This window comes from Microcaecilia unicolor, chromosome 2 (assembly GCF_901765095.1).
Source record: "Microcaecilia unicolor chromosome 2, aMicUni1.1, whole genome shotgun sequence".
NCBI lineage: Eukaryota > Metazoa > Chordata > Amphibia > Gymnophiona > Siphonopidae > Microcaecilia > Microcaecilia unicolor.
In genome coordinates this window covers 452,799,742-452,943,920 of record NC_044032.1, presented here as the reverse complement: position 1 = coordinate 452,943,920, position 144,179 = coordinate 452,799,742, and the positions used below count along the sequence as shown (strand labels likewise).

Here is a 144,179-nt window from a genome sequence, read left to right as displayed (position 1 = left end):
TCAAAAACTAGAGTATTAGGTTGTAGTACTGTTTTAAGGACCAAGAGAAAAAGATGTTGTATTACATGAGCTATCAGGAGTGCACAATTCATTTTTTACATCAAACTCATTAAAAGGCTTCTTCTCGTTTTTTTTATTTGTGTGCGTATATTAGTGTATAAAGTTTCTGAAAGATCCTCCCGCCATTATGAGGTAGTAATTCATGATGATGCAACATGTACAGCAACCTCCAGCAAGAATGCTACATGGCACATCTCTTCTCCTTGCACAATGCCATCAACAGCATTTTCAAAGTTCCTGGTCAGGCAAGCTTGGTGACTCACTACTATGCAAGGTGGAAACTGCTGAGTCAGAAATCCCTTTTGTGAGCCATTTGTGCTGATTTCCTACTTTGCTAGATCCATGAAATTTTAAAGAGCTAGCTGGCTGTGCAACAGCATAGTGTTAGCAGGAAAAGTTGTATGTTCAGGCAATGCTTGGAGAAGACAATTTTGCTGGGGGAATATTTTCCCCCCTTCCCTCTCTCTACCCCAGAGGTTAAAGGATAACACCCCCCCCCCCCCCCCCCATCAGACAGAGGCTGTCTGATTTTCTCAGCATCTCATCAAGCACACCTTAGTGGCCAAAATACTTTACCTCCCTTCAGAATGCCAACATTTGGTGAGGATTTGGTAATTTCTAGAGTGTTTTATTCTTGTTTTATTGTTGATTTTATGTTTTTGTTTTTTAAAACTGGTTTTCTTTTACATTATATTTTGTACGTTCTTCTGTAATTCGCTGAAAGTCGTGGATAGCTAGATGATCTTGTAAATAAATAAACAAGCATCTTTCAAGGAAATGTTACTCCGATGAACAGAAAAGAATGAATGAGTTCCTCAGAGATTTTCAAAAAGGAAGATCATCACAATAAGATACAAACCTCTTATTCCTAAATGTTGTGAACTTGGGAGCAATATTAGGGCAGAAATTAAGATAAAGCTGTTCTAGGACCAAGCCTGGCAGGCAACAAAAGGATAAAGAAACAGGAAAGTTAGCTGGTACTGCCATTTTAAGAGCTCATGATTTACATCGCTTGCATGTGGTTGTCCAGTGTCTATTTGGGTTGCTGTACCAAGAGGCAACAATATAAGCTGCTTCTCATACTCCTCAGTCACCTTCCAACTTCATCCTTCTAAGTGAACTGCAAATATAGAGTGACTAAATGATCTTAAAAATAAAGCTATGCCCTCTGGCTACTGTGCTCTATTTCAAAAGTAACACACAACAACTACTACTACTACAACAAGCAGAATGCTCACCCTGTATCAATGCCACAGGTGGGCCTGGGTGGGCCAGGGCCCACCCACTTAGGGCTGAGGCTCACACAACAGTGGCATACATTTAGTGGTAGCTGGTGGGTATCCCAAGCTCCACCAGTTGAAGCTGATGGTAACGAAAACACTACTATCCATGATACCGGTGCCTTCGCATGCTCAGTTCTCAGCGCATGCCTGCTGCAGACTACCAAGGTGGAAAGAAGTGTTTTCCTGGTAGCTGAGATATTTTTTTTTGATGGTGGTGGTGGTAGGGAGAACACTTGGTGCCCACCCATGTCTTGCCTAGGCCCACCCAAAATCTGTTGTCTGGCTACGCCCCTGATCAATGCAAAATCCTTTTGTTTAGTTATCAATATTTACAATCTTTAAACAGCATCTTGTATTGCAGTGAACATTTGGGAGTGGACACAGATTACCTCACATCCCTGGAAGCTAATTAAATCAGTACTTCTCAACCCTCTCCTGTAGGCACACTTGGCAAGTAGGGTTTTCAGGATTCCCACCAAAGAAAATGTATGAGAACCACTTTTATACACCACGTCTCTTATACAGATCTAGTTTATGCATATTCAGTTGTGGGAATCCTGAAAACCTGACTGGCTAGGTGCGCCTCCAGGTTGAGAACTGGGTAGCACTGAATCAGATAATCTGTAACATGGCCACGTCCAGTGCTGCAATGGAAATGTGAAAACAGTAGTACAATTGGAACAGTATTATAGTTCTGGCCACAGAATTAAATTATCAAATCGTACAATAGCCTTTGTGCATCTTAAAGTAGTCTTGTGGTGTTAAGGTCACGCAACTGAGTACAAAGTTCAGGCTGATTTTATTCAGATGTTGACAGCTGCAGAGAATAGGAAAGAATTGTTTCATGATTATCAACTCCTGAATGAATCATTCTAAGTTTCCCAGTTCTTTTTCTGTATGATAAAATGAAAAAAAAAAAGTTGACTTTTAATGACAGAGCAGTTGTGCACATTTTTAATGAAAAGATCTCCATTTTACTGCTGAAGGGTTCATTTATAGATCTCAAGGAAGGCACTGTGACCAATCTGCTCATGTGCTTTTAGCCATGGATAAAAATAAATAAATAAATCACAATTTTACTTTCTCTCAGAAGCTTAGCTGAGCTTAGGTGGCAAAGCTGGTGGTGGGAGGCGGGGCTACTGGTTGGGAGGCGGGGCTAGTGCTGGGCACACGTCTACAGTCTGTGCCCTGAAAATGGCAGATACAAATTAAGGTCAGGTATGCACAAAAAGTAGCACATGAGTTTATCTTGTTGGGCAGACTGGATGGACCGTGCATGTCTTTTTCTGCCGTCATCTACTATGTTACCACATTACTCTCTTCATGCTTATCTCGCTCTTATTTCAGTTATGACTCGGCTTTGTAAATGGTAAGGTCAGAGCCATGATGGCTCCATCTTGGCCTTTTGGCTTGGACTATAGAACCTGTACAATGTGGGAGGTAAAGTCCTGCCAATCAGCACTATAACACTTAGGGGGTCTTTTACTAAGCCGGGTTAGTGTTTTTAGCAGGTGCTAAATGCTACAGATGCCCCCATATATTCCTATGGGCGTCTCTAGTGTTTATCATAAGCTAATCAGTAACAAGAGCTAAAAACACTACTGTGACTTAATAAAATACTCCCACAATGGGCTGAATATTCAAAAAATCCATCAGAGCTACTCAGAGTTATCTGGACAAATCTCTGCCTTTAAATGGTATTGGGCAAAAAAAGTGGCACTGGAAGCACAGCTTGACTTTAACCAGACAGTGTTGATACTCAGGACTGTTAGGTTAATCGTAGCTGGACAGGTCTGGTCATGCTGAACACCTGTCCTAAGATAAAGAGATATCTTTATCTGGTTAACTTTATTAATATATAATTTTGTGCATGTATGTGCCAGACTGCCAGTAGCAATCATCATATGCATATATTTTATAAAATTCTATAATAGGCATCTCTGAGACCTGGTGGAAGGAGGATAACCAGGGGGGCACTGTCATTCTGGGGTACAAATTATATCGTAGTGATAGGGTGGATCAAATTGGTGGAGGGGTAGAACTGTATATTAAGGAGAGCCTTGAATCAAATAGATTGAAAATTCTGCAGGAAACAAAACACTTCTTGGAATCACTGTGGATTGAAATTCCATGTGTAAAGGGGAAAAGGATAGTGATAGGAGTGTACTACCGTCCGCCTGGCCAGGATGAACAGACGGATGCAGAAATGTTAAAGGAAATTAGGGACGCTAACAAACTGGGCAACACAATAATAATGGGTGATTTCAATTACCCCGATATTGACTGGGTAAATGTAACATCGGGGCATGCTAGGGAGGTAAAATTCCTTGATGAAATCAAGGACAGCTTTATGGAGCAGCTAGTACAGGAGCCGACGAGAGAAGGAAAAATTCTAGACCAAGTCCTTAGTGGAGCGCATGATCTGGTGCGGGAGGTAATGGTGCTGGGGCCGCTTGATAACAGTGATCATAATATGATCGGATTTGATATTAGCTTTGAAATAAGTATGCATAGGAAATCAAATACGTTAGCATTTAACTTTAAAAAAAAGGAGACAAAACGACAGCCGGCGTGGTTAAAAAGTGAGGTGAAGGATTAGAGCTAAAAGAAAATCCTTCAGAAAATGGAAGAAGGAACCAACTGAAAATAATAAGAATAAGGAATGTCAAGTCAAATGCAAAGCGTTGATAAGGAAGGCTAAGAGGGACTTCGAAAAAAAGATTGCGTTGGAGGCAAAAAAACACATAGTAAATTTTTTTTAGGTATATTACAAGCAGGAAGCCGGCAAAAGAATTGGTTGGACCACTAGATGACCGAGAAGTAAAAGGGACGATCAGGGAAGACAAAGCTGTAGCGGAGAAATTAAATGAATTCTTTGCTTCGGTCTTCACTGAGGAAGATTTAGGTGGGATACCGGTGCCGGAAATGGTATTCGAAGTTGACGAGTCGGAGAAACTTAATGAATTCTCTGTAAACCTGGAGGATGTAATGGGGCAGTTCTACAAACTGAAGAGTAGCAAATCTCCTGGACTGGATGGTATTCATCCCAGAGTACCGATAGAACTGAAAAATGAGCTTGTGGAGCTATTGTTAGAAATATGTAATTTATCCTTAAAATCGAGCATGGTACCGGAAGATGGAGGGTGGCCAATGTAACGCTGATTTTTAAAAAAGGTTCCAAAGGAGATCCGGGAAATTATAGATCGGTGAGTCTGACGTCGGTGCCATTCAAAATGGTAGAGACTATTATTAAGAACAAAATTACACAGCATATTCAAAAGCATGGATTAATGAGACGTGGAGGGGCATAATTGAACATCGCCGGCGATCTATTTTGGTGGCGGCGCAACAGCTGGCTGGAACCGTATTTTCGAAAAAGATGGCCTGCCATCTTTTTTTTCGATAATACGGTTTAGCCTGGCCAAATGCCAGAGTTTGCTGGGGTTGAGATCGCCGGTTTTTTCAGCGATAATGGAAAAAACTGCTGGCCATCTCAAACCCGGTGAAATCCAAGGCATTTGGTCATGGGAGGAGCCAGCATTCATAGTGCACTGGCCCCCCTGACATGCCAGAACACCAACTGGGCACCCTAGGGATCAGTGCGGTGAACTTCAGAAAAAGCTCCCACATGCATAGCTCCCTTACTTTGGGTGCTGAGCCCCCCAACCCCCCCCCCCCAAAAAAAAACCCACTACCCACAAATGTACAACACTACCTAGCTCTTAGGGGTGAAGGGGGCAACTACATGTGGGTACAGTGGGTTTTAGAGAGCTCCCATTTACCAGCACAAGTGTTACAGGTAGGGGGGGATGGGCTTGGGTCCACCTGCCTGAAGTGCACTGCGGTACCCACTTAAAGTGCTCCAGGGACCTGCATACACGCAGGCCTCTAGGACTTGTTGCTGCTGTATAACCTTGGCACACCAGTTGAGACCTGAAGACTAATCTCTTTGAAAAAGTTCTTTATTTGAATAAGCATGTTTACTCACAGTTAACTGCAGATCAGAGGTTATGCCCCACTGGCAAAGAGTCTCCCTGGTACTTAGATTAGCAGTAGGTCAGAGCTGGCAGAATGGTGTACAATGCCCTCTTTCAGCACCATTCAAGGTAATAACTAAGTTCTCTAACGTGGGTAACACATGAAAGGGATCTAAAACTGGCTTACAAAAATGGCCACTACCTCATGGACTACCGGAAACAAAACTGGACACACTCTGACCCAGTTAGCAGGGGGAAAAGCACCATGGGAGTAGAGCCCACTACCCTACACCCACCACAATGCATTGCTGATGTGACTCTGCAGTGCACCTAACAGAAAAGGTGTCACACTCACCCGAGAGCCACATCACAACCAGGGAAAGGCTGTCAGAGGATAGAACAAATTCTGCTGTCAGTGGGTACAGCATTTGAGGCTGGCATACAGGTTTTTAGTTTTATTGTTTTAGTGTGGGAGGGGGTTGGTGACCACTGGGGGAGTATGGGGAGATCATCCCCGAATCCTTCCGGTGGTCATCTGGTCAGTTGGGGCACCTTTTTGAGGCTTGGTCATGAAAATAAAAGGACCAAGTAAACCCGGCGAAATACTGATGAACGCCGCTTTTTTTTCCGCGATATGTTATGATATGATAGGGTATGATAACATCATAGTTTGTAAGTAAGCATGGGGCCTATGCAAGCACATGCTTAATGGTTAGAGCTGAAGAGTTGCCAAGTTACCCAGTTCCAGGAGGAAAATTTTGAGCCAGCCTAGATTTCTGCAACCCTATCCTGGTATATTATGGGACCTTTCAGTGGTGGTATCAGGGACTACAAATAGAGCACTGAATTGGGATATGGGTATGTAGGTAGGACTCTGGACCCATCTCTACCAGGAACGTTTGAATATCAGGGTGAAAAAGTGATTATGAAGCCCTTTGCCTATAGCTTGGAAATTCTCCTAGACACTAATTTGACAATGCATAAACATATAGACCATGTGAATTCCACCTCTTTTTTCCAACTTCGCATGCCGAGCAAGCTGAAAGATATGGTAACACCATATGATTTTCGGACAATTGTACAGATCTGGGCACTGACGAAGATTGATTACTGCAACTCCCTATTTTGGGGAATATCATTCACTTTGAATGGGCTGTGTTGGCAATGCCGCATGACAGCTGCTAGCGTGGCTTTGTAAACAGGGAGGTTATTATGAATTGAGGTCCAAGTATTAGCATCAAGGTGTTTGCTTCTTTGGTGCATAGTTACAAAGTCAACTTGGTCAACGCAGCCCTTCAGTCTTACATACTTGGTATCCATATTATTTACAGTGTAGTAAATTTAAAACAAATCGGAGAAAAATGTCCTTCACCCAACGCGTAATTAAACTCTGGAATTCGTTGCCAGAGAACGTGGTGAAGGCGGTTAGCTTGGCAGAGTTTAAAAAGAGGTTAGACAGTTTCCTAAAGAACAAGTCCATAAACCAGTACTAAATGGACTTGGGTAAAATCTACAATTCCAGGAATAATATGTATAGAATGTTTGTACGTTTGGGAAGCTTGCCAGGTGCCCTTGGCCTGGATTGGCCGCTGTCGTGGACAGGATGCTGGGCTCGATGGACCCTTGGTCTTTTCCCAGTGTGGCATTACTTATGTACTTATACATAACATGCTTTAGATAAAATTGTTGTTATATAATTCACAAAATATAAATAGGAATTTTATTGGGAAGAGGAATAATGTAATGGTCTAAATTTTAAACACTTTTGTCTCCCTGTTTGCCTTTTTTCCAGTGCCAGACTGACACTCTCAGTCACTCTCTCTCTCTCCCATGCCCCCTCAGCCTTTACTTGTTCTCTCTCTTACATTTACCCCCCTCCGGCCTTCACCCTGTCTCTTTCCCCTCAGTTGGCTTCAGCTGCTGATTGCTTCAACTGGACCCCTGCGTCCCTGCTGCGAGTTGTCTGCAGAAGTTCAGTGAATTCCTCTGATGGGATCCCTGCTTCCCTGCTGCGACTGGTCTCACCATAGGGTTGTGCTAGTACTGCGTGGCTGAAGTTCGCAATTAGACCATGCCTGCTGGGGAAGCAGGAATCCCATCAAACGAATTCACAGAGCTTCTGAGGGCCATGAAAATGAAGTTGGTGGGCCAGGGTTTGGCTAGGTTCTGGCCTACGGGCTGTGAGTTGGACAAGCCTATTCTAGATACATTACTTATTTTTGCTAAATACCTACTGGAAATAAAACTGCCAGTACTGCACCTTACAGCCCATCGACTGGACAGTTCAAAGCAAAGTGCACCAAAATTTTTCAGAATTACACAAGGTTAATAAATTGAAATAAAACAAAAAATAGAAAATAAAATAAAATGATAATAAGATCTACAGCCACTACTCCAGGAGGATAAATTGCTGAAAGAGATATTCCCAGCTCCACCAGTGCTGGCTTTCTGATAGCCACCTAATTTGAAAGACGTTAGTAAAAAGCAAGCTCCCGATACAAAGTCAAAAAGAAGAGAATGCACACATCCCTGCAATATGCCTAGCTGCAAACTGCCAACACATCTCACAGGATCCCACAGTCACTCACATGGGAAAAATATGAGGATCCTTCGAATGCTCATCTTCAAATATGGTATATACCATTTAAAACAAAAAGGGCGAATAAGGGTGCTGTATTGGAGAGACAGTTTACACAGATATCATATTAAATATCACAATGCCAACCAAGATGTCACCTCTGTGGGACAGCACTTTACAAACCCAGAACACTGCATCAATGATTTTATGGTGAGAATACTACAATTATTATTTATTTAGATTTTGCTCACACCTTTTTCAGTAATAGCTCAAGGTGAGTTATATTCAAGTACACTGGGTATTTCTCTGACCCAGGAGGGCTCACAATCTAAGTTTGTACCTGAGAAAATGGAGGGTTAAGTGACTTACCCAAGATCACAAGGAGCAGTGGTGGGATTTGAACTGGCCACCTCTGTATTGTAAAACTAGTGCTCTAACCACTAGGCCACTCCTCCACTCCGCTAAAAGGGAACTTTAAGACAATCTAGAAACGTAAGACCTTTGAAGTCAAAATGATGAAATATTTTGACACCCACCAGACAGGACTTAAAGATCTAGGTTTTCTATCTCACTATAAACCATACAATTATACTGCTTTGTCACCCTCTTATCACTCACCCAGCTCTCCCTGTTTCTCACCTAACTCACCCCACCCTCTTGCTATGAGACTGTCATTGGAATGCATTTGTGTTTCACTTTTATATTCTGATAATTGTCAACATTTGCTTATTTCCAATCTGAAGAAGAAGGGTTACCCTTGAAATTAATAAAAAAATGTATTTTAGTCCAATAAAAAAGGTACCATCTTCTTTTCTATTTTTTGTTTTATTTACACAAAAAATTAAAACCTTTTGGTCTTGTATCTAAGTTTACCATAAATATTAGATACTGCTTCCTGTTAAAAATCAGAATACATTTAGCATGTTTGGGCACAGAGATCTTTAGGAGCAGGTTATATTTATAGACTGCCTTGCTGGAACAAATTCAACTTAAACAGTGCATTATTATACCTATACAAACAGATTACCATGACAACCACTTCAGTTTATTCACTGTCCTTTCAAAAATTCCCCGGTCCCATAGCTGTGGGTACAATTTTCAAATATAAATATTCTTTCCCAGTTGCTTCATTTTTTTTTTCTAATTAGATTTTGTCTTAGTGTGAGAGGTACCATGAAATTGCTAAATGGTTTCAAGGTTTTCATACTCAAATTAAGAGCACGTTTTCATAGCACAATTTTGATACATTAATTTAATTTAAAATAAATAAATGATAGAGTGAACACTGATTTTAACAGTTTACAGAAATAATAACTCATACAAAATAAACAAAATAGACAAGCATAAAAAATCCACTAATAGCAGCACCAATTTCAGCAAAAGTGCAAAATAAAATACCCTGATTACCATCAAGAAAGCCATCACATTTTTTAGGTGTCCTTTTACTAAGCTATGGTAGGTGTTAACGTGTACGAGAAGCAAAAAAACAGCGGAAGCGATGAGCACACAATGACTAGGAAATCAAGGTGTTGCTATCAGTACTTTATTGGTTGAGTAAACAAGACTCAACACGACTCGTGCTTGGCTCCTAGGTCTTTATCAGGAGTCTCATTGCAACCTACTAATTCAGTTAAAAGGTAACACCGCTAGGCAGTACTGTAATAAGTAACAAAATATGTGCTGTAGCGAGTCTCAACAGAAAATCCGTAAAGAAGGGTCACATCGATATATACCACTAATGAGCTGTTGAAACACCGGGTAAAGTCATGAGCTGGGGCTGCAAAATGGCGGCTCAATGGTTCTGGCCACAAACTGCAGGTCCCCCTCTTTAAGCCCCTACATCCCCTCTCCCAACTGATAGTCTGCTGCTGTGGGGGTCCTCTGGGGTCTGGGGAGTTTTGGGGCAGAAGTGAGGCCCAGTCACTCCTGCCCTGTCCATGGCTGCTGTCAAAATGGTGGCTCTAGCTAGGGGTCACTCCCAGTGGTAGTAGCATGAGACTACCGCTAGGGGAGCCATTTTGACAGAGGCCATGGACAGGGCAGGAGCAACTGGGCTTCGCTCCTGCCCAAAGACCCCCCCAGACCCTAACCCTACAACAGCAATCAGATGGAGGAGGGGATATGGGGGGCTTCAAGGATGGGGGGCTTGTGTCTGGGGGCCTGAGTTGTGGGGGCTTCAAGAGGAGGATCTGCAGCTTGTGGCTCACAAGCAGCATTATTCCTGAGGCAGGATTTAACAACTACGGTACTGGGATATCACAGGTTGCTGAATCCTGTGGGAAATCAAGGTGCAGTAAAAAGCAAACGTTTTCCCCACCTTAATGAATCCCCCCCTTATTATGCATCACAAGACCTTAGGATGAATTATTGACCCATAATGGACCCTCTGTGTTTCAATGGAGAGAGTAATAGTCTTCAACAATATTTTCATTTAGTACTATTGAACCTAAGGGACTGAATTGTGAGATTGAATGGATGACTTTAATCTGAGAGTGTTTATCTATTGGCTAATGCCTCTGCAGTCCTTGGCTTCTGATTGGAGCTCACCATACCATATGATGTTAATAATAGTATATAAGGAAGTTTTTAAAAAACTCGGTGGCCATCTTAGAAGCCATCACAAGGAAAAAATCTGGTCAGTAAGAGAATGTTTTTTAGGTATAAAAAATCTTTTGAAAGTAAATATTAATACTATGGATGTTTATGGTTGTAGGAGACTACCTTGAAACAGCTATGAGCGAAACATGGATATTTGTGTCAGTGCTGTATGGTCTCCAACTTTGCTTGGGTGCTTAGACTGAAACGGAAAGCTGCACCAATAAGCTGGAAAGCTAAGTACCCTCTTAATTAAAGAGGTTCCTATTGTTATATCCATGTTTCACTCATAGCTGTTTCAAAGTAGTCTCCTACAACCATAAACATCCATAGTATTAATATTTACTTTCAAAAGATTTTTTATACCTAAAAAACATTCTTTTACTGACCAGATTTTTTCCTTGTGATGGCTTCTAAGATGGCCACTGCGTTTTTTAAAAACTTCCTTATATCCTATTATACTGAGAATAAAGGATGGACTATAAGTGTAATGTATAAAAATGGATTAATGACAAGTATGTGCCTCTGCAATTGAATGCCTGGCTCAAAGGTTTTAGCCAAATGGATGTGGGCATGTGTTTCTGATGATCCAATATATATACAAAAATTATTTTCATGATCTTATTGACGGTTAATGAATAGACCTGTAAAGCTGTATTTAAAGAAGTTTGGCATATATGTGTGAGTGATCGATTGGCCCCCTTCATGTGACTGAATGTGGAGTAGTGCATTAAGAATTATCATAGGAATACATTGTCATCTTTAGCGTTTAGCACACGCCGATTTTTAGCGCATGCTAAAAACGCCAGCACGCCTAAGTAAAAGACCCACTTAAGTGGTATACTATTACCTCTGCTCACCTTTTCTTTTCACAAACTGAACAAGATTTGGTAATAGATATTCCAAAGGAAGGTTTCATATCTCCTTTTCCCACTAAAACAAATGAAATGGTGAATATAGTTGGTTTAAGTGTTGCAAACTCTGCTGCTTAACCAGTGCAAGAAAATTTCTTGCCTTTGTCTCGAGACGTCTTTTGCTTTTAATGCACGTCTTTTTGTTTTCCTTTCTGGATCTCATATTCCTCCATAGATGAGAAGCTTCAATAGTCAGTATTTGGGCATGGATATTTAGAGCACAATTTTAGTGCTTTTGAATAAATACTTAGCAAGGCACTGAGGCTACCATCTTCTTAGGTTTCCATTCACCGCTTAGCCTCTGGGCTTTCAAATGTAAGCTTTTCCACTCCTGGCCTTTAAAAAAAGTCTGCTAACTTGTATTGTTAGGGGTCTGGGAGACAAGAGCAATATCTGTTGATATTGTTCTTGGAGTAATACAACCTAAGGCACAAGATCTTGCAGCCTATTTTGCTAATAAGATAAATTTAATTTATACATCTTTTCCAAAACAAATAGTATTTTGATAGTTATGGAGATGATGATCTAGATAGTATAATAATAATAAAAATAATAATAATAATAAAACTTTATTTATAACCTGCTATATCTGTAAAAGTCTAAGCGGGGAACAAATCATATACAAAGTATAAAACAAAAAACATAACTGATAATAAAAATTGCCAATAGATTTTGGTCATCATTTCATAAGGTGACAAATTGGGAAATTCAAGGTATTATTAAGACACTATCTAGTACTGTCCAGCAACATGGTTTAAGGATATTATCTTGTCCATGGTTCATTGGTTAACATCTTTTGTGAATGTTGTGTTGGCTCAGGGCTGGTTTTCCTCCTCGTTTGGTAAGATAGAGCTTATTCCGTTGCCAAAAGGAAATGATTTACATCTATCCTTAGTGGCTAGTTTTAGACCAGTTGCTGGAATTCCACTCCTTACTAAGTTGGTTGAATTTATTGTGTTGTCTCAATAGAAAAGTTTTCTTGAGAATAGTAATATATTATTGTCATCTCAATATGCTTTCTGGAGCTTTTTTTTAGTACTGAAATCTTCTTATGTTAAATGTTATTTGAGTAGAGGTAACCAAATATTGCTTTTACAGTTGGATGTGACTTCAGCGTTCGATACAATCACGATATTTTATTATATAGACTATCAGAGATTGGTGTGACAGGAACAGTACTAAAATGGTTTGAGGGTTTTTTGAGATCTAGAGATTATGTGGTGTTAAAGGATGGAGTATTTTCTGAGTCTTGGATTTCCCCATGTGGTGTTCCACAGGGGTCTCCGATATCTCCTTTGCTTTATAATATCTATATGAGTTCTTTATGTACAATTCGTTTGGTATCAGATGAATGGATTTTTTCATTTCTGGATGATATATTTGTACTGGTTCCTGTTCATGTAGATTCATCTGTTTTTAGAAAGAGTGTCAGCTGTTTTGAAGGAAATTCAGTGTTGGTTATTTAAATATAGGTTAAAACTTAATATGGATAAGACAACATTTTTATGGTTTAGTATGAAGGTGGAAAATATTTCATCTTCTATTCAGTTGTTAGATGGTACAATATTTGATGTGGAAACTGTGTCTAGGATATTATCAGGCATATTTTCAAAGCACTTTGGGAGGCTAAGTTCCATAGGTTTCTATGGAACTTTGGGAGGCTAAGTGCTTTGAAAATGAGCCTCTATGTGTGTTACTGGATTCATCTTTGGCTTTTGAACCTCAGGTGAATTTGATAGTTAAAAAGGCTTTGTTTTTTTTAATTGAAACAGTTGCAACTTATACAATCAAATTTTTATCAGAAACATTTCAGAGTGGTAGTCCAGGCAGTGATTTTAGCACTGTTGGATTATAGTAATATTTTATATACAGGTCTACCTTCTAAACTGAGAAAGTTACGTTTGATTCAAAATATGGCAGCAAATTTGATCTATCATAAATCTAAATTTGACCATGTGTCCCTTCTGCTTTTAAATTTGCATTAGCTGACAGTAAAATCACGAGTTAAATTTAAAAATTGCTGTTTAATATTTAAAACTTTAATTGGTGATGTTCAGGATAATTTTACTTTTTTAATCAAGATGTTAGCAGGATCTCATAGTAAGGAATGTTTACTGCTGTCTTTTCCAACTGTTAGAGGAACACATTATAAGAAAGTTCATGAAGGATCTTTTTCTTACTATGCGGTTAAGCAATGGAATATACTACCCTTAAATATTTGACAAAATCCTTCCTATAGTGTGTTTAGAAAGAGATTAAAGACTTGGCTATTTTAAATCAGCATTGATATTTAATTTTTGATATATATTTTTTAAATGTTTGTAAACCGCTCTGAACCTGTTGAAACGGCTTTGGTTAAGGATAATAATTTCCTACATAAAAGACTGGAGTACCTAGAAAACCAGACTAGAAGATTAAACCTCAGGTTTCTTAATTTTCCCAAATCGCCTTTAATTTCCCCTTTGGACATGGTTAAAAAATATATGATTGATATTCTTGGAATGGATAAGGACTCACTGCTTCCCCTTACTCAGGCTTATTACATCAGGAGTGGTGGAGTGGTGGAAGAAAATCCCCCGATAGCAGGGGAAGGAATGGATCTTACTTCTTTCCTTGAAAGTTCATTGGAGATAATTACTCAGAGGTTGACTCTGCTTGTTACTTTTGTGCTGGAGCCTGATAGGAATGCCGTATTAAGGCTTTCCTTGAGACACTTAGAAAATCTGTTTTTGGGCTCAAAAATTCGTATTTTTCCTGATCTCTCAAGGCCTACACAGATGAGACGGAGGGCCTTTTTGGAACTCCGCCCTAGGGTGGTGGCACTGGGAGCAACTTTTATATTACGTTTTCCTTGTTATTGTAATGTAATGCTTGAGGGTAAACAGTTTCAATTTTTTAGACCCAAAACAGTTAAAACAATTTCTAGATGCTAGAGTGGAATTGAATGTTGTGTGCCCTCCCTAAATGCAGGCTGGGGTCTGAACCAGAGGTTGCAACCATTAGTCCTTAATTATTGCTATATGTTTTACTTTAAATTCTAAATTCTTGGATGCCAAAATTTCCTAAACTTGTGGACAGAAAGGCTGTTAATGATATTTCTCTTTATTTTTGCCTTTTGTATAAATGCCGATTGCATATTCACGTATTGTGATGATATATGGAAATATATGAATAAAGAAATAATAATAAAAAAAAAAATGAACCTGTTGTTTCATGGATTTTCTGGGATATAAGATTCTGTTAGCATTAGCATCATAATATTTCTAGCCTTCTATATAGGAAAATTATTTTCCATCAATGTGTTTAAGACAAAGATCTGTTATGGTGGGGGTAAGGGGTTATCAATGACCACAACTAGGGGCCCTTTTACCAGTGGTGTACCAAGGGGGGGGGGGGCGGTGGGGGCAGTCCACCCCGGGTGCACGCCACTGGGGGGGGGTGCAGCACGCCGGTCAGCTTCGTTCGTTTTCATGCTCCCTCTGCCCCGGAACAGGAAGTAACCTGTTCCGGGGCAGAGGAAGCATGGAAATGAACGAAGCTGACCGGCGCGCGGCACCCCCTAGCGGCGTGCACCCATGGGGGTTCTTTGCTGGGGTGGGGGTGTCCTTTTGCCAGGGGGGGGTCGTGCTGCACTGGGGGGGAGCACTGCACCCAGGGGGCGGGGTGCATCGGCAATCCGGCCTGGGTGTCAGCCCCCCTAGGAACGCCACTGCCTTTTAGAAAGGCCCGGTAGGCTCTACGCGTGTGCCTTGCTCACCAAAACAAGACTACCACCAGGCTAGCGCACCCCCCTGGTGGTAATTTCAGTGCTTCCGGTGTTAATCAGCAGTGTAGCGCATCAGCCCTTAATGCTGGATCAATGAGTGGCATTAAGGATTCAGGCCGTAAATAGGCACACGTTGTTTTTTTACCGCAGGCCCTTTTCCCGGCCCATTGAAAAAAAGCTCTTTTTCCTAGACACGGTAAAAACTGGCCTGGCACATGCCAAAAACATGTGCCCACACTACCGCAGGCCACTTTTTGCTGCGGTTTAGTAAAAGGACCCCCTACTAGGGTAATGTTTGGTCACATGCTATGTTTTACATACCTTCTGCTCAGTGTGCTGCTGCGGCTAAGAAAGCAAATAGAATGTTAGGTATTATTAGGAAAGGAATGGAAAGCAAAAATGAGGATGTTATAATGCTTTTGTATCGCTCCATGGTGCGACCGCACCTCGAATATTGTGTTCAATTCTGGTCACCGCATCTCAAAAAAGATATAGTGGAATTAGAAAAGGTGCAGAGAAGGGCGAAGAAAACGATAAAGGGGATGGGACGACTTCCCTATGAGGAAAGGCTAAAGCGGCTAGGGCTCTTCAGCTTGGAGAAAAGGCAGCTGAGGGGAGATATGATAGAGGTCTATAAAATAATGAGTGGAGTTGAACGGGTAGATGTGAAGTGTCTGTTCACGCTTTCCAAAAATACTAGGACTAGGGGGCATGCGATAAAGCTACAATGTAGTAAATTTAAAAAGAATTGGAGAAAATGTTTCTTCACTCAACGTGTAATTAAATTCTGGAATTTGTTGCCAGAGAATGTGGTAAAGGCGATTAGCTTAGCGGAGTTTAAAAAAGGTTTGGACGGCTTCCTAAAGGAAAAGTCCATAGACCGTTATTAAATGGACTTGGGGAAAATCCACTATTTCTGGGATAAGCAGTATAAAATGTTTTGTACATTTTTGGGATCTTGCCGGGTATCTGTGACCTTGATTGGCCACTGTTGGAAACAGGATGCTGGGCTCGATGGACCTTTGGTCTTTCCCAGTATGGCAATACTTATGAACTTATAAAAATTCTGAATGGCCCTCCTTTGTGGCTCAGAACATGCGACAAATCTTGTGAGATCAAAAGCTTCTCTCACCCTGTGTTCACATTGGAGACATTTTAAAGGTATGATAATTTATAAATATAGTAGGTTCTACAGTATTGCACCACATTACATTGACTTCAAGAACTAACCAGTAAAATATATAAAGAAAGGTGTGCATTTTAGAGCATAGAGAAGTATGCTCTTGTTGTAGATTGCAAAGTATGCTATTCAGATATGTCACTATTAATATTCCTAATAGTCCTGAACGTTTGATAGGGGGTTGTATCAGTGAGCCACAGTGAAGTATTTGGGGCTGATTCATTAAACTTGTGGGCAATTAGATAAGAGCCGCATATCATCCCAGGTTATTCACGAAGATCATTAAGCATCATTTCCATAAAATGAATGTGATGCTCTCATGTAAAAAAGCTGAACACCTGCATGTGTCAATCAAACATATTTATGCACAAGAGTGATTCAGCCTGGCATGCAAATTAGCTCGAAATTCATCACAGCTTGCAAACCTGTACTACCACTTGTACTGCATTTCTGCTCACAAAACTTTAAACCACCTTCAGCTCTCACATTATTGGGAAAAGACATTTTCTCATTCATGCAAAAATGAGAAGCTCCCCTTCTGCACAGATACAGAGCAAATGGATAAAAGCAGGCTTACCAACCAGAATAAAATATGATAAAAAACTTATTCAAATGAAATACTGGATAACAAATACAAACTAATAAAAATAAACAACATTTAGGGCCTCTTCTACTAAATTGTGTTTGGCAGGCCCTTAATGCAGGGACAACGCAAAATATGTTAATGCATTTTGCAATATCTTTCCCTTTTCTGTATGTTAACTATTTAAAAAAAAATATTTTTTGCAGGGCACATTTTGTAGTTAATCATTCAGGGTCCCTTTTACCAAGCTGTGGCAAAAGGGAGCCGGTGCTGGCTTCTGTGCATGTTTTACACACGCCCCGAGGCCCCTTTTTACTGCAGCTGGTAAAAGGGAAGTCTTGTTTTCCTACAGGAAATGGCTGGGCGGCAAGTAAAGCACTTGCCATTCGACCATTTCGGGGGGGAAGCCCTTACCCATTGAGGTGGCAGTAAGGACTCCTGCATTAACCTGGCGGTAACTGGGCAGCACACGGCACTGCCTGATTACCACTGGGTACACTACGGCGCTACAAAAATAAACACATTTTTGTAGCTCCAGAAATGCTGGCATGCTAGGGGTGGGAAGTAAGGTCAGGCTGCTGCGGTAGCCCAGCGGTACTTCCTGCATAGCGAGCTGTAAGCCAGCGTTGGGCTTACCGCTGCTTAGTAAAAGGAGCCCTCAGACTACTGTGCCCTACTGGTTAACACAAAGTTAACAAAATGTTTTGCAGGTACCACGCACTAATGCCCACATTAGAGTGTGACCTGAAAATCAAAACACAGAAAATGCCTTTAAAAAAGTGCTGTAGTAAACCTGGGCTTATTGCGCTGGAAAGCCCTGCGGTAGGATGTGCTAAGCCCAGATTTCAGTGAACTTTAGTAGAAGGATCCCTTAATAAACCACAATAATCATTAATATACAACTGAAAACACTTTAAAAACCTGACATGGCTTGAATCATCTATGGAACTGGTACCAGGAAGATTTACATTTTTTAGTTACTTTTGCGCTGGAGCCAGACCATAATACTATATTAAGGCTTTACTTCAGATATTTGAATGAGCAATTTTTGGGGTCTTATGTTCATGTATTTCATGATTTGTTCAGAAATACCCAGCTTAAGAGGGAGGAGTTCTTGGCTATAAAGCCAAGGATCATTGCTCTACGTGGTACTTTCATACTTAAATTACCCTGTCGATGTTTTATGACTTATGGTTGTGTTGTGAACTATTTATTCTTTAACCCCAAACAGCTCACAGCTAGGGAGTCTAGTACTACATGAAGTACTTCTACAGACTTACTGTAATCAGTTGTTGCTAAACTACCTGAAGACTCCTTGAAGATTGTTTGTTTTTCTTCAGATTTATTTCCTTGCTTGGTCCTACGTTTTGTGGGTTTAAGTATGCTTTTGTTAGCTGTGGTTTGACATTTGCTGATTTTTCTTAATTTGAGTACTGTATTTCCATTTGCATTCATATTGGATGTTAAATTGTTAAATAAAGAAATAAACAAACAAACAAATAAATAAATAAATAAATAAATAACCCCCTCCCCCCTTCTTGTAGATGATAGTGAGCTGATATACACATGTATCTGTGGAAACCACTGAGGAAATTACATGGAAGATGTAACTTAAACAATTTCTGCTTTGGAAATGATAGTCTATGACTGGTGGAATATAAAGCACAGGAAACACTTTCCATCGGTTTGGCTTCCCTATATCCAGTCCCTTTCTCCAAGAGCACGTAGCTGGATTCTGAACGGTCTAGGTGACAAAACTGGATGTGGACAAACTGAGCTTTGTATTGCACATATCAAAAAGGGGGGGGGGGGGGGGGAGACAGATAGGTATAAACATAATCAAAAATGCCCCCTTTCAGTAACTTCTGGAAGGTGGCTGTATATTGGCTTTATTGATCCATAGCACATGGGCTGTAACAGCCCAAACCTACGTGCGATTGTATAATAGAGGAGGATAATGTTAGGAGGAGCTGGTGACTGAAGGATTTCTGGGGGTTTGGAGGGGTCACAGGATTTGGAGGTCTATGTTTTATTATTGTGTAACTCATTGTGAATATCTGTATCTTGTTATATTTGTTTAATAAAAAGATCTTAAATAAAAGATAATCATCTGACAGCAATACTATTATACAATCTGTCTAATTCAGGCAAGTCCCTAATAAATGCATTAGACATGAGATCAGAGTCTGAATTAATTCTGGAATATGTGAGTTCCCTTGCAGAGTAGAAATAAGAGTGGAAGCGAGAACCATAAGGCAGGTCAACCCAGAAAAACAAAACACGAATACTCTGAAATAGGTCTCAATGCAACATCGGGGTCAGTGGCATTGTCACAGGGGGTCCTGGGCCCCCCACTTTGGGCTTAGGTCCCTACAAAATTATGGCACCATTGCTATGGCTGGTGGGGATTCCAAAGTCCTGCCAACTGAAGAGGTCCTCCTATGGTGGCTGGAAACTCTCCAATGCTGATGGTCAGCAGCTCCAGCTCTATGCCACGCATGATTGGCTTTCGTATATGCACAAAAACTGAGCATGAAGGAGAGGGGGGAGGCGGCAAAGTGATGGGTCATGGAAAAGGCTGCTGGCCGCATGTATTGGGGAGTTTCAGCTGCCAGAGGAGGACCTCTTCAGCTGGCAGAACTTGGGGATCCCTGCAGCTCTGGCATGTAAGAGTTGATTTGGGGTTTCAGGGGCCTAGAGAGCAAGATGAGGGCAGGAGCAGAGAGCAAGAGAGGAAGTGGGGCAAAATTTGATGTTCCCCCACTTTGGTCTGGCTATGCTATTGACCAGAGTTAATAAGTGCAAGCCACCTAGGAGAGCTCAAAGGGTTCTCACTACAGGGGGTGTAGCTGGTGGGCAGGGGGACCCCAGAAATGCAAAAATTCCTTGCACAGAAGGGGGTATGGCAGATGAGCTGTACAACCCTTGCTACTACTGAAGGAAGGCAGGACACTTAAAAGGGACAACCCAGGCTAGAAAACTAAAATCTACCAGAGATTTGCTCAAACAAAAAAGACAAACCTGTCGTGGACAGGATGCTGGGCTCGATGGACCCTTGGTCTTTTTCCAGTGTGGCATTACTTATGTACTTATGACTGTTACTGTTGTATTTTACTGTAAACTGTTTTGAGTTTCTGACATGATGAGCTCACCACCAGCTGGGATTTCAAAGAAATGTGTAATGAATATGCATGAGAAAAGTTTGCATATATGATTCTCCAATGTAAGCAAATTGATCTCATGCCAAATTTAGTCTGGATATCACGAAAACCCAACTGGCAGTGAGGTCACTAGGGCAGAGTTTGGGAAACCCTGCAGTAATTATTTCTGTGAAGGATATAAAGCCATTAATGTTTTAAAAAACTACTCTCATAGTGAATTTTCTGCCCAAATTAAGCCATTTCTTTGATGCCACTGGCATGATTCTATATTGGGAGGCCAATTTTAAACATTTGCAAAGGTCCAGTTGAACATGAGTTTGCAACAGCACTACTCAGCTACAGAACTGACTGGATCTGCCGTCACAAATCCTTTGATAATTAAGTGAGCATCATGATTAACCAAGTGGATTGCCTTCATGGGTATTTGAGGCAGACCTTCTACTAGAATCACTGCCACAAGAGCAGTAAAACATTTGCTAAATGGATTCAAAGAGAAAACAGGAAGAGACCATAAACCACTACTAAATGGCCTTGGGAAAAATCCACAATTCCTGGAATAACATGTATAGAATGTTTGTACGTTTGGGAAGCTTGCCAGGTGCCCTAGGCCTGGATTGGCCGCTGTCGTGGACAGGATGCTGGGCTCGATGGACCCTTGGTCTTTTCCCAGTGTGGCATTACTTATGTACTTATGACCTCTGTGGTAGGTGAACCTCAGGCAATGCATAAAAACAGAGGTGATTAGGGAAAATGATGGAAAAACAACCAAGCTGTCACCGAGGACAGCTTTATTGAAGAAATAACCTAACTTGGCCGTGTTTCAGCAAAAAACATCTACATCAGGGGTCCCAACACCCCACACCAACTTCTCTGTTCACAAAAAATGCTGTTTTCTCTGCTGACAGTACTCATGAGATTTTATCAGGTGATAAGCAAGCTGTATGTTGTGTTAGCAGTGCTTCAATTAGACATTGTGTAGTGTTGGGAACCCTGATGCAGGCATTTTTCCTGAAACCCACCCCGAGCTGGGTCATTTCTTCAATAAAGTTATCCTTGGTGACAACTTGGTTGTTCGTTCACCATTTCCCCTGACCACCTCTGTTTTTGTGTTTTGTTAAATAGGATCACCATTTCTGTCCAAAATAATTACCTGTGTCTGTACTGCAGTGCCTGAATGACAGGGCTTGTATCAACATAAACCTTCCAATAAATTACATTCTGTACTTTCCTTCTGAGAGCTTTTATCCTAAAAATACACATCTATGCAGAATTTCTTTTTTAGAAACCGCTCATATATCGTCAAATTCAAATGATAACAGGAAGAAATGGTACAAATGGCTAAAGAAACAATGTTCTTAAGGAGCAAATGAACCATATTTTCAAAAACAGCTTCCTGAAAGGAAATAGTCCTATAACAACCACTAAAACAAAATACATTGCAATTATTTTATCCTAAAAATACAATTTTCCTACTTACGACTGCTATAGTTTTATCTTTGCTGCTGATGCCACATTACTTCAGCCATCACTACAATGCAATACAGTTAATTCCAATTTACCTTAAGGCACAAATGATGAAACCTTTCACTTTTTCCCTGTATACCAGCATTCTATTATACACACCACATCTGATGTCCTATGGCATACATTAACCAGCTCGATGCACAGTTTGGAACGGGGCCCAATACCCCGTTTACATTTCTGAACACAAGATTAAAAGGATTGTCGCTGAATTCCAAAGCAAAGGTTCGGAAACATGAGCAATCAATTTTAAGGGGGATCGAGTGCCTTTGGACTAAAAACAAAAGAGATGAAAAGATGATGTACTGGCTTGACTTGGAGGGAAAACCCTCTCAAACACTGTATGGTAATACATTTTATGCATACGGATACATTGAACCTACAACTGAATCTAAAGTCAGGCCTGCATTCACGAGCACAAAACGCTAAAGCAGCAAATTAAAAAGCAAGTCTCTTCTACTGTTCTTGAGAAGGCAATAAATACAATTTACATCATAAATATTCTTCATTGTGGTCTACTTCCCTGTGCTATTAGAGCTTTCTGGAAAAAAGTAAAAAAAAATTGTGCTAAGGGCAGATCCACAACAGACAATATAAATATGAATGCATTTAGTAGCAGATCCAATAGATCTTAAGCATACAACGTGTAGACACATGCAGACTATAGACTTTTCTTTTTAAAAAAATCTTTATATCTATATATCTCTCTCTATATATATCTATATGTATGTATAAATAAATAAATAAATAAATACTTACTTTTTGTTTCTTTAGATAATTTCATAAAGTCTCTGCATCAGGTCAAAAGCAACTCCTCTATGGTTCAGACCCTTAAAAGGCAATGGGCTATTCCAGACCTCTTCCATTAACAAAGGCCTCAATTCACCCAAAATTGGAACTCAGAAAAATTGATGGGCAAAAGATATTTGGTGACTTTGGCACATAAAAACAATTGTGCCCTACATTAAATTAACCTTCCCTCCCCTCCCAAACAACCCAGCTCAGAGACCCTGTGTATCATGGAAAAAGTGCAAAACCCCCCCCCCCTCCCATTCCCAGTTAGGCATTAAATGGAACATAGAGGCCCAGAGGAACATCTTTTTGGTTGGAGGAGCCAAGCCAAGCTCTATCTCCTTCCCCAAGGTCTCCAGTTGCTGAGGTGTTGAGCAAACTATGGGTGGGACCATAACCCCTGTGGCCTACCCCTTTCCGCTGGGAATATGTATAAAGACTTTGTCAACTGCATGCTCTCTGAGTAACTCATTTTCTGCCAAACTGGATTTTTTTTTGTGCCAAATATCTCCTTTTAAGCCATCAGCAATTTGGTAACAGCTGAATATTTCCCACTAATTCAGCCTTCAGAGGCCTAAAAGACTTTGTGTGAATCAAGACTAAAGAGAACAGCAAATGTTGAAAAGGTCAGAGCAGTTTTCTTGCCCGTACCTTTTCATAAATCCCTTTCCCCTCCCTCCCTTTGACGTCACATGAAACTTCCACTTATTTCACAAAGTCGCAGACATTCTACTTAGCGCTACAGAATTACAGAAATACCCAAACTTGCTATACAGAGGACAACTCCAATCACTGTTTCACATGTGCCCCAAAAAAGGTCCCCCTTCCCTTATTCAAGCACCTAGCAGGAACTGTATTTTCCTGTATTCTCAATGTGAAACTCAATAACAAGTTATACAATAACAGCATCTAAAAGAAGGAGATGAACAGGAGACCAAAAGGCTTCTGTTCACCCTCTTTTGACCAATCAGTTTCACGAGGTATGTATATAGATGTGAATTAGATTGTTCATATTCACCATCTAGATAAAGGAAAAATAAAGAGACCAGTGCTTCGTGAATGAAAAGTACGTACAGCCTCCAGCCTCTGGATATCGTACACATAACCTCATCATCTCCCTGTTTAACGATTTGTGGTAAGGCTTTCAGGACCCAACGTGAGGAAAACTCGGCACAGGCCGTATGTGAAAAAACATCAGCCTGCTGACACTATTCATTTCTTTCTTGGCTGTACAGCCAGACCTACAAAAAAGGTTGACAATTTTTTTCTCTATAGGGAAAACAGAAACCAGTTTTACAAGGAGATATGTTGGATTGACTTTCCACAGAAGCAATCTATGGATCTAGCACCTAGCAGTTAGCTGGATCTGATCGAGTCCTGCTATTCTATTTTATTTCATGGCATGCTACACATGCACGGACAGATATTCTGCTCAGACTGCTGCCTTAGTCTTTCTGGAGACAGATGATGGGCAAGAAAAAAAACAAATAGCTATGTATAAGAGTTACTTTCCTCTACAAGCAAAGAACACAAGTGTCCCATCAGACCGGACGTATGACCAGATCTCTGAATGTTCTTTTCACAGCAAGACACAGCAGCTAAGAAGGGAAGCTATTCACCTGTAGGACCGCTGTCTTATCTTACTCATATAGCACCTTTTAAATCTTTGGATCCATCTTCATAAACAGCTTCATGAGCTGGTTTTCATTCACCAGCAAAGACCTGTCATAGTAGGAAATTCTCTCTCTCTCTCTTTTTTTTTTTTAATGATTCTCTTCTGGGATGACAATGCTGGTTTTTCCATGCTGCCAAAGTCAGTTCCAGTACTGGCGCTAAAATAAGGCAGACCCTATGGGGAAGAAGGGTATTTCCAATGGATGATGAATTCAGCCCGTGGAAGAAGGCTGTTTCTTATCCAACACTCTTGGATGAAATATGTTGCAAAGCACCTGGATGCATCAATACACTGATTTACAACTGCAGTAGACAATACTATAGTGGACCATACTTTAGTGGTTTGGGTGCAAGCTCTGAACTTCTGATGAGCTGAGGTGACAGTTTAATGCCTTTAAAGAAGAAACATTTTATTTATAAAGAATTTCAGACAGCGGTTTACCTTCTTTGGCATTGTTGCACAATATACCACCGACACTCATTTCCTCCAGATTCATAAACAGGCGCCACCAGTTGACTGCACTGAATGATTCTTCTGATGTGGCTGTTGGCTGAAGATATGGGTTGTTCAATGTTTTTCCTTTATCTTTCCCCTTGTTCCAATTTCAGTTCATACATACATTTACTTATCTATGTTTATGAACATGTGCATGTATGATATATATATATCTATCTATATATATATGACGCAAATTTCTTTATATGAGTGCAATGGGCCTCATGTAACCCTCTGATATTAACAATATAAGGGAAAGTGATTGTGTATAGATTATGCTTTACAGATGTATTTAGCCATGAAACCACTGGAGCTGGATCTCTTAATGGTGGCTAACCAATAATCATCAATACTGCTAAGTATGTGGGGGTTTGTTTGTCTCACTGGAATAAAGATCCTGTTTGGCAAATGACACGTTGTTGCTGAGTACTTCCTGAGGGCAGGCAAAGTGTAATCCTGACTTAAAAGATCTCATCACCATCTTCACATCCACTGGTGTTGTGTAATCAAAGACTTTTCTCTCAGGCTCTCCTTAGCATCTAGATACAGAACAGTGACATGGCAAGTTTTTGCCTTGGCTATGGGCATGGAATTCCAGAGCTGAGAAACTGCACATTTCACTTCAGTTCCTAGAGGACAAAAAAGTTGGGAGTTTCATTTCAGCTTGGTTAGCAGCCTCCCTCCACCTTGATATGTAAAATCTCGGAGAATCCAGGTCTTTTTCTCAGAGCCTGAAAAGAAAGAGAGTGGAGGTAAGCAGAGGTTCTGTATTTACAGCAGACATTCACTTAGACATTCCCCACTGGCATATCAATTCTCATGCAATGCATATTCCTAGTCCTAAAAATCACCATAGATGAAATAAACCTCCAGGTTTCACTTAGAAATTAACCTGGTGTATAGTCCTGCCTATGTACAACAGGAGCCTTGGGAATCTTCTGTTCTGTGCCAGTGACGTAGCCACAATGCAATTTTTGGGTGGGCCAACAGTTTGGATGGGTGGGCACTAGGGTTGTCAATTTTTTGAAAGAAAAAAGCCCACTATCTGACCCACTCATGTCCTGCTCCTGCTCTACCCCAACTCCACTCCCAATAACTTCAATGAGGGTAGCAGTGCAGGCTTCAGTGGCTTCAGGCCACACTGAGAGCCAGGGGAAGTCAAAGAAACTGTACTCTTCAGTCCCAATTGAGCCATGGTCCCCCAACACACATATGCTTCCCCTATGTACAGTGGGGGAAATAAGTATTTGATCCCTTGCTGATTTTGTAAGTTTGCCCACTGACAAAGACATGAGCAGCCCATAATTGAAGGGTAGGTTATTGGTAACAGTGAGAGATAGCACATCACAAATTAAATCCGGAAAATCACATTGTGGAAAGTATATGAATTTATTTGCATTCTGCAGAGGGAAATAAGTATTTAATCCCTCTGGCAAACAAGACCTAATACTTGGTGGCAAAACCCTTGTTGGCAAGCACAGCGGTCAGACGTCTTCTGTAGTTGATGATGAGGTTTGCACACATGTCAGGAGGAATTTTGGTCCACTCCTCTTTGCAGATCATCTCTAAATCATTAAGAGTTCTGGGCTGTCGCTTGGCAACTCGCAGCTTCAGCTCCCTCCATAAGTTTTCAATGGGATTAAGGTCTGGTGACTGGCTAGGCCACTCCATGACCCTAATGTGCTTCTTCCTGAGCCACTCCTTTGTTGCCTTGGCTGTATGTTTTGGGTCATTGTCGTGCTGGAAGACCCAGCCACGACCCATTTTTAAGGCCCTGGTGGAGGGAAGGAGGTTGTCACTCAGAATTGTACGGTACATGGCCCCATCCATTCTCCCATTGATGCGGTGAAGTAGTCCTGTGCCCTTAGCAGAGAAACACCCCCAAAACATAACATTTCCACCTCCATGCTTGACAGTGGGGACGGTGTTCTTTGGGTCATAGGCAGCATTTCTCTTCCTCCAAACACGGCGAGTTGAGTTCATTCCAAAGAGCTCAATTTTTGTCTCATCTGACCACAGCACCTTCTCCCAATCACTCTCGGCATCATCCAGGTGTTCACTGGCAAACTTCAGACGGGCCGTCACATGTGCCTTCCGGAGCAGGGGGACCTTGCGGGCACTGCAGGATTGCAATCCGTTATGTCGTAATGTGTTACCAATGGTTTTCGTGGTGACAGTGGTCCCAGCTGCCTTGAGATCATTGACAAGTTCCCCCCTTGTAGTTGTAGGCTGATTTCTAACCTTCCTCATGATCAAGGATACCCCACGAGGTGAGATTTTGCGTGGAGCCCCAGATCTTTGTCGATTGACAGTCATTTTGTACTTCTTCCATTTTCTTACTATGGCACCAACAGTTGTCTCCTTCTCGCCCAGCGTCTTACTGATGGTTTTGTAGCCCATTCCAGCCTTGTGCAGGTGTATGATCTTGTCCCTGACATCCTTAGACAGCTCCTTGCTCTTGGCCATTTTGTAGAGGTTAGAGTCTGACTGATTCACTGAGTCTGTGGACAGGTGTCTTTCATACAGGTGACCATTGCCGACAGCTGTCTGTCATGCAGGTAACGAGTTGATTTGGAGCATCTACCTGGTCTGTAGGGGCCAGATCTCTTACTGGTTGGTGGGGGATCAAATACTTATTTCCCTCTGCAGAATGCAAATAAATTCATATACTTTCCACAATGTGATTTTCCGGATTTAATTTGTGATGTGCTATCTCTCACTGTTACCAATAACCTACCCTTCAATTATGGGCTGCTCATGTCTTTGTCAGTGGGCAAACTTACAAAATCAGCAAGGGATCAAATACTTATTTCCCCCACTGTAAGTGCTTGTCAATTCTTTTGTGGCCATGACCCCATAATAGCGGCCAAGTAAAATTGTGTGACCCCCACAAGAGGTGCAGAATAATGGAGAGCTCACTCAAGTAAATTAGGTGCGGATCCTGCTAATTCTATAACAATGTGCATACATTTTAGGAATGCTGCTGTCCTGCCTATGTCTCTCCCACGGCCACACCTCCTTTTCAGAACCACGAACTAGAATTTACATGCACCTCTTTATAGAAAACACCTAAAAAGATGCATGCGTAAATTCTATTTATAACAAAATTTATTCAATTTATAACAAACCTAACAAAGCATGTGAACTTCATGCTACAAAATGGACTCTTCCCTAGGGAAAAAGGTAACATTTTACTCACCCCCATACCCAAGGATGCGAAGAAAAATGCTAATGAACTAACGAATTACAGACCAGTAGCATCCATTCCCTTGATCACCAAAATAACAGAAGGAATGGTGACCAAACAACTCACGGAGTATCTAAACAAATTCTCAATACATCACGATTCCCAGTCAGGATTCCGTGCTAATCACAGTACAGAAACCGTACTAGTTACGCTCATGACCAGATTCAAACAACTGATAGCAAACGGCAACAATATACAGGTACTACTGCTACAATTCGACATGTCAAGCGCATTTGACATGGTTGACCATGGAATTCTACTACACATCCTCAAATACTTTGGAATCGGAGGCAACGTTCTCAACTGGTTTAGGGGGTTCCTAACTACACGCTCATATCAAGTGACATCAAATTCGACTACATCAGCTACATAAACACCTGAATGTGGAGTCCCACATGGATTCCCCCCTCTCACTGACCATATTCAACCTAATGATGACACCATTGGCCAAACTACTATCGAATCAGAATCTAAACCCTTACATATATGCTGATGATGTAACGATCTTTATCCCATTCAAACAAGACCTAAGGGAAATCTCTAATGAAATCAGCCAAAGCCTACACATCATGAATTCATGGGCAAATGCATTCCAGCTGAAACTAAATGCAGAAAAAACCCAATGCCTAATACTCACCTCGCAATACAATAAGAATAAATTTAGCACCATCAACACACCCAAACTAAGTCTACCAGTTTCAGATACCCTAAAAATTCTTGGAGTTACCATTGACCGACACCTAACGCTTGAGAATCATACGAACAACATAACTAAAAAGATGTTCCATTCAATGTGGAAACTAAAAAGAATTAGACCATTTTTTCCAAGGAACATCTTCCGCAACCTGGTACAATCATTCGTACTCAGCTACTTGGACTACTGTAATTCACTCTATGCCGGCTGTAAAGAGCAAATACTCAAAAAACTCCAGACAGCTCAAAACACGGCAGCCAGACTAATATTCGGCAAATCAAAATACGAAAGAGCAATACCCTTACGAGAAAAACTACACTGGCTCCCACTCAAAGAACGCATCACGTTTAAACTCTGTACTTTAGTCCATAAAATCAACCATGGTGACGCCCCAGCCTACATGTCAGACCTAATAGAACTTCCACCCAGGAACGCAAAAAAATCTTCTCGCACTTTCCTCAACCTTCATCCACCAAATTGCAAAGTCCTGAAATACAAATTAATGCACACATCTACCTTCTCCTATCTAAGCACGCAGCTCTGGAATGCGTTGCCACGCAACTTGAGAACTGTCTATGAACTGACAAACTTCCGCAAACTATTGAAAACCTATCTCTTCGACAAGATATACAACAAAGAGCAACACATGTAACTGTATAACCTCTGACTGATCCAGAAATGCTTTATACTATCTTTTGCTTTATTATTATCATTTAATCCAAAACTCTCTGTTAATAATAAATGTATGTTCCCTTCTATTTCCCACATCCACGATGAATTGTAAGCCACATTGAGCCCGCAAAAAAGTTGGGATAATGTGGGATACAAATGCAATAAATAAAATAAATACTTATTGACGATTAGGGCCAATAGTCCTTTGTTAATGCCCAATTATCAGCACTGATTGGCATGCTAATCAATTAAGGTCCACATACACATTGGATGTAAGTCCAAGTTTGTGCACACTACTCAAAGCACCGTATATAGAATCCAGGGGTCAGTGTGCAAATATGCGTGCAAAGGTTATGGAATACTGGCAGTTACATGCATAAGTTAATTGAATAATAAGGCACAAATGACCACTAACAACCAATTATCTATGATAATTGGAGTTACCAGGCAATTATTTTGTAATTAGACATATAACGGCACGGGGTTCGTTTTACTAAGCTGCAGTAAAAGCTCATATTTTTGACGCATGCTGAGGCCCCCTTTTACCGCAGCAGATAAAAGGTTGTCCATTTTGGGAAAAAGAAATGGCCGTGCAGTAAATGAACCACTTACCGCATGGCCATTTTGGTGCGGAGCCTTTACCGCCACCCACTTAGATGGCAGTAAGGGTTCTACACTAACCCTGCGGTAACCGGGCAGCATGCGGTGCTGTCTGATTACCGTCGGTTAAGTTCTGGTGCTACAAAAATAGGACATTTTTTGTAGTGTCAGAAATGGCACGCGCTAGGGGTCGCAACTACTGCTGGGCTCCTATAGTAGCCCGGCAGTAGTTCTGGGTTTGCCGGTGGTAAGCTTACCGTTGCATAGTAAAAGGGCAGAATAACGACTTAGCCGGTTATCCTGAAACCAACCAAAAATAAACCGGATATTCAATGCTGGTCTCTGGAAATGGCCTGGCATTGAATATCTGGGCTCAGCATTGACTGTGGTAGTTAGCCGGTCTATTTCCCGCCATCTAAAAATTGGCCTCTCTGTGTATAAGACATAGAGGGGCATAATCGAACGGGGATGATCATCTTTAAGGGTGCCCATCTCTAAGGACGTCCCAGCGAAGGGGTGGGGAAACTGCTATTATCGAAACAAGATGGACGTCCATCTTTTGTTTCGATAATATGGTCGGGGATGCCCAAATCTCAACATTTAGGTCGACCTTAGAGATGGTCGTCCCTGGTTTTCGGCGATAATGTAAACCGAGGACGCCCATCTCAGAAACTACCAAATCCAAGCCATTTGGTCATGGGAGGAGCCAGCATTCATAGTGCACTGGTCCCTCTGACATGCCAGGACACCAACCGGGCACCCTAGGGGGCACTGCAGTGGACTTCACAAATTGATCCCAGGTGCATAGCTCCCTTACCTTGGGTGCTGAGCCCCCCAGACCCCACTCCCCACAACTGTACACCACTACCATAGCCCTAAGGGGTGAAGGGGGGCACCTACATGTAGGTACAGTGGGTTTCAGGTGGGTTTTGAAGGGCTCACATTTACCAGCACAAGTGTAACAGGTAGGGGGGGGGGATGGGCCTAGGTCCACCTGCCTGAAGTGCACTGCACCCACTAAAACTGCTCCAGGGGCCTGCATACTGCTGTCATGGAAGTGGGTATAACATTTGAGGCTAGCATAGAGGCTGGAAAATTTTTTTTTTTAGGGTGGGAGGGGGTTGGTGACCACTGGGAGAGTAAGGGGAGGTCATCCCCAATTCCCTCCAGTGGTCATCTGGTCAGTTTGGGCACCTTTTTGAGGCTAGGTCGTGAAAAAAAATGGACCAAGTAAAGTCTACCAAATGCTGTCAGGGACGCCCTTCTTTTTTCCATTATCGGCCGAGGACGCCCATCTCTTAAGCACGTCCCAGTCCCGCCTTCACTATGCCTCCGACACGCCCCCGTGAACTTTGGTCGTCCCCGTGATGGACTGCAGTTGAGGACGCCCAAAATTGGCTTTCGATTATGCCGATTTGGGCGACCCTGAGAGAAGGACGCCCATCTCCCGATTTGTGTCGGAAGATGGGCGCCCTTCTCTTTCGAAAATGCCCCTGATAGGCATAAGTATATAATGTTGCCTTTCTCTAAATATCACCTGAACTTTTACATGTGAACAGTATGCTGCTTCCATGCCCTAGAGACAAGTCATAAATATGGCCAGTTTCTAAAAGGGAGTGTGTGTGCACTTTTCTTTTTAAAATTACCTCATGGAACATACATGTACATTTTTACCTGCTCTGAAGCAGATGCAAATCTACCATTTTATTTCATATGCTTATGCATGCAATTTATAAAACAGGTACATTAGTCCAAAACCCCTCCTCCCCTGGAATGCCTCTGACCTGGTCAGACAAACTTCCACACAGGGTGTATACATACAAGCATAGGTTCATATACCCAAAGTGATTTCAGAAGAGGCCATTTCTGCATGTAAAGATGGGTTTATGCATAGAAATGCCTTTAAAATTACCCCAATGGTATGCAACATCCAAATAGCATACATAACTCTTTATTTTATGTGTCTAAGATCTAAACTTTTGAAATTTAGCCAGTACGGAGCCTGGCCTAACCAACACAGAGAAGTACATCGCATGAAGCATAGGAGAAAGAGAGAGAAAGGGAAGAAAGTGGGATTTCAACTGGAATCTCAGCATCTTCCGAGAGCTGGATAGAAGACACAGTGTTAAAGAATTTAAGACTGGAAATTGGGGTGAACAGGAAAGTCTTGAAGAAAAAGAGACATAAGCAACAAATATTTACCTTAAGCACAATTCCAAAACAAGAAAATAAAACTATCTTGTTTCAGTCTTTCTCATTCTGTTTTGCTAGTCACAGTATTCCAAGTAGAAAATTGCTAGAACATATTCTGCACAGCTACAGAAAAAGAAGCAGATGCAGTGATTCTGTGTTGATCCATGCCCATTTTGGCTTCTACAAGAACAGAAGGAACGTACTACACCTTTCATATCTAAGTACAGTGCAATCTGCTTAAGTGCAAGGGTCTGAGACCAAAGAAATACATGCAGTTAACCGGAGCGTGCACTTAACCGTTGTGACCCAAAGAAGCTTGACATCTGATAAACATATGTACAGTACTGTTTATTATACGTACAGTGTACAGTCTCCGTTAACTGACGTTATACAGTCTCCGTTAACTGACGTTAGGCTTACTTGAAGTAATCAGTCATAGTCCTCTGTACACTCTTGTGTCTGTGAGTTCCATAGACTACGTCTGCCAGACGGTAAAAACTGTCATAGCACTGACATCCAGTGGCCTCCAGATAGGCCCGCACGGTGTTGAGACTCTCCAGCACTCTTGCAAAAGTGACAGGAGGTTGTTGAATTTCGTCAGCATGTGCTTCGCTGCTCATTTCATCATCTGTTTCATCATCAGCCATTGCCTGCTTGTAGATGCATATCTGGACATCAGTGCTGTCATCAGCTGTTTGTAGATCGTAATCAACAGCTACGTAGTGATGAAACTCCTCTTCAGTAACACAGGCTGGGATGTCAATAGCCTGTTCATCTGATGCGTTTGCAATAGCTGCATCTGTTTCATCCCTCTCCACATCCCTAACAAAGGAGTTCACGGTTGCCTGTGTAACATGATACCAGGCTTCTTTCTGCATATGTAGGGAATCCAACAGTGATAGATTACTAGCCAGTTCAACAGCACGCTTATCCTTGCCAGTCTGGTCATCCATAATGCTCATCAGACGACGTAGCACAAGAGCCCGAAAATGTTGTTTGAAATTGACTATTATGCCCTGATCCATAGGTTGGATCAGAGAGGTAGTGTTTGGTGGCAGGAAGACCACCTTGACGTTAGACAGCCTGACATCATCACTGTGTGCAGCACAATTATCACAAAGCAACAAAATCTGACGCTTTTGTGCCCGCATTCTAGTGTCTAACTTCTTTAGCCACTGCTTCCAAATTTCCCCAGTCATCCATGAATTTGCATTAGCCTCGTATGACACATGAAGTCGCTTAACATTCTTGAAGCAACGGGGCTGTTTGCTCTTTCCAATGACGAGGGGTTCCAACTTCTCACTCCCATCCATATTGCAGCAAAGGAGGATTGTCAGTCGGTGCTTCGACATTTTACCTCCTGTAGTTTCGGCTTGTTTGAATGCAAGTGTTCCATCAGGAATCGCTCGCCAGTAGAGACCATTTTCGTCAGCATTGAAAATGTCACGAGGTGCAAACTCATTCAAGATGGTAGGAAAAACTGAAACAACCCAATTTTTAGCACCAAAGTCATCAGCGTCTTGTTTTTCACCATGCTGTTTCTTGAATGTTATGTTGTTCCTCTCCTTCCATCTTTCCAACCATCCAACAGTGGCTTTGAATTCAGTTGCTTTCTCCATAAGCAGTGGACCACTGACAGGAAACTGTCTGCTCCTGACTTGAGAAAACCACCGAAGAAGAGCATCTTCTACCTCCTCAGCTTTTCCCGCCCGTTTTCGTTTCCGGTGTGGATTTGTATTGTTTTGCCAGTCTTCCAGAAGCTGGTCTTTCTGCTTCAAGATATGTGAAATTTGACTGGGATTGACACCATATTCTTTAGCAATAGATGCTTGACTTTGTTTGTTTTCTAATTTTTTAAGAACTTCTATTCGTTCAGCCAGTGTTAAAGTCTTACAGTTGTGCGATGACGACGACGACCCCAGTGTACACTCTAACAAAATTCTTTTGTCTTATTCTGCCTGTGGCAGTTAAAGGGGCAGTAAATTTGAAATATCGTTGGTTGTCACACGCCAATCGGCTTCCATATTCCGTACGCGTGCTTATGTGGAGTCTTTCCTGCAGAGAAGCGGTCTTAAACCATGCATATAAGCGAATCTTGCACTTATCAGTGGTGCACTAAACCGAAGTTTGTCCCCACAGAAATTGATGGTGCCCAAAACGGGACCGAAGTACAGCATGCAGTTAAACAGAGCATGCGCTTATCCGATGTGCACTATATTAATATTTCAACAAATTCTCATGTGTTATCTCAAAATTTTAAATGGGCTGTAGTTCGCCATCTGTTGAAGAAGTGAAGGTTGTGTGCCTCTGATTGTGTTGCTCATTGGCCAACATTACGTAAAATTGTTGGAATATCTTGAAAAAATATGACTGCTGGTTTATGATCATAGCGCACTATGGATAGACATGAGTCAAAACCGTTGATCCCATTTCTTCCACATTTGGCAGTCGCTTGATCGTAACTGTCAAGCCTCCTGCATCTCCCTTAATGAGGGCAAAAATGAACATTGTCTTTGCAAGTGGCATTGTGGGCTCTCTAAATAATATGAAGTGGGATCTTTGTTATTAGTTCAAGCAACCCTAAATTCTTATTGAATAGTAGCAGCAAAAAGAAGAAGGCTACTGTGACTCTAACGCAAATAATTAAACATCAACAAGTGAAGAGTCCAGTGTTATGTGTTTAATCAAATTATCAACACGATGTATTTAAAATTTCAAATTTTTCTTTATTGTCAAACATACTCTTCTTTTTGTATTTTTATATATAATAAAAAGTTGTTGAGCACTTAGCTATGGTTCAACGGTGGCCAAACCTGTTTCACTTTACATGCTTCATCAGGAGCCGTGCATCAACTTTCTTACAATATCCAAAAAGATGATATTACATATTCTTGTGATCACATTGCATCTTGTCTAACCCCAATTTTTCAATGCAGCATTCTTAGCTGTTAAGCAGATTAGTATTGAATAGTAACATAATAACATAGTAATACAGTAAACGATGGCACAGTCCATCCAGTCTACCCCACAAGAGCCACACCTGCCTCTCTGTGCAGGTTACACTCCTTCATGATTAAACAGTGGTATTGCAAACAGGACAGTCAGCAATTCTCCACCATGCCAACCACATATAAACAGCAAATCTAGGAACACAATACCATGCCAATAAGCACAAAGAGTGGTTTTATTATTATGGCCTCAGAATAGTCACATTCATTATCAATACATTAAACCATCAATATTGCTAGCTAACAAGATTTTACTCATTAATTTCAAATGTAAGATGTCTTCCCATCCCACACTGAGATACACAGAACCTGCACTCATAGAATAGGATATGAATGTGATATAAAATATGCATACTCGATCCTGATCTGTCTTTAGCCATCTTCGAGACACAGACCATGGAAATCTACCTGGCACTGACCTTACTTTCCAACTACTGGAATTGTCATTGAAGCCCACTCCAGCCCATCCTGGTCTGTCTTTTGCCATTTAAGGGGCACAGAAATCTGTCTGTCACTGGCTTTACTCCTAACCCACTGGAGTTGCCATTTAAGCACCACTCCTGCCCATCATAACACATCAACAGCATGAAGTCATTTAAATTTTGTTTTGATTTCATCCTCTTTTGATTTAGGGATCCTCTATGTTTATCCCATGTGTTTTTGAATTCTATCACTATTTTTGTCTTCAACACCTCCACCTGGAGACTATTCCAGGCATTCACCACTTTGTGAAAAGGTATTTCCTGATGTTAATCCTAAGTCAACCTTCCTGCAACCTCAGTTCATGTCCTTTGGTTCTTTCCCTTCCCTACCTCTGGAAAAAATTGGTTTGTATATTAATATGTATATCTGTATCATATCTCTCCTATCTCTCCTCTCCTCACTAAAACCGAGCATGCGCACCAGGGTGGGAAAGAAGGGCAGGCAGCACGGCATCGAGTATCGCCACAGGAAGGCTTCTGCTGGTGGAGCTTGGGGACCCCCCCCTTCCCAGGCATGTGGAGTTGCGGCAGGGCGGCGGGGCAAAATCTGCCATCCCCCCACTTTGGGCTCAACCCCTCCCCCCAAATCTGGCCTAGCTTCCTTCTGATATGGCCAGTGCCTTGTCACAATGGTTCACTGCTTTGCTCTCTGCTGGCATTTTTCAACTTTCTGGGAGACATTTTTCTTACACCTGTACTTAAAAATAGCAATGTGGGTTATCTAATAACCAACTACTAACCCGTTACTTCCATTCCCAGCTTTCTTAAAATAATGGAGGGCTTACTGGTGAAACAGCTGTCTGATTATTTAGAAAATCATGACATATTACATGGTCTAACATTTGGCAATTAAAATATAATTTGAGGAATTTTGTTTTTTATATTTTGCTATCCACATTGAACTATAAGGTATTTTGCGGAATATACGTTTTGTGTAATGTAATGCAATAACCAATGCCATATACCATATACAAGTGCATAACTCCCCCTTCCACCTTTCCTTTCTTCTTTTTCAACAACTAGAACTTACCTGCAAGGCCATATCATTTAAGTACAAAATGATGGTGGAACTACAACTTCCTTACTGGAAGAAAATTCATCTCCAAAATGTTCATCTCAGGATATCTCAATTGAAATCTAGCCCCCAATGAATTAAATTGTTGCTTTAAAGACAGGAATCTCTTCCTCCTAGTTTGAGTCCATTTGGAAATATCCGGAAAAATAGAATTTTCCCATCAAGAAAATTAATCTGCAGGTCTAAAGAAAATATGCAAAAGTGTCTCTTTGTTCTGCTGAAAAACAAAAGTCACCAATAGAGTAGTCTTTGAAGTTACTTCTTCAACTGAACTTTCCAAAAAATTGGTGATATTCAAATTATCAGAATATAGTTCCACCAACGAGTTGCCAGAAGGAGAACTTATAAGCCTAGGAATTGGTAAATAAATTTTATAAAGAGGTGGAAGCCCAGGATTAGAATATTTCAATTTCTTTTTTAAGAATCTATAGAACAATTCCTTAGAAGTAGCAGTAAGTAGTTTTGGAAAATTCAAAAGTCTCAAATTCAAATGCCTAGTAGATCTCAATCATATCTCCCCTCATCCATCTCTTTTCCAAGCTGTAGAGCCCTAACCTCTTTAGCCTTTCCTCATATGGGAGGAATTCCATCTCCTTTATCATCTTGGTCACTCTTCTTTGAAACTTTTCTAACTCCGTTATATATTTTTTTGAGATACGGCAACCAGAATTGAATGCAATACTCGAGGTGAGATTGCACCATGGAGCAATACAGAGGCATTATAATATTCTTCATCTTATTTTGCATCCCATTCCTAATAATTCCTAGCAACCTATTTGATTTTTTTGGCTGCTGCCATCCCCTTTATCATTTTAATCGCTGCTCTTTGAACCTTTTCTAATTCCACTATATGTTTGTTGAGATATGGTGACCAGAACTGAATGCAAGGTTGAGGTTGCACCATGGAGCGATACAGAGGCATTATAGTATTTTCGGTCTTATTTACCATCTGGTACGAAGGTAATTCTATAAAGTAGGTCTCCAAATTCTTGACTGGTGTAGAATTAGTAGAAGTGAATTGATTTTTTACTCTTTCAAAAAGTACAAAGACCAGAGGACACTCAATGAAGTTATGTGGAAATACTTAAAAAAAAAACCAGGAGGAAATATTTTTTCACTCAATGAATAGTTAAGCTCTAGAACTCTTTGCCAGAGGATATAGTAACAGCTGTTAGCGTATCTGGATTTAAAAAAGATTTGGACAAGTTCCTAGAAGGAAAGTCCATAGTCTGTATTTGACAGACATGGGGAAGCCACTGCTTGCCCTGGGATTGGTAACATGGAATGTTGCTACTATTTGGGTTTCTGCCATTTACTTGGGATCTGGCTTTGGCCACTGTTGGAAACAGGATACTGGGCTAGATGGACCATTAGTCTGACCCAGTATAGCTATTCATATGTTGGGGACTGTCAGTTATAAGTTGTACTAAACAGCGCAAATACCATAAAGTCTACATCTATGAGCCCCAAATCTCAAATTGAAAGCTACATAAACCTAATATAATGCACAGTTTCCCCACAGACAAGGGAGGTAGTTTTTGGTACCAAGAATGTGGCTAAGTAACCACTTATGTGCATAAATGACTTCTTACATAACACTGATAGCATGGCATATAATTTCACTGTGAGCATATACACGGGTAAAGTCTGGGTGGAGCACGAGTGGTGTGAACAGCTATATGTATTGATTATAAAATATTACAATTTATAAGCACATTTGCAGAATGTAGGCAAACTCATTTACATCAGCTCTCAGGCAGGTGCAAGAGAGTGCCCCTTATATTCATGTACATTATCAGGCACTTACGCTAGTATTTTATGAAGAAAAGCTGGTGCCTACTTTTATTTATAAAATAGGCAGGTTTTGGCTGCTTTAAACTTGGTGCCCTATTATAGTAGGGGTTGGGACACCAAATAGGTGCCTATTTTATAAAGGTGTATAGGCACCTATGTGTCTTCATAAAATACCACAGCACTGAACCTGCCAAAATCATGGCTACAATGCAACTGCACATATTTACACCAGTTCGGGAGTCAGTGTAAATGTACACAGCTGAGGGGGAATTCTATGTATGGCAACTAAAGTTACATGTGCAAATTTGGCAGTGCGGCCATACTGTGCACGCAACTTCATTGATTAATAAGCCAATCAGCACCGATAATTGGCCAATAACAAGCAAATATTGGCACTAATTAGAATTTACATGCACAGCTTTCTGTGTGTATTCTATAAAATGGTGCACGTAAATGTCAATGTGTGGATCTCAAAAGGGGGTGTGGCCATGAGAGGGGCATGGGTGGGTCATGGGCATTCCTAAAAATTATGTGTGCTCATCCATGCCTAAGTTAGGCGTGGCCATTTACACTAGGTTTTATTTGGTATAAATGGGCACACCTAAATTGTAGTCATGGGGACGGCGCTACATGTTGTATAAACCGTGCCTAACTTTAGGCAAGGTTTATAGAATAGTGCTAAGAGAGTTGTTTTGTACTGACATATATAGAATCCCCCCTCCCTCCCCCACAATGTTTGCATAAACTCTTCTCCTTAGTGTTATGATTCTGTTAGAATTCTGCTAGTAAGACAGGGGAATGCTTGGAATCACTCCTGATTGGTCCATCAGGGGATGAGCGGATATCAGTCTGATCTACTTAAGCTTACTTTTCCCTACAACCCCTGCTTTGGCGTTTTCCCTATCTTGCTGAAGCCTTACCTGCGCTCTGTCTGAGCTATTAGCTCTGTGCTCTCGTGGAGTTTGTTACTCCTTTTCTTGCTTGTATTTTTCTGTTGCTCTGTCTCTGTCTGCCTGCTGCTCTTAGTGTGTGTCTAATTACCTCTCTCTACACTGCACCTGGGATTCCCTGTCTGTTTGGCTGTGGTGCTGTGTGGTGAGTTCCTACCTTGTCTCGTTCCTGTTTGTTTGTTAGCTTCCCCTTCCTTCAGAGTTCCCTTTGTGCTGTGATTGTATTCTGCTCTGCTATTGTAGCAGTCTCGGGACCCTTTGTTTCTCTCCCTTGTCTGCAGTGTTCCTGCCTCCGGCAGCTGTGTGTTCAGAACCTGGTTAATTTGACTGCAGTATTTTGCCTGCCTCTGGCAGCTGAGTGTTTGGAACAGTCTTTCCCTTGTGACTGTTTTTGTTCTTTTTGCTGTACTACCTCCTGTATTATAGAGCACTGTCCCTTTCTGTGCTGGGTGTGGTGTGTGTTAGGCTCCGCACTCCGTTTTGCGGACTTTTCCCTTCCCTGTCTGCTGAGGGTCTCTGCCTACAGTATCCTATATTACAGTCCCTCATCTTGTATGTGGTGGGCTACGGCTTGACGTGTTTCTGTGTATGCTTCCCTTTCTCCTTGATTACCAGCACCAAGGGGGTTGCTGGTGCTCTGGTCCCCGTGGGGGACTCCTCGTTTAGTCTCTTTCTCTCCTCCCTAAGTATGAGTCGGTTCCAGTTAGGCCGTGAGGCCCGCATGCTTGAATTCTGAGTGAATCGGTTCCTGATAGGCCGTGAGGCCCGCCTGATTGCCCTATCTTCCCTTTTCTGGAAGTGCAAGTTGGTTGCTGCGTGTGTGTGCAGGGTTTGGTAGCTGGGCTAGCGTATAGTACCTGTTCAGTCCATCCTAGGCCTTGGCCTAAAAGCAATACTAGGCCTCAGCCTAGGCTCAAGGGCTCACAACCAGCCTGACACTTAGCATACCTACACCTGGGTTGTGGACTTGTATGTGGGGGTAATTTTATGAGGCTTCTTTTTGTGCATACACTGGCATATATATGTGAAAAATCATTTATAAAATTACCCCTCACATGGGGAAAAGTTTTGGAAAACAGGTGCCTAAATTTTCATTAAGGTAAATGCCAGGTTTAGGTACCACTCTCATAGCAGAAGCTCTCACCTTTAAAGAGAACCAGTTCCACCTCACCTGCAGTTTGTTCACCATTTCTTCAAACAGTTTCCTGGCCTCGGGGCTGGTGGGGTCTTTGAAGTAGTCCACAATCCCAACCTGGACCACGATGGATTTAAGATTCCGACAAACACCTCACAGAAAACACAGAAATAAGCATTATGGAATTAGTCCTGTATGATGGGGCATTTCCTTAAGATCAATTCACCTTAGCATCTGAAAAATTAATTACACTAATCAGCCACACCCAAACAGACAAGCACTTCACAACTCTAGCTTACTTGTGCTTGTGGGGGTGGGGGATCTGAAAATAAAACATTCTCAGTGTGCTCTACAAAAAAATTTGAGTGTGCATTTATAATTTAAGCAATACAATAATTAAATTATGTACAGAAGAGGAAAGAATTATAATTTATAGTGTAGTAAAAACTTGATATACCAACTTAGAGGTACCTATCAAGGTGGTTTACAACAATGAAATCACTAAAATGAATCAAAAAGGAACTACAGTAAAATAAAAAAAGTGGGACGAGGTCAGACACCTAGGACAAGGGTACCAGGGACAACCAACACTGCCAGGCTCCTATCCCATTCCGGACAGGGGAGCAATGGACAAGTTGGGGGGGTGGGGGGAATCATGTCTGAGGCACAGAGAAGCAGTCTTTTATGCTGGTGGGATTCTATGCAAAAAAGTTGCAACGAGAATGGAGAAAGGTTTTTTTGGGCCCGATATTCTAAAGGGTTTAACCAGGCAGGAGAAGCTCCTGCTCAGTTAAACCCCACTGAGCTGGCCATCTGGTAATACTGAGTGACACTTAAGCAGTTAGTGCCACTGAATATTGCCTGTGACTGCCCAGACATTTGGTTAGTACTGGGATGGTCTGGGGGTGGGGGTGGAGCTCGAGCTTAACCAGCTAGCAGCAATATTCAGTCCACTAAGGGCCAGATTCTATATATGGCGCCTAAAAACTTGGTGCAGAATTGTGCTTAGTACTATTCTATAAACCTCACCTAATGTTAGGCACAGTTTATAGAATACGCATAGCAGTCATCCTGCGACTAAAATTTAGGCACAGGCATTTACGCCAACTAAAACCTGCTGTAAATGCCCATGTTTTATTTAGACACAGATCGGGCATATTCTGTAACAGTGCGCATAAATTTTCAGAATGCCCACAACCCACCCATGTCCCTCCCATGGCCATGCCCCTTTTGAGATCTGTGCGGTCCGATTTACGTGCATCACTTTATAGAAGATGCTTAGTGAGTTATGAGCATAAATCCTAATTAGTCCCAATTAGTACCGATAATTGCTTAACATCCAATTATTGGCGCTGATTGGCTTGTTAACCAATTAAGTTCCACTCGCATATTGGCTACGTGTGCTGATTTGAGTGCAGAACTTTAGTCATCGTTTATAGAAACTGGGGGTAAATGGCTAGGAAAGCAAAAAGATTGTCAACTTTATTTGCTGAGCTATCCGGGCACTGGTCTGAATATCAGCTGGTGCCCGTTTAACTTCTGGGTGACTGTACATACCTGGTTATTCAATGCTGGATGCTGGCCATATCCCAACATTCAATATTTGCAGTTTATGACAGCCCACAGCTGTCAGCGACTTGAAAACCACTGACCATCATGGGCTGAATATCTACCTCTTAATATTTCTGCACATACGATGACAGTAATAAACCTCACCCTTAAGCAAGGATATGTGGAGTATGATTTCAGTCTATCCAATTTATTGTTGATGCTTGCTGTAGTTCTTGCATCATGCCAAAGAAAGCTTCTTTCTGGAGTTTATAAGATATAAGATGTATAGGCACTGCTTGAAAATTCTATTTAATCAAGCCTCTCTGCCACATTTTTTGGTCTCCAGCTATATTTCTTGGTACCTGAGGATCTTCTGTCTCTCCACCTGATTCACAGAATAATCACTTGGCATTAATACCTCTATAATCAACGCAGTTCTTGACTAAGTGAGATGTCTACTTTTCTTAGCATTGGTTTTTATTCAGCATTAACTGGTCTTTGGTTCCATTTTAACTCCTCTAGGTGCCCTTTTGTTCTATTGCCATGATGTTATTAGAATTGATTAGATCATGGGGACAGTTGACTGTATGCCAGTGAGGCTGATCATAGAAGCAGTGGTCAAGAGAAGCTGACTAGAGCATTGTGCCATGTTCTGTGGAGTGAGTGTGGAAGAAGCTCCACCCTTGCACATGATGTCATTTGCTGCTAACTAATATAAGAGAAAGCATTTGGGGTCAGTTAAGAGTTTGGGGTCAGTTAAGACCTGTGTGCCTGAGAGTTTGGTTGGAAAAACGGTAACCAAGGGAGGTCAGTAAGGGCATTCTGCTGTGGCTTGTGAAGAGCAGTGAGAGCATGAAAGAAGCTTTGATCCAGGATGCAATGTCACCTGCTGCTAATAGAAGAACACGCCTTCCCATGACACAGCCTCGGGTGCATGACTGAAGGGGTACAAGGGGGTTTGCCCCTCTTTGGTACTCTTCAGTGCCACTTTGGGGGCACTTTGAATAGAATTGTTCTTTACCATCATCAATAAGAGGAAGGTTGAATAAGGGTGGCTTTATCATCAATGTCTCAGGTTGGTGGCCCCATGGATAAATATGTTGCTCCTCAACCTTTGACAACTGCCAATTCTCAGGTCAGTGATTCTCCTTTAACATTTTCCACCTTTGGGGAATCTAAGCCCAGTTGCAAGGACTCCTCTTCCATTACTGGTGGAATGATGAAGCATCTCCACCCGGAAGCAACATTAGCCGAGGATGCTGTAATGCTTGGACAAATATGTGAAGAAAGTTTCCTTAGATACATTTTGTTTCTATGACTAATTTAATTTATTATTGCAAGGTTTTGTGGAACACACTGTGAGGTTTTCTCAAGAAAGTATTTCCAAAATTCAAGATCATGATGCTAGATTTTCTTGGATACTCACAGTTGGTGCTGTAAGAATTAAAGATACTATGGGCTTACATTGCCAATTAGAAATGTAGGATAATAATCCTAAAGCTAAGAACTTAAAATTACTAAAGTTTCCGAAGTTGTGCCTTCTTTATCCAAAGATATTGCTTCACAATTATTTAAAGATGATCTACAGTTAGTTAATTGTGAAGCTCTAAGTTATATCATGTACCAGTGCCTTCAGTTAATCAAACTGATGATTCTCAGATGGATGAAAATTCACTGGTTTCCAATATAACTGAATTTCTTGATTCAACTCATGATTTGCTCTCCTCTAGAGCAACATTTGTGGTTAATTTTCAGGAAGGGATAGATAAAATTACATTGCTTAAGGCCTATTTCTTTAAAAAGGATATTCCCTATTGTGGCCAGAAGTTAAGAATTTTTCCTGATGTGTCTAGGAGCACTCAATTAAGGAAGAAGTAGTTTTTACAGTTGAAGCCCTATGTTCAGGCTATCAGGGCCTCGTTCTTTATTTTCCCTATAGATGTGTACTCACCTATCAGAGGTCTAATTATGTATATATTGAGAACATTCTCATTTGGAAGTCTTTTTACTGGATAAGTAGGTTACATTACCTTGGAGTTAACTTTTGTGACGTGGTAACCTAGTTATAGTCAAATGTACTATATGTACTCACTTATAGGTCACCTCCCTACATCCTCCCTTAATTTCAATGTCTACAAGATAACTCATGTATGGACCATCTTCCCTTCCTTTCTCACTCATACCAATTCTAGCATCTTCCCTTCCCCTCTCTATTCCCTCCAGGATCTTCTCCAATCCCACCGGCAGCACAAGCACAGGTTTCCCCTTTCCTTCCTCATGCTACTGCTTTTATGTATACCTGTTCCCATGCTCCAAATCAGTTTCACTGCCAGTGTGAGGTCTTCCAGTGCAGGCCCATGCTTGGGTGCACTGCCAGGTCATACCCTCTGCCCAACAGGAAGTGCATCACTAGAGCTCCCATAATGCACTTCCTGTTGGGTAAAGGGCACAAGACAGCAGTGGACCTGAGCACAGGCCTATACTAGAAGACCCCATGCCAAACTTGTAACTGCTTTGGATCAATGGAAACAGGTATGAATGAAAGCAGTGTCATGGGAAAGGGAGGGGAGACACTGCTTGCGACTGCTGCAAGCAGGACCAGGGGAGACTCTGGGGAGATAGGAAGGAGAAGGGGAGATGCTGGAACTTTGGGTGGGTGGGGAAAGCTAGTAGACTCATGTGTAAGTCACCCTCTCCCCCCCCCCCCCTGATTTTAGACCTTATTTTAGAGTGGAGGAGTATTCTAATGGTTAGCGTAATGGGCTGAGATCCTGGGGAACTGGGTTCTTGTATTCCCATTGCAAGTCCATGTGACCCTGGGCAGGTCACATAATCCTCCATTGCCCCAGGTACAAAAAACAGCTTAGATTGTGAGCCCATTAGGGACAGAAAAAGTACCTACATATACCCTTGGATTCTATATAGTGCAACTTTAATTTGCACACACAAATACAGTCATATTCTGTATTTGCATGTGTAACTTAATTAGTTAACAAGCCAATCAGTGCTGATAATTTCCAATTAAGCAATTATTTACAATAATTGGCATTAATTAGAATTTATGCACACAGCTGTATAAGCATATTCTATAAAGTGATGTGTATAAATTCTCAGTCACATAGTTGAGTACAGGGCATGGCCATGGGCATGGAATGGGTTGGTTGTGGGTGTTTCCAAAATCTAGGCACGTTGTTATAGAATACACCTGGTCCACACCTAATCTAGGTGTCGAGATTTACACCAAATTTTACTTGATATAACTGCCTGTGACAAATGTCTCGGAGTATTCTATAAATTGCATGGAAATTTAGGCTTATTCTATAAAGTAAGCCTAAGTTAAGGCATACTTTATAGAATACGCTTAGGCATTTTTCATTTTGGCGCCAATTTTTTAGACGTGATATATAGAATCTAGCCCATGTGTAAAACGCTGCATATGCACTATAGAAATGTTAAAAGGTAGTAGTAGTAAAAATGTTCAAAAATATTATGAACTATATACAAGTTTAATATTTTAATTGCCTATTTTTCTTTGGAATGCATTTTTTCCTTTGATATAAACAAATATTTCTTTGTTATACTTTGCAAAAATTTAATAAATATATAAATAATAGAAATGATACTGTCTTTTTCTGCCGTCATCTACTATGTTACTATCCAGCTTATAATCGAAAGTGATCGCCGGCCATCTTCCGACATAAATCGGGAGAGGGCCGGTGATTTCTTAAAAGCGGCGAAATCGGTATAATCGAAAGCGGCATTTTTGACAGCATCGCCACTTTACCGTCGCTTCGCCAGCGAAAGTTCAAGGGGGCGTGTCGGTAGATTAGCGAAGGCGGGACATGGGCGGGCATGGGCGTGGCTACCAGATGGCTGGCTTTCGCCGATAATGGAAAAAAAAAAAGCGGCGTTAAGCAGTATTTCGCCGGCTTTATTTGGTCCTTTTATTTTCACGACCAAGCCTCAAAAAGGTGCCCCAACTGACCAGATGACCACTGGAGGGAATGGGGGATGACCTCCCCATACTCCCCCAGTGGTCACCAATCCCCTTCCAAACTAAAAAAAATAAAACTAAAAACCTTTTTTTCAGCCTGGATGCCAGCCTCAAATGCCGTACCCACCTCCATGACAGCAGAATGTGTTGTATCCTCCGACAGCCTTTCCCTGGTTGCGATGTGGCTCTCGGGTGAGTGTGACACCTTTTCTGTTAGGTGCCCTGCAGACAGTCACATCAGCAATGCATTGTGGTGGGTGTAGGGTACAGGGCTCTACTCCCATGGTGCTTTTCCCCCCTGCTAACTGGGTCAGAGTGTGCCCTGTTTTGTTTCCTGTTGTAGTCCATGTGGTAGTGGCCATTTTTGTAAGCCAGTTTTAGTTCCCTTTCCTGTGTTACCCACGTTAGAGAACGTAGTTCTTACCTTGAATGGTGCTGAAAGAGGGCATTGTACACCATTGTGCCAGCTCTGACCTACTGCTAAATCTTAGTACCAGGGGACTCTTTGCCAGTGGGGCACAACCTCTGATCTGCAGTTAACTGTGAGTAAACGTGGTTATTTCAAGAAAGGACTTTTTTAGAGAGATTAGTCTTCAGGTGTGAACTGGTATGCCAAAGTTATACAGCAGCAATAAGCCCTAGAGGCTGTATGCAGGTCCCTGGAGCAATTTTAGTGAGTGCAGTACATTTGTGGGTAGTAGGTTTGGGGGGCTCAGCTCCCAAAGTAAGGGAGCTATGCATGTGGTGGGAACTTTTCTGAAGTCCACCGCAGTGACCCCTAGGGTGGCTGGTTGGTGTCCTGGCATGTCAGGGGGGCCAGTGCACTAAAAATGCTGGCTCCTCCCACGGCCAAATGCTTTGAATTTGGCTGGGGTTTGAGATGGCCGACATAACTTTCCATTATCGCTGAAAAACAAACCCGGCCATCTCAAACCCGGCGAACTCCACGGCATTTGGCCGGGCTAAACCGTATTATTGAAAAAAAAGATGGCCGGCCATCTTTTTCGATAATACGGTTCCGGCCAGCTGTAGCGCTGCCGCCAACATAGATCGCCGGCGATCTATTTGGCCGGCGACGTTTGATTATGCCCCTCTATGTTACTGTATGATCACATATTCTGCAAGCATCTACTGCAGTGCACAGCTTAGAGACTGTAGATAGACAAGTACAATCAAGTATTAGGAGCTGTGATAGATAGGGAGGTTTCTTGACAGATAAGGAATGATAGTGTTGGTCAAAAAAAAACCTGTGGTATCATTCTGATTTGGTTTTGCTTAGAAGACAACTAAGGAGATTAGAGAGAAGATGGTAGAGGACTAAGGAGAATATGGATAGATTAGTATTGGAATGGCTGCAGTGCTATTATATTGCCCAGCTGAAGGCTGCAAAAATTATGCTAATTTTTTTGTTGGAGTGAAAAAAAAATTATCAGATACTGCAGGGAATGCAGACAAGTTTAAGAACTCTAGCTGATTAACCTAAACTAGAGGAAGAAACTGAAGGGGATAGGGTAGTATTGAAGGATGGGATGAGAAGGGAGGGGAGTTGTAGATGAGTGGAGTGAGTTTCAGTGTCCTTCTTGGGAGATTCTTGTAAGATGTATGAAAGGGCTTAGAGGCAGTGCAGGTCTGATATCCTGGATCAGAAATAATCATCATGGTCTGATGAAATTGATGTATGGTATGCTTTGTCGGAGTTTAGAGGAGGGGTTGGTACCTGTGGAGTGGAAAAAGGCAATGGTTCATCCAATACTGAAAGATAAAGATCTTTGAGAAGTTTGTTCTTCAACAATTGATTGATCACTTGAATATGTTTGAAATACTCAGCCCTTTCCAGACGGGTTTTAGGAAAGGCTATGGGACGGAATCTCTTCTGGCTTTGATGCTCTCGGATGTTAGAGCTGGTGTGGATACAGGTCAAGCTGCCTTAACTATATTGTTGACTTGACTTCAGCCTTCAATCTGTTAGACCATCAATTGCAAATAGACAGGTTGGTTGATATAGGGATGAGGGAGTGGGTTTTGGAATGGTTTCAGTCATTTTTGGCTGATCAAACTTATTTTGTGAAAGATTATAGAACATAAGTCTTCAAGTTATGATATGCAGTGTGGAGTTCCTCAAGGCTCTTCGCTCTCTCCAATTTCATTTAATTTGTTTTTGACCCTACTGGTTAAATAAATTCAGCAGTCCCCCATTAAGGTATATGTGTATGCTGATGATATTCTTTTTTCCTGCCTATGCTCCAGATGTAATGCCCTTGAATGATTGTTTAATTATGATTGCTGACTGGGTTCGGGAACATAAATTGGGGTTTAACATAGAAAAGACCAAAGTTTGTTGACTGTCAGGGCATTTGCTTAATCCTTTGACAGTTCTGGAAGGGAGAGCTTTCTTAAGTGAATCCTTTAGGTATTTAGGAGTTATTTTGGACTCAGAGCTGCGGTTTGAAGAGCAGATATCTTGGGTAGTTCAGGCGGGTTATTCTGTTTTATGGATGTTAAGGGTGGCAAGATCATTTTTTGATATAGTTACCTTGCACTTGTTACTACATGTTTTAGTAATCTCTAGATTGGATTATGGGAATGTTATTTATTTGGGGTTTCCATATTACTTGATGAGGCAATTGAGAACATTACAGAATTTGGCTATAAGATTATTGGGGAGCGTTGGGCCTAGAGAATATGTAACACCTTTGTATTTGCAGTTTCACTGGTTACCAATTGAGTATAGGGTAGATTATACAATTCTGACTGTAGTACATAAGGCTTTGTATGAGGGGGTCCCTTCTTATTTGTTTCCATTTTATGTTCCAGGGAAGATGTTGAGGTCAGGTTCTTCTCATTTGCTTGTTATACCAAGTAATATGCGGGCGCGATTAACGGTGACCAGGGATTGTGCCTTTTTTTGGAGGATGCCTGTACTATGGAATAAACTCCCTTTAGAACTGAGAACAGAGACTTCATTTAAACAATTTAAGGTTAGATTAAAAACCTATTTTGTCCAGAAAGCATTTTTGCAGAACTGATAAAGTGCTTCTGGAAATCTGCAGACTTAGACATTCTCAGTTGAGCTAGGATTTATTTTAGGAAGTGTGTGGGTATGTTTGTTCTTGATGATTTTGACTTTCCTATTATTGATGGCATTCCTTTCTTTATATATAATTATTGTAAACCACTTTGATTGTGTAAGAAAGGAGGTATATCAAGAATTTTTTAACTATTAAACTATCAGGTCTGTACATTTTTGGAACATTACTTGAATCCTGTTATTAGCAATTGTGATGTTAAGTCTGTCTGGTTGACCAACTGATTTTTGCAGCTGGAAAGGTTTTTTGAAGTGATATTAACTGCTTCAGTCAAAAACTGGTCACTCAGGGCCAGGGCTCTTCCATTTTGCTGTTCTTTTCAACCTGCTTTTCAACTCTTTTGTTGTTACTTCAGGCCATTCCAGCAGTTTCATGTCTGCCCTATCCAAATTCTCTCATATGAAGGGTATCTATTCTGCTTCTCAATTGTGCTCCGCAGGGTTCTTGTAAAAATTTCTCCAGAAGGCTTCTATTTCAGCTTTAGTTGGTGGTGTTGTCACCGTATTAATGCTTTTCCCCAGTGCCTTGTAGAACGGTTTTGGATTCTCTGTAAACAGTCTATTCTGATACCTTATTTTTCTTTATTTTTGTTCTTTAAAGAGAGCTTCTGTTACTTTTCTTTTGAAAGAGGAAAAAATAGATGCAACTTTGTCAAATAATTATCACCCAGTTTCATCAATTCTGTTTCTGGCTAAAGTACTAGAGAATGTTGTTTTGCAGCAACTCCAGGACTTTATAGACCAAAATAATCTTTTGGATAGAAATCAATTTGGCTTTAGGCCAAAGCATAACACTGAAACACTTAATTTCTGTTTTAGATACTGTAAAAGTTGCTTTTGACCGTGGTCTACAATATTTTATGGTAACTCTTGATATATCATCTGCTGCCTTTGATACTATTAACCACAAGATTTTAAATGTTCGATTTGAGGGTTCTGGGATTGTTAGTACTTTTTTAAATCTTTTTTGAATGATCACTCTTGTCAGATTAGAACTAGTGCTAGTGTTTCACCTTGGACTCCGGCTGACTCAGAAATCTCAAAGGGATCTGTGCTTTCTGCCATGCTTTTTAACCTATATATGATACCAACTTGCAAATTATTATCTTGCTTAGGATCAGCGTTTTATAGTAACTAAGTAAATGTAGCTAGTTACTGTACTTAAGTAAAAGATTTGCCACTTTTACTTGTAAAGAAGTGCAGGATAACATTTGATACTTTTACTGAAGTAATAATTTCACCAACTTTTACTCAGTTACATCTGATACTTGCAGTTAAAAAGTAAAAAGTAAAAGCAAAAGTGAGATGTAAATGACGATTCTACGAAACTGCACAACTGGGAACAGAATTTTGCTATTGCAAACCTTGTCACGTAAACAGTGGATCATTTCATCTTAAATTTTACTGTTCAGTGAATATAACCTATAAGAACAGTGGAGTTGCTTGTGTTGTTTAACTGGTTACTGGTCTCCAGCCAAACAGAATTGTGATGAGTTGGGTCACTTTGAAGTGGAGATGAAGCTGAAGTTGGTAGCAATTCTTGGTGAACAGACATATGTCTCTATCACAACAGACTGCTGGACATCCCATGGAAAATTTTACATTGGGCTGACTGTCCACTGGATTGATAAAGTCTTTAGAGAGGAAGTCTGCATGTCTGACCTTAAGACTGAAGGGTTCCCACATGTTTAACGTTCTTGCATCAGTTCTTGAAGATATTCAGAATTTGCCATCAGACAAAAAAATTGTTAGAACAACAGCAGACAATGATTCCAACTTTGTGAAAGCTTTCTTTGTAATTTGACAGCATGACAATGATAATGACGATAAAGATGAAGTGATAAATTAGATAGCATTACTCCTAATGCAGATGATAATGATGATAAAGTACTCTTTGCTATAAGGAAGTGTTTCAGAGATTCCCTAGATCAATACCTGCAGACCAAGTCGGAAGACATCAGTAATATTACAGTCTGGCCTGATTTGAAGGAACTTTTTTTTAACAATAATTGCATTCACTGTAGTTGCAGTACTTTTACGGTTTACTCAAAAAGTATTTTATTAGGCAATAACTTTTTTTACTTTCACTTAAGTACACTTTTTAGTGTGTTTTTCACTGTACTTTTAAGTATTAAAATATATATTTATTTTTACTTAAGTACTTTGACCTAGAACTTTGAACAACACTGTTTAAGATTATGTGATGATTTGCATTTCTTTTTCTCAGTTGACACCACAACCACTGAGCTTGCTTAAACACACATAGCCACACTCTAGTAGCCTGATTACACAACAGATGGCTGCTAATAGGTTTCAACCTCATGATGCTAAAGCTCAGTTTCTTTTCCTATCATGAACTAAATCTGACTGCTGTCCCCCTAGTTTTTTGCTAGATGGATGCTCAATACCAATTCTTTCTGAAATTCAGTACCTAGGTGTTCTGATTGATTCCTCTCTATCTTTCCGAGGTCATTTAAAAATATCATTTAAACTGTTTTTTAAAGCTGTGCCTACTTGCAGAATGCAGGATTTAATGTCTTTCGAGAATTTTCATACTGTTTTACAGAGCTTTGGTCTTCCACATTATGACTACTGCAATTCACTGCTTATTGGCCTTCCATCACATATTCTGAAATCTTTACAGATTATGTTGCGCACTTAATTTCTCATACTTCAAACTTTGACCACATATCCTCAATACTGATCCACTTTCCAAATTATTAGTCCAAAATTGTGGATTTACTACATTTAGATTTATACAAAATTGACTCTCTTATACAATTTAGGAAACATCTTAAGAGCTATTTGTTTCAGAAAGCATATTCATGGCTATTTTATTTAGCCTGGCAAGACCCTGGTTGTCGAGTCTGGATAAAGCTCTCATATTCTTTTCTGTAATGTTTTATGCAGTCATTTTTGTATTATTATTCTTAATTGTGTAGGTTTTATTGTAATCTGCCATGAACAGTGGAATATATATATTTTTCCAAAGAACTAACTAAATAAATATATCTATATATGTTGGCTTTGGCTTCTACTTTCAATTTATTATTGGAGCATATGAATTAAAGGTCTTCTGTTAATGCAGCATGTTTCAGTCTGATGTTTTGGATTTTTCACATTGTTTTTGATTATTATCTTAATCCATTTAAGCACCCATCTATCACAGGCATCTTTGTATGCAATGATTTATGGTTATCTTTCTTCTGGATGTGTCTTTTTTGTTGGTAAAATTCTGTCAGTAATAATTTTTGCTGCACAATATTGTATGTGATTATTCCATGTTGTCAATCGATGGTCTCCTTATACAATGTATAGCTTTTTTTCATCTTAATTATTATGCTCTTTACTTTAGGTAAATCATTCCTTCACCTGGAACCCAGCATATTCATCTCTGTCCATATGTGCTAGGAACTCAACTAAGTTACCCACTTATAGGTCTTTCTCCTGCCTTTCTTCTTCCTCCTCTTCAGTTGATCACCTGGTCTTTCCTTTGCATATCTTACTCTCTTGCATTTCCAGATCTCCATGTGTGCCTTAGCCATCCTTCTGGTACTCTGTTATGAGCCTCCTCTTTGTTATCATCAAGCTTTTTTCTGATGTTCCTTTCAAATTCCTTCTTTATCTCACTATACCATTTCTTCTTGTTCTCCTTTCCAAATTTCCTCCTTCTCCCTGTGCACCAGCCTTTCTTCTGTTACTCCTTTCCAGACTCTCTCTTTCTGCACTAGCTTTTCGTTTGTTGTTTTATTTATTTATTTATTTATTGCATTTGTTCCTTGCTAAGGCTCCTTTTTCATTTTCTGTTATACTTTTCTTCTTGTGCACCCACCTAGGTCTCCTCTTTCTGTATTTCATTTTCTATAGAATCCCTCAATTGTTTAAAAATGTTAGCATTCACCAACTTTATCGTTTGATCTTTAAAATTAGGGATCTTAAATTTGCATTGGTTACTTTCTTGTGCCAATATACCTCTTTCTTTCAGTTTATGGTGGATTCCTTTTGTATACTCTCTCAATTTAAATATAGTGTATTCAGGAGTCAAGGTGGCTGCATGTACCTGAGCTCGACCAACTGGAACTTTGGCTGCTGGTAACGGTTGATTTTCTCTTCTTACTTTTACGTAACATACTAAATGTAAAGAAGCAGTTAAGCCCACTGCCTCTGTGGGCCATACTTTGACCCCCAGTCCAGCAGACCATTGACTGGTACGCGCTCGGGAGCTTTCACAATGGCTCTGGAGTTGAAGTGCCCGTTGCTTTCTGAGAGGAAGGAGTCTTTGAGAGTTTGGGCTTGGACTACTCTTTTTCTCCACTGGTCTGCAAAGCACCCCCATGTCCAGCGACAATGTAGGATCCAGCGCCAGATGAACTGGTTGCAGAAGTTGCTCCGGTAACTTTGGAGGAGGTGGCTTATTCTGCTGAGAACTCTTCCATAAGCCTAACGCAATCTCTGGCCTGAAGCAGCATGACCCTGGACGGTGTTTGGAGAGTGCTCTCCAAGTTGGGAGCAAAGTTGACTAAAACATCAACAGATGCTTCATCTCTCATGAGTAAAGACTGATTTAATAACCATGAATATGGACAAAGTTAAATAGGAATTTTCAACACAAATCCAACAAGTTAAGAAAGATGTACAGAGGAATCAAGAACTTATTGCTGCTACGACAAGTTGAATATAAATAGGAAAATTGAACAACTGGAAAATTTTAATGGAGCTTAAACCTTCATTTCTTAAATTTTCCTAATGTTCATGGTATGGCTCTCTTGGATATACTGAAAAAGTATTTATTATTTGTAAAATTATAAATAAAGAATTAAATATAGGGTGTGCAGCCTAAAGGTAGTGGAATACACTTAACTACAGTTAATCCTCTTAATTTTTTCATTAACTTCGGTGGGTTATCTCCTGTTGCAGTGGCTCCATGAACAATTTTTTTATGGTCTTTATCTTTAGTAGGGCTGTTGTCTTCATCTGCAGTGTTTGCAATATTGCCACCTCCATTTCTAGTGCATAAGGTTTGAGTGGGCACCTTTTTATTCTGGGTGGTGTGCAACTAGAATATTATTCTTTTTCTTTCCTACCATACTTCAATTGTAACATTGCTTTACTGAGATTTGGTATAGATTTTATACAAGTGCTACCAGATGAAGGTACTCAGCAGGACCTAAGGTGAAAAATGTATTCACTCTCCTCAGCAGAGATACAAAGCAATTCACAAACTGCTAATCCTAAATTTTATGTTGTAAACCCTTAGACCTTTACTTAAGAGGACTAAGTGATCTATCACCTAGAGCACAGCAATTTGGAGGGGAGCATCAGGGATCTACATGTGGAGTTTTACAGCGACCTGGCCCCCCCCTAGGCTGTTCGACCAACTGTAGTCCTCCCTGGGCCTACCTTAAGAAGTCCTGGTGTTCCTCTTGGGGGGTAGGAACAAGTCTCACCTTTTGCTGCCCGGTGCAGCTGCTCAGTCAAAATGGCTGCCATGACTGCCACAGGAGGTCCCAGGAGCCATTTTAAGATTGGAATCATCATAAACAGGAGTGACTGGAGATTGCTCCTGCTTATGCCAGTTTCAATCTCAAAATGGCTGCTGGGACCTCCTGTGGCAGTCTTGTAAGGCTGCCGCGGAAAGTCTTGGTAGCCATTTTGACTGAGTAGTGGTTCTAGGCAGAAACAAGTGGACTTTGTTCCTGTCCCTGAAGAGGCCACTGGACCACTACAGCTAATTACGGTAGGCCCAGGGTAGATTGGGTGACAAGGGGGGAAGTGGGCACAGAATTATCACGGGGTGGTGGGGAGGGGGGATAGTTTTGGTTTCAGATGAAAATGTACTGGTAGCTTTGGTCAAAATGCAAATCCAGGTTTTGGGCCAGTTTTGGTGCTGAATCTGAAATAAAACCTTAGTCAGCCTCTAGCCGATGAGCTATGTCATTAACAAAGTCCACATGTCTCAAGGAAGGTATGTGCCCTTCTACATCAGCAGGAAGGTAGAAACTTAAAGACAGAGGGCTTACTATTAAAATGGAGCAGGGCTTTTGGAGTGACAGGCGTGGATGTCAGAACCAGCATCTCAAGTCCTTTCAATCCCTCTCGGCAAACCTCAGCTGCCACCTCCTGGTTGATCTCTGTAACATGGTCGAGTTCGAGGACCTGTAGCCGCATACAGTTCCGAGCTTGGGAAACAGAAAAATACATTGAAAGAACAGCTCTCATACACCACAGTAACATATAGAGGACTTCTTTAGAATTGAAAAGTTAATCTATTACAAGAAATAAAGGTGAGGAGTCATGCAGGCAATGTTGTGGTAGATTAAAGTGAGCTGGAGAGACAGATGTAGATGACCTTAGAGCATATCTGTCCCACCATTTCATAGATAAGAGCAGAACATGTGATAAATGTTTAGCATGAAGAGATGTTTCCGTCAATAAACTAATTGCATCCAGTGAGGGATTGCTAGGGGAACAGGTCACAGAGGGATAATTTTCAAGTGCTTATGGTTATTTTCACCTGTGGAAATTGCAACAGTTCTCAAAGGGAATGTATGTGTGCAATTCTCTCAGAGAACTGACTAGGAAAAGGTGCACACAAAGATTTGCCTCTTCATTTTCTCTGCAAAGCCATGCAGGCTATTTCCTCCTCTGACTTGAGCCTGCCTACTTTTCCCCACAAGTAAAAGTAGGGATAACATTGATCCCAATGCATACTTTTATCCGGGGGAAGGGTGGGCACATTCCAGATAATCCATTTACTCAGGTAAATGGCTTTTGAAAATACCGTGAAAAGAGTTTTGCTTGATTTCTATTTGCTTGGGTTTATATTTTAGCTTCATTCTGGTATACTGGAAGGTGGTTAAGGGTACCATGAATCATACTGACCCCTATTGGTCTGCATAGGACAAAGACATGTAAATAACTTGGTAGCACTCTGGAAACCTAAGTTCAATACCTTCCTGTTATAAACTACAAAGACTATACTGTATGTATCTAATAACAAAGAGTTTATTTACAAAGATGGAATATAATCAAAAATAGAAGCAGAATTAACTAGAATTTAAGGGGTTCTTTTACTAAGGTGCGTTGAAAAATGGCCAGCAGTAGTGTAGATGTGTGTTTTAGGCGCGTGCAGAATCATTTTTGAGGGCACCTGCAAAAAATGTCTTTTTTAAAATTTTTGCTGAAAATGGACATGCAGCAAAAGGAAAATTATTGTGCGACCATTTTGGGTCTGAGACCTTACTGCCAGCCATCGACCTAGTGGTAAAGTCTCATGCGGTAATTGGGCGGTAATGACCTATGCGCACCAGAAAAAAATAATATATTTTTCAGGTGCATGTAGCGGACACATGCCAAAAATGAAATTACCGCAAGGGCCACACAGTAGCTGTGTGGTAACTCCATTTTGGCACATGTTGGGCGCGCATAGATGCTTATGCAGCTAAGTAAAAGGGCCCCTAAAAGTTCTTTTTAAATTAGAATGGATAATAACCAGGTACCAACTGGAATAACAAACACTCCCTATGGCAAATTTCTTTTGTCTTCCATAGCTATATAGTGATTGCAAATCTTGAACTTATACAACCTGGGTAAGTTATGGAATTCTCCTCCTTCAAGAGGACAACTGGATCAACAGGTGGCTCTCTCACCAGAGGTAGTGCTCGCTCTTGACCTTCAGCTGTTGCTGGAATTATGACGCTCTTGAGTGTCAGAATAATGATGTGTTCTGATAAGTCTGAAAATGTGAAAGAAGTGCGTTCTCTTGCCATGGCAGGCGCCCTTTTATATCATTTGGATATCAGCAATGTCCTTGATGACTTGATATCATTGATAGAGGTGGTTGGCTTGTGCCCTTTTGTTATGGCTACACATATCATAGGAATGTCTTTTGATTCTACTCTGGCAGTTTTCCCCAAATTCTGGGGCTCCAGAGAGGCTGGGTCAGCCTAACCAAGGGTCCTTATCCAAGGTTGCCCACATTCCTTTTACTTGCATCAGTCGGGTTGCCATGTAGGGCGTTCTATCAGGATCACAGTCTCTGTTCTTCAGCAAGGCATGTCTGAACAACAGTTTTTCAGCATAGAACACTATACATTCTGTTAACAGCATAGGTTAAGCCACAAGTCTGGTATAATCAATACACTAGTCATATTGTGGCAGGGGGCTGGGCAGTGAATGCTACAGGTCTCCTGCAGTTAATGAGCTCACTTACAGCCCGATGATCAAAGGTAAATGTGGGTGCTTCAGGCCACTAGTGCCCGCATTTACCTTTGCACCCATGATTATCGGGCAAACAGTGCCGGAAAAAGGCAATAGCGCAGAGCTCATTTAAATTAGGTTTAAATGATCTCTGCTTGTATTCCAGAACTCTGATCATAGGGACAGAATAGCACCTTAACCCAATGCCAGCTCAAAGCTGGCGTTAGGGTTAAGGCTCTGCTCTCACCCCCCACCATCAGAGTCAGGCAGCCCGGGCTGTCACTGTCAGCCCAGGCTGCCACCATGTCCAGGGGGTCCACTTGACCCACTCCATTGCTTATCCCTTATGGCCTAGTGGGTCCCCCAGATAGCGACTGGGGCTGGAGGTCCAGCGGACCTCCGGTCCCACCAACACAAGAGCCCAGGGGGCTGGAGATCCGGTGGATCTCCAGCCCCCCTACACCCCCATAACCCCCTAAAAATCCCTGGTGGCCCAAGTAGGCTGCCAACATAACTCCCCCACCTGTCCTGGTGGTCTAGTGGCCAACCTGCCCCCCGTACCTCTGTAGTGCAGGAGGGAGTAGCACACTCCCTCCTCTTCAGCGCTGCCTTCAAAATGGCCGTGCATCTGCGCTGGGCAGGGCAGGGCAGGGTGCTGCAATTTTGAAGGCAGCGCTGAAGAGGAGGGAGTGTGCTACTCTCTCATCCACCACAGAAATGCATGAACTTGCTTCCTGAAGTGAGGAATAGGCACTTGGGTAATCGCCTCTACTTGCCAGGTACTGGACTTCCTGTCCTACCAGAAAACATTTATTTGGGTTTGCTGTCAACCCAGCTGCTCTCGGATTGGACAGGACTGCTTCTACCTGGATCAAGTGGGTCCGCCAAGTCTTTATTGTAGATGATAATGTCATCTACAATAATCACCATGGGGTCTCAATAGGTGATCGACCAGATGCTGAAATGTAGAGGCTGCCTCATGAAGTCCGAAGGGTAGCACCGTAAATTGGAATGACCCCTGAGCCATAGAAAAGGCAGTTTTTAACTTGATAGCTGGAGTAAAGGTAACCTATCAATATCCCTTGGTGAGGTCCAATGTTGAAATGATCTGGGCTTCTCCCAGCCTTTCAATTAATTTATCCACCCTAGTCATTGGATATCTAGGCTTGGAAACTGTGTTAACCTTCTGGAAGTCAATGCAGAAGCAAATACTCCCATCTGGTTTAGGAGCCAGTACTATGAGGGATGACCAATTACTTGTAATTTCTTCTATAATATCAAGTTTAAGCATCTCTTCCCCTTAGCCATGATAAGCTTAAGAATAAAAGTCTCTTGTAATGCAGTTACAATCTTGTTTATTTATTTCATTGCATTTGCTATACACCTTTCAATACAACATCAAGGTGGTTTACAATACTAGGTTTAAAAAACAACAACAGAGAAACATTCTAAATCTAGTCAATGACAGATCAAGTATGAAAACAGACAAGGAGGAATGTGAACAGAAGAACAACAAAATCCAAATAGACTAACAATTATCCAGAACACATAAGGATAAGATTTTAAAAAGGAGGGTGAAAATATACACGGCTTTAGTGTGGGGAAATCTTGCCTGACCAATTTACTTCGATTCTTTGCAGGAGTAAACAAACATGTGGACAAAGGGGAGCCAGTTGATATTGTGTATCTGGACTTTCAAAAGGCGTTTGATAAGGTACCTCATGAAAGGCTACAGAGGAAATTGGAGGGTCATGGGATAGGAGGAAATGTCCTATAGTGGATTAAAAACTGGTTGAAGGATAGGAAACAGAGAGTGGGGTTAAATGGGCAGTATTCACAATGGAGAAGGGTAGTTAGTGAGGTTCCTCAGGGGTCAGTGCTAGGACCGCTGCTTTTTAATATATTTATAAATGATTTAGAGATGGGAGTAACCAGCGAGGTAATTAAATTTGCTGATGACACAAAGTTATTCAAAGTCGTTAACTTGCGACAGGATTGTGAAAAATTACAGAAGGACCTTACAAGACAGGGCGGCTAAATGGCAGATGACGTTTAATGTGAACAAGTGCAAGGTGATGCATGTGGGAAAAAAGAACCCGAATTATAGCTACGTCATGCAAGGTTCCACGTTAGGAGTTACGGACCAAGAAAGGGATCTGGGTGTTGTTGTTGATAATACACTGAAACCTTCTGCTCAGTGTGCTGCTGCGGCTAGGAAAGCGAATAGAATGTTGGGTATTATTAGGAAAGGTATGGAGAACAGATGTGAGGATGTTATAATGCCATTGTATCGCTCCATGGTGCGACTTCACCTTGAGTATTGTGTTCAATTCTGGTCGCCGCATCTCAAGAAAGATATAGTAGAACTGGAAAAGGTGCAGTGAAGGGCGACAAAAATGATAGCGGGGATGGGATGAGTTTCCTATGAAGAAAGACTAAGGAGGTTAGGGCTTTTCAGCTTGGAGAAGAGACTGCTGAGGGGAGACATGATAGTGATATATAAAATAATGAGTGGAGTGGAACAGGTGGATGTGAAGCATCTGTTCACGCTTTCCAAAATACTAAGACTAGGGGGCATGCGATGAAACTACAGTGTAGTAAATTTAAAACAAATAGGAGAAAGTTTTCTTCACCCAACGCGTAATTAAACTCTGGAATTCGTTGCCGGAGAACGTAGTGAAGGCGGTTAGCTTGGCAGAGTTTAAAAAGGGGTTGGACGGTTTCCTAAAGGATAAGTCCATAGACCGCTACTAAATGGACATGGGAAAAATCCACAATTTCGGGAATAACTTGTATAAAATGTTTGTACGTTTGGGTAGCTTGCCAGGTGCCCTTGACCTGGATTGGCCGCTGTTGGGGACAGGATGCTGGGCTCGATGGACCTTTGGTCTTTTCCCAGTATGGCCTTACTTATGTACTTATGTACATATTAAAAATATTAAGAACACTGATCCAGATACTAAGTTCATTGTGCATTCTCAACTCTAACCTGCAGCACAAAAACATTGCTTGAATAACTATGTCTTGAGGCCTACTTTACATTTACTTTTTGAGGTCTTGAATCTAAGTTCTAAAGGGACAGAGTTCCACAACACAGGGGCAACACAGCTAGCAATGTGGAAGGAATTGTCTAACCATAACTTTGAAACTGAGGGAACCACCAACAAGTTAACCTACAAAGAGTGCAAAGTTCAAGATGGCTGATAGGGAATTAAAAGTGAATGGAGATAGAATGGGATTACAGTATAATAAACCTGATGAGCTATAATTAGAAACGTAAATTTTATACAAGACACAACTGGCAGCCACTGCTGTTCCTGTGGCAGGGAAGAAACATGAAAATTAGATTTAAGTTCCTAAAACAGATGAATCGCTGTATTCTGTATTAACTGTAACCTCTTCAATTGAAAACTCAGGCAACCTGCCATCAGAGAATTACAGTAATCCAGTCTATTTATCACCAGACTATGAAGCACAGTCTTTAATGTAGTGGAGTTTCCAAGAGATGCCTTAAAGAATGGATCTTTCTTCAGCCTTGTCCCTGACAGGGCCCCACAGTCTCAGTGTGCACTAGTCTGTTTTCAAGGCTAACCAAAACCAGGCCTGGCTCTGGCCTGGCTTTCAGATTAGGATTTCATAAGATTTCAAGGAAATCTTGGTCTACCTTCACTAAGCTGCTCTTCTCTTCCTGAGCCTTCCTGGTCTTGCTGTGCTCAGAGTTTTTATCTAGCTGCCTGAATCACACCCTCCGTATTCTGCACTGACCGAGCCATACCCTTTCTGCTCTGTACTGTAGGATTTAATGTAGCTCAGGGAGGGAGTGTTGTTAAGGGGAACGAGTTACATCCTATACACTCCATCAGAGTGTCTTTATACAATAGGCATCCAAAACCAGCCCTATAGTATGCAAATTCAAGTACAAATTTACACCTCCTCTGAACATGGTACAAATTTGTGTGTGTACTCATCTATTTTGTAAAATATGCATGTACTTTGCCCTTGCTCTGCCCAAACTATGCCCCTGGGAACACCTATGCACGTATCGCATACAAGTAGGTGCACTCTTTCTATAGAGACCAGAATAATCAGACAGAAGATAATCTTGGTTTGAAATTAGTAAGAAATTAACAAAATACAGGTCTACGGCTTGAAATGTGTTTGTATGTTGTTATTTTGCAATTATTTCAAGTGGAACAACATTAAAGGTAAGTAGAAAATTGAGTATTGCTGTCTGTTGTGAAAATCATTTTTATTTGATGATATGGTGACATGGGGCACATAAAAAGTTAAATAATGCATTCATGTTGAAATTTTTTTTAAATAAATTATAGATTTATTTTTGAATAAAAGAAGATACAAAAAGGGACTTATAATTCTAATTATAGAAGGCTGTAGACTGAGAAGCTTATGGATTATGTCAAGAAAGTGTCATAGCTCCTGATAGGATGGTCCCCCAGTTATATTAAATGCATATAAGAAAAATGTTTTGTACATGCAATATTAAAGGAATGTGGTTTGAAGATTGTATTGTTTGTTCACTTCTTTTTTGGACGTTGGTGTGGGCCTTTATAAAATAGGCTTAAAATAGACGCTTTTTTGATTTCTAAAAAATGTCTCTTAGGATCCCCACTTAAACCTTTCAAAGGTTTAACTGATGGATTGGAATACACAGAAGTTTTGCTAGTGGAGGAAAAAGCAACAGAACCCAAGATAGTATTTAATACATTATGGCTATCGGTTTCAATCACAGGCATAAAAAACCTTCACTCAAAAATTCAATGTGTACTGAAATGCAAAATTAAACAAAGTGATATAGTGCACTTACAAAGCAAAACATCAAGTGCAGTTCACTATATAAATTCTATAATCATATGTACATTCTCTATTATCATATGTATTTCTCAGTCAGGAGCACAGTAGATCATTTAGGGGCCCTTTTACTAAGCTGCAATATAAACTGACCTGCGCTAGTTTTAGCGTGCAAAATTGGCGCATGCTGGGCCATTTTTTTACCATGGCGGGAAAAAGGCCTTTTTTAAAATGGGGCAATAAATGACCATACGCTAACATTAAAATTATCTCATGGCTATTTACTGCCTGAGCCCTTACGATAACCTATTTATAAGGCGGTAAGGGCTCACATAATACTCATGCGGTGATCGGGCAGCGAGCGGCAATGTGGCCGTGCTGCCCATTACCGCCGGGAATGCTACCTGCAGTAGAAAATAGAAAATTATTTTCCACAGCAGGAAACTGCACACACCAACTTCGGAACTACTTCCGGGTACCCGCGCCACCCCGGCGTTAGGGTCGATTTGGCATGTGCTACCTGCTCGGTAGCCCTGCCACAGCTTAGTAAAAGGGCTCCTTAATGGTCCCACCGACAATGGCCATCATTTCACAATACTGAATCGCTGCTTCAAGGTTGCAGAGGACCATTGTGATTACACACTCCAAAGGCCCTACCGTTTCCTACTTTTTTTTGATTTCTCACCTAAGCATCCTGTTATATAATCAAGCCTGTGAGCATTCAAAATTCACTGCATGCTAATGTCCCTTAGCTAGGCCGCAATTATGTCATGGTTGACAAAGCAGAAAATTATGCACTAGCCAACAGTCCAAAAAAGTCAACGTTAGGTTCTCATAGTGATAAAAACAGATATCTATGTTGAAGATATCTGTATTAAAAGCATTTTAAAAATTTGTTTGGGGAAAAAATGTCAATTTTAAAGATAGGGCCAAACACCAACAGATAACAGCTTTTCAGTAAGGCGTTATTTCCACCATAGTTTGAATCCTTGTTTCTACTTTCCCATGTTGCTATTGAGTGGGGACCACATTCACAGGACATGCAGCTAAAACTTTCTTGCTGTGCACTAAGGTCTGGACTATGTAAAAAGATTTTTAAAAATATGACAAAAATATTTTTACTGAGGTATGTAATTCCATAGTATATTAGGCACTGGTGGCATATTCATATATCAAGATTGTTTACCTAGAGATGCCAGACCCTGCACCCCACATCCAGCGCCCCCTACTCCCAATGCCCTCAAGAGCGGCCAACATCTGCCGATCATTTGCAGGCAGCGGTTGCTGAAACGTGTAGGCTGTTGGCTAAAGAGAGAGAGAGAAAAGGTGAAAGGAGGTTAGATACCAAGAACCGTAAAACCATGCAAAGAACACAGAATAAGGCAGGAACTTAGGGACTCCTCTCCGTCAGTCTGATGGGAAAAACATCCTTCAGCAGATTACTGTTTACATTAGCATGGTCTATGGTTTCAAGAGTCAACATAGATCCCCTCCCCTACTTACAGCTCTCTTACCCCTGTCTTCCCAGCTCTCTCCCAACAATCACCCTCCATCGTTCACCATTTGTTCATCCTTTTCTAAATTTGATTTTTAGTAATTTGACATTTTTAGAGCTCTAGCATGCCACACTACTGCAGCTGCCATCCATTTTGATCTAGTGAAGTTTGCTGGGACAGGCCAATCCAGTCACTTCCATTTAAGTAAAATTCTGCTGTATCATACAAACTCTTGCAAAAGTGACACAATTGCAAATTAAATAGAATTAAATTGCTGAGCACATCAAATTTCAATTTAGGTGTCATGTTCTGAGAAATAATGAAAAGTATTATTTCATTGCTTCTGTATGACTCTTCTGGTTTGCTTTTCGAGTCCTCAGTGGTACAATAGCACAGATATTCCCACTTTGGGAACAGGACTGGTCCATCTTTCTGGGCCAGTTTCCTTTGTTGTCTGTGTGTGTTTGCATCCTGGCCATAAACCCCTAATCCAGGTTACACTAAGAAAGAAAGAAAGAAAGAAAGAAAGAAAGAAAGAGAGAGAGAGAGAGAGAGAGAGAGAGAGAGAGAGAGAGAGAGAGAGAGAGAGAGACAGACAGAGACAACCGGTCATTTAAGACCAGCCTTCCTATGACTAAGGGGTTATGTCTCTTATATTTAACAATCTAGGAGAAGGTGAAGTCATGCAGAAAATCACCTAATCAAAAAAATAACAGTTCAGTGACAGGTGAAAATATAAGACAGCTCTGAAGGGGCTTTGTTGAATATATTTCTATTAACCTTTCCCCCAGCATAGATTTAAAAGTATATTTTTCTAGCAACTGTTCCCCTAACCCCTAGTCCTAAACCTCCTCACCTCCTCCAGAAACAGTCATACAGCTGAGGATATAATTACACTGAATTGTTACATAATTCTCCAGATGCAAGCCAGTGCTGACAGACTGCAATGTTAACCCCTGCAGATGGGTAAGAAGGTTGCATCTGAAATCTGAGCGGACCACACACAAGATCAAAGCAAAATACCTACTACAGATGCACAGGGCCGGTCTTAGGCAGGGGTGACAGATGCGGTCGCACAGGGCCTCACGCTCCTAGGGGCCCCGCAACTCTGGCATGCCTGTCCTACTCTCTTGGAACACCTCTCTGCTCCGTATCTTAATGTGCGTCCACATTTCAGTAGACATGTCACTTCCTGCTTCCGCAAGAGTGGGATGCAGCAGTGAGGAGGCGCTGGGCTCGGCAGCTGACGGGATATGAAAATTGCTGCCGCTGTCTGCCGCTCTCCACTGGAACGTGGTGGATGCATATCAAGGTATGGGGTGAGGTGGGGTTCCGAGAGCTCTAAACCTCCTTTTAAACTGATAAATTATGGCTTATGGTGGTGGGCGGGCAGGTGAGGGTGGGGGGGGGGGGGGGCAATGAAATGGTATGCAAAGGGCCCCGCACTTGCTAAGACCGGCCCTGCAGATGTACCTTCCAGGTTTTTCCTTAGCACCCTTCAGATTAACACTGTTGCTGGGAAATAACTTGAGGCTGCTGGTAGACAAGAAAACTGCCAGACAGATCCAAAACCAAAGCAAGGCTGAACTTGGAGGATCTATAATCTTCTTAAGCAGTCATGCAAACTGCAGACTGATACAGCCAACCTCTCCCAGAGGCTGTAACAGTATTTTTTAAATGTCCCATTCGTTTTAACTGTCCCTAATTGTCATTCCCCGCAGTGCACAAACCTGCATGATACTGCTCTTACCAAGGATGCAGTGGTGCCACCTGTAGGGAGATAATATCTCTGCAGCCAGCACCCAGTGCCCAAATTACTTCATGGCCCACAGGGTCTGTAGAGCTCCTGGAACAATACAGAGGTGTCAGATTCAAATTCAAGTGCAGAACATGTTGCTATTATTTTTTTCATGGACTTGCACAGTTTTTTTTACTTCCTTTATAATTGTGCCAGTAAATTATAGGGTATTTTACCTACACCTTATACTTAGAGAGTTCAACACATCCAGATAAATATATTTACTTAACCTGAGAAGATGTCAATATTCTGTATATCAGAGTTCATAGGAGCTAACTTTTCAAAATTATTGGGGGTGATAAATCCAGTGGAAATAACCCTTATCCTTGGACACATAAAAGGAATTTTCTTAATATTGGGGGTGCTCAAGCACCTACACAGTCGGCTCCTATGCCAGAGTTATATTTTTAGGGCGGCAAGGCTACATATCTACTGTATATGCTAGCTGTCAGCACTTATCCCTAGATTCTATATAGTGCACCTAGAGATCTGCGTCGAAATCAGCGTGGATTCTATAACAATGCGCATAACTTAACAAGCTAATGAGTGCTGATAATAGCATTTAACAAGCAATAAGGAGCACTAATTGGCACTGGTTAGAATTTAGGTGCCCAACTCGCTAAGTGTATTCTGTAACAAAGTGCACCAAACTTCTAACACACTCAGGCAAAAAAGGCTGATATGCTGCAAACTGGAAACAGCGACTGTTGATACTCCGAGATCTTTTTAACCCCTTTAGTCAAGAAAATTTCAGGTTCAAGTAGTACCCTTGAGAAACTGAATTCACAGTTTGTACAAGTCAAAGAAGCGCTGATATTATTTAAGAAGTTTCATGCATGAGTCCCATGTGTGAAAAAAATTTGAATGTTTGTATATTGGCCTCACAGTGAGTAAAGGCAGGAGGCATTCATGAATTACCTCATTCCAAAAAGAACTAGGGGACCCTTTTACTAAGCTGTAGTAAAAAGTAGCCTTAGTGTGCCCTTATGTGGGTCTTTCCTATGTGCTAAGACCATTTTTATAGCAGTCATAAAAATGGCTTTTTTCCATTTTTTTTGCATAAATGGCCATTAGCGTGCAGCCATTTTGTACGTGTGAGCACTTACTGCTACTCATTTTGTAGGTGCTAAGGGCTCATATGTTAACTGCACACTAACCAGTTAGCAAGTGGTAATGTAGATGTGCTAATTTGTTAGCAGAGGAACACCCACTCTCTGCCCCTGACATGCCCCCTCAAAAAGTAAAAAAAATAAAAAAAAATTGTGTAGTTACTACGTGCACATGACAAAGCATCAGGTCATTTTTGCTGCATTAGATGTGCATTAGCACCCAACACTGCTTAGTAAAAGGACCCCTTAGGTAGGTAGATTCCAGATCCATAAATGTTTTGTGAATAATGCATAAAGCTTTTTTTTTTTTTTAAAGGACTGACATCAACTAGGAACCAAAGTAAATTTTCAAAAAAACCCACAGAAATATGATTGGAGATTTCTAACCCCGCTAGTTTCCAGACTGCAGTATTTTGTACGAATTAAAGCTTAGCCAACTGTTTCTTTTTCAATCTTGGAAACAAGGTATTATAGTAATCTAACTGGCCAATTGTAACCAAATGATTAAGTTACTAAATCACACAGACAGAAATGACCACACATTACAAGTCATCAAAACGTGCTAAGAAAGGTAGTATATCAAGTCCCATCCCCTTTCCCTTTCTAAAAACTGGCCTTTACAGCGCTGGCTATACACAATTCACAACGCCATGTCCAGAGTGACACCCAGAATTTTTCCTTTATCTTTCACATGTAAAATAAACTTTCATTTGTAAAATGCTCTTTTCACTCCAAACCCCACCAATTTTTGAGGGTTCAAAAAAAGTTGGTTAAGGGTTAACCCAGTGATTTCCAAACCTGTCCTGGTGGAGCCCCAGCTAATCAGGTTTTCAGGCTATCCACAATGAATAATCATGAGCAGGGGCGTATCTGAGGTTCGGCAGTAGGGGGGGCAGGGGCTAGAGTGAGGGGGCACATTATAGCCCCCCCGGCTGCCGCCCCCCCTACCGCCGTCAACCCTCCCCCCTACCGCCGTTAACCCTCCCTCCCTCCCCCACCTACCGCCGTCACCTACCCCCGAGGTCCGCTTCTTCCTGCCGGCTTTTTAAAATATTGCTTCAGCTGGTGGGGGACCCCAAACCCCCGCCAGCCCAGCCGCGGTCTTCTTTAACTTTGTTGTAACGTCAACGTACTGCGACGTCAGACTCCGTCCAACTGGAACTAAGGATGCATGCAGCTTTCACAGCATGACGAGGATGAAGAAGTTAAAGAAGACCGCGGCTGGGCTGGCGGGGGGTTGGGGTCCCCCGCCAGCTGAAGCAATATTTTAAAAAGTCGGCAGGAGGAAGCGGACCTCGGGGGTAGGTGACGGCGGTAGGCGGGGGGGGGGAGGGAGGGAGGGTTAATGGCGGTAGGGGGGTCTGGGGCAAAATCTGTGGGGGCCCAGGCCCCTGTGGCCCCACGCAGATACGCCCCTGATCATGAGAGTAATTTGTATACATTACTTCCTTGATACACAAATCTCACGCATACCAAGGAGGCAGTGTATACAATTCAGCAGAAAGGAGTGTGGCATGAATCCTCAGTGCTTCTACTATAAGCCACCAATAGAATGTTTATACTATGTTTATTAAAAAATTTAATATACCACCACTTCTTGAAAAAGATCACAGCGATTCACAATAAACTACAATAAAATTGAAACATAAAAGAACTGAGTAATACATAGGACAGTAACAGCCATGCTAGAGTAAACATGCAATTAGACAGCTCTGCTGAATAGGCCACTGTGATGACCAGCAACTCGTGCTAAGAAGAAGGAAGTAGGAAACCAAAAGCAATAGGAAAAAAGTGAGTTTTTAAATGGACCTTAAAACGAGAGAAAGACAGTTCAGACCGAAAAGTTGTAGGGAGATCATTCCAAAGTTTAGGAGCAAGAAAGAAAAACGCAGTGTGACGAGTAGCCTCATAGTGAGCTTGCTTCGGGGATGGGAGAACCAAACGGTGGGAATCAATGGAATGAAGAGAACGGGAAGGGAGAAAAGGGATAACAAGAGAGGAAAGGTAAAGCTGGAGAACCAGAGTGAAGTGTTTTATGAGTTAGACAAAAAATTTTAAACCAAGATCGATATTTAATTGGAAGCCAGTGGAACGAAGACAAAAGAGAGATGACAGAGTAAAACCTGTGCGCTTGACAAAGAAAACAAGCTGCGGCATTCTGCAGACCTCATATGTAAGCAGACAGACTGGTACCCTTTAGGTGAACTTTCCAACTTCCTGACTTTCCAGAAAGAGATAGAAGTTGCAGTAAAACAAAAGGAGTGTCCAGCATAATCAGTGGGAGGCTCTGGTACCAGCAGAATCCTTCTCTGACTATAAAACTGAGATTCCTCTTAGGCTCATATCTCCTTTAGCAACAACAGAGAACATTCAAGACAAGCCTTATCAAATGCAGGACTCAAATATGAAGTCTTTACTAGTCACTGAGACTGGTAAATTATTAGGCTAAAGGAGTGAAACAGAAGACTGCTGGTGTCAGACTGACTGTCATGGCTCAGGGTGGGTGAGTCCTTGGGCCATAGTCGGGTTTATGCTGCCTACCGAACCCGAAGGCTAGGTGGGCCCCGGCTGGTGGCAGGCAAGTCACGCCTCAACAAAGGGACCAGATCAGAGAGTAGCTCTTAAAAGAGCTCTTGGGGGTGCCTCAACAAGTCAGGGTGGAGGGAGGCTCTTAAGAGAGCCCTTTGGGGCTGGCCTGATGGAGTACAGGCCAGGGAGTAGCCAGAATAAAGCTGGAAAAAGGCTGAAAACACAGACAGAAACAGGACTACAACAAGGTTGGAATGAGGCTGAACCAGGACTGGAACACAGGCTAGACCAGGCTAGATGACCTATTGCAAAGGCACTGGTAGAGAGTCAGGAACGTCCTTATATACTACAAGGCAGGAAGTGATGACATTACTCAGTGCCCTCATGCAGGCAGGAAGTGCAAAAGTTCCAGGAAGATTCTGGCATGGAATGCTGCTGGGGACCATGGAAAACAGATGAGGGATGTGACAGTATCTCCTCCCTGAAGTCCCCTCCCCAGACCAATAGGTTCGGGTTTGAGGGGATAAAGGCGATGAAAATACCTTATAAGTGCTGGGGCATGAACATTGATAGCAGGTTTCCACGCATTATCTTCAGATCCAAAGACCTTCCAAGCAAGAGATAGTATAGTCACCCTCTTATCCTTCTGATGACTAGAATATCTGGCATACTGTAAGATATTTGGGGCCATCAGTATTGATGTACCCCCAATTGAAGGGTTTTCCTTTTTCCCGGGCATCCTGTAGACTTCAATTTGCATGTCCAGTGCAAGGCCCACTTCCTTGACCACTTGGGGACTGGAGTTTTCCCTGGAAGTACAATGATCTGGGAGATAGCAAGAATCGTTGCAGGGTCCAAGATGGGTCGGGATTCTGAGATGGAAGGTGAGGAAGCCTTGCCCCGGGGTGTCATCTTATCCGGCTGGAGGTCCCTAGGGCAGTCACACTCCCAGTGAGGTGGTAGTTTCATGGCTTGCTTCTTGCCAGAAATGTCTACACTGGAGGCAGGAGTGGCCAGCAGATCAAGAGGCAGAGATGAATCCATCTTTGGAGAGGGTGATAAAAGAAGTAAATGGAGGTCTGTGCTAGCAGCACACAATTGTTATTTATTGTTTACAAGGTACATGGTATACCGCTAGAAGAGGGAATGCTCAAAGTAATTGACAATCTAAACCAGAAAGGAAATGAACGCCTTAAAATAATAAAGGAAAGTAAACACAAATAAAATGTGTTTGCCCAGGGTCCAGTATAGGGTTGGGTTAATCCAGTTTTGCATGGAATAACTGCCATTTTGTGGATGTATGAAGTTGGCTAACCGAAGGATATAACATTTGGAAAAATATTAGAAGCACAGGCATCCGTTCATACTCTCTAGAGTTAACTTTTGGAACTTTCAGGAGATGACTAAAAGTAAATTTCTCAGAACGGAAATATTACTGGTGACCATGGGAACCTCTACCAGATGAGTGGATCAGTGCACTTTTGATATTTGATATCAGAGTTTTATTACAGAAAAAAAAAAATCTCCATTTTATCGCATTTATAAGTTTGCTCTGGTTGAAAGTACATCTAGTGCAGTGTGTTGGCAGAACTGAGTACACTGTGCTATCAGAACACAACCAGATTGGCTATTCATCCACTTGGGAAATTAAACAGGCTAAATGATCCGACACACTTTTGCAAGCATTCTCTCTAGTTCCAGGAGACAGGATTCCCGATGACTAATATCCAAAGCTGCAATAATCTTTAAATACTCACACACTTTGTCACACAGACAGTTACTAGTCTGTTCTCAGAACACCACCACAAACTTGATTTTCTGATTAAAATTCAGTGTGCAAATTCTGATTTCTCACTTGAAAAAAAAATTATTCTCTGGAGAGAAGCTTGTGCCTCTCCTATGGAAGCCCCTACCCTGCCAGAATTCCCCATTCTGCCAAGCTTTTACGTAATCAAGCAGTGGGAGTTGACAATGACAAGTTAACATGCAGCAGGAGCACAAGGTGGTGTTAAACATTCAGTGCTGTTGGCACCCTAAATAGAAAAATGACTAAGACAAGAAGGAAAGGAGGAAGTTCCAGATGGAAGCAGCACTTAGCAGAGCAGAACTCACAAAGGAAGATGATTTGAGAGTGGGCAAAGAGGCACGATTGAAGGGCAACAACACAGGTCTGGGAGCTGTCCAGCTCTGACCCAGAAGCTTTCGCAAAAATTGTGAAGCGCACTCTCAGGTCAGGAGAAACAAAAGCCAGGAACGCAGGCAGTTCAGATACTCTACTGTAAGTAGACACCAGTGGAGACGACTAATCAGAAAAAAAAAATAGATTGCTGCATTCTAGGGTGTGCTATAATAACCACATCCTAATGGAGGGTGTATTATAATGAATATATCCTACTGAAGGGTGGGTTAGAATGACCACATCCTACTTATATGAGAAAATGATTATGGCTAAGGAAAGGTAACAGGACCTCTGCTCCTTGGCCAGCAGAAGGTTGAGCGAGGAGGTTGCAGCAGGCTTTAAGCAAGAAGGCTGAGAGCTCTAAAGTAGGTTGAGACATTTTTTTATAAGTTGATCTGAAGGACAACAATGAAGTAGTGGCATATATGTCAGACCTTGTACCAGGCATATATGTGAGTTCTTGTACCAAGCAGAGTGCTACTGAGCCCGGTACTCGGACCAGGCTCTGCTTGGCGGCCAGACAACCCCGGGTTTCACCTGCGCTGACCGCCGGTACCCAGAGGTTGAGCCCCTAGGTGCAGGCGGCCTGCAGGGCTTACGAGATGGAGCAGGAAGCAGGGTGATGAACGTGATGGCCAGACAGGCAGCAGGCAAGAGAGTGATCCAGATACAGGTAGAGTCAGTAGGCAGGCAGCAGACATGAGAGTAATCCAGGTACAGACAGAGTCAGTAGGCAGGCAGCAGACACGAGAGTAATCCAGGTACAGGCAAGGTCAGGAGGCAGGCAGCAGACACAAGAGTAATCCAAGTACAGGCAGAGTCAGTAGGCAGGCAGCAGACACGAGAGTAATCCAGGTACAGGCAGAGTCAGTAGGCAGGCAGCAGACCAGGGGCATAGCCAGACAGCAGATTTTGGGTGGGCCTAATCAAGAAGTGGGTGGGCACCAAGTGTTCTCCTCCCCTCCCCAATGCAATGAGGCCAGTATCAGCAGCTTAGGAAGCTTAGACTGCTGAAGTGGAAAGCAGTGTTTTCAGCACCATCTGGGGGAGGTCTTTAGCCCTAAGTGGACAGGCCCTAGCCCACCCAGGCCCACCTGTGGCTACGCCACTGCAGCAGACACGAGAGTAATCCAGGTACAGGCAGATTCAGCAGGCAGGCAGCAGACACGAGAGTAATCCAGGTACAGGCAGAATCAGTAGGCAGGCAGCAGGTCAAGAGTAATCCAGGTACAGGCTAAGTCAGCAACGGAGAACAAAGTAGAGGAGAAGCACACTACTGAGAAAGGAACACTTACCAAAGTAGAAGCCGAAGCAAGGAGCCTAGGGAGAGCTCAGCTGATAAAGTGCTGGCGTCTGACATCAGCAGGGACCAGCAGGGAGAAGGAGCACAGCCATAGCACAAGAGCAGGGGAAGGAGGAACCTGAAGACCAATAGGAGAGAAGCAAGGGAAGCCAGGCAGAGAGAGAGCAGAGCCAGGTGTATGGAAGCAAAGCAATCAAGGAGCCTGCAGCCAGAGAAGAACCACACACACATGGCTCAGGGCTGAACCAGTCAAGTGTGTGTGTCGACGGGACCCTGCACAGCCCGAGGACGCTGCTTGAGTTGAGGTAGGGGACATGACAATATATTAAGAAATCGAATGATTCAGGTGGTGCCACTCACTGAGCTCTCTCTGTACTGCTCTTTTAGGATTCAGAAATGCGAACTTAGAATTGGATTGGATATATTAATTTTATATACCACTTGTGTTAAAGACGTTTACAGAGAAAAAAAGCCTCTATACTAATTGCAAATACAATATAACAGTCATAAAAAAGTACAAAGAGACAGAAGGATCAATAATATGTCTGGACATTTTTCTGAATTTAAAACTTCTGTCAGAAGTTCTCTAGTTTGCCTTCCTCGCTCCTCCCCTGTGTGTGAGTGAGCCTGCCCTACCTGTATACATTGTAACTAGCAGCAGAGACTGTAGGTAGGATCTAGCCAATAGGAAGGCAGTGGGAGTGGAGCACTGAAAGGAAGCTGTAGTCCAAGGAGGTTTAATAGGACAGGAGACGGCATAAGCCTATCTGCCCCATTATGTGGGCTAAAGCTTGCCGCCATATTGAGTCACCCAAAACATTCGCAGACACTATTGAAAAAAAAAATAGCAAACTTGTGAGGTTTATATTGTTTTCTTAAACCTTCATGGTTCTGCATTCTTTTTGTTAGGAGGGGATATTGGGAGGAGCGGTTTCTTTTCCTGCACTGTAGAACTGAAGCTCCTGCATGAGCCCTTTCTAAAAAGCACCCCCAATAATTTCTATTGAAGAAGCAGCTCCGACAGCTGCAGTATACATACACTGATTCACTGTAACAAAGGGCAATGTTATAATGGGATGCCCACATTTACACACCACCTGCGTGCATAAATGTATAGAATGTTAGCACCTTCACAGGTAAGTGTACACTTAAAGTGGCAGCAAAGCAACTAAACATTATTCTGTAAGGGCACCAGTAAGTGACATAGAGGTGAATTCTATATATGATGCCAAAAAAGTACAGAAGTACATAAGTGTTGCCATACTGGGACAGACCAAAGGTTCATCAAGTCCAGGATCCTGTTTCCAACAGTGGACAATCCAGGTCACAAGTACCTGGCAAGATCCCAAAACAGTAAAACAGATTTTATGTGGCTTATCCTAAAAATAAGCAGTGGATTTTCCCAAGTCCATTTTAATAATGGCTTATGGACTTTTCTTTTAGTTATTCTATAAAATGCACTTACAGTCAGACGCAGTTTATAGAATAGTGCTTATGCCCAGGAATCATGCCTAACTTTAACTGAAACGTGGTGCAAGTGAATGCGCCCAAATTAGGCACATAGAAAGATAGAAACATGATGGCAGATAAAGGCCATATGACCCATCCAGTCTGCCCATCCTCTGTAACCCCTAACTCTTCCTTTTCCTAAGTGATCCCACATGCTTATCTCATGCCACAACCTCCACCGGGAGGCCATTCCATGCCTCCACCACCCTTTCTATGAAATAGTACTTCCTTAGATTACTCCTAAGCCTATTCCCTCTTAACTTCGTCATATGCCCCCTCATTCCAGAGCTCTCCTTCAGTTGAAAAAGGCTCTCTTCCTGTACATAGATGCCCTTGAGATATATTAATGTCTCTATCATGTCTCCTCTCTTCCAGCATATACATGTTGAGGTTCATAAGCCTGTCCCTATAATTTTTGCGTTCAAGACAGCTTACTAATTTTGTAGCCACCCTCTAGACCAACTCCATCCTGTTTATATCTTTCTGTAGGTGCGGTCTCCAGAACTGCATTCAGTACTCCAAATGGGACCTCACTAGAGACTTATACAATGGCACTATCACTTCCTTTTTCCTGCTAGTCATGCCTCTCTTTATGCACCCAAGCATCCTTCTGGCTTTGACCGTCGCTTTTTCTATCTGTTTGGAAGCTTTAAGGTCATCAGACACAATCACCCCCAAGTCCCGCTCGTCCTTCGTACACTGAAGCACCTCACCCCCTAAACTGTACCATTCCCTCGGATGCTTGAAACCCAAGTGCATGACCCTGCATTTTTTGGGATTAAACCTTAGTTGCCAAATATCAGTCCATTCCTCCAGCTTCGCTAAGTCCTTCCTCATTTCATTCATGCTAAAAACATTAGAGACACCCATAGGAATGCATTGGCATCTCTAACGTTTAGTGCACCCACAATTTTAGCGTGCGCTAAAAACGTAAGCGCGCCTTAGTAAAAGGGGGCCTTAGATTGTGAGCCTTTCAGGCACAGGGAAAACCCAATGTACCTAAATGTAACTCACCTTGAGCTACTACTGAAAAGGTGCGACTGCATTGGTTCTACTAATTTATGAATGTGTCATACTGGGAATTAGGCATTCTCTTTGATCTCACCCTAACAATTTTAACTCACCGGTACGTGACAGCCTGTAGTGCCCGGCAATAGCAGCTCGCCAGCCAGAGAGAGCGGTCTGTCAGAATGTTGGGGCAGTGGGAGATGCGGAGAATCAGCAGATTGGCACCAGTAGCCTTCAGCAATGACTCCAGCCCGGATTCAAGGCAGCCCCTAGAGAGAAACCAGCAAGGGATGACATCCAAAAGAAATATCAGCACAATTCTTGCCAACCCCCAATCATCAGAGGGAGAATATATGTGAGATGTCACCACAGCTAACAACAAAAAGGCAGATTAGGATATTTCCTGACTTAACTAAAAGCACACAGGAACGCAGAAAATTATTTCAGATGAGGCAACAGGTGCTGGCACTTGGAGCCAAATGTATTTTGTGATTTCCTTCTAAATGTTGTGTGACTCTTGGTTCACAGAAATTCATTTTCCTTGACCTTGATCAGTTAAAAGTATTTCCATAAGCAGACTGGAAGCTCCTGTACTTGTACCTTCGACTGAAACTGGGTAGATATCAGTTGTTATGAGATTCTCTCTCAGTTAATTAATTAATTAATATTGCATGCTGACCCTTGTTTCAGGGGTATTTTTGTCTTTTCTTAGATTTCCCCTCTATATTCTGGATGATCATACACTTGTTTGTTTCCGTCTTATTTAACCATGTGATTGGCTTTTTCTGAATAGCGCTTTTCTTCATTCAAGTGGATACTTGTAATTTTGAAAGTTTAAATGCAAATAAATAAAAAATGTAAAAAAAAAAAAAGGTAGATCAGGTACCACGGAATTATACGTTTGCTGAGTTCTAAGTTAAGTTACATATGTCCATGGTAGTGGTTTGGGGTTAATGGCCCAGTGGCATATTGTATTAAACAAACAGTAGCCCATACATAGAATGAGCTCAGTGATGGAACTCTGGGAGTTTGGCTGTCTCCTGCAGGTTTGGGGGGGAAGTTATCAATGTAGTCGCACTATTTTACTGTTAACCCCAGTTATTAGTAACTGGGGGGTCCTTTCACTAAGCCGCGATAAAAAGTGGCCTGCTGTAGTGTAGGCGTGTGTATTGGGTGTGCGCTGGGCCAGTTTTTACTGCATCTACAAAAAAATGGCTTTTTTTTTAATGGGATGGAAAAAGGGCCTGTGGTAAAAATGAAACCAGTGCGTGCCCAAAACTGGCCTGAGCCCTTAACGCCACACATTAATCTAGCGGTAAAGGCTCACACGCTACACGTGCGGTGACCAGCCAGCGTGCCAAGTACCGATTACCGCTGGAACTGGTGCTTATTGGAGGAAATAAATAAATAATTCAGCCACACGTTATGGGCATCTGAAATTACCGCCAGGTGGGCGTACTGGCCTGGCGGTAGTCTCATTTGGACACACGCTGCACGCGCGTAGAGCCTACCGCAGCTTAGTAAAAGAGCCCCTAGGTCTCACTGCATAAAATGGGACCTATGCCGAAACAGCATGTATTAGTGGTAAAATAATACATCTTAATGGTAGCCTCTAAATATGAGGGGAGAAATAGGTATGCTGGAGGCAGACCCTCAATTTAGCGCTATGCATATAAAGTAATGCAGTTAAGTATGACTGCAGACATAGTAGGGTCTAGGATATCCAGATATCTTTAATCTGCTCTATTCACCTACACAGACTTCAGAGAAGAAGTCCCTGAATATCCAGTTAATATTAATCAGATATAGTGCCACTGAATATTACTCCCATTGTTTATTTCTGAATTAAACTATCACAGTTGTTATTTGGGACTGTTGTATGTAATGCTTACCGTGTGCTTTTCATGTACTCCTCTTTGCTCTCTTTCTTTCCCTTCTGCCGGGGCTTCAGGTTCTGAAGGGTCAGGGAGTGGGCCTGGGTGCACCACTGTGACAGGGTCACCAGGAACTAGAAGGAGGGAAGAGGCAGTGGTCAAATGCAAGATGGTGGGGGAAAAACTTCCACGCTCTGCCTTCATGGACTGAGACAATGAAAGTGCCTTCTTTCCATAAATTCTTTCAAAACAAAGTCCAGCACAATATTATGGAGGTACACCACATTTTGATTAAGGCTCTTCACAGGTAACTCAGGTAAAGTCTTCACCCTCTCATTCTCTCTGCTCTGTATTCATTGTCTGATCATCTCATGTTTTATCTTTCCTTGCTTCTCTAGTCTAAACCAGTTCCAATCCTAACTGGATGTGTGCACCATTAATAATCTTACACTTCTATCCCAAAGTCATTATCTCACGCGTGTGTTCCTCTGGCTACACCCACCCCCTTTTCTCTTTCTTCTCCACCCTGCAGCATGTCCCTTCACCTCGCACCTTCATTGAATGTTTCTTCTCTCAACAGTTTGCCTATCTCGCAGAGCAAGTCATTAACAGGCAATCAATAACCTAATTTTGGACAATACCATTCATATCCTCTAATAACATGTTGGCACGCAAGTTCTATTTTTCATTTTCTGATTGTTCCTGGACCTCAGTGCCATACGTGTTGTCCACCAAAGCTGGACTCCTCCTTCTCTGAGTACTTGAATCACCTTTTCTTGACTGGTTTCTTCCCATGTATCTTCACACTGTGATTTTTGATAACTTTCTACATCTCCTTGTTGGGCTTGTCCCCTTGAATCTAATCCAATGGTCCACAGACCGGTCAGTGGCACCCTCTCTCTCTCCCCCCCCCCCCCAGTCAGATTTTTAGAATATCCCTAATCAACAGATGCAGGAAATACATTTGCACACACACACAGTCTATAATATATGCAAATAACTCAAGCATATTAGTTAAGGATATTCTGGAAATCCAATTAACTGGGGGTTTGAGTTCACTGATCTAACACATCAGCAACCTCATCCCTTTCCTTCTGATGTAGGGTTTTGTACTGCTCCTCAATATTAATCATACTCTTCTTTGCTCGTCCTTACCATCTGATCTCTAAAGTACCCGGACAGATCTCACCTATGAAATGATAATGACCAGATGACTACAGGTTAAACACATGAGCATGTCTGGTTTTGCTCCGACTGCTGGAAAGGATCGGGAAGTCTGTGGATGCATAACCCAGAAATGAAGAACCCACCAGTCAGCCCCTCCCCCCAACAGACAAAGCACACTTGTCATGCCAAAGAACTTTTACAACTTTATTGATATATCAAACTCCAAACACAATCAAGCTACCTCACCACCCCCTTGACCTCTGCCAGATGCCTGCCCTTAGAGACTGTGGCCCTGCCTATAAAACCCACACACATAACACTGCGCTGGGCCTCCTTCAGTGTAAAGCATGTTTCTCTCTGAGAGCTTGCAGATTACCTGCAGCAGTCAGCACCCTTCCTGCCTCTCCTATTTTGCCTTTACTTGGGAGTTGTATCTGATTGAGGGCCCTTAATTCATTTTATTTTATTACATTTTTACCTGGAATTATAAAGCATTTTTCTGGAATGGAGAAATGAAAACTGTAATGCAATATACTCACCAAAGATTCACTAGCTGGGATACTGTGATAAGAAATACCTCTGCATTTTTTTTCTTCTTTTTTTTTTTTTTTATCAGCAAGAATTTAATAAATAAATAAATAAATAAAGCAAACGCCCCCAGTCAGCACCATGTCACCTATCAGCTTGCTAACCTCTCCTTTGTTCTGGTTCAAGGTCAATCTATTCTATTTTATTCTCTAGGATTTAGAAAACGCTAAATCCCAATAGGATGAGAGTGCTGTACAATCATCAACCATAGCTAAGCAGAAATTATACTAAGATTTCTACATAGTAACAAATAATACACTAAGAAGTAATCAGAAGCTGTAACAAATTCTAATTAGAAGCATAATATTTCTGAAATAAATACATTTTCAAACTTTTATAAAAAAAATGTGTTATTGTTTAACAGATATAGGACGTTTGCGCCATATCAAAGAAATCTGATACACAAAAGAGCTATCAAACCTTTTTTAAAACATACATCTTTGAAACTTGGGAAATCTAACAGATGATGCTTGATCACTTAAGATCTTTTCCTAGGATCTGGCAGTTTAATTAACTCTGTTAAACATAACGGTACCTGAACAAAATTTATTTTATATGCAAAACATGTCACTTTAGACATTACTCTTGCTTCAAAAGGAACCCAGGTTAGTTTCATCATTAATAGAGTAGCTCTCTCATATTTCCCAGAGCTATAAATCAGTTTAACAGCAGTATTGTCATAACTCAAGAATACTGAAGGGATTAAACACAGCTCTGTCGTTTCACGGTTCATCTTAGCAGGTATGCCCCAGGGGCGTAGCCAGACCTCACGGTGGGAGGGGGCCAGAGCCCGAGGTTGGGGGCACATTTTGAGTGCCGCCCCACCTCCTCGCCCCCACCCCCCCACTGTCTCACCTCCCCCCAACCGCCTCGCCTCCTTGCCGCTTCCCCTCACAAACAAATACCTTTGCTGGTGGGGGTCCCCAACCCCCACCAGCCGAGGCCTTCTTCAGCGCTGGTCTCCGGTGCAGCCGCATTCGCTGCCTGCCCCTTACTCTTCTTTCTTCTTGCTCCTCCTGTGCATGCTGAAAGAAGAGCAGGGGGCAGGCAGCGAACGCGGCTGCGCTGGAGTACGGCGCTGAAGAAGACTTCGGCTGGCAGGCGTTGTGGACCCCCGCTAGCCAAACCAAGGGCCCGGACGAATTTTGCGGGGGCCCAGGCCCCTGTGGACCCCCATAACTAAGCCCCTGGTATGCCCTGAAGTGCCAAAGCCATTATCTCAGATCTTCATTACCTTGGAGGACACCCTGGTATTCTCTAGCAGTACCCGGGTCCAGACAGCAGGATGCCGGGCCACAAACTTCCAGTCCTTGCAGACCTCTGCGGCTCGTAGCAGGGTCTTGGTGTCCAGGTAGGTGAAAATGCAGAAGAGTGCTGCTCTCATTTTCAGGATCTCTGGGCTGATGACCTCATTTGACCTGGAAGGGCTGCCCCTTTCCTGTTTGGCAATCTTTCCTCCAGCCCCATCAGACCGAGCTGTGTCAGACAAACAGACGGAGATTTATGATACATGGTTCTAAGCCTAAGCCACTTCAGTAGACACAGCTCCTGTAGTAGTTTCTCTGGCTCTCTTAGTATGCATCCTGTCTTTTGGAACATTACACTGGCTGCCTGAGTTCTTGGATATTAATAATATCACCCAGACTTCTGACTGTTTCGGTTCTAATTGAGAGCTGCAGAGCAGTGGATTTCCTCCAGTTAGCCTTGAAACCGTGGAACACAATTAGAATAAGTTCTACCGGGGCTTTGTGTTCCTAAAGACCACCAAAAGCTAAATATAATGAGCCACTGAATCTCAAAGAAGGACTGTCACAGCATTCTCCTCTCTTCTTTCACAAAACTTATTTCTGTAACAGCTTCCATCACGACTTAAATCCACGTGACAAATATTTCAAATTTACATAAAAAAGGGCTGAAGATACATCCTGCCAACATCCAGTTCAGCTACATCAGTATACAGTGAATTTGTTCTTTGACTGCCTGGTTCTTAGGAGTCCTTTTACTAAGCTGTAGCAAAAAGGGGGCCTGTGATGGTGTCAGCGTGTGCTTTTTACGTGCGCTGAGGCCTCCCATTGCCGCAGCGGGTAAAAGGTAGGGATTTTCTTTAAAGAAATGGCCATGCAGCAAGTGAAGCACTTGCTGTGCAGCCATTTTGGGAGGGGAGGCACTTACTACCACCTATTAAGATGGTGGTAAGAACTTCCAGGATAACCCAGGGTAAACACCGGTGCTAAAAAAAATAAAAATATTTTTGTAGCGCCAGAAATGGTGCATGCTGGGGGTGTGGTTTGAAATGAATGTGCATGCAGTACCTTGTAAAAGTCATCACACCTCTGTACGTTTTTCACATTCTGCTGTCTTAAAAAATAAAACTTAAATTGCACTTAGAGAGTATGTTGTGTAGGTCATCATCAAAAGATGAATAGAAATATTCAAAAAGTAATTAAGAATAAGAAGCCATAAATCTTGCTTTTACAAGTCTTTAAACCCCTTGTCTCAGTTCTTAGGGCCAAATGCACAAAGCTAACTGAGCTTTAAATGTTTGCTTTAGACAGGATGTAGCAGGTCTAAAGCAAATTTTATTTAGCGAGTACTACTACTACTACTACTATTTAGCATTTCTATAGCGCTACAAGGCATACGCAGCGCTGCACAAACATAGAAGAAAGACAGTCCCTGCTCAAAGAGCTTACAATCCATGGCTCTAATGTGTGCTGTTAGCAGCTACCGAAAACCCTATATAAATACATTGCAAGGAGTTCATTAGTATTACAATAAGCATTCCAAGCAATGCATAGACCTGAGCACTTACCTTTACCGTGAAAAAGTTTACAGCAGGTCTGGACCTGTCGCTATGGGGAGCAGCCTGCTTGCACTGTATAGTGCAAGCAGACTGCTCCCCATGGTAGCCGCTCAGGACACGCGACCCTCCCTGACCCTCCCCCAAGACCTTTAAAAAATTCCCCAGTGGTCCCTGACCCTCCCCCCCCAAACCAAAAGTTCCTAGTAGTCCAGGGGATCGCCTCCTGATCCCCCCTCCCGGACCAACAAAACTCGGTGGTGGTCCAGTGGACCATCTCCTTACCACCCCCTCACTCTAAACGACTCCCTGGTGGTCTAGTGATGCCCCATCCCACCACATACTGTGCTTAGTCTCTTCCAGGGCATCCCAGAATACACTGGATAGGGGCTGGGTGCCACCATTTTGAGAAGGCAGGCCCAGAGGAAGGAGGGAGAAGGCATTGAAGGTATGTGTGTGTGTGGGTGTGGGGGGGTCACTAGACCACCAGGGAGTAATTTACAGGGGTGGTGGTGGTAGGGAAGCGGTCCACTGGACCACCAGAATTTTTGTTGGTTTGGGGGAGGGGGTGCCGGGGGGGTGGGGTCAGAAGGTGGTCCACTGGACCACCAAGAATTTTCTGCATATGTAGGGGAGGGGAGGGGAGTCACTAGACCACCAGGGAGACTTTCCGAGTTGTGTGAGGGGGCCTTGAGGGGGGGGGTCTGCTGAACTCCAGCGGACCCCCCTCTTGATCCCCCCCCCCCCCCACGCAACTAAAAAAAAACTCCCTGGTATTCTAGTGTCAAATGCATTTGACAGCTTGAGTTGCAAACAGCGACTGATGCACAAAGGGGGATCAGTGCATTTCATTTGCATGTGATCCTTTCTGTGCATTGATCGCTATTTGCGACTCTGTAAATTTTTCCGTGACAACCATTTTTAACGGCTGCCTTTGTGCATCGGTCCCTGAGTGCAATTCCTTTCGTAGGAGTTAACAGCCATGAGTCATTTAGGATAAGTGCTAAAGTAGCTCAGGGTCTTTCAAGTTGGCTGGGGAATGTCTGTGGACTGCAGTATTCAGTTCTCACCACAGATTTTCTATTGGGTCACTCAAGAACATTCACAGTCTTCCATCTGAACATTGTTTTATGCTTAGGATCATTGTCCTGCAGAATGGTGCATCCTTCACTACACCAAGTGGCAGACTGGAATAGATTTCTTTCGTGATCTGCCTGTACTTTGCACCATCCAACTTTCCCTTGATCTTCATAGTTTCCCTGTCTCACTGTTGCAATACATCCCTGTAAGGGAGTGAGTGGTATAGTGGCAGGAGTCCCTAAGAAGACTCCCTCACTGATACTGAAGTTAAGCCACCTTACAGCAGGTGGCACTAACCTACCAAGTCAGAGGCTGAGTCAGAGGGCAGGGCTCAGGCCAGGGGGTGGTTAAATGTCCTGCAGTAGAGTAGATCAGAGGGTCCCTGAGTACAGAGGTCTCCAGGAGGACAACCGAAAGTGAAGGAATCCTCCCAAGTTGTTGACTGGGCTGCAGTACCTGTGGGAGAGAGACCCAGGGAAGCAAAGAGTGGCCCTATTTCCAAGGTTTGCACCGGGGAAAAGAGTGAATACCCAGGTGTTACAAGAGAAGGACTAGAAGACTTTAAAGGTAACATGTCTTTATTTGTGAAGGCCCAGACTTAACTATAGCCAGGCCTAGATTTATGTATAAGTGATTTGAACTATGCTGTAGAAGCTCGACAAGATAGGACTGCTGAAGAGAGGAGAAACTATTGTTAATGTGCTTGTTATCATGTTTAGCCCTAAGTCTGTGATAGAACCAGGCTGCTATTTTGTTTGCCTGTTCAGCAATAAAGTTTCCTTCTGATTTACACTGCACCCTGACTGTGTCTGTGGGGCTCCCACTCTTTCCACCAGCTACACTGCCAACACTGTGCTATACTGGAGGAAGGGTGCTTGCAGAGTAAACTGCTGTGTTTGTTCTATGTCACATTTATAGCTTACCATTGGAAACATTATTATAGTTTCATCGTAACTGATTACAACACCTTCCTCCTCATGCATGCAGTGTCCTAAATGTTTCTCTGCAAACGCTAAGTGGCTCATCATCTGTTTTTTTTCTTCATCAGTGGCTTCTTTCTTGTCATTCTCCCACACAGGCCAAGGTTGTGGAGTAATCTTGAAAATGTTCAACAGTTAGCATTTTCCGCAGTCTCATTCGGGGATCTCTGCAGTTCTTTTAAAGTAATATTAAGCCCCTCAGCGACCTTCCTCAGCAGTTTCCTTAACCCATGGCCAGAGGTTTGACCAAATCGAGGCAGTGTCTTGTTAGGACTACACTGTTTCCACTTTACAACCATGGGCCTGACTGAGCCCTCACAGATCTTCAAACATATAGATATTTTCTTACAATCTTTTCCCCAGTTTGCAGCTTTGAATAATTTTAACCTGGTGTTGTCTTGGCAGCTCCGTGTTTTGGCATGTTTAGAAACCCTTTGTTTCAAATTCACTTTATACTACAGAAATAGCTTGATTCATAGTAACGTGGAGGGGCATAATCGAATGTCGCCGGCCAAATAGATCGCCGGCGGCAGTGCTACAGCTAGCTGGAACCGTATTATCGAAAAAGATGACCGGCCATCTTTTTTTTCGATAATATGGTTTAGCAGGCCAAATGCCGTGGAGTTCGCCGGGTTTGAGATGGCCGGGTTTGTTTTTCAGCGATAATGGAAAGTTATGTCGGCCATCTCAAACCCCGGCCAAATTCAAAGCATTTGGCCGTGGGAGGAGCCAGCATTTTTAGTGCACTGGCCCCCCTGACATGCCAGGACACCAACCAGCCACCCTAGGGGTCACTGCGGTGGACTTCAGAAAAGCTCCCACCACGTGCATAACTCCCTTACTTTGGGAGCTGAGCCCCCCAAACCCACTACCCACAAATGTACTGCACCCACTAAAATTGCTCCAGGGACCTGCATACAGCCTCTAGGACTTATTGCTGCTGTATAACTTTGGCACACCAGTTCACACCTGAAGACTAATCTCTCTGAAAAAGTCCTTTCTTGAAATAACCACTGTAAGGAGGAGGTAGAAGGAAGGCAGAGAAGAGCTGATAGTGACAATAAGCGGGGAAAGGAGAAATACCCTCAGAGGGGAAAAGGGAGGAGGAGATTGATGAAAAGGGAAGAGAACTACAGAGCCCAGCAACACTTGCAAGGAAGGAGGGAACAAGAGAAACAGTACCACAACTCCCAGCAGGTAGTAGAATCAGGGGGTGATTGGAAGATGGAGGATAATCAGGGGGAGGAGCAGCACCTGGGAGAGAGGGTGGGGGAAGACTCCATGGAGTGGGAGGAGATTGAACTAGGAGAAGAAAGTGAAAGGAAGGAGGTGGGTGAGGAGAAAATGGAGTTCTTTTGCTCAGGACAAAGGGCGGTGGAAAAGGAAGAGACTGCAGAGAGAGAGAAGCCAGAGATTTGACGCCGCTAAGTGACAATGCCTAGATGCGGTCTGGCTTCATGGAACTGTGGGAATTAATTACCTGAAGGAGGTCAGTCTGAACATTTGTGGGAGGTTGTCAGAGTGTTGGTGTCTGGCAAATGAGGGTGGTGAAAATGCCTCTAACTCCTAGGCAGTAGCAGAAAGGAGCGGAGGAATAGACTGAACCACAGGTTTTCCCAAGTCTTTAGCTAATTCTAAGACTGAACTGTTGTTTGTTTGGTGTGTTTGAAAAGTGCAGCAAAGTGCACGGAGACCAGCAGCTGCGGTACAGTGAATATACTGTTTTTCCCACTGGTACCGTGGTGTAATAAAGTACTCTGCAGGATAAATTTGGTACTGTGAATAATTACTTTTTTGCAAGTGAGCAGAAGCAGTTCCTTTTAGGAGGTGGATTAGCCCCAATTGTGTGGGTGAAGACAGACAGCACGGAGAGGTGCAGGTCGAGAGCGGACAGCACAGAGAGGTGCTTGCTGACACCACGTTTACTCACAGTTAACTGCAGATCAGAGGTTGTGCCCCACTGGCAAAGAGTCCCCTGGTACTAAGATTTAGCAGTAGGTCAGAGCTGGCACAATGGTGTACAATGCCCTCTTTCAGCACCATTCAAGGTAAGAACTACGTTCTCTAACGTGGATAACACAGGAAAGGGAACTAAAACTGGCTTACAAAAATGGCCACTACCGCATGGACTACAACAGGAAACAAAACAGGGCACACTCTGACCCAGTTAGCAGGGGGGAAAAGCACCATGGGAGTAGAGCCCTGTACCCTACACCCACCACAATGCATTGCTGATGTGACTCTCTGCTGGGCACCTAACAGAAAAGGTGTCACACTCACCCGAGAGCCACATCGCAACCAGGGAAAGGCTGTCGGAGGATACAACACATTCTGCTGTCATGGAGGTGGGTACGGCATTTGAGGCTGGCATACAGGCTGAAAAAAAGGTTTTTAGTTTTATTTTTTTTAGTTTGGAAGGGGATTGGTGACCACTGGGGGAGTATGGGGAGGTCACCCCCCATTCCCTCCAGTGGTCATCTGGTCAGTTGGGGCACCTTTTTGAGGCTTGGTCGTGAAAATAAAAGGACCAAGTAAAGCCGGCGAAATACTGCTTAACGCCGCTTTTTTTTTTCCCATTATCGGCGAAAGCCGGCCATCTGGTAGCCACGCCCATGCCCGCCCATGTCCCGCCTTCGCTAATCTACCGACACGCCCCCTTGAACTTTCGCTGGCGAAGCGACAGTAAAGCGGCGATGCTGTCAAAAATGCCGCTTTCGATTATACCGATTTCGCCGCTTTTAAGAAATCACCGGCCATCTCCTGATTTATGTCGGAAGATGGCCGGCGATCACTTTCGATTATAAGCTGGATAGTAACATAGTAGATGGCAGCAGAAAAAGACAGTATCATTTCTATTATTTATATATTTATTAAATTTTTGCAAAGTATAACAAAGAAATATTTGTTTATATCAAAGGAAAAAATGCATTCCAAAGAAAAATAGGCAATTAAAATATTAAACTTGTATATAGTTCATAATATTTTTGAACATTTTTACTACTACTACCTTTTAACATTTCTATAGTGCATATGCAGCGTTTTACACATGGGCTAGATTCTATATATCACATCTAAAAAATTGGCGCCAAAATGAAAAATGCCTAAGCGTATTCTATAAAGTATGCCTTAACTTAGGCTTACTTTATAGAATAGAACTTTCGCCGGCGAAGCGACGGGAAAGCGGCGATGCTGTCAAAAATGCCGCTTTCGATTATACCGATTTCGCCGCTTTTAAGAAATCACCGGCCATCTCCCGATTTATGTCGGAAGATGGCCGGCGATCACTTTCGATTATAAGCTGGATAGTAACATAGTAGATGACGGCAGAAAAAGACCTGCATGGTCCATCTAGTCTGTCCAACAAGATAAACTCATATGTGCTACTTCTTGTGTATACCTTACCTTGATTTGTATCTGCCATTTTCAGGACACAGACCGTAGAAGTCTTGCCCAGAACTAGCCCCATTTTCAGGACACAGACCGTAGAAGTCTTGCCCAGAACTAGCCCCACCACCCAAACACCAGCCCCGCCTCCCAATCTCGGCTAAGCTTCTGAGGATCCATTCCTTCTGCACAGGATTCCTTTATGTTTATCCCACGCATGCTTGAATTCCGCTACTGTTTTCATCTCCACCACCTCCCGCGGGAGGGCATCCTCATCCAGGAGTATTTGAATCAGCTGAACCACTGAGATTGGACACAAGTTGGCTCTATTCAGTTTATTATGGGCTTTGTTAAGGAAATTTTTGGAAACAGCTAATCTGGGTGTTCCTTGATAGAGAGTGTGAAGAATTATGCAATCAGAACTAGTAGTGCTTTTTTTCCCTGTATTCTTAATCACTGAGCTGGGATTTCAGCTCAGTCTATTTATGTTTCACATACATTTGAGTAAATATGTCTGAAATGTGAATGGAAACCACTGAAGAGTAAACCCTTATTCTGGTTCATGTGGGTACATAAGTACATAATTATTGCCTTACTGGGACAGACCAAAGGTCCATCAAGCCAAGCATCCTGTTTCCAACTGTGGTCAATCCAGGTCACAAATACCTGGCAAGATCCCAAAAAAATGCAAAACATTTTATGCTGCATATCCCAGAAATAGTGGATTTTCCCCAAGTCCAATTTAATAATGGTCTATGGACTTTTCCATTAGGAAGCCGTCCAAACCTTTTTAAAACTCTGTTAAGCTAACCGCCTTTACCACATTCTCTGGCAACGAATTCCAGAGTTTAATTACACATTGAGTGAAGAAATATTTTCTCTGATTCATTTTAAATGTACTACTTTGAAGCTTCATTGCATGCCCCCTAGTCCTAGTATTTTTGGAAAGTGTAAGCAGACGCTTCACGTCTACCCCTTCCACTCTATTCATTATTTTATAGACCTCTATCATATCTTCCCTCAGCCGTCTTTTCTCCAGGCTGAAGAGCCCTAGCAGCTTTAGCCTTTCCTCATAGGGAAGTCGTCTAATCCCTTTTATCATTTTCATCGCCCTTCTCTGCACCTTTCCTAATTCCACTATATCTTTTTTGAGATGCGGCAACCAGAATTGAACACAATATTCGAGGTGCAGTCACACCATGGAGTGATACAAAGGCATTATAACATCCTCATTTTTGTTTTCCATTCCTTTCCTAATAATACCTAACATTCTATTTGCTTTCTTAGCCACCGCAGCACACTGAGCAGAAGGTTTCAACGTATCATCAATGATGACACCTAGATCCTTTTCTTGGTCGGTGACTCCTATTGTGGAATCTTGCATGACGTAGCTATAATTCGGATTCCTCTTTCCCACATCATCACTTTGCACTTGCTCACATTAAATGATATCTGCCATTTAGATGCCCAGTCTCCCAGTCTCGTAAGGTCCTCTTGTAATTTTTCACAATCCTCCCATGATTTAACAACTTTGAATAACTTTGTGTCGTCAGCAAATTTAATTACCTCACTAGTTACTCCCATCTTTAGGTCATTTATAAATATGTTAAAAAGCAGCGGTCCCAGCACAGACCCCTGGGGAACCCCACTAACTACCCTTCTCTATTGAGAATACTGACCATTTAATCCTACTCTGTTTTCTATCTTTTAACCAGTTTTTAATCCACAATAGGACATTACCTCCTATCCCATGACTCTCCAATTTCCTCTGGAGTCTTTCATGAGATACTTTGTCAAACGCCCTTTGAAAATCCAGATACGCAATATTGACTGGCTCACCTTTATCCACATGTTTGTTCACCCCTTCAAAGAAATGTAATAGATTGGTGAGGCAAGATTTTCCTTCACTTAATCCATGTAGGCTTTGTCTCATTAATCCATGCTTTTGAATATGCTCTGTAATTCTGTTCTTTACAATAGTCTCTACCATTTTGGGTAAATGTTTCTAAGAGTACATATGCATTTTCTACAGCTGTCCTGGTCATACTTAAATTGTATAGTACCTTCTGCAGATCACTGAAACAAAACCCCTAGCTTAGGGGCCCTTGTACTAAGCTGTGTTAGGTGCTAACACTCGCCTAATGCACCAAAAAATGGAGTACTATGGGATGTGCTCAGGCGTCCTTTGGTAACTGAAATCTGCGTGTGCTAACCAAGTGCTAAAACATTTAAAAAATGTTTTTGAGGGGGCATATCAGGGACTGAGAGTGAGCATTCCTGCATTAACCAGTTAGCATATCTACATTATCGCACACTAACTGGTTAGAGCACGGATAACGCAAGAACCCTTACCACCTACAAAATGGGTGGTGGTAAGTGTTCATGTGGTATTTAAAAAAAATGGCTGTGTGCTAATGGCATCATTAGCGCATGGCCATTAGCGCAAAAAAACTGAAAAAGGCATTTTTACAGTTGCAGTAAAAATGGCCTTAGTGTGCGAAAAACACCCTTACAAGACTGGGAGACTGTGCATCCAAATGGCAGATGACATTTAATGTAAGCAAGTGCAAAGTGATGCAGGTGGGAAAGAGGAACCCAAATTATAGCTACGTGATGCAAGGTTCCACATTAGGAGTCACCACCCAGGAAAAGGATCAAGGTGTCATTGTTGATGATACGTTGAAACCCTCCGTTCAGTGTGCAGTGGTGGCTAAGAAAGCAAATAGAATGTTAGGTATTATTAGGAAAGGAATGGAAAACAAAGATGAGAATGTTGCAATGCCTTTGTATTGCTCCATGGTGCGACTGCACCTCAAATACTGTGTGCAATTCTGGTCACCGCATCTCAAAAAAGATATAGCAGAATTATAAACATGCAGAGAAAGGTGACAAAAATGATAAAGTGGATGGGACTTCCCTTTGAGGAAAGGCTAAAGTGGCTAGGTCTCTTCAGCTTGGAGAAGAGATGGCTGACGGGAGATATGGAATGGGTAGACATGAATCGCTTGCTTACTCTTTCCAAAAATACTAGGACTAGGGGGGAACACAATGAAGCTATTAAGTAGTAAATTTAAAACAAATTGGAGAAAATATTTAGTCACTCAACGTATAATTAAACTCTGGAATTTGCTGCCAGAGAATGTGGTAAAAGCAGATAGATTAGCAGGGTTTTTAAAAACGTTTGGATCATTCCCTAAAGAAAAGTCCATAAGCCATTATTAAAATGGACTTGGGAAAATCCACTCCTTATTGTTAGGATAAGCAGCATAAAATCTGTTTTACTCTTTTGGGACCTTGCGAGGTACTTGTGACCTGGATTGGCCACTGTTGGAAACCAGATATTGGACTTGATGGACCTTCGGTCTGTCCCAGTATTGCAACGCTTACATTCTTGAGAGCACGATAAGGCTACTTATACCGCAACTTAGTAAAAGCACCCCTTAATGCACTTTGAATTATATATTTTAGGCAGAAAAATGAGGAATAAAATGTACATTACCGTGAAGACTTTTACAAGGCATTGTACATTGTCAATTAGGTGGATTATTGAAAATTACATAACCATGCCCTCACAGCTTTTGGAACACAGGCTCACCTGCCATCAGCCTGCAGCCTCCCACTGCCTGACTGGAGTTCAGCTGCTGGGCTTCTTCCGGGTCATATTGATCCTGCTCCCACATCTCGGCTTCCGACTCGGTCGTTCTGGAACCTACATCAGACACATCGCCTTCCTCCCCTTCTGTGCTGTTTCGATAGGGCCGGCGCTGCCAGTTTTGGATAGCTTGCCTGCGGAGGCCAGAGCTTCGCATGTTACCGAGTCTCTCAAGGCCACTGTCCATGGCTCGGCCTTGTGCATGGTAGTGCAACCCGTCGCCATCAGCTGGGTGCAGCTCACCGCTATCACTATCATAGCAGCCAGAGCTCTGGGAGACTGTTTTTACCCTGCTGGAAGCATTAAGAGGAGGGAAAACCAAGAGCAACAAGAAGGTTACCATATGGCTGTAGGCCATTGGGGAGAGGGCGAGCCAGGCCTGGTTCTGCTCCATTGCACATGTGGGCTGGAGTTTCTTAGGGAAATCAATAGGACCATCTGAACTACAAGACTCTACATGCAATGGAACAAAATCAGGATTAGATCAGTTTTTCCCGGATGACCTGGAGCCAACTAGCTACCTTAAGCAACAGAAGTAAGAATTTCAAATTTACAGATGTAGCGTGTTTTCAAAGGTATAACCAGCCTGGAATCTCAGCTCAAGATATGGAGAAATGCAAAGGAAATATCTTGGTTTCACCATGACACATCTGCCTACATTGCAAAAAACAACAGAAACTGGAGAAGGAAAGCAAGGCTTGCACTAGTACTGGTAAAACAATTCTTTGGTTTGACCCCCTTTAATTTTATGTAATTAATATTTTTAATTTATACAACATCTCTCATCCAAACATTGTCTCAGTTCTCTTACTAGTATACCAGACCAGCACCTGGGCAGAGGTGTAGCTTATCAAAGGACAATGCATGATAGCTTGTGAAGGAAAAATTAAACAATTTTTATGAGTTTTATTAGCTTACTATAATGGGGTGAATGTGGGCAAAGAAGGGCTGGTGACTGACTGATGAAGCTACTGCTTGTGGGTTCTTAGATCACACATCACTTAGATAAGATGTTAGATAGTGCTGGGGAGGAGCCGGCTGTCTTCGTACATGTGGGTACCAATGACATAGAAAAATGTGGGAAGGAGGTTCTGGAAGCCAAATTTAGGCTGTTAGGTAGAAAGCTGAAATCCAGATCCTCCAGGGTAGCATTTTCAGAAGTGATCCCTGTTTCACACACAGGACCCAACAGGCAGGCAGGCACAACTCCAAAGTCTCAATGCATGGTTGAGATTATGGTGCAGGGATGAGGGATTTAGATTTCTTAGAAACTGGGCAATATTCTGTGGAAGGGGGAGCCTGTTCTGAAAGAGAAGAGAGATCACCATAGCACTGTGTTACTCAGAGACCAGTAATGTCACTGAATACACAATAAAGGCTCCTATTGGTGAAGGCTGTGGGAATTTTCTAGCGCACAGCAGAACCAGTGTAAAAATCCCCCAGACTCTACAAATATGCATAAGATAAATTTGCATGCACTACAGATAGGATTTGAACCAAATACAGGGCCGGTCTTAGGCAAGGGTGACAGGGGTGGTCGCACAGGGCCTTGCGCTCCCAGGGGCCCCGCTACGGCCTTAGCATCTTCCTCCTGCTCCCTGCTTCAGCTGTCATGCCGTTTCCTGTTCTCAATCTAACCGCATTGGTCAGTTCTCTCCTACTCCCTTTTGGCTCCCTGCAGCGCTGCCTTCTTCAATCTGGGCCGCTGACAGCATCAGTGAGGTAAGCATACCAGGAACATAGCCAGACCTCGCGGTGGGAGTGGGCCAGAGCCCGAGGTGGGGGGCACATTTTGGTCTGCCACCCCACCACCGCCGCCCTTCCATAGCCACCGCCTCTCCCCCTCCCCACACTGTCCTGCCGCTTCCCACCCACTGCCGCAGCAAATACCTTGGCTGGCAGGGGTCCCCAACCCCCGCCAAGTGAAGTGTTGTCCAGTGCCGGTCTCCGGCGCTGTTGCATTGCCTGCCCTGCTCTGTATTCCCCTCACATCCGGCACGCTCCTTTTAGTGAAACTGAGCATGCTCAATTTCACTAAAGGAGCGTGCAGCATGCAGCATGAGGTTGGTCTCCCTTTCCCTCTTCTCTGGGCACCCCTCATCCTCATTATCCACGCTGTCGTTCTTTATTGTTGTAGCATTTTTATTGCACCTCACTTAAATTTTCAAAGATGTTGGCTTTCATCATATGGATGTACACAGAGGAAGCAATGATTTCATTGGTTAGAGTACTAATTTGTTCTACATTTAAGATCATTGTGCCATTTGGAGGGGATGGCTATAGGGATTCCCTGTATTCGTGCAGAGATGTTTTCACTTAGTAAAGGGCCACCAAAACAGACATCATGTTATCAGAATCAGACTTACTATTTATAAGTACAATTATAAAAAAACATTAATTAAGTTGAAACTGGGAGCATTTAACATTTATTTTTCTTGTGCCTACATCAAAAGAAAAAGATGGCATGTGGGAACTTGCTCCTTTTGATTTGTGGAATGCAGTGGTATATTATAAAAATGCACTTTCCTTTATATATATATATATATATATATATATATATATATATATATATATGTATATAATTTCACAGAGAAGGTATTGAATAATGAGGGCAGGGTTTACATTGTGCAGAACTGTCCAGAGTCAGTCTAAATGTGCCACATTGTCCAGTTCAGCACACTATTAGCAGCCAAGTTCATACAATGTTAATTATGTTCAGTGGAAAATAAATCTGTTGGCTTAGGCTGCTTGCTCTCTGAATATTCAATCACTGTTTCAATATTGCTACCAAGTATTACATATTAAGGGCATTTATTTTCATTCATTTATCTAGTCCTTACATGCACAACGTTTTGATTTTTAAACCCAAAGGCTTCCTATGATAGCATTGTGCTTATTTGAATTAGTTTTGCTGTACAAGTTTTGCTTGATTTGTCTTTATTTGAAATACAAAAATTTAAAACATATCTTGTCAACAAGAGGCGGGGCTAGGTCAGGGTGGGGCTAGGTAGGGGCAGGGCTAGGTGGGGGTAGGGCTAGGTGGGGGCAGGGGGCCCCATCAAACTGGTCTGCACAGGGCCCCGCAATTGCTAAGACCGGCCCTGTGCAGGGAGAGCCCATGGAGGGCAGCACACTCAAACAGGGTGAACAGGCTAGAGGGGTGGAGAGATGGTGACCCACACCCCTCAGGCAAGGCCCTGCAGGACCGAGCCAAAGCCTCACACAGTGACACTAAAAAGTGCAACTGGGGGCTTCAGAGCCAAACTCCGAGCTCAACCAGGTACTGTCCTGACTCTGTGACCTGGGACTGGCCATTAGGCTCAATCATTCTGTGCGGCCATGGCCAGAAGAGCAGGCAGCTAGGCCACAGACAGGAGCACTGTCAGCATTACCTACTGCCTGCTGAAGGTAGAGAAAAATACTGGATTGTTCCAGGGAGCACCTTAGCTTATGCTGATGAAGTCACTGGTACAATTCAGTTTTCTCTACCTCCACCAGATGGTAGAAAAGGATAACATCCATTGGTTCAGAACAATGGCGCTGATGCTAAGAAAATAGTGTGTCGGAATGACCCATGTAAGGGTGTGCTAAGGCCACTTTATACTGCTGTTTGGAAATTGAGTTATGATGGACTGCATTCATGTTGGTACAATTTCTCCACTGGGCTAACTTGTTATTGTAGGTTGGTAAGGGACATTATATAAGCAGTTATCTGTCTACTGCAATATGCACACCTAGGAATTCCTAGGAAAATCTTAGCTAGACTTAACACAACAACTAGGGTTTTAACTGGATGCTGAAGATGGGAGAAGGCACCTCTGTCCCGGATCTTACTCCACTGGCTGCTGATTAGACAATGCATCATTTTTATAGTCTTCATCTTAGCACTCAGATCCCTTAGAAGAATAAGGCCAGACTAGCTTTCCAATTGAATATGTTCCAGTAAGACCATCAAGGTCTAATCAGGAAGTCTGTCGTAAGGACTGCTCTTTTAAGGAAATGCATCTTACAGAGATGTGACCAGGGCATAATATTTTGGTCTGGTTTTTGGTTTGTTTGAACTTTTGTTTTCCCTGTTTTCAGCTTTTTTAAATATATGTTACAGCACTTTAATTCATAAAGGTTAAAACCATGCTAATAAATGTACTAGGAAATGCTCCTTCACAGGGGACAGTCCATATTTTTTAACTTAGTCTCTCTGGAATTGGGACTGGAATTGATTTACTAGCTTTTTTTTTTTTTTTTGTAGGGGTATGCAGCGACAGTAAGTTAGTTGGATCCTATACAGTCTTAAACTCTGGGACAGGGAAGCAATTGTGTGATATATTTCAAAGCTCTTACTGCTTTATAAATGCATCACAGTTTGAGATTATTTCCTCAGTAGAGTCATTGGGGTAATATTGAAATACTGTGGTTGGTGTTTCCTTTAAACACTGGTCATGCTGCTTACAATTATACCCATATATTCAGCACCAGAGACTCTCTGGATACCGGCACAGAATATCCGATATAAGGCAGAGTTTGGCAATACCTGGGGTATTAGTGATATTCTGCGCTGATACCTGGATAGCTATCCAGTTAACTCAGGAAAGCTCCACTAACAAGGTAAACCAAACAAACAAACTGAAGTACAGCATTAACAACAAAAAAGATGAAAGAGCATGCAGAGCCTTGACTTTGGAAATGCTTTCCAATCTAGAGCAAGCCTCAGTGATGAAAAGTTCTTGATGGAAGGAGAGGGATTGTACAATGTCCCCTTTGTAGGTTCTTCAGAAGTTTAGATTAGGAGACTTGGACTGAGCTGTACATTGCCTCTCTCCCTTCATGGTCTATGATGGGAAAGCAGGCTGTAGAGAAGTTGTGAAGAAGGGCTGGGTCTGGGACGATACATACTGACCAACATTCTGAGAACACTAACTGCTATCTTGGGCCTACAATTTATGTGGAGAAACTCAGAGTAACTTCTGTTCTGATCAAATTCTAATGTCCTAGTCATAAGGGCTAGGTAGTAAGCTTTCTTCATCCAGTAACACAATCCACTTGGACAATTGATATAAATTACATTTCTCATGGAAGAAAGAATCTTTTTCAAATGATCATGTAAATATACATGTCCATATTTTTGAAGTGACACTATGAGAAAAGAAACTGATGGTGCCACACTTTAGGTTCATAAGCTGATGTTTGTGTGGAATAACTTTGAATACACAGTGCAGAGCATGCTCCATGATACCTCTGGAAAATGAGACAGTTTCCCCCACATGATAAGAGCTTACCCTGTGCTGGAAGAGGACCTTTGATTGGAGACTGCGTATGAGTTGTGCACAGCTGAACCAGGCCCAGAGTGTCTCTCCCTCTAAAGCAAGAACAGAAGGAAGAACCTGACCAACCTTGTTCCACTATGTGCCAGGAGAAAAGTATTCAAATGCTTTCTATTTCAATACAGCTTCTCTAGAGAGTGAGTTGTCATCAGCACTGTTTATCTACAACAGAGATTTTCAACTTTTATCATCTCATGACACACTTACATGGCGCTCAAATTGCCAAGGCACACCTCCACAAATGGTCCAGCATTTTACCTTCTACCTCCCCCCCACACATATGGTGCAGCATTTTCCCCTCTCCCCCCCCCCCCCCCACATGGTCCAGCATTTTACCTTCTCACCCCACTATATAGTCCAGCATTGACCTTCTCTTCCACCCCCTTCCATCATCATAAATAGTCCAATATCTCTCCCTCCTGTTTCCTCTCCAGCCAGCGACCAGGCATCTTCCCTTATCTCTGACCCCCCCCCCCCCCCCGGCTCTACCATATAAAACTTCTCTTGTCTCCAGCAGTCGGCGGCAGCAAGCAGCAATTCATATAGGCTGTTTGTGCCAACCCTGGAGCCTCCTCTCTGACGTAACTTCATACTTATGTGGAAGCAGAAAGTTACATCAGAGAGAAGGCTCCGGGGTTGGCACAAGCATGCTATATGAATCATTGCTCGCTGGCACTGACCGCTAGAGAGAAGGAAACTTTTAAAAGGTATACTCCGTTCCGGCACAAATTAAGCTGGCCCTACTAATAAATGACCCTGAACTTCCACGGCACACCTGCAGACCAGCCACAGCATACTAGTTGAAAAACGCTCGTCTACAACATGCATTTTCTCAAAAATGGGAAAAGAAGTAGAGGTGTGCTTGTAGTGTGCTGAACAGAGCAATGACTTTTCTTAGATTTACAAGGATAGGTTCCCTGTGGGCGGGGCTTGATGGCCTGGTACTCAGCACAATAGACTTGTCAGGGAGATAAACGAGGGTCCAAGAAAACAGCAAGGCAGACGATCCACAAACTCCAAGATGGAAAACAACAGAGCAGATCAGTGGAAAATCACATGAATTTATTAATAAAACATTAAAAAGTTTTTAAATGTTTTATTAATAAATTCATGTTGATTTTCCAGGGAGATAAACGAGACTGGATCCCAACCCAGAGAGCAAAATGCTATAGGCCAATTGAGGTCTTGGAGCTCTACAGAAATGTAGTCCATTGATAAATCCTTGCAGAGACAGAAGTTAGTTGGGATGCTCAGGTTCTTGATGCTTGCTTTGCAACATCTAGCTCATCTTCCCTCAGGTTACTAAGTAAAAGTCACTTGTGCATCTGAACTCTTGGCTATATGGGGAAAATTGCAAGCAAATTCCTGAGCTAATGATATCAGAAGGTAGGACAAGGAGAACATTGTCTACTAATGTGAGGAAACTCTCTGGGCCCGATATTCAAAGCGTGGGAGTTAGCCTGGCCAACTCCTGTGGTCGATGCTGAGCCTGGATATTCAATGCCAGGCTGTTTCTGGTGACAGGCATTGAATATTCAGCATTGGCCAGTTAAGTCTGAACCAGTCAAAGATAGGCCTGGTATTCATGCGGCCAAATATGGCCTCCAAAGTCATGCTGAAAATTTATATCGTGCAAAATAACCAGCTATTCGCTAACTGCAAATTTTCATCAAGTCATGGCCAGCCATGTCCTGCTGAAAATTCACAGATAGCCATTTATGGGGCATTTAACCGGCCAGGTGCTGATCCTTGATTAAATGCTTTCGAATATCAGGGGGGGGGGGGGGGGGAGCAGATAATATCATTTCATGAAAGAACACATATGGGGGCAATTCTATAGGCACCACAATGAGGCGCACTTAGGGGCTCATTTTTGAAAGAGAAGGACTTCCATCTTTCGACATAAATCAGAAGATGGACGTCCTTCTCCCAGGGACGTCCAAATCGGTATAATCGAAACCCGATTTAGGACGTCTCCAACTGCACTCCGTCGCAAGGACGGCCAAAGTTCAAGGGGGTGTGTCAGAGGTGTAGTGAAGGTGGGACTTGGGTGTGCCTAACACTTGGACATCCTTGACCCATAATTGAAAAAAAACAAGGATGTCCCTGACAAACACATGGCCGTTTTCACCCGGACCTGTTTTTCTTACGACTAAGGCACAAAAAGGTGCTTGAAATGACCACATGACTACCACAGAGAATCAGGGATGACCTCTTGTTACTCCCCCAGTGGCCACTAACCCCCTCCCACCCTCAAAAAACATCTTTCAAAATATGTCGTGCCAGCCTCAGATGTCATACTTAAGTCCATGTTAGCGCATGCAGGTCCCTGGAGCAGTTTTAGTGGGTACTGCAGTGCACTTCAGACAGGCAGACCCAGGCCCATACCCCTCCCCCACCTGTCACATTTGTGGAGGAAACAGCGAGCTCTCCAAAATCCACCACAAACCCACTGTACCCATATATAGGTGCCCCCTTTCACCCATAAGGGCTATGATAGTGGTGTACAGTTGTGGGTAGTGGGTTGAGGGGGAGGGGGTTGGGGGGCTCAGCACACAAGGTAAGGGAGTTATGTTCCTGGGAGCAATTTATGAAGTCCACTGCAGTGCCCCCTAGGGTGCCCAGTTGGTGTCCTGGCATGTCAAGGGGACCAGTGCACTAGAAATGCTAGCTCCTCCCATGACCAAATGGCTTGCATTTGGCCATTTTTGACATGGACGTCTTTGGTTTCGAAAATCGCCGAAAGTCTGAAACGTCCATGTCTACGGACGACCAAATCTAGGAACGTCCAAATTTAAGGATTTGGACGTCCATGACGGTATTTTGGCTTGCTGAAGGTAAGGCACACCAACGTATGTCATGTCAATGGCTGATGTAAGTTGGCACACCACGGTTACAGAATAGCGACTAGCATTTACACACATAACTTTCAATTATTGGTGCCAATCACACATGCTGGAATTCTGGTACATAATTTTAGGTGCCACCTTACAGAATTGCATTTATAGCTTTCTGTTCTGTTTTTCTGCATTTGCTGCTTCATAACGTTTAAGCACTGAACTTTGTTTCCCAGACAATTGCAGCGCAGTCATGTAGCAGTTTTAGTTTGACATAAAGTTTCTAGGACAGAGGGTTAGAAGAGTGGGGTTTCTACAGCCCAAGGTGGTGGCACGATCCTACAGAGATAACCCGGTCCAGGGAGTAAGGTAAGAAAGCATGGGGAGTGAAGTCAGCTGTTGGAATCCAGGCTCAATCTGCTTTGCACTGTATCCTGCTAGAGAGAGCAGGGAGTGGTTTCACAGTTCGGCTGGCATAGTTAGTGAACTGGTTGGTAAGAATATGTGTGTGTGTGTGTGTGTGTGTGTGTGTGTGTCAGGGGTAGCCCAAGACAATCTGCTGCCTGAGGTGAGGAATGAGCTGCCGCTCTGTCTGCTCATCTATTGCCAGGATCTGACATCTCTCCCCTTTCTTTCCCAACCCCCTTCCCCGAATTTACCTTTTCTTTTCTTGTTTTTCAAAAGGTGGCGGTGGCGGCAGCAATTCCCATAGGCTGCCCTGCTGCCGGTCCAGACCCCTTCCCTTTACTGCAGCCTGCCTCAGAGGAAACAGGAAGTTATGTTAGAGAGGCAGACCACAGTAGAGAGACGGAGCCGGGACCGGAGGCAGGGAATCGCTGCTGGTGCTGTCACGGCGCCTTTTAAAAAACAAGAAAAGGAAAGGTAAGTTTGAGGAAGAGGGTTAGGGAAGGAAGGGCAGGATGTGATGCTGCCTCAGGTGGCCTAATAGTAGGGCTGCCACTGGTGTGTGTGTGTGTGTGTGTGTGGGGGGGGGGGAATCAGAATCTTCACAACTAGACTATGAAATCTGCTTAGTTTTGTTGAGCGTGATGTGCAGCCCTTCCTTAGCTATAGAAGAAAAATCTTCATTCTTTAAAAGCTCTGGCTCCACATGAAAGGGGGGGGGGGGGGGGGGGGAAAGAAAGTGGCAAACACAACCCTGTATAATAATCTGCATGGGCTGATTTTGCAAGTGCAACAAAAAGTTTCTGTGCCACCTGCTGGCTATGCCAATAGAAAGTCAATAACCAAAAGCATTTGTGAGCTCGGTAATGGTGTTGGCGCTGGCCACATAAGTGCTTTTTACATACAAAACATTCCAGTGGACTGAACAGCTAAACAGATAGCACCACTGAATATAAGAATAATTTGAAAGGGTTTAAGTTATACATCCTCCATGCGGCTGAATGTTGACCTTTAAATGTGTGAGGCAACTGAAAGGAGACCCCTCCCTGCCTGCATGGAGTGCATTAAAGCTATAATACCTGTCTGTGGGAGGCCTTGAAGCTGGGGATGCTGCACTGCCCTAGACTACCATTGGGGGTGCTGCCACAGCTGCTGATGATCTGGAGTTGCTTCTCGGCCCGATCTGCCCGATCCAGGAGCTCTTCAATAAACTGCTGCAGACGCATTTTGGCACCGGCTTCCCGGCTTGCGGTCTCCTTCAGAAAATGATCTATCTGGACGACCTCCCTGTGGATGCCCAACACAAGCAAGAATCAGACGGATAAAAGAGCAAACATGCAGCTAACACATCTCACCATATTCAAGAGCAATCAATTAAACAAGACATGCACATTCCCCACGCTTTTACTGTATAATGAAACGACAGAGGCAATGAATGATTTGAGTATTATGAGCCAGCCTGACTGTTTCTGGTTTTGTTCTTGATATATGATGCTTTTAGTAACAAATGATGTGCTGCAAGGAAAGATCTGACTAGCTCTGAGATGTGTATGAACATACTACAACCTAATACACAGTTTCACTCTGCTCATTTACATATTTGTTAGATATTGAAAAAAAAATCACATGGCACCTTTTACGTTTACCTAATAGCAAAAAAAATTTGCAGTTACGTAGGGGTCCTTTTACTAAGGTGCGTCGAAAAATGGCCTGCGCTGGTGTAAACATGTGTATTGTACGCGCATGTCCATTTTTCAGCGCACCTGCAAAAAAGGTCTTTTTTTTTTGGCCAAAAATAGACGTGCAACAAAATGAAAATTGGTGCCCATCCATTTGGGGCCTGAGATCTTACCGCCACCCATTGACTTAGTGGTAAGGTCTCGTGCGTTAACTGGGCAGTAATCATCAGCGCGCATACAATGCTGATTACTGCCCGGTTAGCGCCGCGCACTGGAAAATTTTCTGGTGCATGTAAAAAATGAAATTACCGTCCAGGCCACGCGGTAGCCGTGCAGTAGTTCAACATTGACGCACATAGGACGCGTGTACGCGCCTACGTGGCTTAGTAAAAGGGCCCCATAGACTGGAAAGAATAAAATTGGAAGAAATGCAGTAGGTTCAAATCTTGTTTAAGGGATTTTAAAATAAAGCATATTCATACTTTTACAGAAGTAAACAAGGAGAGACAGGTGCCCAGCAGGACATTAACAGGGCAATTTTATAAACTGGCACCTGAAGGCATGTGCCAATTTCGTGTGTCAAAGGGGCCATTAATTGATAATTAGATGCCTATGTGCATTAGGTACTATTCTATAAGGTAGCGCCTTAAAGGCATAGGGCTAGATTCTATAGCGCCTGAAAATTCAGTGCGGGAAAAAAAATGCCCAAATGTAAAGTACGCCTAAATTTTATAGAATAGACTTAAATTTCTGTGCGGTATATAGAATTATGCCAAGCGCCTCTCCACACGACCAAATGTAGTCACAGCCATTTATGCCATGTTTTACCTGGCATAAATGGAGTAAATCCCAATGTCTAAATTAGGCGCAGAACGGGTATATTCTATAACAATGCGCATAGAGTTTAGAAATGCCCACGCCTCACCCATGGCCACGCCCCCTTTTCAACTATGCAACCTAGAATTTACAAGCACCATGTTACAGAATACGCATAGCGAGTTGTGTGCATAAATCTTAGTTAATGCCAATTAATGTTGATAATTGCTTGTTAACATTAACAGTGCTGATTAGATAGTTAAACAATTAATTCACACGCATTGTTATAGATTTCGCTTTGATTTCCACATGGAAATTAAGGCGCCATATATAGAATCTCAAGGATAGTGCTTAACTGTAAGGGGGTGGAGCATGGGTAGGACATGGGTGAGTCTTCCAGTTACACATGTAGTTAGGTATGTCACTTGGCACACATCTATTATAGGCGTGCCAACTTATGCCTGCTATTGACATTACATATGAAGGTATACCTATACTCGGGCACGCAAGTGCCAACATTCTGCTGGTATTCTATAAAGGAATCTTGGTGCCACGATGCCACTTTCAGAATCGGTGCTAAGCAAACAGCATTAGGGCACCTAAAATAAAGCACCAATTTATTGAATTTTCTCCTTGGAAAATGTTAATAGGATATTTCATCACCTCCATGTTAAGATCAATAATAATCAAGAATAAATTTAGCACTGGCACAGACAGAACTGAATTTTTGAGCAGCCCAAAGTTGGCATGGGTAGCCACAAGGGGGCCGATATTCAGAGCGCAGCTGGGCTGCCTCCTGCGGTTGGCGCTGAGCTTGGATATTCAATGCCGGACCATTTCTGGTGACCGGCATTGAATATCTAGGTGTTTTATGGCCGGTTTAAATTTAACCGGCCAAGCCGATACTCAGCGCTGGCTTGTTAAGTTTAAACCAGCCAAAGATATTCCGGCTATTTTGGCATCCTAATTTGGCCACCAAACTTAGCTGGTGATGCGCTGAATATACTAGTGGTGACATCACCGAAAAGCTCAATCTTCTCTTCCTTTATCTGCCGGTTAGTGCGGCAGAACTACTTATTTCGATTGATCTATCAGGGTGTTTTCCTACTTCTAGTGTGTCTATTGGTCTGCCTTTATGTACTGTTCATAAAAGTATCTTTGCTAGCATGAAAGAAAGTTTGGTTTTAAGCAACATATTTCTATTGTTTTATTCGACCAGATTGAATGCATATTACATAGATTTGTTTAACTTACATTGCCCTTATAGGTAGATGTGACAGCATGACCAGATGTAGTTGGGGAAGTATGAGGGGCCTAACTGTAGCTTCCCTACCCACAAAGCTTACAGTGAACTTCATGTTGGACTCACATTTTCATTGTCCTGGAAGAATCAAGCCCTAAAACAGAGCTAGTGCTTGCTTGGCTGAAGGAAAAACAAACCCTTCAGGCATTTGCTTGCAGTTCCTGCTATAACCTTTCATAAGCTGATTTGCACTAGTGAGAAGAAAGCTGATGATTTAATCTACACAAAGTCAGGAGTGACAGGGTTAACTTCCATTGCTCCACAGAATCTTAGGAAGGCTGGAGAGAGGTGCTGTATCAGGAGGGGTAGGGCGGGACAGAGGTGCTACATCAGAGGTGGGGGCAAGGAAGGACAGAGGTGCTGCATCAGGAAGGGCAGGGAAGGAATGTGGTACTGCATTGGGGAGAGCAATGAGGAAGAGAGGTGCTGGACAGGAAGAAAGAGATTCATTGAGGGGAGTAAGGAAGGGAGAGGGCACGGAGAGGAAAGAGATGCTGGACTTGGGAGAGAAGATGGATGGTGGACATGAAGAGAAAAGAAGTGCCAAATGTACAAGGAGACTTTGACAAAACAGTTAAGAGAAGAAAGAGGAAAGCAGAAACCAGAGTCTGGGACCAACACAATAAGAAAAACAAAATGACCAGACAACAAAGGTAGAAAAAAGAAATTTATTTTCTATTTATTGATTAGAATATGTCAGTTTATGAATGTGTGTCTGCCAGAACTGGTTTTAGACATGGCTGGGGATCAAGAGAAAAACCTCACTCATTGGCCTTCAATCTCCAGCATAGTGATTGTAAATCTCCAGTTTTGAGACTGGCCACCCTTGGCATCTCTGAACTCCTTTACCATTGCTGGCAGGGATTCCAAGCCCCGCCAGCCAAATAAATGGACTGCCACTGCTCTCCACTGCTTGTTTCTGGCTCCAAGCAGCATGCTAGGACTCTCATGCAAGTATGTGCGAGAATTCCTGGCATGCTGCTCAGAGCCAGAAACAAGTAGAAGGGAGTGGCAGTAGTCCATTTATTTGGCTGATGGGGCTTGGAATCCCTACCAACAAAGGTATGCCTAGCATGCCTGCACGGGGGGAGGGGGCGGGGGGGGGGGAGGGAGGAGGAATGCATTGCCCCCCTAGTCCCCACGTCCCCCCTCCCAAATTGCAGGGCTGGCTACACCCAGAGAGAGGTAGTCATAAAGGACAAAGGACACTAGGCTTTTCCTCTACCAAGGGGCCCATGTAATAAGGATAAATTAGGTCTTACCTGATAATTTTCTTTCTATTAGTACTTCACACTATTCCAGGATTTGTGGGAATAGTTATGTCCATCAACCAACAGGTTGAGATAGAAAACTCAGAACTGAGCTGTAATATACACCCCCTGTGAACCAGCCTAGCTCTTCAGTATTTACATAGACAAGCAATGTAGAAACCAAACTCAAGCAGTAAATACAACAACTTTAAGGAAACAATTAATACAAACTCGAACTCAGAAGAACTTTGGCAGGATTGTTTCCCGGAAAACCTTCAAAGAGGATGCACCAGCAAGGACAGCCTCCTATGGGAGACTGAATATAATACTACTCTGCACAACACCCCCATGTCATAGATATGGGTGGGCTCATGGAATTATCATATAAGACCTAATTTTTCTTTCCATTCTGTAGCTTCCCACTATTCCAGGACTTGTAAGATGTTCAAAAGCAATCCCTAAAGAGGATGGGCTTCCGGCACCACTGCCTGTAGAACTGCAGCTCCAAACACGGCTTCAGAACAAACATCTACCTTGTAATGCCTGGCAAAGGTATGCGGTGTTGACCACACTGCTGCTCTGCAAATTTCTACTGGAGTGAGTGAAGTGGTCTCCACCCATGAGGTAGCCTGATGCTTCGTAGAATGAGCTTGCAAAGCAGTGAGGGGCTGCTTATCCATAAGAATATAAGCCGAGGTAATGGCTTCCTTCAACCACTTTGCAGTGGTGGCTTTGGACACCACCAGGCTCTATCTCTGCTTGCCAAAAAGAACGAAGAGCCTGTCAGATCTCTGATATTCATTTGTAACCTCCAGATACTAGAGAAGAATCCTACAGACATCCAGAAACTGCAAGGATGAATACTGAACCTCCCCATTTTCCCTTTAAGAGGATGGAAGATCCACTGACTGGTTAAGATGAAATGGGGACAACACCTTAGGGAGAAAGGACAGAACTACCCATCCAGTCCGCCTGATCCAGCTTCTCCCTGTTCCAATCCATCTGCCTGTTCCAATCCATCTGCTCCAGCTTGCTCCAGTCCGCCTGATCCAGCTTCTCCCTGCTTGGTCTGGTCCATCTGCACCAGCTTGTTCCAGTCCACCTGATCCAGCTTCTCCCGACTTGTTCCAGTCCATCTGCTCCAGCTTGTTCCAGCCCGCCTGATCCAGCTTCTTCCTGCCTGTTCCAGTCCGCCTGATCCAGCTTCTCCCTGCTGTTCCAGCCATCTGCTCCAGCTTGTCCCAGTCCGCCTGATCCAGCTTCTCCCTCCTCGTTCCAGTCCATCTGCTCCAGCTTGTTCCAGTCCGCCTGATCCAGCTCCTCCCTGCTTGTTCCAGTCCATTTGCACCAGCTTGTTCCAGCCTGCCCGATCCAGCTTCTCCCTGCTTGTTCCAGTCCATCTGCACCAGCTTGTTCCAGCCTGCCCGATCCAGCTTCTCCCTGCTTGCTCCAGTCCATCTGCTACAGCTTGTTCCAGTCCACCTGATCCAGCTTGCTCCAGTCCGCCTGATCCACGTCTGATCCAGCTTGTTCTAGCCCGCTTGATCCAGCTTGTTCCAGTCCGTCTGCTCCAGCTTGTTCCAGCCCGCCTGATCCAGCTCTGCTCTCTTCTGCTCCAAACCATTCCAACTTGTTCCAGTCCTGCTGCTGTGCTGTCCACCGCACTCACCTGTTCCTGCCTGCCGAACTGCTAGCCTATCGATTTGCCTGCCTGCTACCCAATCGCCTGTTCCTGCCTGCTAGCCAATCAACCTGCCTACTAGCCAATCACCTGTTCCTGCCAGCCTGCCTGCTAGCCAATCAATCAGCCTGCCGCTTATCACCCCTTCAACTTGCCTACTTGGCTGCCCATCAACAACCTGCCACTTTGCCAGCCCTTCACCCTCCTATCTGACTGTTCTTCCTGTAACCTGCCTGCCTCCCAGTCCATCTTCCTGCCAGCTCATCACTCTCCTGCCCGACTGCTCACCTCAACCTGCCTGTCTCCCAGCCCAGCTACCTGCCCCCGTAAACACCTCAGTTACTACTTATGGCCTCCATTCACATTCTATTCCTTGCCCTATCCCTCCCTAATCTTTTCCCCCTCCCACCGCTGTGTACCACACTAACTCACTGCCCGTCCATGTCCTCTCTCATCCTGCTCATTACTGCAATACCCTACCTACCCCTGTCCCCCACCACCTCACCATCCCTACTGTCCTCCTCCTCCTTCCTAGCTCTCAACCTTCAACACCTCCTTCCTGCCATGAACCCTTCCCCGTTCCTCCTAACCGCATCCCGTCTTCGTCGCCCTACCTCCCCCACCCTTCTCCGCTCTCTCTTGCTCCTTCTCCTGCTATCCGCGGGAGACATCAATCCCAACCCAGGTCCCCCACACCTGTCCTCGTCTCATCTATGCAAACATTTCTGCGATTTCTCCAATCTGATCTCCATTCCCCTCCTCCCCCCCTTCTCGTGTGCGCTGTGGAATCCCAGCTCAGTCTGCAACAAATTTTCCTTCACCCACGATCTCTTCATCTCCCACTCCCTTCAACTGCTTGCCCTAACCGAAACCTGGCTCACCCCTGACAAATCTGCCTCAGTTACGGCCCTATGCCACGGAGGTTATCTTTTCTCCCATTCGCCCCGCCCAGTTGGCCGCGGTGGCGGCGTTGGTCTACTACTTTTGCCCTCCTGCAGTTTTCAACCTCGTCTCCTACCACAGACTCACTGCTTCTCATCCTTTGAAATCCACTCCATCCGTCTATTCTACCCGCTGCCTCTCAAAGTTGCAGTCATTTACTGCCCCCCTGATAAGTCCCTCCCTTCCTTCCTTACCGACTTCGATGCCTGGCTCTCCGTTTTTCTTGAGCCCTCATCCCCATCCCTCATTCTTGGTGACTTCAACATACACACTGATAACCCATCCGACTCATTCGCTTCTCATTTCCTTACTTCCTCACTCTAACCTCCTCCTTCAACCTCCAACTGAGCTCTACCACCCCTACTCACCAATCTGGTCACTGTCTTGATCTCGTCCTCTCTTCTACCTGCTCACCCTCCAATTTCTGCGCATCAGCTCTTCCTCTCTCTGACCATCACCTGATCACATTCACGCTTCATCACCCTCCCCCTCAGTCCCGCCCAACACTAACCACTACTTCCAGGAATCTCCAGGCTGTTGACCCCCCCTCCCCACCTTATCCTCTAGTATCTCTGATCTCCTCCCTTCCATCATGTCCTCCATGACTGTCGACAAGGCTGTCTCCACTTACAATGCCACTCTCTCCTCTGCTCTAGACACCCTTGCACCGTCCGTCTCCCGCCCCACAAGGCGTACTAATCCCCAGCCCTGGCTGACCCCTTGCACCCGATACCTTCGCTCCTGCACCCAATCGGCTGAACGCCTATGGAGGAAATCTCACACCCATACTGATTTCATTCACTACAAATTCATGCTATCCTCCTTCCAGTCCTCCCTATTCCTCGCCAAACAGGACTATTACACCCAATTGACTAATTCCCTCAGCTCTAACCCTCGTCGTCTCTTCACCACCCTCAACTCCCTCCTCAAAGTGCCCTCCGCTCCCACCCCCCCTCACTCTCTCCTCAATCACTGGCTGACTACTTCCGCAACATGGTCCAGAAGATCAACCTCAAATTTACCACTAAACCTTCTCCTCCTCTTCATCCTATAACCCTCTCCCTCAACCAACCAACCCAGGCCTCCTTCTCTTCTTTTCCTGATATCACCGAAGAGGAAACTGCCCATCTTCTCTCCTCCTCGAAATGCACCACCTGTTCCTCAGACCCCATCCCCACCAACTTACTTAACACCATCTCTCCTACTATCACCCCCCCATCTGTCATGTCCTCAACCACTGCAACTGTCCCGAACACCTTCAAGCATGCTGTAGTCACACCACTCCTCAAAAAACCATCACTTGACCCTACCTGTCCCTCCAACTACCGCCCCATTTCCCTCCTACCCTTCCTCTCCAAGATACTTGAATGCGCCGTTCACAGCCGTTGCCTTGATTTTCTCTCCTCTCGTGCCATCCTCAATCCGCTTCAATCCGGCTTTCGCCCCCTACACTCGACAGAAATGGCACTATCTAAAGTCTGCAATGACCTGTTCCTCACCAAATCCAAAGGTCACTACTCCATCCTCATCCTCCTCGACCTATCCGCCGCTTTTGACACTATCAATCACAACTTACTTCTTGACACACTGTCCTCTTTTGGGTTCCAGGGCTCTGTCCTCTCCTGGTTCTCCTCTTATCTCTCCCATCGTACCTTCAGAGTACACTCTCATGGTTCGTCCTCCACCCCTATCCCGCTCTCTGTTGGAGTCCCTCAGGGATCTGTCCTCGGACCCCTTCTTTTTTCAATCTACACCTCTTCCCTGGGCTCCCTGATCTCATCTCATGGCTTCCACTATCATCTTTATGCTGATGACACCCAGCTTTATCTCTCCACACCAGACATCACTGCGGAAACCCAGGCCAAAGTATCGGCCTGCTTGTCCGACATTGCTGCCTGGATGTCCAGCCGCCACCTGAAACTGAACATGGCCAAGACCGAACTTTTTGTCTTCCCACCCAAACCCACCTCTCCTCTCCCTCCACTCTCTATCTCAGTTGATAACACCCTCATCATCCCAGTCTCATCTGCCCGCAACCTCGGTGTCATCTTCGACTCCTCCCTCTCCTTTTCTGTGCATATCCAGCAGATAGCCAAAACTTGTCGCTTCTTTCTCTATAACATCAGCAAAATTCGCCCTTTCCTCTCTGAGCACACCACCCGAACTCTCATCCACTCTCTCATTACCTCTCGCCTTGACTACTGCAACCTACTCCTCACTGGTCTCCCACTTAGCCATCTATCCCCCCTTCAGTCCGTTCAGAACTCTGCTGCACGTCTTATCTTCCGCCTGGACCGATATACTCATAACACACCTCTCCTCAAGTCACTTCACTGGCTTCTGATCAGGTACCACATACAGTTCAAGGTTCTCCTACTAACCTACAAATGCACTCGATCTGCAGTCCCTCCTTACCTCTCTACCCTCATCTCCCCTTACGCTCATACCCGTAACCTCCGCTCTCAAGACAAATCCCTCCTTTCAGTACCCTTCTCCACCACCGCCAACTCCAGGCTCCGCCCTTTCTGCCTCGCCTCACCCCATGCGTGGAACAAACTCCCTGAGCCCATATGCCAGACCCCCCTCCCTGCCCATCTTCAAATCATTGCTCAAAGCCCACCTCTTCAATGTCGCCTTCGGCACCTAACCACTACACCTCTACTCAGGCAATCTAGACTGCCCCAACTTGACATTTCGTCCTTTAGATTGTAAGCTCCTTTGAGCAGGGACCATCCTTCTTTGTCAATTTGTACAGCGCTGCGTAACCCTAGTAGCGCTCTAGAAATGTTAAGTAGTAGTAGAAATGTTAAGTAGTAGTAGTAGAAAACTCCCACTTCTGTAAAACAGAGAACTAGGTCCATAAATGAAAGGGCTTGGAGCTCTGAGAGTTGGTGCGCCGAGGCAATAGCCACCAAAAATACAGCCTTCAGAATAAGATCCTTCAAGGCGGCTTTCCTGAGAGTTTTGAATGGAGTTCTCTGAAGAACCAAATTGAGATTCCACTCCAGGCAAGGTGGACAAACGGCTGCAGCCAGCCTTCCCCTCTCAAGAATCTAATTATATCTGTGTGAGCTGCCAATGATGATCTCTATAGGTGGTCCTGGAAACATATAAGGGCTACCACCTGAACCTTCAAGACTCCAACACCAGGCCCGTCTGCAAGCCTGCCTGAAAGAACGCTAAGATGTGCACCACCGTAGAAGAGAATGGGGAGGTTCTTCACTCCAAACACCAAACGTCAAATGTCCTTCATACCCTGGCATAAGCCACGGAAGTAGAACGCTTCCTAGCCACTGACCAGGCAAGTAGATGCTGCTACACCCAGTGCAACAGCACGTCGGCTTCCAACACCAGCTGCTAGCTGTGCTTCTCCCCTTGCTTGTTGACATACGCCACCACTGTGGCATTGTCAGAAAACACTCTGACTGGGGCTCCTTTGAGTAATGCTCTCAAGGCCTTCCATATTGCCCTGTGCTCCAAGCGATTGATAGACCACCGATTCTCCTCCTTCGACTAGGTTCATTGTGCCAGATGAAACTGGTAATGTGCACCCCAGCCCAAAAAATTGGCACCTATAGTCACTACCTCCCAATGCACTATAGGAAACAGAACTCCTATGGTTAAGGCCTGTTCTGACAGCCACCTCTACATACTCCCCCTGGCCGCCTGAGTCCACGGAAGATAAAGACTGTAATTCTGGAAGACCGGGGACCAGCAGCTAAGAATAGAATTCTGCAGTGGGTACATATGCACCAATGCCCAGGGATGACCTAAGGACGACCATCTCTAAGGTCAACCTAAATGTTGAGATTTGGGTTTCTCCAACCGTATTATCAAAACGAAAGATGGACGCCCATCTTGTTTCGATAATACGGGTTTCCCCACCCCTTCACGGAGCCGTCCTGCGAGGACGGCCCCAGGAAAACTAGGGCGTTCCGTTCAATTATGCCCCTCCACGAGTCATAAAAGAGAGATATAAAGTGAATACTCAATATAATATAATAATAACCGCAGCAGTGGAAATTGTCCTGAGATAACAATCCAGTCAGCATGGAGAGAAATACATCACTAGAAAGTAACATGGAGTACCTTCCCTGTCTCCACTTGGACCGAGGAACTGGCACAATGGCCCACAGAGCCAGCAAGGAATCTATGGTGGCTTGAACTGCCACCACTTTGGAACCTGCTCAACAAGGAGATTTTAAGAAGAGAGGAGCAACTGAGCAGAAGTCCAACTTATAGCCATCTCGTAGAATATCTAGGACCCACTGATCTGATGCATTCTTGTCCCACTCTTCCCAGAACCCTTGAAGATGACTCCCATGGAAAGAGAGGAGGAATGAGTCAGCCTCCCATCATTGTGAGGCTCAAGCGGTGTTGGACACCTGAGCTGCTTGGGAACTGAACTTCCTACCCATCTGAAAGGATGACTGACGGACTGAAAGCGAAGTTTCTGCGTATATTGCTAACACCCTGGTCTATAACGCCTGTTGTGCTGAATATCCCTGAAGATGATCGGGAAGATGAGTTAGGCTTGTCCTCTGACAAACACTAAAGCTTGGCCTCACCCAGTTCTTTAACCAGGTTTCTGAAATCCTCACCAAACAGCCATTTGCCATGGAAGGGCAACTTCACCAGGTGCGATTTGGAAGCTATGTCAGCTGCCCAATGCCTTAACCATAGCTGTCTTTAAGCTGTGACTGCCAAAAACATGCCTCGGGCCACGGTACGGAGTATATCATAAATCAAATTCATTAAATAGACTAAGTCCACTTCCAATTGCATTGCACAGTGCCACCTCCATTGACCCAGACCTTTGATGCCACTTCAGGCATGCCCAAGCCACAAAAGAGCTAAATAAATGGTTGCCAGGAGCCGCAGGGAGGCTACCTCAAACACCTGCTTTAAGGCACCCTCCAGTTTCCTATCCTGAAAATCTTTCAGGGCAATGCCCCCCTCTACAGGCAGGGTGGTCTTCTTAGCAACTGCCTGCCACCAAAAGAGAACACCCTGGGGAGCTGGAATTTCTGTTTTTCCTCAGGCACCAGGGGATAGAAACATGATATGGCTCTGCCCATCTTAAGCCCCACATCTGGGGAGATACATTCTGCTGAAATAAGGTCCTGAATGTCCGGATGCATGGGAAATGCCTTAGAAGGTTCCCTAAGTCCCTTCATAATTAAAGAGGGCTGAAATCCTGATGTTGAAGCTGAGTGTTCCTCAACAGATAGCACAGCTAATCCCTCAGAAATTAAAGGACTCAATTCTTCCTTCTGAAAAAGTCTCAGCACCTTTGGGCCATTCCCCTCCTCTTGAAAAAGCTTGCCTTCCTCCAGCAGCTCCTGTAGAGAAGGCTCCTCAGAACAGACATATGCCACTTCAGATGACAGATAGTGGACGAGAATGAGAAAGATCCCCCTCAGCGAGCTCCTGGAAGTCCAAACAAGACATTTTGGGAGCAAGAGGGCCCACTGGAAGCGACACAGAAGAACGTGGTTGGGATTCAGGCTTGCTCTTGCTTTAACAATTCAGTTCCTGCCTATTTTAAGAAAGTGTTGCAGGGCTATAAGCCTACAAGGGCATTATGTTCTGAAAATACACAACGATTGATTGTTCCATCATTGAAGTGTTTGCACATCTCTTTTACTGCAAAGGCAGCATTATCTTATGTGGGCCTGTTGGATGGAATGAATTGCCTTTGAGGCTTCATTTGATGCAGAAACTTAATATTTTAAAGAAACAGTTAAAGGCATTCTTATTTGCAAAGGCATAGTTTGGGATTTAGATAGATATGTTTTCTTTTATGAAGTTGAAGAAATAGTGTTTAAATTATGGGCCCTGTTTACTAAGCCGTGCTATAGGCACGTTAACATTTTTAATGCGTGTTAACCATGTACGCGCGTTAACTGTGTACACACCTACAATATCCCTATAGGCGACTACACGGTTAGCGCGCACTAATGGTAGGTGCGTTAAAATGCTAACACGCCTTAGTAAACGGGGCCCTATATTTGCTGACTTTTTTGTGTTTGTATGTAATTTGGTTTAAATTATTGTGATTGTTTATTTTACAACCCGCCTAGTTAACAGGCGGGATATAAATGTTTAAATAAAGAAATAAGCAGATGTGTTTTTCTGTGATCACTGTATCTGATCATTACAGTGATCTCTCCATGAAAATCAGAATTGGTTTTAAATGATATTAAATAGCTAAAAAAAAAAAATCACAGCAACTTTGCAGGGCACATATGTTCTCTGGAAAAATATCTAACTTTAACATGGAATGTACAAATGCCTGAAGAAAAGGGAATAACCCTTGAGAGACAGAAGATCCATGCTACATTGTACAGCCATTGTTGCTGCCGTTAGGAACTTAGGCTCCGATATGCAGCCAGTGGCAGGCAATGCATTTGCTGTCCACCATCAGCATTAAATCTGGATAGTCAATGCTGGGCTGTTTCTGGTGGTCGGCACTGAATATCTGGGTAACTTTTTAGCAGTCAAAGATAGGTCTACTATTTAACTGGCCTATTTTTTTTTTTTTTTTGTTACATTTGTACCCCGCGCTTTCCCACTCATGGCAGGCTCAATGCGGCTTACATGGGGCAATGGAGGGTTAAGTGACTTGCCCAGAGTCACAAGGAGCTGCCTGTGTCTGAAGTGGGAATCGAACTCAGTTCCTCAGTTCCCCAGGACCAAAGTCCACCACCCTAACCACTAGGCCACTCCTCCACTGCTCAACATAGCCAGTTTGGCGTTGAATTTCTGTGCCTAACCAGCTATGTCATGCAATATAGCTGGCTAGCAGCTAGCTGCTAACCAGGATATTCAGTGAGAGATAACCAGTTATCACCCACTGAATATCCGCGGTTAGGCGCTTAAAACGCTATTTAACCATCCAGGAGCCATTCTTGGCCGGTTAAATAGTTTTGAATATCGGGAGGGGGGGGGGGGTGAGAGTCTATAACTTGGCAATTCCAGACAGGTGTGCCGATGCCGCACACTGAGCACCAATTCTGTGTGCCAAGATGCCATTACGGAATAGTAGCGTAAACCCAAATTGGTGCACCTATGTTTAGGCACAACCATTTATGCCAGGTCAATGGAAAATGTAAATGGACATGCCTAAGTTGCTAAGCAATGACCATAACTGATATGCATGTAAGTTGGAGACAGGCCCATGCCCCTCCCATGCTCCTTCCTAATGCACCTACATGCTACCTTATAGAATAGCGCATAGCACGCTTCCGTGTGTCAGGCACCCAGTTATAGAACTGCCCTTTAAGAAGTCTCTCACGTAGCCAGAAAGACCTGGCTATATGAAAGACATCTAGTTAATCTGGCTATAAAAGTACATGATCATTTGTGAACTCACTCACACAAATACACATATCACAGTCAGTCACAGACATGCAAGCACACTCACCCCTCTGTTGTGCACACTTAAAGATCACTCATAAGCTTCTGCATGCACTCCAGCAGCCACTTGTACAAGGACTCACTGTTGTTTCTTGGTTAACTCCTGCTCCTTCTGCAGCAGGTCCTGCTTTAGGGAAGCTAGCATTTCCACACTGACGTCCACCTGACGAATAAGCTCAGAAGCTCGGTCCTCCAAATCTTGCTTCTCCTGGCTCAACCTCACGCTCTCCTGCTTTGCTTTCTCCAGTTCTGAACTCTTCCTGTCCAGTTCCACCTGCAAGCGACCCACCTGGGATGCAATCTTCTGCTCCACCTCTTCTGTCAGCTTCTCCAGCCGCTTGTCCACTTCCAGCTTCTCGAATGCCCTGACCTTTAATCTTGCCAAGCCTTCCTCATAGGCAGCATCTACTGCAGCTGAGGCAACAGCTGCTGCCGCCACAGCACTGGAAGGTGTTGATGTCGCCATCCCCTTTTTGGTAAATATCTCACTCAGGGGGATTTCTATTTCATGCATGTAACGAGATGATGCAGAATCTAGATCTTCTCCCTGGACAAGATCACAGGTGAATCTCTGCTCCTTCCCCTGGAAGGAAGTACTTTCAAAGATGTCCCTGCGGGTGGCTGGAGTCAGCAGGGTCGTTTCAGGGGACAAAGGGAATATGGTGGCATCACAAATGCTATTGGTCTTGGAAAGGACATAAAGAGTCTCATAGGTGTGGTTATACTCCAGGTGTGCCCGCAAGGATGAGAGGCTCCGGAAACGCTTGTGTTCCCCGCACCGCGGACAGCGATAGGGCAGGTCCAGAGAGGCCATTCCTCAGCTACAACCAAAATGTCTACTGTGTACCCGACCTCGGAGCAAGCACCAGTGACCTGTCATGGTGTGTGGGCTTGGCATTAACATCAGAAACAGCTGTGGGTACAACGTGCCAAAACAAGGTACAGCCTTGAGTCCACAAAGTCATGTCTGGGACAAACAGAGAAACAAGTCCACCTACGTTTCAGTCCTTCTTGTTCCATTCAGCCAGATTTCAAAGAGATGCCATCAAGTGCATTAGTTTTGAAATGAATTTCCTGAAATGGAAAGGAAATCAGGATCAACATACAGTAGTATTTGAGCTGATTCCTATCCTTCCTAATTTGCTCATACCAACTACTAGACAAATGCATACAGTTATTTGTTCCTCATTCAGGAAATGTCTTTCTTCTACCCACAAGCCATGCCCCAGCCAACTTAGAAAAGGGAGCCTGAGAACAGAAGCTAGCTCTAGTTTTGTAGTTGGCAGTGCTAAGCAGAGATCACTGAACCAGTGAACTGATTACAATATAGTGTGAAGCTCTATTTTCTAAGGATTTATTCACAGTGGCAAAGAGAGTAATTTTATAACATGCCACCTAGGCAGCAGTGGCATAGCCAAATGGACAATTCTGGGTGGGCCTTAGCCCCCTCCCCCAGTCTCCGCCCTTGGCTGCTCAAAACGGGGCCGTAGCCAGACCTCGGCGGGAGGGAGGGGTCTAGAGCCTGAGGTGGGGGGCACAGTTTAGGCCGCCTCCCCCAGCCGCCGACCCCCCCGCCACTGCCGCCGACCCTCCAGGTACCTTTGCTGGCGGGGGTCCCCAACCCCCGTCAGCTGAAGTCTTCTTCAGTGTCGGTCGACTCCGGCACCTTCGCTGTTTATCTGTTTCTGACTCCTGACGTCCTCCGTGCACGTCCTGTATGTAGCCCCATGCAGGACGTGCACGCGGGACGTCAGGAGTCCGAAACAGATCATCAGCGAAGGTGCTGAAGAAGACTTCGGCTGGCGGGGGTTGGGGAACCCTGCCAGCAAAGGTACCTGACAGCGGTAGGGGAGGGTCGGTGGCAGTGCGCGGGGGGGGGGGGGGGGGGTCAGCGGCAGGAGGGGGGTCCGAAGTAGAGGGGGCCAGGGCTTAATCTGTGGGGGCCCATGCCCCCGTGGCCCCACCTAGCTACACCCCTGGCTCAAAATATAAATACATGAACTGGCAGGGATGTCAAGCCCTGTCAGACAAAGACCTCTCCTGCCTAAGTCATGTCTGCAGCAGCACTTATTCATCAGGCGTGCTTTGCTGCTAATGTCGGCTCTCCTGCGCATGCTCACTTAGACTTGAACTGAGCATGTGCAAGAGAGTTGGCATTAGCAGCAAACTACATCTGCTGAATAAGTGCTGCTGCAAGTGTGACTCAGGCAGGAGAGGTCTTCAGCTGATGGAGCTTGGCATCCCCGCCAGCCAGGAAAGCAGAGGGGTCCCGAGCCAAAAGTGAGGGGGCCCAGGCCTCCCCTGTGGCTATGCCACTGCTAGGCAGAGATGGCACATAGACACATATGTTATGCCTGTTTAATAACAGTCCACAGGGAACAGTAGTCAATATCAAAAAAGTGAATAAGAAAAACACCTCAAAACCTACAAACAATATCCTCACAGAGAGTATTCTTTTAAAAAAAGTTTTATTAATAAGAAAAAGAATAGCTATTCCATTTCACTCTTGTATACGAAGTCTTGAACACATAAACAGCAGCATAATTAAAACAAACTATGAGACATATGTGCCAAATGTTCTACAGCTGGAATAACATTCCATTATTATCCTCTTCCCCTCTCTTTCCTTCCCCCCATTCCTTCCTCCTCTCCCCCCCCCCCCCCCCGACATACACACACAGCTAAGCATCTCCATGATCATAAGAACATAAGCATTGCCATACTGGGACAGACCAAAGGTCCATCAAGCCCAGTATCCTGTTTCCAACAGTGACCAATCCAGGTCACAAGTACCTGGCAAGATCCCCAAACAGTACAATACATTTTATGCTGCTTAAGCCTAGAAATAAGCAGTGTGTTTGCCTGTTGGTGTACTCTCCATCTGCTCATACAATATCCTGATTATCTCTCTTCAAGAAGTGCTCTTTTTTAAAAGGTAAGGGCATAGTTAATTCCTTATATAAATGGTTTTGTGAAATACAAATGGAAAAAAAATGAATTGATGATGATTACTGGTATTGGTGTCTCTAATGATATGGTAGACCCAAACCTACTGATGGTGCGCCTACTTTAAACAGTGACTGTGCTATGGGGATATTGTTTGTAGCTTTTAAAAAAGTATATATGTATAAAGGTAAGATATGCACCTATGTGTCTTTATAAAATAATCCACTGAAAAACTTCTTTACAAAGTTACACCTGCTTTGTGTGTATGTGCCAGGAAAAAATAGTGCTTATGTGTGTATTTTATAAGATATGTACATAAGTGCCTATCCAGCTCCAGCTCCCCAGGAATGCATACACATATACCCCTTGATTCCATAAACAGCATGCAAATTTGCATGTGATCCTGACATCACCTTGTATTTGTTCCTCTACCGGACTTGGTGAACGCCTTTACGGTACTATGTAAGCCACATTGAGCCTGCAAATAGGTGGGAAAATGTGGGGTACAAATGTAACAAATAAATAAATTATTTAACTAGCTGTTAATCAAAAATTGGATGTTAACATGCAATTATTGACGTTCACTGGCACTAATTTGGATTTGAGTGCGGATCTGACCATGTGCAATTCTATAAAGAGCTTTGCCCAAATCTTCTAGCAAAGTAGGTCTGTAAATCTCTCGCACCTGAACATACAGCTGGACATAGGCATTTTGAGAAACTTTGATAAGACATAATTGGGCAAAGATAAGGCCAGGTGCAGAAAAGTTGAATTTAGAGGGGGGTTGAGCGAAGCTTGGAGATAAGCAAACTCACTAAGGTTGAAACTTGGTCACAATTGGATGTATGTGTCAATTATGATCTAATTGCAGGTGGCCAAATGTATGGGCTATTAGAAAATAATGGTAGAAGGAAAGTATAAATACTAGCAACTTGTTAAGTCAGTCGGAGAATACAGTAGACTGTGACGGCACCTGTTGTGTGTCACAGAGTGCTGCTCTCCCAATATGAGAAATGAAATGACTGATATATGCACTTTGATGATCTTGTGTTAATCCTGCTTTGGTGAGTAATTAATAAACTTTGAGAGCTAAATTTCTCATATTCACCTAATCCCAGTGTCCTTCTGATTATTGGCGAGGTCTCTTAATTATTATATTCACAGCCCATTCAGTTTGAATGGGCAGTGTCAGCATTGATGAGCGGCTTAGTAAACAGGTGGGTTAGATTGTGAGCTCACGAGGGACAGAGAAAGTATCTACATATAATAACTGTAAACTGCTTTGGTTGTAACACAGAAAAGCAGTGTATCAAATCCATGACCCTTTACACTTTGACCCTTTGATTCCATCCAGCATCCCACTTCTCCAGTGCCTACACACAGGCTCCATAATGATAAGAATAACATTGAGTCTCCTAGGTCCCCTGTGTAGCCAGCCAGAAAGACCCAACTATATGAGTAATTTCTAGTTAACTACATAACTGACAACCTGCCACGCAGACCTAGCTGCTAGTTTGATTTTAACATTTATCCAAAACAACCCTGTTTTAACACTTAAAAACTCATGCAAACCCAGATAAGTAAACAAAATTGGAATCCTCCACTTTCTCTTCCCTGTACTTATCCAAAGCATGAAGTGGTGATACCAGTAGCAGCAGCAAGCACAGGGTCTTATGTGCCAGCATGTGCTCACAGATTACTGTACTCTGCAAGAGTTTCCACGCCACACTGGAGAAGGCCAGTGTATGTCACTCAGAGGGCCCATGCTGACTGCTTCTACTGGACACAGTAGAGGTCCAGAAGGAGGGGAAACAATCATCTTTCTGTGATCCCATCCACTGATGATAGTAGTCCATTTGACCTATAGTTTGGGAGCCACTGTTCTAATGTCCCTATGATCTAAACTGTCAAACACAGGCAAAATACTTGCAGTGGCCTCAGTATTCACCCCAACTGCCAACCTAACCAAACCCAGCCCAGGTACTCAAACTTTCCAGTCCTCCTCCCCCCTCCCTCGGCACTCTTTCCTCCTGCCCTCCCCCAAAGCACTCTCTTCTCCCTAGGGCATTCTTTCTTTCTCCCTCTCTGCAAAGTTCCCCTTTCTTTCTCTCTCTCCCTTCCCCCCCACCCCCCGCCTCTCTCTCTTTCCCCACAAGGCACTTTCTCTGTCTCCTCGCCGGAAGTAGTTAATTTGTGGCTCTGAGGAGTACGCATTGTCGGTGCACCAGACCCACTTGACTAGAGGTAGAGCTGGAGGTGCGAGCTGATCCAGAGGATTGGTGAGAGAATGGAGCTGGGGCTGAAAAAGGGGGCGTGTGGGGAGGGAGAAGAGAGAAAGGAGATGCTGGGCTGGGCCAGGGGTGACTGACAGTTTGCAGGGGGCACCGCTGATAGTTTACAGGGGGGCACCAGAGACCCTAGCACCGGCCCTGTGAGGCCATATGCATAGGCACATACCACCTAGCAGCAACAAGCAACCCTTAGATCCACTGTTCCATATGAGCTGAGTGGGAGTCCTCCACCTACAGTCCTGCCACTGGGGGGTGCTGTTTCAGTATCACATTTTCATTAGTGACAGACAGGCATACTCTGCAATACTCTGGGGAACCTGCTTGTCCCTAGTGATAGAAAACACATTATTGAAGCACTACCCTCCACTGGCAGCAATTTAGTTGGAGGACTGCCTCCTCATCTTAGAGGAAAAAGTGCTCAGATCCATCCACTATTTTATATATATAGAGAGAGAGATAACTAACACTATTATACAGCCATACAGGTCTGTTGGGCTTCCTGCCAGACCCAATCAGCTATGCAAATGCCTGCAATTCTGCTAATACTTCTAGTTAATTACAGAATGTGCAGTCTACGACTCATACCCAGCTGTCAGTCAGTTCTCTCATGAGAATAAAAAGAGCAGTGTGGAAGCTCAGAAAGGCTCAAATAAAATTTTATTGAGAGTCGATAAAAAGGTGGTTCTAAGTATATCTATATCTAGACTTCAAAACCAGTTGTAAAAACAGCCTAACATGTTTCAGTGTCCACAGTGCCTGCATCAGGGGCAAATATTACATTAATAGTGAGTCAGATAATAATCTATCCACCTTTTGGAATATACTCGTGGACATAGAAAAATATCCCTTAATGATAGTACTATAAAACTGCAAAGTAGCTTTCCCAGATTGTAGCAATGTGCCCAGCAAATTCTGGAATACAGCAGTAAAAGACATTATACACCAAGTGCGGGAAGTATAAACATCTATTTAAAAAAAAAAGTCAGAAATTTCTACGGGTTGAAAACCAGCACACAAACGTGTTTGTCCTGGCACATACATGTATATGTTGTAGAACAGCAACATAAATGTGTATGTGCAAGTATATACACATTTATCTTTGCCATTTTAGAAAAGCAAACGTGTATTCTCCCAGGGCTGTCACAGAGACCAGTATCCGTTAGCAGTTTGGCTTTTGAGAGAGACCAAAACCACCGGGTGATTAAGGAGGCAACTTCCCCTAATGCTTCCAGTGGAGTGATGCTCAATTGAAGCAGTTTGCCAAAATCTGGGCGTCTTAATATCATCTGGCTTTCCTTTGTGTACATGTTTATTCATGCCATCAAACAATGTAGCAGATTGGTGAGGCATGACTTCCCTTGGCTAAATTCAGTTTGTTTCTGTCCCATTAAACCATGTATATTTATGTGTGCAGTACTTTTGCTCTTTATAATAGCTTCTACTATTTTGCCTGGCACTGATATCAGGATTAGTTGGTCTGTATTTTCTCTATCACCTCTAAAGCTCTCTTTAAAATTGGCGTTACATTGGTCACTCTCCGACCTTTGGGTACCATGGACATTATTAATAATAATAGTAAACCTTTAGTTTCATTTTTTAAATTTCTTTCAGTACTCTGATGTCCATACCATCCAGTCCAAGTGATATGCTATTCATTAATTTGTCAGTTTGGCCTACTACATCTTCTAGGTTCACAGAGATTTGTTTCAGTTCCTCTGAACTGTTAAATACCATTTCAGGCATGGGTAGCAAAAGTGGCATTGTGAGACTGAAAGGTGAAGGAGAGGAATATGTAGAAGCCCATAAGGATAAGGCGGAATTGCTAAACAAATATTTCTGTTCTGTGTTCACAGGTGAAGGGCCAGGAATTGGACTGCAGAACATAAGAACAAAAGCATAGTCATACTGGGTCAGACCAATGGTCCATAGCCCAGTATCCTGCTTCCAGAAGTGGCCAATCCAGGTTACAAGTACCTGGCAGAAACCCAATTTGTAGCAACATTCCATGCTAATAACAGGGCTGCCGAGAGACATGGCTGGGCACGGGGCAGAACTGGACTGCTACCCCCCCCGCTTGCACCGCCCCCTCACACTGCCATCCCCCCATTTGCACTGCCACCCCCCCCCCCCCCATTTACTGCTGCTCCCTACTCGCACCACTGCTCCTGTACCTTTTTGTCCTTACCTCCAAGGGGGAGCCCGCGCTGGCAAGCCAATTCTTGCGTGCCTGCTCCCACAGCCTGTCCTCTCCTGCTCATGTCCGTGCTGGGAGTCAGGACCTGGATGATTGCATTAATGCGATATTATGCTAATACAATCATCTGGGTCCCAGGTGGCACACAGGAGCAGGGGAGGACAGACCCAGAAGCAGGCAGCAAGAAGTTTGCTGGGCCTGGGCCTCCCCTTGGAGGCCAGGCCTGGGGAGTTTTGCCCCCTGCCCCCTCTCTCAACGACCCTGGCTACTAATTCCAGGGCAAGCAGTAACTTCTCCCATGTCCATCTCAAATAACAGACTATGGACTTTTCCTCCAGGAACTTGTCCAAACCTTTTTTGAAATCCAGATACCCGAACTGCCATTACTACATTCTCACAAACACAGATAGGAATGGAAGTGTGGTACATCGTGAACAATTTTCAGAGGACTGTGTTTGTGAGGTGCTAACTAAACTAAAGATGGACAAAGTGATGGGGGTGGATGCACATCTGAGTGTACTGAAGGAACTTAGAGAAGTACTGGCAGCTCCATTGTCCAATATTTTCAAAATTTCGTCAAAGTCAGGCATGGTTCTGGAAGACTAGGGAAAGGCGGATGCGGTCTCTCTACACAAAAGAAGAAGTAAGGAGGAGGTCAAGAACTACAGGCCAGTAATTCTGACCTCTGTGATAAGTAAATTAATAGAAATACTTTGAAAACAGAAAATTGGGATGATCTCTGGAATCCAATGGATTGCAGGACCCAAGACAGCATGGTTTCACTAGAATCAGGTCATGTCAGACAAATCTAATTAATTTCTTTGACTGGGTGCGTGGGAGAAGGGGGGAGGGAGATGCTGGGCTGGACCGGGACAGGGCAGGGGTGACTGATAGTTTACAGGGGGGGCTCCAGAGACCCTAGCACCGGCCCTGTGAGGTCATATGCATAGGCACACACCACCTAGCAGCAACAAGCAATCCTTAGAGCCACTGTTCCATATGAGCGGAGTGGGAGTCCTCCACCTACAGTCCTGCCACTGGGGGCTGCTGTTTCACTATCACATTTTCAATAGTGACAGACAGGCATACTCTGCAATACTCTGGGGAACCTGCTTGTCCCTAGTGATAGAAAACACATTATTAAGAATTACCCTCCACTGGCAGCAATGTAGTTGAAGGACTGCCCCCTCATCTTAGAGGCAACAGTGTTCAGATCCATCCACTATATCACTATATATATATATATATATATATAGGTAACTAACATTATTATACAGCCTTACAGGACTGGGTTGGTTTGAGGAGAGAGCTAAATGTGGTGGACTTAGATTTTTAGCAAAGCCTTTGACATGGTTCCACATAGTTGACACATGCTCCTTCCACTTTCAACACTGTTTAAAGCAGACGGGTCTTTGTTTGTGTGGTGATTACAGGATATGGAGACCAGTCTTGAGCATTTTTATTTTGGGTGCCAAGGGTCTGCTTTCAAATAAGTCAGTCCAGACACTTTGCAAAATAACCCAAAACCCTGCAAAATACACTCAAAATCAATACAATGACAGACCTAACCCACCCATGAAAAGAGAGATATAAATATTACACTGGGTCCTAGTGCTCCAATATATCTACCATTGGGAACCTAGAACAAGTTGGATGGTTACACTTTCCTACACAGACGCTACATGCTAGCAGAATCCTTCACCTCAGTCATGTGCAATGCATGGAGAAACCCTTATCTGATACAAGATAGGGAACCAGAAAATGCATGCAGACAAAAATTGACCTCCACCCCCCCCCCCCCTACACACACACACCAAGATATAGGATTGCTACAGATCTCTATACAGAAATTACATGCTAACAGAATACCACACCTTGATCACACACGCAAAACACACAGACCCCCTCAACAAATATAAAACAAGGGACCACAGATCAGTAATGGAGATATGAAGGCAAAAAAAAATATGAACTGGAAACCTCAAGGCCAGACTCTGCATACAGCATACCGAAGGATGCTAAAAAAAGCATAATGGACCTGACCAACTATCGACCAGTAGCATCTATTCCACTCATGACCAAACTCATGGAAGGCATAGTGACGAAACAACTCACTGAATATCTAAATAAACACTCAATCCTACATGAGTCCCAATCAGGATTTTGGACGAATCATAGCACCAAAACTGTACTAGTGTCCGCAATGAACTCATTCAAACAAGCAATTGCGACTGGCACAACATCCTCCTCCTGCAATTTGACATGTCCAGTGCCTTTGACATGGTTAACCATGACATACTAATACATATACTAGAATACTTCGGAGTAGGAGGCACTGTTCTCAAATGGTTCAAAGGATTCCTGACCACAAGATCATACCAAGTAACAACGATTGCGGACAGATCGCCACCATGGATACCTTGAGTGCAGAGTCCCCCAAGGATCCCCTCTCTCACCAACATTATTCAACCTAATGATGATACCTCTAGCCAAGCTACTAGCCAATCAAAACCTCAACCCCTACATCTATGCAGATAACGTCACAATTTACATCCCATTCAAACAGGATCTAAAGGAAATCACCAACGAGATCAACCAAAGCCTCCAAATAATGCACACCTGGGCAGATGCATTCCAACTAAAACTTAACGCAGAAAAAACACAATGAGGCATATTTTCAAAGCACTTTGGGAGTCTAAGTTCCATAGGTTTCTATGGAACTTTGAGAGGCTAAGTGCTTTGAAAATGAGCCTCAATGTCTCGTACTCACCTCCCAACATAACACAAAAAACTACAACACCATAATCACACCATACTGCTCCCTTCCAGTCTCACAAAACCTGAAAATTCTGGGAGTCACCATTGATCGAAACCTCACTCTTGACACCCACGTGAAAAACACAACGAAAAAGATGTTCTACACCATGTGGAAACTTAAAAGAGTAAAACCTTTCTTCCCAAGATACATCATCCGCACCCTGGTACAGTCAATGGTAATAAGTCATCTGGACTACTGCAATGCACTATACGCTGGACGCAAAGAACAGATAATCAAAAAACTCCAAACTGCCCAGAATACAGCCGCCAGACTCATATTTGGCAAAACTAAATATGAAAGTGCAAAACCACTAAGAAAGAAGCTTCACTGGCTCCCACTTAAGGAACGTATTGCGTTCAAGATCTCCACAATTGTACACAAAATCATTCATGCAGATGCCCCAATCTACATGCTAAACCTCGTGGACCTACCTCCCACAAACGCCACAAGATCATCCCGCAAATTTCTCAACCTACACTACCCCAGCTGCAAAGGTCTCAAGTACAAGCAGATGCACGCCACTACCTTCTTTTACATGAGCACGCAGATATGGAATGCACTGCCCACAGACCTGAAAGCAATCAACGAAATAACCATCTTTCGAAAGTCTCTAAAAACATTCTTCTTCAACAAGGCCTACAATGAGAACATATAACCTCACCAAGTCACCTCACCAGTCCAATCAATTATGAAAACCCACCTCTATAACTAACCTAATCACTCTCTTCCTTCTTCCCCCTTCCCTTCCGGTACACAGTCCCAACTATATCTGTTTCCCTGATATGATAACGTTAACAAATCTATGTAAGCCACATTGAGCCTGCAAATAGGTGGGGGAATGTGGGAACAAATGCAATAAATAAATAAAATAAATAAATACTAGAGAAAGAGAAACTTAAATGCGAATGATCAGAGATGCAAATTTCCCAAAGCTAACATTCCAATTAGTAAATCCAAAATAAAATACTTTTTCTACTTATTTTGTCTGAGCATTTTATTTTTCTATTCACTTTGATCCCAGCGTCTCTTGTCTGATTTTCTCTTTTTTCCTTTCTTTGCAGGGACTCCTGTCCATTTGACATTTCCTCTTTGTCCATGTCCATCATCCATCTTTCCATTGCATCCCTATCTATTTTGACTAGCATCTTCCGTGTCCTTGTCCCTATCCCTTTCTTCACATTCAGCATCTGCCTTCTCAGTGTCCTTATCCCCCTCTATTCAGCATCTCCCCTCTGTGTTCCTACCTTGACCTGTCCTGCATTTCCCACGTGTCCCTATCTTTCCCCCTATAATCAGCATTAACCCTGTATCCCTAACCCCTCTTCATGTCTAGCATTGTCCCTCTGTGTCCCTGTCCAACATGTCTTCTCTGTCTCTTTGACCCTCACTTTTGTTTTCCCTTCCTCCTGTACACCCTACTCTGGGGTCAGTATCTTTCCCTCTAAATTCCCACCAGAGCTCCATGGTCCAGTTTTTCTCCCTCTTGGGTTCCAATGGCTCTTCCCCTCCCCCAAGTCATCTCTCTCTATCTCCTTCCCTTCTCTCAGCTGGTCCACATGTATAACTCACCTCCCCTCCCCCTCCTGGGTCCGGCACCTCTTCTTGTCTGTCCCCCATCCCATCCCTTCCCCCTCCCCCAGTCTAGCAGAGCACCTCTCTCTCTGGACCCATGCCGCAAGTCCAGCATCTCTCCTCTCCCCTCCTTTCCAATCCAGTGCAATTTCAGCAATTCTCCCTTTCCCTCCCTCCCTCCCCGCAATCATACAATCCCTTTCACTTGCCTTGAATGCTGTCAGTAGCAGTAGTGACACTGCAGTGATTACAGCAAGCTGCCTTGGAGTCTCAACCTTCTCTGCAATGCTGTGATGTGTTCCATCTCTTCTGATGCAACTTCCTGTTCCACAGGGGTGGGGACGCATCACAGCATTGCAGAGAAGGCTGAAGCTCCGAGGCAACCTGCTGTAATCACTGCAGTGTCACTATCACTACTAACAGCAATCAAGAGAGGAAAAGATATCAGAAGTCCAAAACCATCTGTCTGCTGAGGTGAAAGTTGAGGAGGAGAGAACTGCTGCAGAGAGAGAGAGAAACCTCTCAGATTCCCTAATTTGATGATTGGTGGGCTGCCATCAGATTTTAACTTGTAGAAGCTGGGTGCACTTGCGGCTTGGGAGGCGTGGAGGGGCATTTTTGAACGGGGACGACCATCTCTAAGGGCGCCCATCTCTAAGGATGAAGGGGCGGGGAAACTCGTATTATCGAAACAAGATGGGCGTCCATCTTTCATTTCGATAATACGGTCGGGGACGCCCAAATCTCAACATTTAGGTCCACCTTAGAGATGGTCATCCTTAGGTCATCCTTAGAGATGGTCGTCCCCAGTTTTCGGCCATAATGGAAACTGAGGACGCCCATCTCAAAAACGACCAAATCCAAGGCATTTGGTCATGGGAGGAGCCAACATCGTAGTGCACTAGTCCCCCTCACATGCCAGGACACCAACCAGGCACCCTAGAGGCCACTGCAGTGGACTTCACAAATTGCTCCCAGGTGCATAGCTCCCTTACCTTGGGTGCTGAGCCCCCCAACCCCCCCCCCAAATAACCCACTACCCACAACTGTACACCACTACCATAGCCCTAAGGGGTGAAGGGGGCACCTACATGTGGGTACAGTGGGTTTTGGGTGGGTTTTGAAGGGCTCACATTTACCATCACAAGTGTAACAGGTGGGGGGGGGGGGTGGGCCTGGGTCTGCCTGCCTGACGTGCACTGCACCCACTAAAACTGCACCAGGGACCTGCATACTGCTGTCAGGGAGCTGGGTATGACATTAGAGGCTGTCAAAAACATTTTTTAAGTTTTTTTTTTGGGTGGGAGGGGGTTAGTGACCACTGGGGGAGTAAGGGGAGGTCATTCCCCATTCCCTCCGGTGGTCATCTGGTCAGTTCGGGCACCTATTTGAAGCTTGGTTGTGAAAAAAATGGACCAAGTAGTGTCGGGCAAATGCTCGTCAGGGACACCCTTCTTTTTTCCAGTATCGGCCGAGGATGCCCGTCTTTTAATCACGCCCCAGTCTTGCCTTCAGTACAGTGCCGACACGTCCCAGAGAACTTTGGTTGTCCCCACGACGGAAAGCAGTTGAGGGCGCCCAAAATCGGCTTTCGATTATGCCGATTTGGGCGACCCTGAGAGAAGGACGCCCATCTCCTGATTTGTGTCGGAAGATGGGCACCCTTCTCTTTCAAAAATTCCCCTGTTAGCATCCCTAAGTCTCTTATACTAGGCACTTATGGAACTGGGGAGGGCCCCTGCCCATCCACGGCTACACTAGCTGACAGAGAGGGAGCAACCATACTGCCCAGCCCCTCATCTGCTGGAGATATTTAAAGCTCAGTTCTTTAAGCCCTTCAGCACCTGCACTCCAACATCCCCCCTCTCCTCTGCATGCTCCTTCTCCCTGTCCCTCACCGCTGCAGTGAAAAGAGTGCTGCTTCTCACCCAGCCTGAAGCCTCTTTCTCTGTAACAAGAAGTTCCACCTCAGAACTTCCTGTTACAAAGAGACGTTTCGGGCGGGGTGAGAAGCAGCACTCTTTTCACTGCAGCGGTGAGGGACAGGGAGGAGGAGCGTGCAGTAGAGAGGTGGGCTGCTGGAGTGCCGGGTTTGGTAACCGCCATAAAACAGGGCATCAGTTTCTGCCAAACCGTAGAAAATCGAGACAGCTGTTTTCGATGGACCAAAACGAAAACAAATTTCGGTCGAACTCTAATACAAACCAAGGAATACTAACCTCTACAGAAAAGTCACAATGTTCAAAACAGGACATAAGGAAATATTTAAAGAATATTTATATGTACTACTACTATAGCGCTACTAGATGTATGCAGTACTGTACACCGGACATGAAGAGACAGTTCTTGCTCGACAGGGCTTACATTCTAATTGTATTTACAGTCTATATGTATTCCACTATGCTAGTTCACAAAAAGGAGGATTCATCCAAAGAGGAGACTAATAAAGGAAAAAAAGAAAATAACCGAAAGAAAATAAGGCCAGAATGCAAAGCTATGAAGAAAACTTCTATAACAATTTACCCCCATATACCCTATCCACGAGTTGCCAATACAGAAACTCATTTGGCTGCTAAAAAGGAGATTATGGGGCTCATTTTCAAAAGAGAAAGTCATTTAAAAAGTGGCATAATCAGCATTTGGACATTTTGCTTGCCAAAACATTCAAATTGCTATTTTTGAAACCCATTTTTAAACGTTTTGGTATGCAGTTCGTTGGCAGTGTATTCAAATTATAAGGGAGCATGTTAGGGGCAGGATCTGGGCGTTCCTAAGATTCGGACATTTTTCTGAGATAATGGAACAGAACAGAAACATCCTGGGCTACAATTTACCATATTTTTGAGTATATAACCCACATACAGGTATAACCCGCACCCATGTATATTCCACAGAAAAGGAACCAAGTAAAAAAGGTTTTGTATATAGCCCGTACCCCTCCCCGCACACGCTCAGTTGTTTGAGCCGACATGAGCATGCACAGGAGTGTGGGCATGGGTGAACGAGGTATACCAACAATGCTGGGCTGGAGGAAAAGCAAGGCCAGCTGAAATGAAAAAAAGGTTTACCATAAATTTATCAGTTGTCTATTTACAGTGCCAAAAAGAAGGTTGTATACAGCTGATTTCAAATTATCGGCAGTCGATTACGCGAAAAACATGGAAAGCATGAATCTGGGCATATGTTTTCTGTTGATAAGAAGTCTATCGGTGAGTTGCACAATGCTGAGGAAAAACTTAAAGAAATCCACCCTAGAAAGCATGCACGGCGTGGAAAATCTGCCAAATGGCCCAATTTGGAGGCAAATCTGAAAAAGTGGGTACTTATGCAACGAGATTGCTGCAAGGTTGTTTCCAACATCAACACAAAACAGAAGGCTACAGCATTAGCCATTGACATGAAGATCCCTGATTTTTATGGAGGCATGAACTGGGGGTATAAGTTTAAGCATCAGAATGACTTATGTATTTGAACTAGAACAACAGTGGGTCAAAAGCTACCAGATGACTGGGAAGAAAAAAATGGGTAAATTTGTTAATTTTGTGCAAGAAGGACGCAAGAAAAATAACCTGCAACTGGGAGACATGATCAACATGGACAAGGTACCGATGAGTTTTGATATTCCCAGTACAAGAACAGTTTCTGAGCATGACACAAAGTCGGTAGCTATAACAACTATTGGTCATGAAAAGACAAGCTTTACTGTTGTGCTATCATATAACCAACGTTGATTCCTTTAATCTGGTTACTTTAATTACACTGACATTATTGAACGTTTTACCTTGTCCTTGCTCTTATATACCTGTTATGAATTATTTATTTACTTCTAATTCACTTGATATTTTATCTTTAACATCTAATTTGCTTGATATTCTTATATACCTTAATTGTAACTCTTCTCTGTATTTATCATTCCGTTAACGGTTATTGCCATTGCGGCATAATGTAAGCCACATTGAGCCTGCAAATGTGTGGGAAAATGTGGGATACAAATGCAGCAAATAAATAAACATACTGCAGATGGAAAGAAGTTGAAAACACTTGTTACCCAGTTCCCAAAGTCCATTATTGTTAAGTGCAACAAAAGGGGATGGATGAATGAATGAGGAAATTATGAAGGACTGGATAAATGCATGTTTTCATGTTCGCTCGGGTGGGTTTTTCAACAAGAAATTGCCGTTAATATTCGACTCCATGACAACCCACAAGTTGGACTCAGTTAAGAAAATGTTGAATGCTGCTGAAGCCCATATAGCAGTAATCCCTGGTGGACTAAAGTGCAAGCTACAGCCTCTTGACATAGCTGTTAACCATGCATTTAAATGTTTCATAAGAAAGCAATGGGATAAATGGATGCATGAGGACACACACTCATTTACTCCTTCGGGAAAACAGAAACATGCTGCCTATGCAGAGGTCTGCTGCTGCATTGACACCGCAGAGTAGGCAGTGAAACCACATTCAATTATCAATGATTTTAAAAAGCAGGTTTACTTGGAGAACAGACTTTGTATGATTCTACTGATGAGGAGGAATATGAATTCAGTGGCAACAAAGTCAGGCATTCGCTGCAGAACTTTGAAGGTTTTCCTTTTAGTGATGAACAAGATAATGTTTGGGACACTATGAAGTATTGATGCCATAAAGTTCTATGTTTTATTAAGAACTGTTTTTATGCTGACCATTTGGAAGGTTTTGGTTTTTTTTGCTACAGATCTGTTCAATGCCTCCTTATAAGGTATATTACCAAAACTACCTGTAGGGACTTTACTAAATGCTTCTTGTAATAAAAAGTTTTTTTGTAATCATTTTGGGAGTTGTGGGGGTTTTTTCTAAATAAAAGAATGCCTCCTCCACAGCGACCTTTCAATGTAATGACTTGTGTAGCCCGAACCCTTGTTTAACCTGCAGTAGGTAGTCACGGAAGTAAAAACATGTATAACCTGTGGGTTATATTCACAAAAATATAGTAAATGTTGTGGTCTAGACCTGTTTTTATTATGACTGAGGCCCAGATGCATCAACCAAAAGTTAAAAAATCAAAAACGTAAAAGTCCTTAACGAATTTAAAAAAACAAACAATGAACCAAAAAAACAAGTCGCACATGTTCGGTGCGGTATTTGAAAGTACAATGCATCAAACTGGTGAAATCCCCATTGGTAATCGGCCCCTAAAGCATGCGCAGAGCAGACAAGCCTCATGCTGGCTGCTCTGCATATGCCACAAACATCAACCCCCCCCCCCCAAAAAACCCCCCAAAACACAAACACGTGGATTGGGAGGGGGCAAAGGCGCTCGTCAGGCGCGTCCTGTATGTATGGCCTTGCCCCCCCGCCCGTGTTCGCCACTGCTCCCCGCTTCCTCCCCCAGCATTAAATTAAAAAACAAAACAAAAATCAAAGCTTTAGGAGCCCCAGCCCCCCTCCCTTCATGTCTCTCAACTCTTTCTCCACACAGCCTCGCCTCCCGCCATCCTCCGCCCCCGTGCCCCGCCCCCACCGCCCTCCCCTGAGGTCGTCGCCGCCGATCCCCCCTCCACAGGCCCCCCCTCCGCATTACCGGGCCCGTGCAACACCTCTCACCTCTGTATGAAGGCGCTGCATGGGCAAGAAGACCATCAGATCGCTGTAGTCTTCAGGACGTCTCTCTCCTTCATCTTCCCTGACCTGGGCCCACGTCTGATGTAGGATTCTTACGTCAGACGGGGGGGGGGGGGGGGGCTGGGTCAGGGAAGGGGACTCAGGCCCATAATCCACTCTAACTGTTACACTTATGGTGGAAAGTGTGAGCACCCCAAAACCCACCAAAAACCTGCTGTACCCACATATAGGTGACACTTGCAGCCATAAGGGCTATTGTAGTGGTGTACTGTAGTGGGTACAGTAGGTTTTTGGTGGGTTTGGGGAGCCTCTCCTTTTAAAATAAGGGAGCAAGGATGAGATGTGTACCTGGGACCTTTTATGTGAAGTCCACTGCAGTGCCCCACCGCTCTGCTGGAATGTCTGTGTGGCCAGTCTACTAAGAATGCTGGCTCCTCCTACATCCCAATGGCTTGATTTTGTACGTTTTTCATTTGGACATTTGTTTTTTTCTAAAATGGCTCAAAAAGATAAATGCACTGAGTACAGCAATGTCTAGGAAAAAAACATTTTCAAAACAAAAAAAGGTTTTTCGTTTTCAAAAATTGTTATATTCACCACTTGAATTTTAGATGTTTTGAGCAAAACGTCCGCAGTTAGATCTAAATGTCATATCAAAAATGCCCCTCCACATGAGAAAGATCCTAAAAAATATATATTTAATAGACTGGTAATAAATTATACATTTGCAGGGGAATTAAAAAAAAAAAGTTGCTCTAAGCTGAAGAGCATCAGGGCGGAGCAATAGAAATTGCTTCTGCTTCTTTTGTGTCTCAACGACATACATTAGGAAACAAAGAAAAAACACACTGTCTCATCCTCTCAGCCCTACACAGCGCGGATAACCCCACAATTATCAACACCCCAGATTACACCCTCCCTATCTAAGACAGCCTGAAAATCCTCGGCATTACAATGGACCGCAACTTAACACTAGAGAGTCAAGTGACATCCACAACAAAGAAAATGTTCCACTCAATGTGGAAACTCAAATGCGTGAAACAATTCTTCCCAAGGGGAACATTTTGCAACCTGATACAATCAATGGTACTAAGCCATGTAGACTACTGCAATAGAATTTATGCGGGATGCAAAGAACAAGCCTTAAAGAAACTTTAGACCGCTCAAAACACGGCAGCTAGGCTTATCTTCGGAAAAACGCGATTTGAAAGTGCAAAACCCCTTAGCGAAAAACTACACTGTCTCCCAATCAAAGAATGCATTGTTTTCAAAATCTGCACTCTGGTTCACAAAATTATCTACGGTGAAGCTCCGGGATACATGACAGACTTGATCGACCTATCAACTAGAAACACATCCGAATCAGCACGAATGTACCTAAATCTGCACTACCCAAGCTGCAAAAGACTCAAATACAAATCAACTTAAGAGTCCAGTTTTTCCTACATAAGCACACAACTGTGGAATGCATTACCAAAAGCCTTGAAAACTACGAACAACCACCTAAACTTCCGGAAAACACTAAAAACTAACCTGTTTAAAAAGGCATACCCTACCGATCCAACAAATGCCTGATCTCTGCAACACAACAAAACTAAAGAACGTAATGGACATAACACAACTCTTCCGTTGTACGATTTCCTAGTGTGGCTGTGGCACATGAACTTTATCTTACCACAACATCACTTTGTATTTGTTTACACCGGAGTCTGTAATGCCTCTCCGGTACTATGTAAGCCACATTGAGCCTACAAATAGGTGGGAAAATGTGGGATATAAATGTAACAAATAAATAAAATAAATAAATCATCAATTTACATTACAAAAAGGTTTTCCTCTTATTGTTGAAATATAGCTTCAACCTCCAGTCCCTATCATAAATAGTTACAAATGATAATCGGAGTCACAAGAGCAGTGGCATAGTCACGGGGGGACCTTGGAGGTCTGGCTCCCCCATTTTGGGCTAGGCCCCCTCCAGAACTACAGCACCTCTTTACCTTTGCTTGTGGGGATGCTGAAGCCCCGTCAGCCAAATAAATACAGTGCTACAACTCCCTTCCTCCTCGTGCTGCTTCCTTAAGGCAGAAATAAGTTTGCCCACCACAGCACCTGACACAGGTGTAAGGTCTAAGGAAGCTGCTACCTAGTTCCCCGAGTGGGAGGGGGGAGAGGGAAGACTGCAGTCTCCTTTTTCACTCCCTTCTCCAAGGTCATGGCTGTAGGACATCTGGGAGTGAGAGTGGGGCCATTCCCAGATATTGCCCTGCTAGGTCCTGGGGCCAGGACGGCCGCTCAGTTGGTGAGGAGATGGCCAAGACAAGTGTCTGAGAGACATATGCAGGGAATATGGCCATTGCATGCATGTGTCTCTCTAACAGATTCCTGGGCCAGCAATTCACCAACTGAGGGCCAGCCTGCCCCCAGGAGCTGGCAGGGCAATATGTGGCCTCGACTCAGCTCGAGAAGGGCCCCAGTTCCAGATGCTCTACAGCCATTAGCTCAGCCAGTGCCCCTCTGGGGATTAGGGGGAAGGTTTTGAATGTGAAATTAACATAAGAGATTATCTCCTAATGTAGCTACAACTACCAAGACATAAGAATGCAAAGCAGGTCACAGAAAGAGCATTGTGGGTCACAGTATGGGCCAGACTGCCCACCTGCATCACCATTGCACTCTGTAGCCATCTGTCCCCTGGGGGTTCACAATCTGCCCATTATCCTATACCAATGTTGCCAACAGATATCTTGTCTAAGGGAAAGCTGGGGTTGATGGGGCTGCATGGTCCGTGACACAAACATTGGTGCAAACCTGGCATGCTGGTCTCCCAGTCCAGTTCCATGCTGGAGGTTGGATCCAAGTTCCCATCACAAGTGTCCTTACCACAAGTGGAGGAGTGGCCTAGTGGTTAGGGTGGTGGACTTTGGTCCTGAGGAACTGAGTTCGATTCCTGGCACAGGCAGCTCCTTGTGACTCTGGGCAAGTCACTTAACCCTCCATTGCCTGCCTCATTGAGCCTGCCATGAGTGGGAAAAAGTGTGGGTTACAAATGTAACAAAAACAAATAAATCCTAGGTAGATATTTGCACTACTGGCCCCAGGTAGGGGGCCACATATACTGATGTCAGCCACAATTCCCCTATTCTAAGCATTTTCCTGTCTGTTCCTGACAGCTTGCAGCAGGAGACCAGCCCCATAACCCTCATTCACCCTGCATCCCCACACCCATTTGTCAGTTTGCATAGAGCTCCTCAAAGTAAAGGTGTGCTGTCTTGCACTAGTCACCCATCTGGTACCAACCAGCAGGTCTGCATAGGCAGTGGCTAGAATATTCTTTACTCTCTGTTCTGTATGCTTCCTTGCCCACAACCAACATGGCTGAGGGCTTTGGAAGATGTGCAAGCAGCTGCTTCATATTTACAGCAATGGTGGGTATTGGAGGGGAGGGAAGGGAAGGGAAACAACCTAGATACAACTATGGGGGATATATACATGAGGAGAGAAAGGAAATGTTACAAACATGTCTGTTCTCTCACAATAGCAACCAGTCAGATAGTAAGCAGCAGATGTCCCTGGCCATAGCAGAGAGTACTCTGTGTTCAGCAAGCCAGAGGGCAGGGGAATAATGTAGGCACCAGCCAGGAGATGTCTACAGGGGAGGAAGAGCAGAAACAGTTACTGGAGGAACCCTCTCCCCCACCTGTGGATTTTGCAGATGGCTCTGTAGAAGGTGAAGGGCCTCACCTCAGAGCCTACTGAACATGAGGGGCAGGACAGGGATAATCTTAAAATAAGCTGGAATTCTGATGTTTGTGGGGCAGTGGCATAGCCAGACAGCCAGTTTTGGGAAGGCCTGAAACCCAAACTAGCAAGAAACATTTTCTCTGCCCCTGCCATACCCCCACTCTTCACCCCTCTCCTGGCATCTCACAACTCAAAGAACATAAGAATAGTCATACTGGGTCAGACCAATGGTCCATCTAGCCCAGTATCCTGTTTCCAACAATGGCCAATCCAGGTCACAAGTACCTGGTAGAAACCCAAATAGTAGCAACATTCAATGCTACCAACCCCAGGGCAAGCAGTGGCTTCCCCATGTTTGTTCCAATAGCAGACTATGGGCTTTTCCTCCAGGAATTTGACCAAACGCTTTTCAAACTCAGATACGCTAACTGCTGTTATTATATCTTCCAGCAAACAGTTCCAGAGCTCAACTATTCATTGAGTGAAAAAATATTTCCTATTTGCCTTTAAAAGTATTTCCATGGGTTTTATTTTTTTGAAAGGGGGGGGGGGGGGGGAGAGATAGCTGTGTTTCTTGATAGTTTGTGAAGTGGCCTTGCTGTATGTTTGAACAGGAATATGGTTGGGGTTAAGGATTGTATGTTTAAATTCTGAATAAACAGATTTTGAGAAAAAAAAAAGTATTCATTGAGTGTCCCCTAGTCTTCGTACTTTGTGAAAGAGTAAAAAAATTGCTTGACTTCTACTGAGGATTTTGTAGGCCTCAATCATATCATCACAGCTCCTGCCGTTACTCGCACCTCGACTCACTTCCCGTCATCTTGGGGGCATCGGAGGTCAGTCTTGCACTGATTCTCTGGCAGTGTTCCTCTGGGTGAAGCCTGCTCCTGGTTGTTGGCATCCTATGGTTGTCAGGACGTTTCCAGGTTCAGGCCTCCTAGGGCTCACGCGTACCGAAGTACCACTATTTATCCTTTGTGGCAGCTTCACTGGGAGAACCTGCGGGGGGGGGGGGGGGGTGACTTCATGCCCTGTGGTATTTAGGGAAGCCTTCAGTTCTCCTTGGATGCCTTTGCAACCAGGTCCCCTTGTGTCTCCAGGTTCTGCCTTGATCCAGTCGCTGCCTCATTTGAGTTCCTGCTGTGTCTCCCAGATCCTGTCTTGCTTTTATGTTCTAGCCGAGCTTTGCCTTGACTCTGAGTTCCTGCCTTGTCTCCAAACCTTGGCTTGGACCTAGCCTTGTCTTGTTTCCAAGTCCTGTCTTGTCTAGCCTAGCCTTGCTTTGCCTTGCCCAGTCTTGTCTAGTTCTAGTCTTGTCTAGTTCTGCCTTGCCCAGCCTAGCCTCGTCTTGTCTTCCTGTACCTTGCCCAGTCCTGCCTTGGTTCTTGCCTGGGATCACCTAGCCTTGTGCCAGCCCAGGGGACTCGTCAACTGCAGTCAGGGTCTGGTTGTAGCCCAAAGGCTCACCGTCCTGTGTTTATGACACATATCTCTCCTCAGCCATCTCTTTTCCATGCTGAACAGCCCTAACCTTTTTAGCCTTTACTCATACAAGAGGAGTTCCATCCTCTTTATCATTTTGGTTGCTCTTTCTTCGAACCTTCTCTAATTCCATTATATCATTTTTAAATACAGCAACCAAAACTGAATGCAACACTCTAGGTGAGGTCGCACCATAGAGCAATACAGATATGGTCTTATTTACTATCCCTTTCCTAATAAATTCCTAAAATCCTGCTTGCTTTTTTGGCAGCTGCTACACACTAGGCAGAAAATTTCAGCATATTATCTACAATGACTCCTAGAACTTTTTCTTGGGTGCTGACCCCCAAGGTGGATCCTAGTATCAGGTAACTATGATTTAGATTGTTCATCACGTTGCATTTGTCTGCATTAAATTTCATCTGCCATTTGGATGCCAGATTTCCAGTTTCCTAAGGTCTTCCTGTAATTTTTCACAATCCACATGGGTTTTAACAACCTTCAATAATTTTGTGTCATCTGCAAATCTAATCACCTTTATAAATATGTTAAAACAGCACCAGTCCCACTACACATCCCTTTGGCACTATTCACCCTTCTCCATTGAGAGAAATGGCCATTTAACCCTACCCTCCATTTTTTGTACAATATCCAATGCCTAATCCACATTGCCTCCTATGTCATGGCTTTTTAATTTTCTCAGGAGTCTCTCATGAGGAACTTTGTCAAAAGCTTTCTGAAAATCTAGATACATTACATCAACCGGCTCACTTTCATCAACATATTTATTCATGCCTTCAAAGAAATGAAGCACACTGATGAGGCAAGACTTTCCTTGGCTGAACCCCTGCTGACTCTGTCCCATTAAACCATGTTTATCTATGTGTTCCATAATTTTATTCTTTATAATAGTTTCCACTATTCTATAAGCACTTTAGGTAATGAAGATCCCCAAGCTCTGTCAGCTGAAAACTTTCTCTGAAGGTATCCGGAACTCCTTTTTACCAAGTTTGGCCAGCAGCAACAATGTCCCTGAGCCACCGATGTTGGCATGTCAAGCATCTGTGGGTGTCGATGACTCAAGGATGGTGATGCACAGTGCTGAACTTGGCAAAAGGGAATTCTGGCCGCCTTTGGAGGAGATCCTCAGCTGGCGATGTTTGGAGATCCTCACCAGCTACAGCAAGGGTCAGGGCTGGTGTTCAACATGTTGGGGCCTAGATCACAAAAAAAAGAGGTGGCCCTCCTGATCCCACCTCTTCCCTGTCTCCCCTCCAATCTCCCTGCTGCCATTACTATCATACTGACAGACCTTCATCAAATACAGAACAAGGGATCACAAAAATTGAACTGGGAACATCAAAAAGTTAAATTTGGCATGTACTACAACACTAGAGAAATAAAAACAGAAATGCATTTCCTTTACTACTGAACACAGTACGAAGACATTTGCTATGCACATTTCCCAAAGCTAACATATTCCATTTAATACATTCAAAATAAAATGTTTTTTTCTACCTTTGTTGTCTGGACATTTTATTTTTCCATCACATTGGTTCCAGTTTCTCTTTTCTGCTTTTCTCTCTTCTGCTTCTTCTGCTAATTCTCCTTCAAGCACCTGCTGCCCATTTGTCTTTTCTCCTCTCTCCTGTCTTGTTCTGTTCCCTCACTACACTTATCTTTGACATATTGATCATTCCTTTTTAGCTCTTTCCTCTCTTTTTTTTCTTTACTGCCTCTCTGTTCACTCAAATGTCACCCTCTCTCATCCTTCTTACTTTTCAGTTATCAAATTCCATCTCCTCTTTTTCCCACTCTCTCATTCCCCATCTCAGTCCTTCCTCCAGCTTTCCATTCCCTTTCACCTTTAATCAACTCTCCATTACCATATTTCTACCCCTGTAATCACTATCCTCCTCTCACTCATTTCATTGCCACCCCCCCCCCCCCATTTGGCCTCTCCCACATATTTCCACTATTTCCACTGTCTTCCTCCCTCTGCCCTTCTAGCCCAGCTCCTACTCCCTCTTTCCCCTACCCACCCTTGCAGCATGACATCTCCCTGTCCCTTCCACTAACCACAGCATCTTCCTGTCCTTTCTCTCTTCTCTCCTGTCTCATTGTCCCATGATCCAGCATTTCCCCCTCTCTTTTTTCTCCCTCCAATTGTCCAGCATCTCTCCCTCACTCCTTTCTGTCCCTGGATCCAACATCTCCCTCTTTCTCACTCCTCCCTCCTGTGCATCTCTCTCCCTCCCTCTGCTCCACCCACATGTCCCTCTCTTTCTTCCTCCTTCTTTCCCCACTGTCCTCTTTCTCTCTCTCTCTTCCTTGTGCTCCTGGTCCAACATCTCTTTCTTCCTCTCCCTCCCTATGCAGCATCTCTCCCTCCCTCCCACCTCCATGTCCAACACTTCTCCCTATCTCTCCCTGTGCATCTCTCCTTCCCCTCCACCTCATGTCCAACATTTGTCCCTCTCTCATCTCTCTCTCCTATGCAGCATCTCTCCCTCCCACCCCACCCCGTCCAACAGCTCTCCCTCTCCCCCAACCTATGCTGCATCTCTCCCTCCCACCCACCTCTAATAATCCTCCCTCTCCCCCATGCAGCATCTCTCTCTCCCACCCCATGTCCAGCAATTCTCCCTCTCTCTTCCCCCACACCCCATGCAACATCTCTCCCTCCCTCCATATTAATCCTCTCTCTTCCCCCCATGTACAACATCTCTTTCCTTCACCTCCCTCCAACCTCATGCATTTCTCTGCAGCACCTCTTTCCTTCCCTCTCCTCCACCCCCATGCATTTCTATGACAGTGTGAATCTCGCCCCCACCCCTTCTGCCTTCACAAATGTTTGTGTCAAAGGGTTACCAGCAGCAGCAATTCTCACAGGCTGTTCAGGGCTAACCCTGAAGCCTTCCTTCTGCTATTTTCTGCCCAGGCAAAAAAAGCAAAACAAAACCAGGAAGTTGTGTCAAGTAGGGGCAGCAGATGAGGAGTGTGTGGTCTGATGTGCAGCTTTTCTCCTTTCTTCCGCTTGTGATCAGTGCTGAGCCAGGGCTAGAGCTGTGGGGGCTGGAGTAAGGAGGATGTGCATGCATGGAGCAGCCAACACTTTTCTCCCTTCCCTTCCTTCTTGCCACGGGTGTCACTCACATTTTCCTGCAGTGATTCACAGTCACAGGCCTACTCTACTACTACTACTTATCATTTCTATAGCGCTACTAGACATACGCAGCACTGTACACTTGAACATGAAGAGACAATCCCTGCTCGACAGAGCATACAATCTAATTAGGACAGACAAATAGGACAAATAAGAGATAAGGGAATTATTAAGGTGGGGATGATAAAATAAGGGTACTGAACAAGTGAGTAAGGGTTAGGAGTTAAAAGCAGCATCAAAAAGGTGGAATTTTACCTAGATTTGAAGATGGCCAGAGATGGAGCTTGATGTACCGTACTCTTTGGTCTTCCTTCTGCCACATCCTGTTCTCTCTACTGCATGAAGTTACAGTAGAGAGGGTGGGATGCAGCAGGAGGAAGGCCATGGAGTAGGCCTGTGACTGTGAATCGCTTAAGGAAAATGTAAGTGACATGCATCGTAAGGAGGAAAGGAAGGGAGAAAAGTGTTGGCCTGCTCCATGCACGCATATTTGCCAGAGGACACAACAGGAGATATATGAAGCTAAAGCAGAGTACATGCCTCAAAGGAGACTAAAGACTGTAAATACTTGGAACATTGGATACTTTTTGCAAATTTCTTATTTTGCTTTTATGTACTGCCTGCCTCATTATTTTTAGAGCGCTCATAAATTTGTGCACTTGGGAAACTTGAATAAATGTGAGGGTTTCTTTTTTTAATTGTAATATATATCAGCGTCCCTCATTCATTTCCTCAGAGTGACTGTGTTATGCATGCCAGAGACATTATTCACATTTTAAAGCCAGTCATCAGGGGATCCTTATATTGGTCTGTGTGCTTAGGGGAAGGTTTTGAGGAGTGCATATTTCACCCCACTGCATCTGGAGACCAACTACCATTAAAATAAGAACAATCCCATTAATGTGATGTGCATATAGAGGGTAATTTTCAAAGTTTTATTTGTGGCACCCAGCCCTTTACCTATGGAAAATTTGTCACCCCTCCCTGAATGCTGGTAAAAGTACCTATGTGGGTCACTGCACCGTTACTTTGCCTTAAGCTGAAAAGGAATGATATTTAGATTTATGTATGTATGTATTTCATTTAATTTATAAATTGCCTATAATTCTCAAAAGCTGTAGGTGATGTAAAAATCCTAAAATATCATAAGCAGACATTAAAACTAGGGCTATACCGAATAGCGAATGTTACTATTCGGCCAAATATGAATAATGAAAAATATTATTTGGCCAAATATGAATAATGGGCATTGAGCGTTAACATAAATAATAAAAGAAGCAACATCAAATCAGAGATCAAGTGTTTAGCACAGAAGAGCCCCAGATTATTCGTATTTGAATTTAAATCAGTATTTGGCCAAATACGAATAATGTATTTGGGGCATTATTTAGGGCCAAATTGAATCAAATACAAATATAGCAGTAAAAAAATAAAAAAACACCAGCAGACGAGAAACAAACTTACAAAACAACTACTCGCAACCATGCTTTCTTACCCCCCCCCCCCCCCCCTTTAATAAGCCATGCTAGTGGCTGCCATGCGCTAATGCCAACACAGCCCATTCACTCTGAACGGCCTTTGTTGGCATTGCCACACGGCAGCTGCTAATGCGGCTTAGTTAACAGGGGGGTTAGTATTGATCAAATAACCGTCTTCAGACATTTCTAAACCTGAGAGGTTCTTGGATAAATCTCTGCCCCTTAAGAAGTTCTCAGTGACTCAGGTCCTTTTTAAAGTCTCTACTTAGCTAGCTATCAGGACCCCTTCATTCTCCATCCCTTTTTGGATAATCCCTAACATTCTATTTAACTTTTTTTTAGCTGAAGCACACTGGGCTGAATATTTCAGTGTATTATTCAGAATGACTCCAAGACCTTTTTCTTGAGTGAGGACTCCTGACACTCCGCTTGGGACTTTTTTTCCATGTGGACAATGGACCTGTCAGTCCTAATCTCTGTTTCTTGTCTTTTAGTCAATCTGAAATCCACAAGAGGGCCTTGCATCCTATTCCATGGGCCATGACTAATTTCCTAAGAAGCCTCACATGCCTTCTAAAAATCCAAATACACTACATATCAATCAGCTTGTGGCGGCCTCCATTAGCTGTTTGTGGCTTGGTGCATGTCCACAGGGGACAGAGAGAGAGAGAGAGAGAGAAAGAAAGAAAGAATCGGCTCACCATTACCCACTTGTTTATTAATTTCTTCAAAAACTTCTAATACATTGGTAAAGCAAGACTTGAGAATGAGTTAGCATGGGTTCAGCAAATTCATGAACTGTGCCTACCTATATGGTTAGTATAGCTTCAACCATTCTTCCTGGCACTAACATCAAGCTCATAGGTCTATGGTTTCCTGGATCACCCTGGGGGCCCTTTTTAAAAACTAGTGTTACATTGGCCACCCTCCAATCCTCTGTATCATGACTTTTTGAATGATAAATCACAGATTACTAGTAACAGCTTAGTAACATTATGGTTGAGCTCTTTCAAGATGCTATCTGGTTCTGGTGATGATGTGTTGCTCTTGAATTTGTTAGTTTGTCTTATGACGTCTTCTAGACTTACAGTGATGTGCTTTAGTTGCTCCAAATCATCACCATTAAAGAAAATTTCTGGTATCGGTACGAACCTAAAATCCTCCTCAGTGAGGACCATGGCAAAGAAATAATTTTTCTGCTATTACCTTATCTTTTGAGCACTTCTTTTTTTATCCCTTGGTAATACAGTGGTCTCTCTCCTGCAAGGTTCTTCTCATATTCTCTAGGCCTACCTTATTATATTTTTTACCAATAACTTGCCAGTGTTTTTGCTTATCTCTGTTTTCTACATTAGGGTCTGTTTTTCATTTTTTGAAAGATGCTCTTTGGCTTTCACCATTACCTCACCATTAAACCATGCTGGCTGCTGTCTGGCCTTCTTCTGATCTTTTTTGATGCATAGAATATATTTTACCTGGGCTTCCAAAATAGCCTTTTTAAATAATCCCCATGCTTCATGCAGATTTCTGACCATGGCAGAAATTAGTCCTTTTACTTTTTTCTAATAATTTTTTTTATTTTTATTTTATCATAGTATTTCCTTTTTTAAATTAAGTGCCACGGGAGTAGCTTTTTTTTTTTTTTACCATCTATGTTCCAATGATGTCAAATTTGATTGCATTGTGATCACTATTGCCTAGTGGTCCCACCACCATTACTCATTGCAGCAGGTCCTGCATACCGGCAAGGACTAGATTTAAAGTGCTTCCCCCTTTGCTTGGAGCCTGGGTGAAAATGAACCATGAAGCAGTTATTTTTTTTATTTTATTTATTTATCATTTTACTTAATTACATTCACATTTATCACATAAATGTAAAGAAATACAGAAATTAATATAAAAAGGAAAACATTTTCTATCAACAATATATATTTACCAGTTACTTATGTGTAGCACAGTCCTGTTCAGGTGGTTGCCTAGTCTATCTTAAGCATGAGCACAGACTGGTACACAATAAAGATTTGTTTGGGGGCAAGAGGCAGACTATAGATATCTCCAGGAGGCCGGAAGGGCACTGTCCACTCATACACTGCATGCTCCACTTTTTCAAAAATGCAGGTCACATTATAGAATGCTCTCTGAACCATTACATCTTTACTGAAACTTAATAAGTCACTTCAAATTCCGTGGGGCAAACAGTAGAGGCAATAATAAGGCAGAGGCTTAGAAAATATATACAACAGCTTTATGGCACTTTGCTTTCTACCATTTGCATATGTAAGGATCTGTGAAGAGTCCTCCCTCTCTATTTCTCTCTCATTCATTTACTCCTTCTTTACACAAATACAATCAGCAGCACTTTACTTCAAATAGAACACAGCCAAAAGGGGTAGGCGGCCGCCTGGTCCCGGCTGGAGATGTAGGATATGGGAGGTCTTTCTTTTGCCCAAGCAGGTGGCTGTTCTACTAAAGCTGCAACTTTTGGATGGTGCTGGAGAATTCCCAGTGATGAAGAAGAATTCTTAGAGTGCCCAAGGTGGTAGAAGTTCATCAAGGGGATCCTTAAGCTTAGCTTGAGTTATCTGCAGCAGGGCCCACAAGAATAAAATGGGCCCTGCTGGAGATAACTCAAGCTAAGCTTTAGTAAAAGACCCCCTAAGAGACGCAGCTTTCTGCTTCTCCTTCTCTTTGGAAGCAAGGGTATAGAAGCCCC

The 144,179-nt window shown here is 43.4% G+C and overlaps 1 protein-coding gene across 1 annotated transcript; it reads right to left on the bottom strand.

Annotated features, from left to right (window-relative positions):
* Window positions 1-25,000: 25,000 nt before the first annotated feature.
* On the bottom strand, window positions 25,001-114,991 carry FBXO41 (F-box protein 41). The gene is made up of 14 exons (XM_030192545.1): window positions 114,261-114,991; window positions 100,167-100,374; window positions 95,801-95,880; window positions 90,479-90,817; window positions 90,229-90,235; window positions 82,656-82,668; window positions 79,863-80,083; window positions 76,892-77,007; window positions 75,116-75,268; window positions 65,315-65,410; window positions 63,255-63,373; window positions 55,081-55,239; window positions 40,467-40,582; window positions 25,001-25,311 (listed from the first exon to the last, which is right to left on the bottom strand). The coding sequence occupies exons 1-14, from the start codon at window positions 114,989-114,991 to the stop codon at window positions 25,249-25,251; spliced, it is 2,421 nt and encodes an 806-aa protein (XP_030048405.1). The 3' UTR covers window positions 25,001-25,248.
* Between the last annotated feature and the right edge of the window lie 29,188 nt (window positions 114,992-144,179).

What these genes read in the sequence shown, in the direction of transcription:
- FBXO41 (XM_030192545.1), bottom strand. Translation starts at nt 114,991, where the DNA reads ATGGCCTCTCTGGACCTGCCCTATCGCTGTCCGCGGTGCGGGGAACAC. An exon ending in GAGTTAACCAAGAAACAACA is followed by an intron (nt 100,375 to 114,260) that starts GTGAGTCCTTGT and finishes GGGCATCCACAG; the next exon opens with GGAGGTCGTCCAGATAGATC. An exon ending in AAATGGTGAACAAACTGCAG is followed by an intron (nt 25,312 to 40,466) that starts GTGAGGTGGAAC and finishes CTTTCTTTTCAG; the next exon opens with GCTCTGAGAAAAAGACCTGG.